This window comes from Coregonus clupeaformis, chromosome 18 (genome assembly GCF_020615455.1).
Source record: "Coregonus clupeaformis isolate EN_2021a chromosome 18, ASM2061545v1, whole genome shotgun sequence".
Classification (NCBI taxonomy): domain Eukaryota; kingdom Metazoa; phylum Chordata; class Actinopteri; order Salmoniformes; family Salmonidae; genus Coregonus; species Coregonus clupeaformis.
Genome location: NC_059209.1, coordinates 19,512,364 through 19,634,259, shown reverse-complemented (window position 1 = coordinate 19,634,259; position 121,896 = coordinate 19,512,364). Strand labels below are relative to the sequence as shown.

Sequence of the window (121,896 nt, the reverse complement as noted above, 5' to 3'; positions counted from 1 at the left end):
ATACACGGACTAATGAGGGGATATGAACCAGGTGTGTGTAATTGACAAGACAAGACAAATGGAATGATGATATATGGCGCGGCAGTGGCTAGTAAGCCGGTGACGACGAATGCCGAAGCCTGCCCGAATAAGGAGGGGAGGCAGCCTCGGCGGAAGTCGAGACAGTGAGAGTAGGAAGCCTTAAAGAGCAGTGCAAGCATCAAATGTCTGGCTATTCAATCATATTTTCCATTCAAGCCATGTCTTTCTACTTATTAATGACCCTATAATTCCTGTTCTAATCAGTCATGCATAACTTCTCTGTGTACTCCAAAATCCTAATTAATAAGTATCCAAAGGGAAGGAACATTGGTGTGAGGGGCCCTCAGGGATCTCCTCTGTCGACCTTGAATAAATCTGCCACTAATTTGCATATATAGCAAAATGGTTGGATTTTGTAAATAATAATCAATTCGATTGTCAATGATTTTGATTTTAATAGAATTTCTTTTTTTTGCAACATTTCCACTAAATTGTTCTGTAAACTAGAAATTAACAAAACTGATTATTTTCATAACCAGAGCCTACTGCAAGTATTTCTGAAGGGTAATATGTTTTTTTTTATTCATTTGGATCTATGCTTGGGTCTCACAGGGTTAATTAATAAATCATGAAAAAAGGGAGGAGTGAAAACCCACAGACACTGCAGTCCAGGAATTTAGTTTGACTCTCCTGATTTATGGCCTGTGTAGTGCCAATCCTAGTCTTATTGTGGGAAAGCTAGCCTATAAGTCTGGCATACGAGGCAACATCCCAGTATGACTCTGCTTTCTCTCTAATTTTACATGCTAAACACTGCAGATGCTTTGCGATGCTACATTGGAGCAATTATATACTGTACCCATGGAGATAGCCATGGTACACCATTTCAACCTCAACAAACTCCCACTAAGGAGTCTGATAACCTGACAGAGCACTGCATGAAAAGGATGTATGTGTGCAGGATTATCATAGAAATTGATCATTTATGGTGAAAAAGAGAATTCACAATTGTGGGGCTAATTCACTGATTTGCAATGTAGGGCTAATACCATACACTCTTAGAAAAAAGGGTTCCAAAAGAGATCCTCAGCTGTCCCCATAGGATAACCTTTTTGGGTTCCATGTAGAACCCTCTGTGTAATGGGTTCTACATGGAACCCAAAAGGGTTCTACCTGGAACAAAAAAAAAAGGTTATTCAAAGGGTTCTCCTATGGGGTTCTAGAATCTAGATAGCATGTTTTTTTTCTAAGAGTGTAGATGGTATATATAAACCCATCAATGACATCACACCATTCAATCCTATGTGAAGACTCAATGGCGCATTTGAAGTCAAGGAAGTCGATTTTAGGAACCAAAATGGCGTCTCATGGGGGAGATTTTCAAGACATAAAATGCGCAGTTTGAGCTAGTCCAGGAAGTGACGTGACAGGCTAGCTCAGTGCTGCCCCTGTAGCACATGACCGTCTGACAGTTTACCATCATTATTAGGCACTGGCCATGCAGTTTTTCAATGTGCCTGTCTCTAAATATACTTTGTTTTTAAGATTTGTAAAGATGTATGATGGCCAGAACCTATTTAAGCAATGAAGCACAACTGAGTCATTTTTGTAAATGTGAAAGACTTTGAAAAATGTAAGTTTTGTGCTTCAATATTTACTTCATGGCATCCTTGGCATTGATACGTTTGAGACCAAGATTCTAACGACACATGAAGTGTAATGATGATATATAGTGGAAATGAATGAGCCTGTTGTTGTTATCTCTGCCATCTGAGAAGTCTGCATTTGATAACTCTGTTTGACAGTTAGGCCTACATTAGTTTAATGTTATGAACTGGAATTGACATGGTAAAAGTAGGGTTTATGTGTTCCCATGAAAGCACCTGACAAATAAATAACATTTATAACACATTTTGTGATGTGCAGGAACAGGCAAACCAGCTAGCACAGTGGATCTGGGCTGATTCCAGCTCAGAGTCGGGGCACTCGGCTGAGAGTCAGACTCGGCCGACGTCATGTGGCCCGAGTCTGGGCCGCCTTCGGCAGTATTACTTATGGCTAGGATGCGGGGATTGAACTAACGCTGATTCCGGTGTGAGTTATCTGGCCCAAATGTATTACTTGGAGCTCGGGCCAATTCCGGTGTGAGTTATCTGGCCCAAATTACTTGGGGCTCTGGCCGATTGTGGCTACTCTCTGGCAGATTATTACACGGGCTGCTTTATATAATAAACATTTCATTATTTATTTATTTTTCCATATTTTCTCATTGTTTCTGTGATCAAAAAATAAAATTCACATTTAAATTAAAATCTTTAGGAGTCTTTGCTGTTTAAGTAGTATTTTAGTATTTTGAAACTTTGTGCATGTCAATTGATCAGTATTCAAACTTTGTGGATTGGACCTCCCAAGTGGCGCAGCGGTCTAAGACACTGCATAGCAGTGGTTCGATACCAGTCTGTGTCTCCCAAGGCCATACAGGAGTTGCAGCGATGGGTCAAGACTGTAACTACCAATTAGATATGACGAAAAGGGTGTATAAATAAAACTTTGTGGATATGTATAATTTGTATTTAAAATGACAAAATCGGGGAATTTTGTATACATTTATTTAAATGTTCATCGGCCCGTTTCTTGGGGATTCTGGTAAGATGCCGGCAAAGTCGGCTGAATTCCGTTATATGGAAACTGCCCGATGTACTTGGGCCGATTCTGGGCAGTCATTCATTTTGATTCCGGGCCGAGTCCGACACCCGATTCCGGGTCGATTCAATCAGTTCCGGCCCCCCGGAAGAGGGCCGCTTCTGGGCCGATTCCTCATTGCTAGCTGGGAAATGTCCTGTCTTAAATTTTTAAAGAGGACGTTCGTTTGTTGGTGAATGAGTGGATTGTGGAAGCATTAAAACAACAATTGATTTGATGACATACAAGACACAGCCGATTCCGAAATGTCACAATCTACTGAAGATAATTGCTGTAGGCCAGCCCAGCAATCGAGCTGTCAACCGGAAGATGGACTCCTCTCATAATAATTTGACAGAAGCCATATTCTTGCATAAATAGTGTTGTTCATAGTTTTTCCAGTAAACGAGTGAGTCAGCATCGCCCTCTGCTGGTTTCCCGAAGCTCGTGAAATTAACTCCTGTGACGCCAGAACACTCAAAAAGAAGCGCAGAGACTCAGAAAGTCAGAGGCGCGCGGCTTTTGGAGTGTCAAGTCTTCACTCAGCAGTGTCCCTCCTGCGTAGGCTACAGTAGCTGTAGTTTCCATAATCCTCCAGAGAAATGTCATTGTAAAAGTTATCTGACTTCATTATCGTTGCCAAATATTTGTATTTGCATATCGTTTCAAGTGTGGGAGCTGCGAACCGGATCATCAGAGCTCTTGATGCGGAGAGATGCCACAGTACATTCGATATGTACGGTATATATATATATATATATATATATATATATATATATATATATATATAGCCTACGACCTATGAAATAACTGCTCACAGACTGGGATTTAATTCCTTTACCAAGAGGATTTTGAGATTGTCTTTTTTTGTGTTTCCGAATTTGTGGATTACTGAGAGTGGAAATTGTGAAGGCACGTTCCATACACTAAATTTGAGTTTTTTGCGCGGATATTTAAATTCTCCCAGTTCTAGTTACGACGGAATTAACGATTTGGAAGGGGAATTACAACACGTCCACAAAAGGAAGAAATTCATTCGGATCCTCACTTTTACGGCTTCTTGACCTTGCATCTAATTAGGCTACCAATTCTTCATGATGTGGATTTATTTCTGCCTCGTTCTTTTTCTTTTAGGTGAGACATTTATATTCTGATGTTTCTTAAGTTTTAAATTCATATAAAACTATTTATTCAATTGCATGACATGCATGGGGATAGTTTAGTAATTGTTGTGAATATTATACATTCAGTAGACTCTTTCATTTGATGTTGTTTCGCCTATAACCCACTTATTATGAAATCAATCTTAGGTTTTACTATCGCATCATTAAATCAATTACATTTACATTATTTCCTTAATTACCCATAGAGTGCACGTTAGAATTTATTAGTTGCAACATTTTACCTATACTCCCAACTTGTTGTTAGTGCAGATATGTATTGTCTTTTGGAATCTCGTCTGCCTATTTGATTAAGGTTGAGATAGTGAAATAACCCACATAAAGTTAATGCATAGCCTAAACATGATGATGATGATGATCTGTCTTGATGGTAGATGATGCTCAATTAATCAGTTACTGATAGTGGTTATACGCATAATGTAGTTTTACTGCATACTCCCTCTACTTTAAACCAATAGCAAAGTCTATATCAATATCCCCCTTAGCAGTTTGCAGGTTTACCTGAAGGTATCTCTCATGTCAGTCTTTCCATCTATATAGGAGTCAGTGTTTGTATCTTTCTTTGTCTATGCCATTGAAGAGATAAGCCTCTGTTTTCCTTTCAACATTTTTGTTATTGAGTTGACTGCCATACACAACAACAATATGGAAAACTTTTATATTCGGAAGGTGAGTGCACTGAGATCAATGACCATACACAGGCAGCCCAATTCTGATCTTTTGCCAAATTATTGGTCTTGACCAATCAGATCAGATATCTTGCCAATAAATGGCCAAAAGATTAAGGCAGCCCATGAAGCATAACAGATAATAGACTGAAATATATCATATAACTAGTTGATGCGTCAAATGTGTGTGTGCTAATCATAGCCTACATACAAATGAACATTGACTATATTGACTTGTCAAACAACTATCATATATTTGTCTTTCCTCAGACTCCTTGATGCTGTTGTCATCTGGTAATCTGATGTTTCTACAACCAGAAATGTAGTTTACAACCAGAAAATGGGATTATTATGTCCCAAGCCAAATTCTGCCTGCTGAGATTGCAGCATTGTAAGGAGTTTGAGTTTCAATTGCACAGTAGACTGCATTTATAATAGATCTATTAGATTCTGCTCTTGTGAGAAGAGCAATATTTTTACATTCTCAAGACGGTTTAGGACCAATATATAGTTCCTAGTGGACAACATTTGGCATGGAATGTCATAATGACGTCATTTTCTGGTCGATTTTTGTTTGTAGCAACATCAGATAAATGCATTACAACAAAATATGTATTTTTCATGACAACATTGAGACATTAAATATAATATGCCATATCTGGTCAGAAAACCATATTAAAAAATATATTTCAACCCAACCATTGCATCACAAAAACCATCAGAATGGCGTCATTGCAACCAGTTTTGTCCGCTGGGTGATTACACGGTTATTTAATTACATTTCCTTATACTGTATGTGTATGTTTTCTCTGCATGTTTCATATTCGTAAACAATATGTCCTGTGATCAGAAATCCCTTACACCAGTGTTTCCTAAACCTCACAGTACCCCACAGCTATTCCACTTATTTAATGTATTCCAGTACTAGCACTCTTGAGTCAATTTGTCAACTTATCATCAAGCTCTTCATCTGTTGAATCAGATGTGCTAGTTCTGGAATATATCAAATACATGGAACGGCTGGAGGTACTCAAGGAGAGGTTTAGGAAACACTGCCTTGCCTTATGAAATGTTCATACAGCACCAGTGATATAGTAAAATCATCAAATATTCCCATGCATGTGTCACTCCATTCAGTCAGACCAATGAGAGAACATCCACTTCCCTCCCTCAGATGGGGTTGTGTTTTCCTGGGGCGGTTCCTCGTCGGCCCTGGTTGGGACGGGTGCCCATGGCTGGTTGGATTGTGTGAGGGCCAGTGACATGTGCAACCAGAACCCCCAGTGCAGCTCCCGCTACCGGGTGATGCGCCAGTGCCTGGTGGGCAGAGAAAGGGACACCATGCTGGCCAACAGGGAGTGCCAATCTGCCCTGGAGGTGCTGCTGGTCAGTCCCCTGTATGACTGTCGCTGTAAAAGGGGCATGAAGAAGGAGCTTCAGTGTCTGCAGAGTTACTGGAGCATCCACATGGGCCTGACCGAAGGTGAGACTGAAATCAATGAAAAAATTATAAAATGTTTGTTGCCGGATTCAACATACATAGATACTTGCATAATTAGATCTGCAGGTATGTGCATAGATAAGAATCAGAATCAGAATCCAAATCACCTTTATTCGCCAAGTACATTTACATATACAAGGAATTTGATTTGGTGAAATGGTGTTGCCACAGTAAACTGAATCAACAGACAGAACATATAGACGATAAACATATACACAGAATAAATAGATGTAGATGACTCTGCTATTATGAATTGTATATGTCATTTGTTAGTGAACAAACACATAATCAGCTAATTAGATGTAATTAGGTACAGATAGTGGCTACATGATCATCTAGGTCTCTTTTTAAAAAGCAGAGAATAAGGAAAGTCTAATGGATTGTATGTATGCTGCACCTGCTACAGGATACAGTGCATTCTGAAAGTATTCAGACCCCTTCCCTTTTCCACATTTCTTTAGGTTACAGCCTTATTCTAAAATGGATTAAATTAATTTTTTTCCTCTTCAATCTACACACACTACCCATAATGACAAAGTGAAAACAGGTTTTTAGAAATGTTTGCAATTGTATAAAATAAAAAACTGAAATACCATATTTACATAAGTATTGAGACCCTTTGCTATGAGACTCAAAATTGAGCTCAGATGCATCCTGTTTCCATTGATCATCTTTGAAAGGTTTCTACAACTTGATTGGATGATTTGGAAATGCCCAAACCTGTCTATATAAGGTCCCACAGTTGACAGTGCATGTCAGAGCAAAAACCAAGCCATGAGGTCGAAGGAATTGAGAGCGCCGAGATAGGACTGTGTAGAGTCACAGATCTGGGGAAGGGTACCAAAAACTTTCTGCAGCATTGAAGGTCCCCAAGAACACAGTGGCCTCCATCATTCTTTAAATGGAAGAAGTTTGGAACCACCAAGACTCTTCCAAGAGCTGGCTGCCCGGTCAAACTGAGCAATCGGGGATGTGACCAAGAACCCGATGGTCATTCTGACAGAGCTCCAGAGTTCCTCTGTGGAGATGGGAGAAACTTCCAGAAGGACAACCATCTCTGCAGCACTCCACCAATTAGGCCTTTATGGTAGAGTGGCCAGACGGAAGCCACTCCTCAGTAAAAGGCACATGACAGCCTGCTTTGAGTTTGCCAAAAGGCACCTAAAGGACTCTCAGACCATGAGAAACAAGATTCTCTGGTCTGATGAAATCAAGATTGAACTCTTTGGCCTGAAAGCCAAGCGTCACATCTGGAGGAAACCTGGCACCATCCCTACGGTGAAGCATAGTGGTGGCAGCACCATGCTGTGGGGATGTTTTTCAGCGGCAGGGACTGGGAAACTAGTCAGGATCGAGGGAAAGATGAACGGAGCAAAGTACAGAGAGATCCTTGATGAAAACCTGCTCCTGAGCGCTCAGGACCTCAGACTGGGGCGAAGGTTCACCTTCCAACAGAACAACGACCCTAAGCACACAGCCAAGACAATGCAGGAGTGGCTTCGGGACAAGTCTCTGAATGTCCTTGAGTGGCCCAGCCAGAGTCCGGACTTGAACCCGATCGAACATCTCTGGAGAAACCTGAAAATAGCTGTGCAGCGACGCTCCCCATCCAACAGTTTTTGCTTTGTCATTATGGGGTATTGTGTGTAGATTGATGAGGGGGATAAAAAAAAAAATCAATTTTAGAATAAGGCTGTAACGTAACAAAATGTGGAAAAAGTCAAGGGGTCTGAATACTTTCCGAATGCGCTGTATATATTGATACCCTGAAACCCCTGACGAAAAATATATGCTTTCCATTCTCTGTGAGCTATAATGGAGCTATAATGCAATTACAGCGGCGAGACCTGTTAGGGGTGCGCTATTGGTTTTCACCTAAAGTGTTCCATATTATCATATTATTAGGTTATAAACCCACCGTTCAATGGCCTGGAGCCTGTCACTTGCACAGTGCAGGATGTAATATTTCACTTAGAACTTAGTCCTTCAAAAGCCTACTTCACATTGTCATAAGCGTGGCATGATGAATGTCTCAAGACATCACTGCAGCTGATGTCAAATCAGATCATAAGATCTAATGTAGTCAAAAGCTTTGACACACCATATGCTTTTCAACTGTGGCTAAGTCACTGGCTGACTAGTCTACAATATGTACAGAGTGATTTACCAGGAGCTAATGGCACCAGTCAAAGTATGTCAGTCTCTAAGCCTATGCTCTAGAATAGAGGGTTCAAGTGAAATGTTAGGCCCTTGAAGCAGGCCTCTCTGATTAGAGTTAACATTTTGAGGTACAATACGCTACATACAGTAAGCTGTTTGGACAAATACAGACCTCCCCTGTGTCTTGTACTGAGGATACTTGACCGAAGAATGCAAGTGTCCCATTTTGGCACTGTCCAGGGAGATAAAACGGGCTTTAATGGAGGCCAGGGCTCTTACAGTGCAGCTTTAATCTAATCATGATCCATTGTGCAGTCAACCAGGCTTTTGTTAACTGGAAACAATCAGTATATAACATTGTTCTCTGGAAACAAACACGAGGGCCGATTCCCCACAGACCCTCAAAAACGCTGCAAGCCACTTAAAAAATGGTTGTGGACAAAACCCAGAAAAAGTTTGGATATTGTAGGAAGAGCACCAGCTTGAAAGGTTTTCTCAGCAGATAGGGGGATGTCTACGGGCTATGTAGATCATTCCTAAGATCCAGCCTGTGTTGCTGTTGACTAAAATAGAAAGTCATTTAGGGACTTTGGGGCAGATTTATTAAAGGTTTGTGTGTGCTAAATTGCAGCAAAAATGTTGCATTCTCTTCATTTTGCATAATGAATTTTAGGTAGTGTTAAGAATATTTACATTTTAGTCATTTAGCAGACACTCTTATCCAGAGTGACTTACAGGAACAATTAGGGTTAAGTTTCTTGCTCAAGGGCACATCGACAGATTTTTCACCTAGTCGGCTCGGGAATTCAAACCAGCTACCTTTCGGTTATTGGCCCAACAAGCTTAATCGCTAGGCTACCTGCCTAGATCCCCTGCCTAGACCCTGCCTAGACCCTGCCTATGACAAAACATTAACAAAGATAAAAATGAACAAAGGCACAATGTCTGCAAGTTGCCTATATATTTATTGTATTTTTTATAATCTTTGTCTTCTATTCTTATGATTCGTGGATTTCCAGTATTTATATTCATGAAATGCTCTGAGCATAATGCAGGGGTAAAGGCTTATACTCCTAGTGCAATGATAACCACAAATCTCACACGGCTTAGACTTTGTTACTCTGTGCATGTGGTAGTTTGGGCGGCACACTGGAGGGTGGTGCTGCTGTGAGAAGGACCAGCATTCATTGGGCTACTCGCGCTCCGTCTTTGGCAGTCGTTAATATTGTACATGTGAACCGTTAATTGAGGTTTTAAAAGAAATGCCAGCTGAATGCAATGTGTCAGTGACAGATAATGGCTGGCCTTTTGAATAGGTCCTTCTCACTGCCGGACAACAGGGGTTAGGAGTCTGAATTTATAATAGCGTAATTACTATGTGGGAAGCATACTCTTTAATAACATAAAGGTAACTGCATTTCTCTTTCGATTAAGGCCCGGGCTTTTAAGCCTCATGGAGAGAGCACCAGGGTTTGAGGCAGTTCCGGCTAGTCAGTTAAGAAGTCCCATTCTTCACATATCACGGTTTGTTCTTTCAAATGAAAGTGAATTGAGTAGATTGTGGTCCTCTGTAGCTCAGCTGGTAGAGCACGGCGCTTGTAACGCCAAGGTAGTGGGTTCAATCCCCGGGACCACCCATACACAAAAAAATATGTATGCACGCATGACTGTAAGTCGCTTTGGATAAAAGCGTCTGCTAAATGGCATATTATATTATATTATTATAGATAGCTAAGAGAATTGAAGGCCTTTATGTGGGCGGTTCCTTGCAGTTTAATTAGTAGAACAGATTTCTACAGCAGGGAGCATACGTGAGTCTGTCTCAGGACATTGTGAGATCTTACATGAAATAACGAAATAAGCACTTAAAAAATAGAAGATTTTCCCCCTCCATTTTCATGAATGCTAGTATTCTAAAGGTCAGGAGCACAATCTGTCAGTATTCCATGCTAATATCACTACACAGCTAATTTAGAGAGGGGGAATAGGAACCCTATGCCAGCTTGAGTATGTTATTCCTAGGAGGGAGAAAATACATAAGGTTACAGAGGTACACAGTATTCCTCAGTGAAACCATCATTACCATGAGCAATGGTAGCAGTCACCAGCCATTACCTTAGCCATCCACTGTCATAAGGAGCACATTTCTCCAGTGAGGCAATGGGAGTTTGCTTCTGCATGCTGAATGTGTCCTCTGTTTTTCCTCATCTCGCCACGCTCGCTAGGTGGGTGCTTCATCATCAGAGGAAGAGACCTGTCAATATTTTTCTGGAACAAATCAATAGAGACTTTCAGACCCCCCAAAACTTGTGAAAAGGATCAATGAAATATGATGACAGGGATGGCGTTCTATGTCCTTGCAAATCCCTCTAATGATTCCTTTACTGTAACTGAAGATCCATCGAGCAGATTTCAATATGACTGAAATGACACCCAGAGTGGCTGCTATAGTTGGGAAATTCGCCCCTCTTACCCTGGCAGGAAGATACAGACTATTTTGCATTCTGAATACGGGCAAGTGGGGATTTGGATTTGTCCCGCCATAAAGGTTTATGGATGATTGAATGCGGATCATTGGAATCATGCGAGTGGACTAGCTATCAGAGCCGTTGCAATTTTCTTGTACACAGATGGTCTTCAACTACCGAGAAATATGTAATCAATATTCTTCATTTATGCAAATAGACTAGGTCAGCTTTAAACAAATTAGGTGAATGACAGCTATTAAAATGTACTTTGCTTCAATCTATAAGCTGAAAAATCCATAGGACACTTCCATCATCTCAGGAATGTACTCCTATTGATAATGAATATGTGATGGATTTTAGATTCTCTACAGCTTAAAACCCTTAGGCCGTCATCCACCGAATCAACTTAACCCAATGAGTCCCACCGTAACGCCAGCATGTTTTGGACTTCTAACCACTTTTAAACATTGTGTGTTTAAGCTACAGATTTCTGGGTTGTACCATCGGAATCGCCCAGCCCTGTTTGCATCCATAGATTCCAACCATTAGTCTGTGTGATTAACAGGTGCTGAGCTAGAGCGGTGGTTGTGAGACAAGGGCAGATCCCGAAGGGGCCCGGGCCGGGTCTTTTATACAAAAACGTTTGTAGAATCAGAATGGTTTGGGCTACAAACTACTAAAAGCTATCTATGAAAAGCTGAAACTCTCATGAACACGCACAGATTTTGCTCTATGACACTCACAAGCTACACAAGAGTTGTTAGAAGGTAAGGAGTTCTTCTACATAGAAGATCATCGGAAATCCCAGGACATAGTGTATATAATACTGTAATAAGCTCACATAGTTGCTGTCACAAACTCCACACAGTTGTCGCTGACTAGTTAGATATTCATTTCCCACGGAGCAAACTATTTCTGAACTTACAGCATTCATATTGATTCATTTTTATCAGGTTTTTGCTTTGGCAGGCCTTATTTTTGTCAATAAAACTCATGAATGCAACTGTTTATGTCAAATTGTTTTGTGTTCTACTTGTGGCCCTGGTTGTCCTGAAAATAAAATGGTAAAACACTTCATTGTGAGGCTAAATATAAGGGCTGGACATGCAGATAAATGAAAAGCCGATTTTTGCTGGGGTCTCGGGACTGATAGAGTTAAGAGCAGTATCCTCCTACAAGGGACGCATGATTGTCTGTTTCACTCTGGCCATGCGTAACACTGTCAGAGCAAATGAAGTCAAATGGAGTCTTAATTACCACGATAAGTTGTTGCCCTCCAGCAAACCATCATACACTAAACAGCTGGGAATATATACATGTATATTTTTTTAACTTGATGAATGTATTATTGGTTGGGTGACTGTCAAATAGCACAGTTCTTGAAGAACAGAGTGCCATGGCCTCCTGCTGTGAATGTGAATCTTTTAAACCCCAAGCGAGAGAATGATGCTGTATTTGTGCATTTCTAATTTTGCATGGCATGTGATAACATTGGAAAACACTTTCAAAATCCATCCACTACCTTCACGCTATAATTTTATGTTTGACAATATTATTAATGAAGTATTACTTTATCTTTGACTTACAATAAAATGCATTGTTATTATACACTGAGTATACCAAACATTAGGAACACTGTCCTAATATTGAGTTGCATCCCCCCTCAGAACAGCCTCAATTTGTCAGGGCATGGACACGGGGATGCTGCCCCATGTTGACTCCAATGCTTCCCACAGTTGTGTCAAGTTGGCTGGATGTCCTTTAGGTGGTAGACCATTCCTGAGACAAACGGGATACTGTTGAGCGTGAAAACCCCAGCAGCGTTGCAGTTCTTGACACAAACCGGTGCGCCTGGCACCTACTACCAAAATCACTTAAATATTCTGTCTTGCCCATTCACCCTCTGAATGCCACACATACACAATCTATGTCTCAATTGTCTCAAAGCTTAAAAATCCTTCTTTAACCTGTCTCCTCCCCTTCATCTACACCAGGGGTCTCCAACAGGTCGATCGCACACACCTGTCTATATAAGGTCCCACAGTTGACAGTGCATGTCAGGGCAAATACCAAGCCACGAGGTCGAAGGAATTGTTCTGAGACAGGATTGTGTCGAGGCACAGATCTGGGGAAGGGTACCAAAACATTTCTGCAGCATTGAAGGTCCCCAAGAACACAGTGGCTTCTATCATTCTTAAATGGAAGAAGTTTGGAACCACCAAGACTCTTCCTAGAGCTGGCCGCCCGGCCAAACTGAGCAATCGAGGGAGAAGGGCCTTGGTCAGGGAGGTGACCAAGAACCCGATGGTCACTCTGACAGAGCTCCAGAATTCCTCTGTGGAGATAGGAGAACCTTCCAAAAGGACAACCATTTCTGCAGCACTCCACCAATCAGGCCTTTATGGTTGAGTGGCCAGACGGAAGCCACTCCTCAGTAAAAGGGACATGACAGCCTGCTTTGAGTTTGCCAAAAGGCACCTAAAGGACTCTCAGACCATGAGAAACAAGATTCTAAGAATCTTATTTAAGAATGTTTGTCTGGCTGCCTTTGCTTTCTCACTACAGAGATGTGTAGAATGATATGAAAAATTGTGGACAGGGAGAAATTGGGATAATAACCCCTCATCCCACAACCCACCCCCATGTTTTCTGCAACACCTACTCTTCGAGAACTGCAGTGGTGATGTTACACGTTGTGATGATCATCAATGCTGACTGAAGTAGTGAAAAGAAGCTAGGGAAGTGGTAGACATGGGGATGTCTTCGTCCACAACACAAAGGTTTCAGCATTGCTTCTGATGTTTCCACATCTCAATAAGCAACTGCATGATTATGAAGCAGCAGTATGAAAACGCATAATGATAAGAACAGACACACCAACTTTTATTTTACCATTATTTTGCTTGGAACACATTATCTTCTACCTGGAGAAGAGTTGCAGGGGTTGATTGATCCATATGGAGAGGGGTTGAATGAGTCAGTTGGAAGCTGGATATAATTACTGGAGGTGGCCAAGGTAGTATGAGAAGCCAGATTAGGAATTTAAGCTTTGACACTGGGGTTAACCTTTTACTCTTGCAACAAGTGCCATGGCTACTTTAATGACCACAGAGATTATGGACATCTGTTTAATGTCTCATTCGAAGGACGGCACCTTATGCAGTTCCGTTTTCCCCCCATCACTCCCTTACCAGATGGAATAGTGCTGTCTTATGGCCCTCCAACACCACATTCAGCATATTCTATTCTCCCATCGAAGAATTGACCAGGCCCAGCCCTGCTTAGTTTCAGGAGCAAGCAAGCAATAGGATGTAGGGTAGTATGGCTGCTGGCAATCCCTCTGCAATGTCTTACAACAGGTTGCTTACTTTCTTATACAGTGCCTTGCAAAAGTATTCATCCCCCTTGGCGTTTGTCCTATTTTGTTGCATTACAACCTGTAATTTAAATTGATTTTATTTGGATTTCATGTGATGGACATACACAAAATAGTCCAAATTGGTCAAGTGAAATGAAAAAGGTAACTCGTTAAAAAAATTCTAAAAAATTAATAACAGAAAAGTGGTGCGTGCATATGTATTCACCCCCTTTATTATGAAGCCCCTAAATAAGATCTGGTGCAACCAATTACCTTCAGAAGTCACATAATGAGTTAAATAAAGTCATTGTGTGTGAAATCTAAGTGTCACATGATCGGTCTGCAACACCACTAAGCAAGGGGCACCACCAAGCAAGCGGCACCATGAAGAACAAGGAGCTTTGAACTTTGAACATCCCATGGAGCACCATTAAATCCATTATTAAAAAATGGAAGAATATGGCACCACAACAAACCTGCCAAGAGAGGGCTGCCCACCAAAACTCACGGGCCAGGCAAGGAGGGCATTAATCAGAGGCAACAAAGAGACCAAAAGATTGGAGTATCTATCCATAGGACCACTTTAAGCCTTACACTCCACAGAGCTGGGCTTTACGGAAGAGTGGCCAGAAGAAAGCCATCGCTTAAAGAAAAAAATAAGCAAACATGTTTGGTGTTCACCAAAAGGCATGTGGGAGACTCCCCAAACATATGGAAGAAGGTACTCTGGTCAGATGAGACTAAAATTGAGCTTTTTGGCCATCAAGGAAAACGCTATGTCTGGCGCAAACCCAACACCTCTGATCACCCCGAGAACACCATCCCCACATTGAAGCATGGTGGTGGCAGCATCATGCTGTGGGGAAGTTTTTCATCGGCAGGGACTGGGAAACTGGTCAGAATTGAAGGAATGATGGATGGCGCTAAATATAGGGAAATTCTTTAGGGAAACCTGTTTCAGTCTTCCAGAGATTTGAGACTGGGACGGAGGTTCACCTTCCAGCAGGACAATGACCCTAAGCATACTGCTAAAGCAACACTCGAGTGGTTTAAGAGGAAATATTTAAATGTCATGGAATGGCCTAGTCAAAGCCCAGACCTCAATCCAATTGAGAATCTGTGGTATGACTTAAAGATTGCTGTACACCAGCGGAACCCATCCAACTTGAAGGAGCTGGAGCAGTTTGCCTTGAAGAATGGGCAAAAGTCCCAGTGGCTAGATGTGCCAAGCTTATAGAGACATACCCCAAGAGACTTGCAGCTGTAATTGGGGGGGTGAATAGTTATGCACGATCAAGTTTTCTGTTTTTTTGTCTTATTTCTTGTTTGTTTCACAATTAAAAATATCTTCAAAGTGGTAGGCATGTTGTGTAAATCAAATGATACTGTCACGATCGTCGAAGGAGGAGGACCAAGGCGCAGCGTGATACTCGTACATCTTATTTATTAAGTGTACACACGATAAACAAAACAACAAACGATACGTGAAGTCCAACGGTACTAAACAAACCAAATGGAACAAGATCCCACAAAGAACATATGAAAACAGCCTACCTAAGTATGGCTCCCAATCAGAGACAACGAACAACAGCTGCCTCTGATTGGGAACCACCCTGCCCAACATAGATCTATACGATCTAGAACAGAAACCAAAACATAGAAAACACAACATAGAAGCTACACAGTGAAAACTAAACATAGAAAATCCACACCCTGGCTCAACATTTCAGAGTCCCCAGAGCCAGGGCGTGACAGTACCCCTCCCCAAAGGCACGGACTGCGACCGCGCCCAAACATAAACCGAACAGGGGAGGGCTGGGTAGGCATTCCTCCTCGGAGGCGGTTCCGGCTCCGGGCTTGACCACCACCCTCCAACAATCCCCCCGTAGCGCCCCTGGTCCGGTCTGGCCCCGCTGGCTGGAGCTGGACTGGACATCGTAGGAGCGGATTGCTTAGGCTCCGGTGTGGAGCAGCTGACCAGGCACCGGTGACCCAGGCACGGGTTGTGCCGGACTGACGACGCGCACCCCTGGCTTGGTGCGTGGAGCAGGAACGGGCCGGACCGGGCTGACGATGCGCACCCCTGGCTTGGTGCGTGGAGCAGGAACGGGCCGGACCGGGCTGACGATGCGCACCCCTGGCTTGGTGCGGGGAGCAGGAACGGGCCGGACCGGGCTGACGATGCGCACCCCTGGCTTGGTGCGGGGAGCAGGCACGGGCCGTACCGGGCTGACGATGCGCACCCCTGGCTTGGTGCGTGGAGCAGGAACGGGCCGGGCCGGGCTGGCGACGCGCACCGTAGGCTTGGTGCGGGGAGCAGGAACAGGCCGGGCCGGGCTGGCGACGCGCACCATTGGCTTGGTGCGGGGAGCAGGAACAGGCCGGACCGGGCTGGCAACGCGCACCATAGGCTTGGTGCGAGGGGCAGGAACCGGCCGGGCCGGGCTGGCGACGCGCACCGTAGGCTTGGTGCGAGGGGCAGGAACAGGCCGGACCGGGCTGACGACGCGCACCATTGGCTTGGTGCGGGGAGCAGGAACAGGCTTGACCGGGCTGACGACGCGCACCATTGGCTTGATGCGGGGAGCTGGAACAGGCCGGGCCGGGCTGGCGACGCGCACCGTAGGCTTGGTGCGAGGGGCAGGAACAGGCCGGACCGGGCTGACGACGCGCACCATTGGCTTGGTGCGGGGAGCAGGAACAGGCTTGACCCGGGCTGACGACGCGCACCATTGGCTTGATGCGGGGAGCTGGAACAGGCCGGGCCGGGCTGGCGACGCGCACCGTAGGCTTGGTGCGAGGGGCAGGAACAGGCCGGACCGGGCTGACGACGCGCACCATTAGCTTGGTGCGGGGAGCAGGAACAGGCCGGGCCGGGCTGGCGACGCGCACCATTGGCTTGGTGCGGGGAGCAGGAACAGGCCGGGCCGGGCTGGCAACGCGCACCATTGGCTTGGTGCGGGGAGCAGGAACAGGCCGGGCCGGGCTGGCGACGCGCACCGTAGGCTTGGTGCGAGGTGCAGGAACAGGCCGGGCCGGGCTGGCGACGCGCACCGTAGGCTTGGTGCGAGGGACAGGAACAGGGCGGATCGTACTGGGAACACACACCACTGGCCTTAAACGGGGATCAGGAACGGGCCGGACCGGACTGGCAATACACCTCAGTACCTCTCGCCGTGCCTCTACATCTTCCTTCCCTTTTCTCACCAATGGCTCCCGTAACCCGGTGGCCTTCTCTCCTCGTCCACGAACTCGCCCCTTCTCTGCCTCCAGCAGCCCCGTCGTCCATGCCATGTGCCCCCCCCTAAAAATGTTTTGGGGGTGCCTCTCGCCTGTCCGACCACGACCCGGTTGGCGCCGCTTCTCCTCTCCTGCCTGGGTCTCCCCCTTCATAGCCCTCCGGCAACGGACGGCCTCCTCCTCCGTAATCTGCCCCCAACCGAGGAGGACATCTACTAATGTTACCTCCTGCGTGTGCTCCTGGACACGCAGCTTGGTCCTGGTGTGGTGGGATCTTCTGTCACGATCGTCGAAGGAGGAGGACCAAGGCGCAGCGTGATACTCGTACATCTTATTTATTAAGTGTACACACGATAAACAAAACAACAAACGATACGTGAAGTCCAACGGTACTAAACAAACCAAATGGAACAAGATCCCACAAAGAACATATGAAAACAGCCTACCTAAATATGGCTCCCAATCAGAGACAACGAACAACAGCTGCCTCTGATTGGGAACCACCCTGCCCAACATAGATTTATACGATCTAGAACAGAAACCAAAACATAGAAAACACAACATAGAAGCTACACAGTGAAAACTAAACATAGAAAGTCCACACCCTGGCTCAACATTTCAGAGTCCCCAGAGCCAGGGCGTGACAGATACAAACCCCCAAAAAACAATTTTAATTCCAGGTTGAAAGGCAACAAAATTAGAAAAATGCCAATGGGGTGAATACTTTCGCAAGCCACTGTAGCAATGTATTATGTCTAGGAATCTAGGGAGTGTGTCTGGAGTCCTGGTCAGGTTCCATGGTCAGGTCAAAATCTTCATTATTAGAGATGTTTTGTCATTATCAGAAGGGGAAACAACTGCTTATGAATTTTTTCCCCTCAGGGAAGGGAACAACATGTTATAGCAGAGTTAGTGTGGCCCTGCTTGGAGCATTGCTCAGGAGTTGGCAAGGGAAGAGTTCAATGTCGTCACTCTATAGTTTATAATGTTGGGAGGCGCAACTTTCACTCCTGTTAAGTGACATATATTTTAGCCATTTGGCATTATTGTTGTTCATCTTCAGTTTGGTGTATTTCAATAGTTGTTTTACTGTGGGTTTTTTCATCCCCCTCTTCTTCATGGAACTAAGATAACGTATCATAATACAATGTTGCCTCTGTTTTGTTTTCAACAAGTGTACTGTGAACCCACATAACACTGTGTTATTAAAGTGAAATTTTCAAGGGTATGCTTTCTATTCCACCTGATCGGCAGCCTGATAATGAAATATGCACTATACTGTACAACCTGATCAACACATATGTGAATCACACACTACCTTCTGTTGAAGTCTCCATTCTCTGAACAGCTGGAAGAACACCTTATCAGGTAACATCATCTTTTCAAAAGCACGGAGCATTGTGATAAACAAATGGTGATATCTATTGATTGGATGGTTATCCAATGAGCTTCACCTCTCCCCATAGGTTTTGGATTTTCTTATTTGCTGTGGTAGGCTCCCTGCCTGTCCCACAACAGCCTTGCTGTGTTTCTGTTAGGATCAAAATGCAATGCTACACACTGGAGGGTTTGTCTAGATCACACCGAATGGCTGTGAATTTTAAACACAGGATTAGAGGCTTCTGAGAGAGAGAGGCACAAGGGAGCAGCACAGTCAGTTGAGTGCTAATTTGATTCTTATTTTACAAACAGCCACCGCAATTCAGCATTCGAGGCTGCCTCACCTAAATCACAGACCAAATGTTATTTCCAAAATGAAATTATCTGACCGTGGTGAACGATCTGCTTTGCATATCACCAAATTAGCCAAATGTTCACACCATTGAAATCTTCAGGGCCAAAAACTCAAGTTGACAACTTCTGTAGAATTCAAACTGGTTTCTGTTATCAACAATTTAGATAAAATATAGATAATTGCTTATTGCTTTAGCACAAAAAAAAGGTTATCCTGTGCAATGATTCTAAAACCATGACGCCTTGCGTTAGACACATGAAGGTCAACAACTTTGTCTACATTTTGAGATCATATCTGGGTCCTCTGTAGCTCAGCTGGTAGAGCACGGTGCTTGTAACGCCAAGGTAGTGGGTTCGATCCCCAGGACCACCCATACACAAAAATGTATGCACGCATGACTGTAAGTTGCTTTGGATAAAAGCGTCTGCTAAATGGCATATTATTATATTATTTATTCCTTTATTTAATGTACCGCAACACATACCTGTAATTAATGTACCATGAACTACAGTATGTGGGTGTGAGCACACTATCATTTTTATTTTTATAAAAACCAATTTCATCATGACTGTTTTCCCAGGTGGAGAGCTTTATGAAACATCCCCTTATGAACCTGTGATTCCTGTTCGCCACCCTGATGCATTCCGTCTCGCTTCCATTATCTCAGGTAAGAACAATTGTTTCATGTTATAATTTTTTTTTGTTCCACAATTACTATTCCATGTGAAAAGACTGTGAAGATACATTATATATACAAAAGATGTGGACACCCCTTCAAATTAGTGGATTTGGCTATTTCAGCCGCACCCGTTGCTGACAGGTGTAAAAAATTGAGCACACAGTCATGCAATCTCCATAGACAAACATTGGCAGTTGAATGGCTTTACTGAAGAGCTCAGTGACTTTCAATGTGGTACAGTCATAGGATGCCACCTTTCCAACAAGTCAGTTCGTGAAATTTCTGCCCTGCTAGAGCTGCCCCAGTCAACTGTAAGTATTGTTATTGTGAAGTGGAAACATCTAGGAGCAACAACGGCTCAGCCGTGAAGTGGTAGGTCACACAAGCTCACAGAACGGTACCGCAGAGTGATGAAGCGCGTAGCGCGTAAAAATCTCCTGTCCTCGGTTGCACCACTCATTACCGAGTTCCAAACTGCCTCTGGAAGCAACGTCAGCACAAGAGCTGTTCGTCGGGAGCTTCATGAAATGGGTTTCCATGGCCGAGCAGTCGCACATAAGACTAAGATCACCATGCGCAATGCCAAGTGTCGGCTGGAGTGATGTAAAGCTTGCCGCCATTGGACTCTGGAACAGTGGAAACACGTGCTCTGGAGTGATATATCACGCTTCACCATCTGGCAGCCCAACAGACGAATCTGGGTTTGGCGGAAGCCAGGAATAATGGTCTGGGGCTTTTTATCATGGTTCAGGCTAGGACCACTGACCTCAACATCATCGAACACCTTTGGGATGAATTGGAATGTCAACTGCAAGCCAGGCCTAATCTCCCAACATCAGTGCCTGACCTCACTAATGCTCTTGTGGCTGAATGGAAGCAAGTCCCCGCAGCAATGTTCCAACATCTAGTGGAAAGCTTTCCCAGAACTCCATATTAATGCCCATGATTTTGGAATGAGATGTTCGACAAGCAGGTGTCCACATACTTTTGGTCATGTAGTGTATAATGAGATGTAAGAAGTATAATTTCAACACTTATAATCTAATACTATACCCTTAAAGATACACTATGGAAGATGAATTATTTATTATTTCATGAAACCACACAAATCCTTAGTTTTAGGCAAACAATATATGCTTTTGCTAATGGGTGTGGGAAGGGGTGTGCACCTTTATTGCCAAATAAGTAATTTATGGACAATATTTCTGTCCATTTAGGGGACCCCTTTTGGTTCAACAGCCCCAAAGCCAAAAGTTCCATACAGTCTCTTTAAGGTTTCTGCTAAAGACTTCCTCCAGCAAATGTTGAACTTTTACGTTTGAAAAGCGATATCCAAAATATACATATAGTAAAGTACACACACTAAAGGGTAAAACATATTTTTTAACCAAAACACAACCATAGCCACGGGAAATAGGGGTGCTGAGGGTGCTGCAGCACCTCCCAACCCAAAACATCTTCCCACCTCCATGGACACAACTACAAACTTCAAGGAGTAGGGCATTCAAGGAGTTGGTTTGATGAGAATCCATGATGTCATCGGCCTCCCCTCTTGCTTGAGGAACAATAGAGGAGCAATAGAGAACAAAAGAGGAAGCCCCCCCCCCCCACCTCCCCCACCCCCACTTGTGCTATGTCATGACATACAGTGCATTCTGAAAGTATTCAGACCCCTTGACTTTTTCCACATTTTGTTACGTTACAGCCTTATTCTAAAATGGATTTTAAAAAATGTTTTCCTCATCAATTTACACACAATACCCCATAATGACAAAGCAAAAACAGGTTTTTATACATTTTTGCTAATTTATTACAAATAAAAAACAGAAATACCTTATTTAAATAAGTATTCAGACTTTGCTACGAGACTTGAAATTTAGCTCAGGTGCATCCTATTTCATTTTACATTTACATTTTAGTCATTTAGCAGACGCTCTTATCCAGAGCGACATACAGTTAGTGCATACCATTTTTTTGGGGTATTTTTTCAAATTTTAGTTTAATTATTATTATTAATTATTATTTTTTTCATACTGGCCCCCCGTGGGAATCGAACCCATAACCCTGGCGTTGCAAACGCCATGCTGTACCAACTGAGCTACATCCCTGCTGGCCATTCCCTCCCCTACCCTGGATGACGCTGGGCCAGTTGTGCGCCGCCCCATGGGTCTCCCGGTCACGGCCAGCTACGACAGAGCCTGGATTCGAACCAGGATCTCTAGTGACACAGCTAGCACTGCAATGCAGTGCCTTAGACCACTGCGCCAGAGCTGTTCGTCGGGAGCTTCATGAAATGGGTTTCCATGGCCGAGCAGTCGCACATAAGACTAAGATCACCATGCGCAATGCCAAGTGTCGGCTGGAGTGATGTAAAGCTTGCCGCCATTGGACTCTGGAACAGTGGAAACACGTGCTCTGGAGTGATGAATCACGCTTCACCATCTGGCAGCCCAACAGACGAATCTGGGTTTGGCGGAAGCCAGGAATAATGGTCTGGGGCTTTTTATCATGGTTCAGGCTAGGACCACTGACCTCAACATCATCGAACACCTTTGGGATGAATTGGAATGCCATCCTTGAAATGTTTCTACAACTTGATTGGAGTCCACCTGTGACTCGATGCTGTAATCACTGCCAAAGGTGCTTCAACAAAGTACTGAGTAAAGGTTCTGAATACTTATGTAAGTGTGATATTTCAGTTCAAATTTGCAAAAATGTCTAAAAAATCTGTTTTGGCTTTGTTATTATGGGGTATTGTGCGTAGATTGATGAGGGGGAAAAAACAATTTAATCAATTTTAGAATAAGGCTGTAACGTAACAAAATGTGGAAAAAGTGAAGGGGTCTGAATACTTTCAGAATGCACTGCACCTGGACCGCCTATTGAGATGTGCCTGGTAAGTAAATCAGGTGTTAAATTAGGTGGAAAGGAGACTAGAATGCCACTTTCAATAAATATGATGGATTCCTCTTTATATTCCTTAGTTCACCAAGGGGGTCTTGCTTATGTAAACCCATATATTTCCCTCTGTATTCCCATCTATTGATTTTCCATTCAGATTGATTTCTGTTTACTAATTAAACAGCAAGTATTCATCAAGGGAACTATTGCTCACATTTAATTTACTGGTTATTACTGAAAGGGCATTACTAATCAATGAAGATCTTATTATGAGACACAGCTACAATGGCTATTACACTAAGGGCTCTCTTTTAACAAACCTAATGCAATGGTAAATCTAAGTGTTGGTGTCAGATTGTTTTTGGTGGTATTTTACAACCGGAACATGTGCAGAGTAGCTGGCGGTGGCACGAAAGGTCTGGGTTTTGATGAATAAACAAGTTGTGGGTGTGTGAGGCTTGACACCACGCTGGCCAATCAGAATGTGCTCCATGGCTAAATAATTTATGTGGTAGCTTCAAGTTCTGTATTTATGGTATTTTATGTATTGCCTTGTCATCAACTCCAATTCGAATGTTAGTTCGTTATAGCCTAGTTTGTTAAATGGCCTGCCCCATATTTGCTAAATATGTTGAACATGTTTGCAGTCCACATTGTTCTAATTGCATTGCTTCAATATGGAAATACATCGTTAAACATTGGCTATAGCATTCTAACTGATATAGGGGCTAGGCCTACTGTAAATTGCAGTCTGGACATGGACATGCCAAACGTAGTCAATAAGCAAGATTAAATTCATTAGGCTATTGATAAGGCCTAAAAAGTGTATAATTCTAATAAACTTCTATTAAAAATGAAACAACAAGTTGTTTTAAATAGGCTATGTCTAAATACAGTTACAGGCACCATAATAACTCCCTGTGGGTGTATAATACAGACATGGCAACATAGACTATGGAGGGTTTTACGCACATCCAAACTTTTCACAGGAGCTGGGCAAAGATCCAATATAAAGACAAAAGGGGAATGTCCACTTACTGATATACTGCTCCCAAATGTAATGTTTTATAAACATCATGGAACCATCTTACAGATCATATTTGCACTTCGCCAGAAATAGCAGACGGAATTGCATTGCATTCGAGCCATGTACGTTCTCAACATAAACCCATGGACGGTGAATCTTTCTAATAACTTTGGTTTTTATTCAATTAAACGAAAAACAATCAATATATTTTTTTCACACAATATTTCTAAATAGGATCGGGTCAGAAGCATAATATCATAAATCGCATCTCTCGTTCCATGAGCATAAGGCAATGTGTGCACACGTAGGCCCAAGGGCTCTTAGGCAGGAGGCATGGATGTTTGTCCTATCCATTAAAGATAGTTTATTAAATAGTATACAGTAACCCTACAATAGGCCTAGTTATAACTAACATTTAGCCAATCTGGCTTCAACATGGAAATATTAGTCTACACAAATTGCATTAGCATTTCGAAAATGCTATACATTTTCGAGCCATGGACAATTGGACATTGGCCAAACGTTATAAGAAGATTAGCCTACCATATCTGTTGATATGGCCTGTTACTTAGCGACTTTGCCACGTGAAAGGTAAACAAAAAAACAGGCAAATGGCTTAGGCTCCAAGCTGATTCAGCAGCAAGGACAGCGAACGGAATTCCCGTGATTTGACGGTTAGATCCAACAGAAATGTAAAGAAAAAACGGGAATATCTGTTGACTGTTTTGCTGCTCGTGATATTCTAATAAAACATTGGCTATAGGCTACTGATTAGGCTACTGTGCGCCTCCTCTGGCAAAATCGATGCCATAACAAATTGCGTTACCGCTAAGACAAGCTTTTGGTGAGTCTTAAATAGCAGAGCCCTGTCTTTTATAAGTTGACACTAGCGCCGCCTTAACGCCAGCCGGAAATAGAGCCCTGAGAGAGACTATCGAAAAGAAAATATACATTTTTTTTGGTGAGATATGAGGACCGCATGGCCATTGCCACAGCTATAGGAGATATAGGCTATAGTAGTCACTTGAACATTCAATCACTTCCTTTCTCCAGTTCCTGCAGAAATTGCCGGGGGATGATCGAGCCTCATTTGCTAAAAGCAGTATACAGCAGAGATGCCACATTTGCTTTTCCTGGCCGATGCATCATGCTTTGTTTTATATCTTGAAGGTACAAGAAAGACACGCTTTTTGCATAATCCCTTTAGCTTGAAGTCAGCAAACGACATAGGTTGTTTGAAAATATGCTTGTTTGATATATCAAAAAGGAGAGCACCAGACAAAATATAAATTGGAAGAGCTTTGAATACATTGGCGTTTTGTGATGCAAAGAAGGCAATCTGCTTTTCTTTACTATATGGTCCATATGAAGGAGGCTCAAATTGTTGGCTATCCTACATCTTGGCCATTATTCAGCCCCTTTTGAAACAGCAGCTGGGGCTCATTAATATGTTCACTGTTTCCTACAATGTTTCTTTCAAAGGTGAAATATCTGATTTGCTCTCCTAAATCCATTTAGCCTTAGTCATTTATTATTTCAGAGGACATAATAATTGATTGTGGTGGTGAGAAAAGCCCACAGGCAAACAGATAAGTAATTACACAGTTGTTCTCTGAAATACTTTCCCCGCAGATTTCAACTGCACAAAAGTGTGCTTAATCACATTTAAAATAGTAAACTGAACCAAAGCTCAGGGAATGTGATATCTTGCTGTGTTGATGTGTATGGGGAAATACACTCTCTAGGAGGAAGGTTGAAAATTGAAAAATTATCTCCACAACTTAGAGTTTATAGTGAGAGAGATAAGGGCACCATTGATGGGGAAAAAAACATACTCCACTGTATCTCTAAATTCACACAGCAGTAACAAAGCAAATGACTGAGAAAAAAGTGAGAGTATGCATTGCCCAAGTCAAGTATGCATTGCCCTTATTAAGAACAGAGGCCAGGATAAAAAAGCAGCACGTTGTCCTCCAGGAATTGAGTTTGACACCGCTTAGTTAGACCTTCTAACAACTCCTACTAAGCCTCTCGCCTGCCTGCTCCACATGCCCACCATCCAATTAAATGGAGAAACCTATTTCTATACAGCTGGGGAAAAAGGACCGGCGCAACAGTCGTGCTCAGCATGCAGCCCAACACTGGACATTCTCACCTTGCCCTCATAACAATTACCGTTCCATTCTCAAAGACAAGGTTGCCATGCTTTGTGCCAGTGTACTGTTGTTGAATAGCTGCTATACTATGTGTACTTATAATAGGTTTACATTTACAATTAGGAGTTGCCTCTTCGTTTTCTCCATGGACACTTAATGAGTGTTGGGTCTAAGGGTAACATATAAGTTGTTTGTGCAGTCAGCGTTATTCTAACAAGGTGGTATTAAATAGAATACTGAATAATCCTCCAAACATGGACATGGCAACGCTCATTAGTTAGTTTTGTTGGCAGAAACGACGGCAGAAACCATCAATTGCAATCTGAATACTAAATATAAAGCGATACTACACCATAGTAGGAAGTGTTTTGAAGCCCAGTGTCGGCTGCTGTTCACAAACAACTCAAGAATTTGGAAACATGTTTACGTACCGTAGAGCTGACATGTTTTTAAAATCAGTGGCTGTCCTCACTTTCACTCTGTATATTATATCATAGAACTGAAGTGCTAGTTTATCAGTCTCTTATTTGGAAAACATTTCTGAACTGTTAAAGCAGCCGTTATCTTATTAGAGCACATAAAACAGCTTAGAAAATAGTTTTCCTACTGATATCATTACAGATCCCAAACATGCACAGTCAGTCTTACTGAAGGGAAATGTCGTAGCGTGTAGCCGTGACATTACCTAACCCCTAAAAACCCTGCTCTGACACAAGCCTGAGCTAATAACTGATGAACTCTTTGACAGAGAAATGCTTGACAACGCTCCCAGGGGTATAGACTAAATACTTTAAAACAAGCTCCTGCACACTCACTAAGGGCCATATTAAATCCAAACTTTGGCACCCATCCTAATTACAGTGAGCATACCCGGAGCCAAGAGCCCCACTCTAACCTCAACTGAACTCCTGGTCCCAGGATGATTAATGAAATGCAGGATTCAAATAAGGGAGAGAGAGCAATTACTGTGGAAGGAAGATCCCTTCTCTGGAAAATGCCTAAATCCAGATCTTTACTTGGCCCGTAATGACTACATTGTGCTTTTCAGTAGATGGCCATCACGTACTTTACACTTATGAGCGCTTTGGATGAGCCCCATATTAACATTTAACTCTTAAATGTGAAGTCCCCTATTTATGGGACTTTGAGCTGTTCTTGACAGGTTCCGACCAACATTTCTGTGCACAGAGCACTCTGTGAATGGCGCAACATCAATTGCTGTGCACTCTGTGAAAGCTCTGGTTGTCCCGCTTCACATGCCGCTCTCTGCTCTCATCTGAGATGCAGCATGTGAAACCTGACATCTCATTTGCATAGGGAGAGACATGTCACATTTTCTGGCCTATCAAGACAAAGCATCCATTTCCTCTGGCTGTGAACCTCGCAGCTCCGCTTACAATACAGAATATAGAACGGGAGAGCCTAGCGACTGCAGCAAAGGTAGTATTATCTCGCTGTGATGTTCTCAGATGGATTTAGAGCTCTCAACATGAAAAAATATACAATAATTCTGTAGAATTTTATCAAGGCCACTTTCTCTTGGTTACAGAGGGACAAAACCACTTTGTTGTTGTAACAAGTGAGCAGGCATTTGAATGGCATCTCTGCGTCTCTCAGATGACGCTGGGCAGAAAATTGTCTGTCGTAAGTTATATGAAATGGTGCCAATTGTATACTATCACTAAGTATGATCATATTTATTTTACATTTATAAGAAAGGTGAAATATTATAGTAAGTGGTTTATAATTTGATTGTTACTATATTTAGAAAGCATTTCAATAATTTCAAGCCCTATTCCCTCACTTTTGTTGAATAGGAAAAAAATATGATTTTCATATTGTTATCATATTTGTACTGTGTACTTGAGCTTGTGTCCTCAAAAGTGACTACACCTTAGCAATGTATAACTCTTTTTACCAGAAAGGTGATATGTTACTTTTTCTGGCAGTATAAGCATTATCAGGTATTGTTTATGGCCATCTCATGATAAATAATTACTTTTGGGTATGTCTATTTAGGTGGAAATCTACATTTTATTACATTACATTTAACTGGTTGGGTTAAAAGATTACTTTACTATTTACTTTACGATAAAAAGTGCTTGTTTACAGTTCCCCGAGAGCTTTTTCTTTCCTATAAGGAGGTGTGAAGTAACACTGGTATACCTTTTTTTCTTGTGAAGTGAATTTGGTGTATTTGTGTGCATGCCAAAAACCAATTAAAATCACACACGTTGCTACCTAGCGTGCACTGCATGAGAAACACGACTCTGATTATCATGCGATGATGTGTCAACAGAGACACATTGCAACATAGTCACCGAGTCAAAATAAAAATCATGCAGCAACATGCACTTAAACAGTAGTTGTCCCACAGTGAACACCTTAGATACCAGTACACTGGAATAATCAGGACACAGCCCTCTATTTCCATGATTTCTTAATACAGCAGGAGGCTCGTAATCAGGGTATTTTGATGGTGAGGCCATTCCAAGAGGTTTCCCAAGACTGGCTGTAGCTGGTGCATGCAGCAATGGGACCACACCTAGAGAGATTTGAGGATTGTTTGATCATTAGAGCCCATGTGAAAGGCTGATTGTGATGATGATTGGCCAGGATAATTGAAAACACTTGAGCATGTATACATAAGTGGTGGTCCAATCTCTTGGCAGGAGACGGTACATTGTTTCTTCTATCAGTGATGGCCTGCTGTAATCAACAAGACTCTATTCTGCCTCTGATTTCAAAAGCTTTCAATTTTTACGAGTTGCTTAGCACACTTCTTGCATTACCAAAAGGTGTATAGGCAAAACCTTTCATAATGCACTTGGAAAAATCAATTATTATTATTACACAACATGCCTACAACTTTGAAGATGCAAAATATTTTTTATTGTGAAACAAACAAGAAATAAGACAAAAAAAACAGAGAACTTGATCGTGCATTACTATTCACCCCCCTAAAGTCAATACTTTGTAGAGCCACCTTTTGCAGCAATTACAGCTGCAAGTCTCTTGGGGTATGTCTCTATAAGCTTGGCACATCTAGCCACTGGGACTTTTGCCCATTCTTCAAGGCAAACTGCTCCAGCTCCTTCAAGTTGGATGGGTTCCGCTGGTGTACAGCAATCTTTAAGTCATACCACAGATTCTCAATTGGATTGAGGTCTGGGCTTTGACTAGGCCATTCCAAGACATTTAAATATTTCCTCTTAAACCACTCGAGTGTTGCTTTAGCAGTATGCTTAGGGTCATTGTCCTGCTGGAAGGTGAACCTCCGTCCCAGTCTCAAATCTCTGGAAGACTGAAACAGGTTTCCCTCAAGAATTTCCCTATATTTAGCGCCATCCATCATTCCTTCAATTCTGACCAGTTTCCCAGTCCCTGCCGATGAAAAACTTCCCCACAGCATGATGCTGCCACCACCATGCTTCAATGTGGGGATGGTGTTCTCGGGGTGATGAGAGGTGTTGGGTTTGCGCCAGACATAGCGTTTTCCTTGATGGCCAAAAAGCTCAATTTTAGTCTCATCTGACCAGAGTACCTTCTTCCATATGTTTGGGGAGTCTCCCACATGGCTTTTGGTGAACACCAAACATGTTTGCTTATTTCTTTCTTTAAGCAATGGCTTTTTTTTGGGCCACTCTTCTGTAAAGCCCAGCTCTGTGGAGTGTACGGCTTAAAGTGGTCCTATGGACAGATACTCCAATCTCCGCTGTGGAGCTTTGCAGCTCCTTCAGGGTTATCTTTGGTCTCTTTGTTGCCTCTCTGATTAATGCCCTCCTTGCCCTTCTTTCCATTTTTTAAATAATGGATTTAATGGTGCTCCGTGGGATGTTTGTCCCTGACCTGTTTGGAGAGCTCCTTGGTCTTCATGGTGCCGCTTGCTTGGTGGTGTTGCAGACTCTGGGGCCTTTCAGAACAGGTGTATATATACTGAGATCATGTGACAGATCATGTGACACTTAGATTGCACACAGGTGGACTTTATTTAACTCATTATGTGACTTCTGAAGGTAATTGGTTGCACCAGATCTTATTTAGGGGCTTCATAGCAAAGGGGGTGAATACATATGCACGCACCACTTTTCCGTTATTAATTGTTTAGAATTTTTTGAAACAAGTTATTTTTTTATTTCACTTCACCAATTTTGACTATTTTGTGTATGTCCATTACATGAAATCCAAATAAATTCCATTTAAATTACAGGTTGTAATGCAACAAAATAGGATAAACGCCAAGGGGGATGAATACTTTTGCAATGCACTGTACCAAGCCATTGAGGGCCTTTGTGGCTTTGTGAGCCTCAGGATATCTTTCTGCTTTGAGTACCGAATTCAATCTTTTCTCTCCAATTAGAAATAGTAAAACCTCAAGCCACTGCACTGCTTGGTCAGATAAATATTTGTACCTTGTCCTTCTCCTATTTGGTTTTTATCCTGGACCCCCTGTGCACCGCATTAGAGGCTGCAGATGGCCAGAGGAGATTTAGGAGCTGCTATCCATCACTGTTATGTGTAAGGCCTTTGGACAGAACCCCAAACCACCCCTCCAGCTGGACTGGCCTGGTTCTGTACCGCTTTGGCCAGGTTTTGCCCAGTTTGGCCTCATTCCCTGCTGCTAATGTCAGCTGTCTTTGAAGTCCTATCACAGATCATCCCACTGCCCTCTGACCTCCTCCTTGGGGTAGCATCGTTGCTGGAGGGATAAAGACAAAGCTCACAAAGATCTGGAAAGGCAACAATGTTTTCCAGTCTTCACAAAATATAATCCACCTTTTCACTTTTCTCCGCATCGACAGGAAGTTGCCTCTATGTGGTCATGTGGTTGAAAAAGGTAAATCATGTTTTATTTGGCTCTGAGTGTGTAATGTCCATTCTGTGTATGACATTTCTAGGATTGATCTTCTGTGATGCACCACTTACAGACAATACAGCTGCTCATGCAGTCCATCGGAAAGGCTTTTCCGCGATGCTGCGTGATAGACACAGAGTGTGATTGGTTCTGTTGAATAAGAGATGTTACTGAGCCAGCGCTCCCTCTGAAATATTATCTACAGGGGGAGGGTGGTTAACTTTTCTAATACACCCTGAATACAAGGGAGGTGGAATGTGAGTGAATGTGATACCGTTTTTTTTTACTGACATCTCAAAAACAGGTGGGCATGTACCACCAGTTCAAACTGCTCTCAGAATATGCACACTTAATGACTCCATCTGTTTGCTACAGTACAATTGCTAGGTGACAGTGTGTGATTGCAATAAGAAATTGTTAATCTGCCACTTAAACTGTGTCCAATAGGCCACAATACAGCAGCACAGAGTGACTCTTTGCCATGTCCTTGAGCTCCTGTGTTCAATATCCATACTGACAAACCAATTACACATGTCAAAAAGCAACAAGACATCTAATCCACATGTTGAAAACGGCATCAAGGTCTGTGTCATGGTGTTTAGCTACTGTAGTACATCATGTTCCAGTGGTGGAAGGAATCCAGGGAGACGTGAAGCAATCAGATGAGCAGAAACAACTTGACACACTCACTCATGAAGTCAAAACTGAATGTAAAAGAAGATGAATATACCTACTATCTCAATCCATACTTTATTCATTCACATTTCACTTAAGGCCTCTAAAAATAAATAATTCAGTAAGAATGGATATGGGCGAGCTATACAAGTCTCAGATGGCTTGGGGTTGGCTTGGAGAAAAATATGATATTGAATATGCTCCCAGCATAGGGAGAGAACTAACACTTATCATGAAACTTCCAGCACTCACAAACATGACTTCCAAAATGGTCAAGTAGTCAACTTAACTTGTGTTATGTGTCATCATCATCATTATTGTGTGAAAGCATTTCGTCATGAGCCAGTTGACAAATGCTATAGGTCAGACCCATGATAACAACATGGCTTTGCAATAGACAGTTAAGTGCATATTATTTTTCAGTGCTCCCGTTCTCCCTTCTCTGCAGGGATGCAAACTGTCGCCCCTAAAGCCAACACCTGCTCTGACCCCGGCAAGACTTGTAACCAGTGCCTGGATGCAGCCAAGGCCTGCAACCTCAACAACACCTGTAAGAAACAGCGCTCCACCTACATTGCCACTTGCAATAAAGGGGAACCCTGTAACCGTAAGCGCTGCCACAAGGCCCTAAGGCAATTCCTGGATCGCGTGCCCAGCGAGTACAGCCACCAGCTGCTCTTCTGCCCCTGCCAGGACCTGGGCTGTGCTGAACGGAGGAGGCAGACCATCGTGCCCTTCTGCTCCTTCGAGGACAAAGTCAAACCCTACTGCCTGGAGCTCAGGAAGAACTGCCGTCAAGACCCCCTCTGCAGGTGAGAGATTTAGGAGTTGGGAATTGTCTGTCTGTCTGTCTGTGTGTGTGTGTGTGTGTGTGTGTGTGTGTGTGTGTGTGTGTGTGTGTGTGTGTGTGTGTGTGTGTGTGTGTGTGTGTGTGTGTGTGTGTGTGTGTGTGTGTGTGTGTGTGTGTGTGTGTGTGTGCCTGGGTGTGGGTGGGTGGGTGGGTGGGTGCATGAGTGCGTGCATCCATACGTCCAAATGTGCATACACGCATGAGTGCGTCAGGGAGCGAGCTGTTGACCAAATGCAGGTATTAGTGAAAACTATTAACATGCTCTGATATTTACTTATATATGGTAAATAAGAAAAGATCAGCTAGAGAATGTTTGACTACAATCTCCTTCTCCTGTGACATCCTAGAGTTGAGATTTCAGTGGTGTAAGTTAGCCATGAAAATAATTATGGCCACTCAGATAAGCCTTGCTATTAGAGGCAGGATGAAGACATGAGGCTAAATTGAAGAGACAGCGTTCAATTTGGCTGAACGAAACATTAGTGGATCACTTTGACTGTGTTTCTATTGGATTCAATGGGGCCTATTTAATTCACACCTGCCCGGCCATGACTCATTTCCCTGCCATAGAGCCAAGGAATAAGGAACACAGAGACCTCAATACCATTTTCCCCTCCAAAGCTATGTGAATCAATAGGTTGTCCAAAATAAATGAAAATATACATTCTGTACACAATTAACATCAACAATTATGGATTGAAACATATTAATGCAATTTGAATCCAGAACAATAAGCTCAATGGAGTTAGACCAAAGGCTAGATGTATCTTAACGTTAACATCAGCATATGTTTACATACTGGTACAACTTTATTGTCCATCAAAACAGACATTTTTATTTTTGTCTGTCTGTTCTTTAATTCCCAACCCTCCAGACATGACACACACACATCACACACCACACCACAAACCACAAACATAGACACACATGCAAGGCTGAAAGAAGCACAGGGGCAGGCAAAGAGCCACGCCCCTGGAGCTGGTTAGGGGTTAAGTGACTTGCTCAAGGGTGCAGTCGCCAGCCTTGGTATTTGAACCGGCAACCCTGTGAATACCCGCCCCGCAACAGTATAAAAATACTGTTAAAAATATAGTATACACACAGTATATCACTTGCTTAACAGATGGTTAAGCACGTAATACAATCCTGTACAAATGAGGGGCAGGTAGTATGTGGATTTAATTCCCTGAGTAGGCTGCAGTTATGTGCTGCACTAAACAACAATCTACTCTCTCTGCTCATACTGTAGCCTAGTATCCCTCTCAGGATAACTGAGTAGGCAGAATGTATTCTATTCAGCAACAACACACTTCAATCCACCTGGACATCACACTGTAGTGGAGTTAGATGAACTATGGACTCTTAGTGGCAAATTGTTTTCCTCACATTTTGGCTTGACTCTTTTCCTCACATATCTTAACTCATTAAACCACACAGGCCGGTTGGACGTACTGCCAAATTCTCTAAAACGACATTGGAGGCAGCTTATGGTAGAGAAATGAATATTCAATTCTCTGGCAACAACTCTGGTGGACAATCCTGCAGTCAGCATGCAAATTGCACATCTGTGGCATTGTGTTGTGTGACAAAACTGCATATTTTAGAGTGGCCTTTTATTGTCCCCAGCACAAGGTGCACCTTTGTAATGATCATGCTGTTTAATCATCTTCTTGATATGCCAGACATGTTAGGTGGATAGATTATATTGGCAAAGGGGAAATGTTCACTAATAGGGATGTAAACAAATGTGTGCACAAAATTAGAGAGAAATAAGCTTTTTGTGCGTATGGAACATTTCTGGGATCTTTTATTTCAGCTCATGAAACATGGGACCAACACTTTACATGTTGCGTTTGTATTTTTGTTCAGTGTAGATTGAGACTTAGATGCATAGATTGGCATACTGTTTTACTCTTTAGTGTTAGTTCGCATGATGCCTCTGTGTTTAGATCGAAACTACTGTTACAAACAATTCCTGCAGTGTCCAATTTTAGAATAGCAGTTCACATTCATTCTACTTGAATAGAGGTTCCTGGCCTCCCAGGCTCAGTCGTAATAGAAAAAAACTCCCAATAACTTATCTTACAGTAAATCTCTGCAGTGTGTTATTAGTGTGTGGAAAGTCCATTGTCTCTTCTCCGATTTATGATTGTCTTCATAATTACTTTGCGGTCTGCTTTGTGTAATCTACGGTCAGGTGAAGTTGCTTTGGGTGACCTTTTCGCCCCCCATGTGTCTGCTGTGCACTTCCTTATTGAGACGTATGAAATAGTTGGTTAGAGTGTATTATCTTCCTCTGTTGAACGCCCTGTGGAGGTCAATAGTGCAATGTGTGGATCTAAGCTGGGAGGGGTCAATGTGGCGATAATAAGCTACTGGAGAAGGGTGCAACGCCCTTACTAAGAAAACATGTGTGGTGTGCAAGAGCATGTCACTAAAATGCTAATTCAATTGGTCAGTCCTACTGAATATTCTCCTTGCTCATTTCAGCATGAGGTGTCCAGACTAGTTCTTGTAGTGGCAGATCTGTCACCTCCCACCTCAATTCCTCTACCGACATCTACAGTGGGGAATTTTTTTTATTTAGTCAGCCACCAATTGTGCAAGTTCTCCCACTTAAAAAGATGAGAGAGGCCTGTAATTTTCATCATAGGTACACGTCAACTATGACAGACAAAATGAGAAAAAAAAATCCAGAAAATCACATTGTAGGATTTTTTATGAATTTATTTGCAAATTACGGTGGAAAATAAGTATTTGGTCAATAACAAAAGTTTCTCAATACTTTGTTATATACCCTTTGTTGGCAATGACACAGGTCAAATGTTTTCTGTAAGTCTTCACAAGGTTTTCACACACTGTTGCTGTTATTTTGGCCCATTCCTCCATGCAGATCTCCTCTAGAGTAGTGATGTTTTGGGGCTTTCGCTGGGCAACACGGACTTTCAACTCCCTCCAAATATTTTCTATGGGGTTGAGATCTGGAGACTGGCTAGGCCACTCCAGGACCTTGAAATGCTTCTTACGAAGCCACTCCTTTGTTGCCCGGGCGGTGTGTTTGGGATCATTGTCATGCTGAAAGACCCAGCCACGTTTCATCTTCAATGCCCTTGCTGATGGAAGGAGGTTTTCACTCAAAATCTCACGATACATGGCCCCATTCATTCTTTCCTTTACACGGATCAGTCGTCCTGTTCCCTTTACAGAAAAACAGCCCCAAAGCATGATGTTTCCACCCCCATGCTTCACAGTAGGTATGGTGTTCTTTGGATGCAACTCAGCATTCTTTGTCAAAAAGTTATATTTTGGTTTCATCTGACCATATGACATTCTCCCAATCCTCTTCTGGATCATCCAAATGCACTCTAGCAAACTTCAGACGGGCCTGGACATGTACTGGCTTAAGCAGGGGGACACGTCTGGCACTGCAGGATTTGAGTCCCTGGCGGCGTAGTGTGTTACTGATGGTAGGCTTTGTTACTTTGGTCCCAGCTCTCTGCAGGTCATTCACTAGGTCCCCCCGTGTGGTTCTGGGATTTTTGCTCACCGTTCTTGTGATCATTTTGACTCCACGGGGTGAGATCTTGCGTGGAGCCCCAGATCGAGGGAGATTATCAGTGGTCTTGTATGTCTTCCATTTCCTAATAATTGCTCTCACAGTTGATTTCTTCAAACCAAGCTGCGTACCTATTGCAGATTCAGTCTTCCCAGCCTGGTGCAGGTCTACAATTTTGTTTCTGGTGTCCTTTGACAGCTCTTTGGTCTTGGCCATAGTGGAGTTTGGAGTGTGACTGTTTGAGGTTGTGGACAGGTGTCTTTTATACTGATAACAAGTTCAAACAGGTGCCATTAATACAGGTAACGAGTGGAGGACAGAGGAGCCTCTTAAAGAAGAAGTTACAGGTCTGTGAGAGCCAGAAATCTTGCTTGTTTGTAGGTGACCAAATACTTATTTTCCCCCATAATTTGCAAATAAATTAATAAAAAATCCTACAATGTGATTTTCTGGAGAAAAAAATTCTCAATTTGTCTGTCATAGTTGACGTGTACCTATGATGAAAATTACAGGCCTCTCTCATCTTTTTAAGTGGGAGAACTTGCACAATTGGTGGCTGACTAAATACTTTTATTCCCCACTGTATACTATGCCAGTGTTTGGATCCATCTAATTTTCACATGAAAATATGCATAATTATCTGCAAGTGTTTGGATCCATCTAATTTTCACATGAAAATATGCATAATTATCTGCAAGTAAAGACAATTGTAAAGCAGCCCTGCCTTCCCACTCGTCCTACACTCTTAGTCATTGAATATCTCAGACCCTCCCTAACCTCCTCCTACCAAGGACGGGTGGATACAGAAAGGAAGGAGTGTATCATTGAACTATGATTGCTGCCTGACTCCAAACAGGCCGATACACCAGCAGCCCCATTTCATCTGAGAGTTGACGGGTTGGGATAGAGAATCGATCCTGCTGTAGCTACTGCAGGAGAGGCCAGTGGTTTGGTCACAGTGGTATGAATCTCCAGGCATGGATTCAGTGGCCAACGGATATCCAGTACCAGCAGAGTCGGATCAGTGAGGGAACTAAGTAGAGCTGAGAACAAGCACTAGACATCGGCTGCTTCCTGTTCTCACAACTGGCTTAACTTCCATTGTGGATGTTTTTTCATCAGCCAGCACAAATATAGCATTCCTCCCGTGTTGCATCGGCCTTGCTGATGGATCCAGTGTTTACTTTGTAGGGATTGCTGAGTCCACTGAGCGACGACAGAGTTATATTTGGACGTGCACTGTGTACATGAGGTCCAGAACATATGTACACTATTGATTGGCCAAAGAATCAATGCAACACTTCTATCTGTGATTTATTTCCTCTGTTCCTTTTGCGCTCTTTGTTTGAGTTCTTTGGCCACTAGGTTTCAAAACAGGGAGCTGAGAGACTATTGATCACTGCACAGGTATGCGGACCCAAATATTGTACATCTCATTTTAGTCATTTAGCAGACACTCTTATCCAGAGAGACTTTAGTAGTGAGTGCATACATTTCCATACTTTTTTCGTACTGGTCCCCAATAGGAATCAAACCTGGATATTACTTGGACAACTCTATCTCTGCCTTACCTTAAACGAAACATGCGATGAAAGCATCAAAGTATACCTACAGTACATGTAATACTGTAAATGCTGGCTTACACAAGCACACCAAACAAATGACCTTAGATGGTACTCATATACAGCAGTAAGCTGCTTTAATCAGATTTCTGCAAAGAGTAGGACGTGCTCTGCATGTTGGCTGTACATAAGAGCAAGAATTGGAGAGAGGGCATGAAAGTGCTGTGCATATCATTTCAATACATGGATTACCGTATTCCCAGCTAGCGTACTGTAATCTCTGAGAGAACGGATAGAGGAAGCTGCAATTAATACAGGCCAAGCCTATCCATCCCGTAGTCTCATCCTCATGGTAGAAATGTTATGTAATATTCATGCTTCCAAAACTGATGACTTATCATGTGAATAGTACACACAAGGTTTTTAAGGTGATTAAGCCAGACTTTAAGTACATCAGGAATCTCAAATGGAAGGCATAACATAGTACCTTCCATTATTCTATTACTGAGGAATGTCGTTTAGGTGACTGAGTTATTTAATTAGTCATAATTATTATTCTGTGTAGCTCCCTTTTGTATTTCAGGGGCAGTTAAAGAGATTCTCCCGTACTTTTTTATACTTTTTAGCCAGTAGCTTTAAAAGTAGCATTCACAAGCCAAAAGTCCCCGAATAGTGTGTACTACGTCACATATGTGCAGATATGTGCACCATGTCATTGCTCTCTCTCTCTCTCGCTCTGCTGTGTGTGCTTCTTGCTAGCTGTCACTCAAATGGCGAGGGGCTAAAGCTCATTGGCTGGAACTCGAATTGCTAGGGGGCTGGCACACGTGGGGGAAAATGTAAGGAAAATGGTGCCGCACAGCTTCCAGTAAACAGTCGCTTTCAAACTAGGGATTTCATGGCTAATTGAGGTAAAATAGTAATTATGCTAATAGATTACGCATGTATGAACTACACATTGTCACATCCAGCCCAAAGCGAGAGGTTTCAAAAAATACTTACTAGTCGCCAAAGCACATCTTTAATATATACATAGATTTGTTTACTCAAGCTTGAGTGTTGTTAACATTGTTTGGAGAGTATTAGGGAGTGCCAATAACCTTAAGTCATCTACTTACCCTCATCAAATAGCCTAGATGTTGCTTCTTTGTGTGACACAGTTAATTTAGCATTAATTCAAATAACATAACATTCAATAGGGGTTGCATGATGTCAATAACAAACAGAGGGAGAAGGAAAACAAAGGTTGAATTGCCTGTGATTTCCTGGTCACCAAACAAGGAAATGCTTAATCAGACGTGAAGAAGAGCACCAAATTAAAAAAGATTAACTAAATAAAGTCAAGTCAAGTTGTTGGCATCATTACTTTGATTTCTGTGAGAGCGGTACTTAAAGTGCACACCCAACAAACAAAATTGGTTTTGTGAAAGATCCTAGAACATTCATTAGGGTATGTTCTCATAACACAAAAACTGTCCAGTCGTGCTGATGATTATAGAATGTTTGTAGAAAACATTCACCTGATGTTGCAAGAACGTTCCTAGAATACATTTAATCTGTTCTTTAAAGGTTCACAGAATGTTTAATTAGGTTGTGGGAACAGTCTGGTGGGAACATTGTGGGGACATCACAAAATATATGTTCCCAAAACACAAAAACTGTCCAGTTGTAGTTGTACGGACAATTCTGCAATGTTTCTTTTAGAGTGCAAAAAACATTGTCTTGATGTTACAAGAACGTTCCCAGAACACATTTGTCTGCCAAACTACTAAAACTGTCCAGTTGGGCTGACATTCAGATAATGTTTGTATCAGGGTGCACAAAATATTCCTTTCATGTTGCAAGAATGTTGACTTTTTTATAGGTTCCCAGAACATTTAATTAGGTTGTGTGAACAGTGTGGGCACATTCCAAGAGATAGGTTCCCAAAACAGAAAATATGCTCAGTTGTGATGACATTCATGCAATGTTTAAGTTAGGTTGCACAGGAAATTCCTATAATGTTGTAATAATGTTGACAGAACACCTGGTCTAAGTTTTTTTAAGGTTCCAATAACATTTAATTAAGTTATGCGAGTTGTCTGGGATGTTGCAAGAATATTCTTGTGATATTCACATAGGTTGCACAGAACATTCCCACAATGTTGCACAATGTTCCACAATTTCCAAATAAATCTGTTTTTATGACATTCATAGCATATTTGTTTTTGGTTTCAAATAATATTCCATTGATGTTCACGCCATATACAGTACCAGTCAAAAGTTTGGACACACCTACTAATTCCAGGGTTTTTCTTTATTTATACTATTTTCTATATTGTAGAATAAAAGTGAAGACATCAAAACTATGAAATAACACATATGGAATCATGTATTAACCCAAAAAGTGTTAAACAAATCAAAATATATTTTATATTTGAGATTCTTCAAAGTAGCCACCCTTTGCCTTGATGACAGCTTTGCACACTCTTGGCATTCTCTCAACCAGCTTCATTAGGTAGTCACCTGGAATGCATTTCAATTAACAGGTGTGCCTTGTTAAAAGTTTTTTTGTGGAATTTCTTTCCTTCTTAATGCGTTTGAGCCTATCAGTTGTGTTGTGACAAGGTAGGGGTGGTATACAGAAGATAGCCCTATTTGGTAAAATACCAAGTCCATATTATGGCAAGAACAGCTCAAATAAGCAAAGAGAAACGACAGTCCATCATTACTTTAAGACATGAAGGTCAGTCAATCCGGAAAATGTCAAGAACTTTTCTTCAAGTGCAGTCGCAACAACCATCAAGCGCTATGATGAAACAGGCTCTCATGAGGACCGCCACAGGAAAGGACGACCCAGAGTTACCTCTGTTCACATATTCATCAACTATGTTCATTTTGTAAACAACTGTGAAACTGAGGTTTGTTTGTCCAGATTAATAAATTCAATCTGAAATGCAGAATTCAGACAAAATGTAAAAAAATAAAAGATTGTCAAAAAATTGACTGTTCAACTTTTAAAAAACGACACCCAATATAATTCCTACTTTAAGATGCTTATTTTTCACAATCTGAAAAGCAAAAGTGATCCTAGATCAACACTCCTTCTCTTGGATACCTTATAAATATGTGCCCAGAAGTATGCAGCATATGAAGAGGATGGGTGAAGTGATGGTGAATAACCCAGTTACCAGTATTTCCCTGGGTTAGTTATGTCTAAGAAGGCTGGAAAGGAAGCATGGAATTCCTGATTGACCATACTGCCATGGCTATATACTGAAAAAAATAAGCTGTTTGAGAGCTTCCCTTCTGGCGCAGAGGACAAATCAAATCTGGAGAAAAACATCATGGGGATTTCTTCCGCTTTAAGGAGCTACACATTTGCATGTTGAGATTGTTTTGGTAATATTAGGTCAAACTTAAATATAACATTTTCTCAATGTTCTTGAAATGTTCTGAGGACCTCTAAGACAAGGTGAAATGTATATTGCGTGAACAGCAATTTAATATTATGTTAAAAAAATATGCTATGAATGTAATAAGAACGGACTTATTTGGAAATTGTATCACAATAATATTATTGGAGCATCCCAGACAACTCCCATAACGTAATTACAGTGGGGAAAAAAAGTATTTAGTCAGCCACCAATTGTGCAAGTTCTCCCACTTAAAAAGATGAGAGAGGCCTGTAATTTTCATCATAGGTACACGTCAACTATGACAGACAAATTGAGAAAAAAAATTCCAGAAAATCACATTGTAGGATTTTTAATGAATTTATTTGCTAATTATGGTGGAAAATAAGTATTTGGTCAATAACAAAAGTTTCTCAATACTTTGTTATATACCCTTTGTTGGCAATGACACAGGTCAAACATTTTCTGTAAGTCTTCACAAGGTTTTCACACACTGTTGCTGGTATTTTGGCCCATTCCTCCATGCAGATCTCCTCTAGAGCAGTGATGTTTTGGGGCTGTCGCTGGGCAACACGGACTTTCAACTCCCCTCCAAAGATTTTCTATGGGGGTTGAGATCTGGAGACTGGCTAGGCCACTCCAGGACCTTGAAATGCTTCTTACGAAGCCACTCCTTCGTTGCCCGGGCGGTGTTTGGGATCATTGTCATGCTGAAAGACCCAGCCACGTCTCATCTTCAATGCCCTTGCTGATGGAAGGAGGTTTTCACTCAAAATCTCACGATACATGGCCCCATTCATTCTTTCCTTTACACGGATCAGTCGTCCTGGTCCCTTTGCAGAAAAACAGCCCCAAAGCATGATGTTTCCACCCCCATGCTTCACAGTAGGTATGGTGTTCTTTGGATGCAACTCAGCATTCTTTGTCCTCCAAACACGACGAGTTGAGTTTTTACCAAAAAGTTATATTTTGGTTTCATCTGACCATATGACATTCTCCCAATCCTCTTCTGGATCATCCAAATGCACTCTAGCAAACTTCAGACGGGCCTGGACATGTACTGGCTTAAGCAGGGGGACACGTCTGGCACTGTAGGATTTGAGTCCCTGGCGGCGTAGTGTGTTACTGATGGTAGGCTTTGTTACTTTGGTCCCAGCTCTCTGCAGGTCATTCACTAGGTCCCCCCGTGTGGTTCTGGGATTTTTGCTCACCGTTCTTGTGATCATTTTGACCCCACGGGGTGATATCTTGCGTGGAGCCCCAGATCGAAGGAGATTATCAGTGGTCTTGTATGTCTTCCATTTCCTAATAATTGCTCCCACAGTTGATTTCTTCAAACCAAGCTGCTTACCTATTGCAGATTCAGTCTTCCCAGCCTGGTGCAGGTCTACCATTTTGTTTCTGGTGTCCTTTGACAGCTCTTTGGTCTTGGCCATAGTGGAGTTTGGAGTGTGACTGTTTGAGGTTGTGGACAGGTGTCTTTTATACTGATAACAAGTTCAAACAGGTGCCATTAATACAGGTAACTGTCACGCCCTGGCTCTGGGGACAATGTTATGTTGAGCCAGGGTGTGTAATTCTATGTTTGATTTTCTATGTTGGGCTGAGTGACTCCCAATCAGAGGCAACGAGTGTCAGCTGGGTGTCTCTGATTGGGAGCCATATTTAACTGTCTGTCTTTCACTTTGTGTTTGTGGTTTCTTGTTCCTTTTGGTTTGTGCATCGAAGGACTTCACGTTTCGTTCATTGTTTTGATCGTGTGATCTAGTTAATAAATATAAATATGTTCACCCGCAACGCTGCGCCTGGTCTCCCTCATTAGACGATCGTGACAGAAGAAACCACCAAGACCAGACCAAGCAGCGTGTCCAGGAGCCATCGCTAATAGATCTCCGTGGCAGCTTCGACTGGGTCAAGCCCATTGAGGAGCTGAGTGACGAGGGTTGGAGACAGAGGAGCGAGAGGTGGGCGAGAATGATGGAGGCCTGGCCCACGGGGAGGAGAGACCCCCAGAAAATTTTTAGGGGGGGGCTCACGACGTCGGACCAGCAGGAGGCCGCGATAGAGCGGTCCAGTGGGTTGCCAGAGGAGGCCGCCGGGTTACGGGGGCCACTGGTCGAAGAGGGGATGGAGGAAGTAGAGGCACGGCGAGAGGTACTGGCGTGTGTTGCCAGTCCGGTCCGGCCCGTTCCAGATCCCGGTGTAGGGCCAGTGGTGTGTGTCCCCAGTACAGTCCGGCCCATCCAAGCTCCCCGCACCAAGCCAGTGGTGTGCGTCGTCAGTCCGGCACGGCCCGTGCCTGCTCTCCGCACCAAGTCTATGGTGCGTTTCGTCAGCCCTGTCCGGCCCGTTCCTGCTCTCCGCACCAAGTCTGTGGTGCGCGTCGCCAGCCCAGTCCGGCCCATCCAAGCTCCCCGCACCAAGCCAGTGGTGTGCGTCGTCAGTCCGGCACGGCCCGTGCCTGCTCTCCGCACCAAGTCTATGGTGCGTTTCGTCAGCCCTGTCCGGCCCGTTCCTGCTCTCCGCACCAAGTCTGTGGTGCGCGTCGCCAGCCCAGTTCGGCCCATCCAAGCTCCCCGCACCAAGTCAGGGGTGCGCTTCGTCAGCCCGGTCCGGCCCGTTCCTGCTCCCCGCACCAAGCCTACGGTGTGCGTCGTCAGCCTGGTAAGGACCGTTCCTCCTCCACGCACCAGGCCAGGGGTGCGCGTCGTCAGTCCAGCACAACCCGTGCCTGGGTCATGTCCAGAGCCGGATCCGCCGCCTAGGCGGAGTGCCCACCCGGTCCCTCCCCTGTGGGATTTAGTTGGCGCGGTCGGAGTCCGCGCCTTTAGGGGGGGGTACTGTCACGCCCTGGCTCTGGGGACAATGTTATGTTGAGCCAGGGTGTGTAATTCTATGTTTGATTTTCTATGTTGGGCTGAGTGACTCCCAATCAGAGGCAACGAGTGTCAGCTGGGTGTCTCTGATTGGGAGCCATATTTAACTGTCTGTCTTTCACTTTGTGTTTGTGGTTTCTTGTTCCTTTTGGTTTGTGCATCGAAGGACTTCACGTTTCGTTCATTGTTTTGATCGTGTGATCTAGTTAATAAATATAAATATGTTCACCCGCAACGCTGCGCCTTGGTCCTCTCTGTTCGACGAGCGTGACAGTAACGAGTGGAGGACAGAGGAGCCTCTTAAATAAGAAGTTACAGGTCTGTGAGAGCCAGAAATCTTGCTTGTTTGTAGGTGACCAAATACTTATTTTCCCCCATAATTTGCAAATAAATTCATAAAAAATCCTACAATGTGATTTTCTGGATTTTTTTCCTCAATTGTCTGTCATAGTTGACGTGTACCTATGATGAAAATTACAGGCCTCTCTCATCTTTTTAAGTGGGAGAACTTGCACAATTGGTGGCTGACTAAATACTTTTTTTCCCCACTGTAAATGTTCTGGGAACATTTAATTAAAGAACTAAGACCAGGTGTTCTGTCAACTTTCTTACAACAGTAGCCCTTTCCTCCAGTCAAATGACCTAGTGACCCCATGGGTGGAATGTTATTAATATTTGTCATAATTTCATAAATAATAAACATCATTTCAACAACAACAAAAAACAGAAAATCTGGTGTTTCTATGTCAAACGGTTTTGTTATATTTCAGTCGCTGTGATGTATATAAAGTGTAATATTGGGATGCACACTCAAAATTGAATACATTTCAGCTCTATATCTGACATGGTACAGGCGTTTTTGTTGTTGTCCATAACCATGTGTGTGAGGTGTATACTTTTGTTTCAAATTAGATTTGTTTAAGACTACCAATAAACACTCTGTGTGACCCTGATTTAGCCCACTGCAGGTTAAGGGAATGTCCTGTGCAACCTAACTTACACATTGTATGAGTGTCATTACAACTGAGCTTATTTTGTGTTTTGGGAACCTATCTCTTGTAATGTACCCACACTGTTCCCACAACCTAATTAAATGCTTTGGGAACATTTAAAGAACAGAAAGGATGTTCTGTCAACATTCTTGCAACATCAAATAAATGTTTTGTGCACCCTGATACAAATATTATCTGAATGTCAGCACAACTGCACAACTGGAAAGTTTTAGTGTTTCTCCTGTCATATCCCCAAAATGTTCCCACAACCTAAATAAATGTTTTATGAACATTTAAAGAACTCAGAAAGGATGTTCTGTCAACATTCTTGCAACATCAAATACATGTTTTGTGCACCCTGATACAAATATTATCTGAATGTCAGCACAACTGCACAACTGGAAAGTTTTAGTGTTTCTCCTGTTATATCCCCAAAATGTTCCCAAAACCTAAAGAAATGTTTTAGGAACTTTTAAAGAACATAAAAAAATGTGTTGTGGGAACGTTCTTGTAAAATCTGGTGAATGTTTTTTTGCACCCTAAAAGAAACATATATTTTGTGATGTCCCCACAATGTTCTCAGCACACTGTTCCCACAACCTAATGAAACATTCTGCAAACCTTTAAAGAACAGACACAATGTGTTATGGGAACGTTGTGGCAAGATCAGGTGAATGTTTTATACAAACATTGTATAATCATCAGCACAACTGGACAGTTTTTGTATTATGAGAACATTTGCCGCAACCTAACAAATGTTCTGGGAACTTGCACAGAACCAATTTTGGTTTGCTGGGAAAACATTACTGGTACATTGTGTTTTTACATTACGTGGAAACCTAATGAGAACTTTTGGGGAATGTTCTGTGGTGGTTGTTACAGATGTTATACACAACATTTTAGTGAATGTTAGGAGAACATTCCAAGGATATTTCATATTTGGTTTTTTGCAAAAATATATATTTTGTTATCAAAAACATTATTTTAATGTTTTGGGGGTGTTATCATCCTAACTGTTAGATAAAACTCTATCTAGAATTTCATGGGAATCTTAGCTAATGTTCTGGGAATGTTTCCAGTTTGCTAGGCAGGCAGCTTTAGTGAACTGCAGCACAGCAGTGCGTTTGACTGAAAGCCATATGCCAATAGTGTGTGTAATCAAATAGCCTTGTGTTTCCAAATGAATCGGTCTTCTTGATATTCCTTCGAAGGACAATTGCCTGAAGCTGCTGTGAGACTGTCTACTGACCCTGATTAAATAGAGAAGGTCAGGGACAACAGCAACCAGCTAAAAGGCAATGCTAGAATGATATTTGTTGTCAAGATAGTGGAGAAGTTTATTTTACTGAGAAGAAAATGGTCAATTATCAAATGGTTTAAGTCCTTTATTTTTGCCTTTTCCATCATGGTGGATGTGCAATGTTCATCCTTTTGTAGGTTAAATAGTCCATATGCAGTATATCAGATGAAGAACAAATTGAATGGAGAACAACCCCTTTATTGTCCGCTCCTATTGTTTGAATCAGCATTTAACACTGATGAAGTAACAAAAGACCAATGACCTTTGCCATTGATAATGTCGAGGTCAAATTTCCTAACAGTGAGTTTGCACAGAGGCACAGAGCAAGCTTATCATCCTGTTTCAATGACTAAGCAGAGACACATTTGCAATCATGTCCCCATTCAATGTATAATTGTTTGTTTTATTGTCACTAAAGATAAATGAAGGCTAGAGTGTGAGAGTAATCTATGACCAATACACTTAAAATGAGAGTTACATCAATGGATGTAAAATTATAATCGTAGTGCTTATCCAGGAAATCTAAAATGATGTCCAATATTACTGAAATGGTCAAAAATGTCAGTAACTTTCAGATAGGATGTTTCACAAAGATATCATTTTCCCAAGATATTTGCTGTTGAGAGGCTATTACAGCCACCATGTCTTAGCAGTTGATAACAGTGATGCAATTTTGCTTCCTTCATGAGGAAATGTTTTTTAGACATTCATCCGATTTGACTCAATGTTTGTCATTGGTGGTGATAAGGGATATGATTCCATGTTAAAAGCCATTAGTTTTCTATTACGGTTGAGCAAGATGGATAGGCACTCAACACTGACCGAATTACTGTGTTTAAAGCATCAAATATTTGAAAGGAATCTACCTCTGTGGGGGCTCCCTTTGCCACTTCCCAGGGCTGAGTGTCTGAAATGACGATAAAACTCTGAGAGGCAGACAGCCTGTAATTTCAGCAGCGAGTACTCCGCCAAGGTATAATGGAAAAGCTGTGGAAGCCATGAAATGTGCTGCGTCTTGATGTTCGAACACTATTGTCCAAAACTCAGGACACCTTTCTAAACTTTAAATTACTGTGTTTAAACTGTCATTGTCTGAGAGGCCTTTCTCTAAAAGCGTACAGTCCCTTTCCATAGCTTCAACCCCTAGTGCAGACACATACTGTTGTCCAAAGTATTCGTGAAACAATGAACGGGTTGTCCACGGAAACACCAACATGGAAAGTGTTAGTGATTACTGTTCATTTCTACAGATGTAGAACAGTGAGGACGCTGGGATGTCTCTCAGTCTTTGCACATGTCTGTTTCTCTCTATCAAATCCTGTGATGGGATGTGTTAGGGAACAAGTCATTTGTTCCACTCAGAGAGGAAAAAGAAGAGACGGTTTCTGTAGAGGCGAGGTGGAAAGAGGTGCAAGAAGCCCGTCTCATGTTCGCAACATTTCACATTGAGAGCCTCTCTGGGTGATTTGATAGGGGGCGGAACGAGATGGAGCCAGAGTAATGAAGGGAGAGTGGGTTTGCTCGTGGCCTATTCTGTGCATCCAGGCTGCAGAGAGTGTTACGTCATCATTTCCTCCAGAAAAATCCTCAGCCTCTGCACTTCTCAGTGAGATACGGAGGATAGAGGATAATAAGCATAGGACTGTTGTTATCCTACATTCTTTCATAATACTTTTAACAGGGATATGTGATGCGTTCCAATGTACCTCAACTACCATAAAACGTCAATTAATAGCCCAGGCATTTATTTGCTTAAATCACTGAACACAACATGTACTTATTAGACAGGCTTCTATTTGAGCCTGGCATCCTCCTTAATGCACACAGCTTTTGCTCATTTGCATAGTTCATTGTTTAATTCCAGCTTTTTTATCAATTCCGTTCATATCCTGCACTAATGTGTTATCATTTACATACCGTGTCACATTTATTTTGTGTTAGTATGCCTCTATAATAATAATAAAACAATTATTGACAGAATAATTATTCTCCTCTTTGACTATGCAATTTTCGTCCAATTTCTGGAGGTCTGTACTTCCAAAGTTGTTGACTGTTTTTGTGCTTGCCAGTTAGCTAGCAGTTCTCAGCTGTTAGCAGCCAATGGCTAGCAGTTTCTTATTGGCGGATGATTGCCATTATTTTTCAGAGTCATTACTGAATTATTTACATTAAGCCTCATAAACAATTCATGGTAACCTCGTAAACAATTATCTTAGATCCAGCGTTTATTTGAAACAGGCTTTTATTTTCTGAAATATGTGCCGTTGCCCGGCTATTAAAAGGGACAGGTGGCTATTTGAGACTTGGCGTTTAATTGAAGTTGTACGGTATCTCAATTCCCCAAAGCGTCTCAACTTCTGCCTATGATTCCTCATCTACCAGTCAACAGTAAACAGTATGCTGAAAAGCTTTATTATGCTGCAAGACTGTTTGCAGCAAGGCATGTTTACTTAGGGCTACATAACCGGAAGCATTACCTTTGACCTTCAGGCAGAAAGGTGTTGGGGCAGAATGAATAAGTCATGGTTGAAGAGGAAGGGCACGAGTGCGAGTGAATCACTCCATCTTAGTGGGCATCAGTGATGTGGAAAGAGAGAACAACTGTGCACACGCTACTTAAATAAACCTACTTAACTGGATTAGTGATCCCACCCTGCAGGGATAAACACATTTAAACTTCTATCATAAACATACAAACAAAACCATTATTTTTTATCAGCTTTCTCAGTTAAGAACCAAGTTGGGTAACACTTGAGATGGCCATGATATGTCACGGTTTACTATGCCAGAACCCAGAAGCAGACCAGGACAAGGTACGTTGAGAGAAAGGTGAGTGTTTATTAATAGATTCCGAGTGAGGCTGAATAATCCAGGGAACAGAGCGGGTGGCGTGGATGGGTTGTTGAGGGTGCAGTGGTTGGTCCGGTACTGGCTCGGCAGCCGCCGACCATCAGGCAGAGGTGGTGAAGGTTCCGGGTGAGAGACTGCAGACAGAACAAAAACGGAGGTCAGTACACAGCAAGTCACAAGGTGCAAAACAACAAAACTAACACTAATGGCTCAGAGGCTGATACGCTGACCAACATACTGTTCATAGCTAACGATCCGGCAGGAACTGGATGTTAGGCCAGAGCCTAAGAAGGGTGATGATCAGGACCAGGTGTGCAGATTGCTGATGGGATGCAGGTGCGGGAAACAAGAGCGCTCCCCGGAGCGTTCCCGAACCCTCGGGAAACTGGAGATTACGAACCGAAACACTAGTCACCAGACAGGACCCGACTCAGACAGCCGGGATCGTTACAGTACCCCCCCTCCGACGAACGCCACCGGGCGGACTCCCGGAGCGCCAGGATGGAGGCGGTAGAAGTCACTGATGAGGTCCGCATCTAGGACTTGTCGCCGCGGAATCCAACTCCTCTCTTCAGGGCCATACCCCTCCCAGTCCACGAGATACTGGAAACCCCGGCCCCGCCGTCTGGAATCCATGATGCGACGCACCGTGTAGGCAGGACCACCTCCGATCATCCGAGGAGGAGGAGGAGGAGGCGGAGGAGGCAACAGAGGACTGAGGAAGACAGGCTTGAGGCAGGAGACATGAAAGGTGGGGTGGACTCTGAGCGTCCTCGGTAGTTTGAGTCGAACTGCCACTGGATTGACCACCTTCTCCACCACAAACGGACCAATGAACTTCGGTAACAACTTCCTAGACTCAGTCCGTAACGGAAGATCCCGTGTGGCCAACCAAACCCTATCTCCGATGGTATAGGTGGGAGCGGGGATCCGGCGACGATTCGCCTGGAGCTGATACCGGTCCGAAACTCTAAGGAGTGCCTTTCTGGCCCGATGCCAGGTCCGGTGGCAACGACGAATATGGGCCTGAACAGAAGGCACTGAGAGCTCCTTCTCCTGAGAAGGAAACAGGGGAGGTTGGTAGCCATACAGGCACTGGAAGGGAGACATCCCAGTGGCAGATGTAGGAAGAGTATTGTGGGCATACTCAACCCAAGGCAACTGAGAGACCCAGGAGGTGGGGTTGGAAGAGACCAGACAGCGTAGCGTGGATTCCATCTTCTGGTTGGCTCTCTCCGCCTGACCATTGGATTGGGGGTGAAAACCAGATGTGAGACTGACTGTAGCTCCAATGGCCAAACAGAAGGACTTCCAGACAGCAGAGGTAAACTGAGGGCCACGGTCGGAAACGATATCACTGGGCAAACCGTGGACCCTGAAAACCTCCCTAACCAGGATCTCGGACGTCTCCGAGGCAGAGGGAAGCTTGGCAATAGGCACAAAGTGGGCGAACTTGCTGAATCTGTCCACGATAGTCAGAACGACCGTGTTCCCCTCAGAAGCGGGCAACCCAGTGACGAAGTCCAGGGCCAGATGCGACCATGGTCGCGGGGAATAGGAAGGGGGTGAAGTAGTCCAGAGCTGGGCCGATTGGTACTCTTATTCTGCGCACACACTGGACAGGCAGCAACAAAACCCCGAGTATCCTCGGCCATGGCAGGCCACCAAAAACGTCTGCGAAGAAACGCCATTGTCCGAGCCACGCCAGGGTGACAAGCCATCTTGCTGGCGTGGGACCATTTGAGGACAGCAGGACGAACCGACTCAGGCACAAACAACCGACCGGGTGGACCGTTACCGGGACCGGGCTGAGTCCGAAGGGCCGCCAGCACCTCCTCCTCAATCTTCCACATAACTGCTCCCACGACGCAGTTCCGGGGGAGGATTGTCTCGGTCTTGGACCCACTCTCCTCCGTCTTGGAGAACATCCGGGACAAGGCGTCCGCCTTGCCGTTCTTAGATCCAGGTCGGAACGTCAGGGCAAACTTGAATCGTCCGAAAAACAACGCCCACCTGGCCTGACGGGAGTTGAGACGTTTAGCCGATTGCACGTAAGCAAGATTCTTGTGGTCAGTCCAGACAATAAACGGTTGCTCCGCCCCCTCCAACCAGTGGCGCCACTCCTCCAAGGCAAGTTTCACCGCGAGAAGCTCCCGGTTACCCACATCGTAATTCCTCTCCGCAGGCGAAAGGCGACGAGAGTAGTAGGCGCAGGGATGGAGTTTACTGTCCGTGGAGCATCGCTGCGACAGGATGGCGCCAACTCCCACATCAGACGCGGTCCACTTCAACGACGAACTGACGGGCCGTGTCCGGTTGAGAGAGAATCGGTGCGTTGGTGAATCGCCTCTTCAAATCCAGAAACGCTCGATCCGCCTCCGGATTCCACTTGAAGGTCCTGATACTGGAAGTCAAGGCAGTTAACGGAGCGGCCACACGGCTGTAATCCCGGATGAATCTGCGGTAGAAATTCGCAAACCCCAAAAATCTCTGGAGCTGCAATCTCGTACCGGGCTGGGCCCATTCCAGAACCGCTCTCACCTTCTCCTGGTCCATCCTAATCTCTCCCCTGGAGATGATGTACCCGAGAAAGGATGTCGTGTGGGCGTGAAACTCGCACTTCTCGGCCTTCACGAACAGGCGATTCTCCAACAATCGCTGCAGAACCTGCCGGACATGCTGGACGTGGTCGGAAGGTTCCTTCGAGAAGATCAGAATGTCATCCAGGTAAACAAACACAAAGAGACCGATCATATCTCTCAGGACGTCGTTCACCATACTCTGGAATACCGCTGGAGCATTGGTCAGTCCAAACGGCATCACCTGATACTCGAAGTGACCCATCGGTGTATTGAAACCCGTCAACCACTCGTCCCCCTCTCTGATCCGGACCAGGTGATACGCATTGCGTAGGTCTAGCTTGGTGAACACCGTAGCACCCTGTAAGGAGTCGAAGGCAGAACTCATCAAGGGCAGGGGATACTTGTTCTTGACCGTGATGTCATTCAACCCCCGATAATCAATACACGGTCGAAGAGAGCCATCCTTCTTACCCACAAAGAAGAATCCTGCCCCCAGGGGTGATGACGAGGGACGAACGAGACCAGCAGCTAGGGACTCCTTGATGTAGGTCTCCAACGCCTCACGTTCAGGTCGGGAGATACTGTATAACCTTCCCTTGGGGTAGACAGCTCCAGGGACCAGGTTGATGGCACAATCATATGGTCGGTGGGGAGGGAGTGACAGAGCCTTCTGCTTACTGAAAACTTCCCCCAAATCGTGATATGTCTCGGGAACCAGGGACAAATCTGGGGGTCTAGCCTCAATCACCTGACTGGGAACCGAATGGGGGCAGGCAGTCTTGAGACAGTTAGCATGACAATCAAGGCTCCAACTCGTTACCTTGCCCGTCACCCAATCGAACGTGGGATTGTGTTCCTTCAGCCAGGGGTATCCAAGGACCAGAGGAACATGGGAAGACGGCAGAATGAAGAATGAAATCATCTCAGAATGATTCCCGACAACCGCATCTTAACCGGTTCAGTCCTCATCGTGATACGTGCCAGACTACTGCCGTTCAGAGTGGTCGCCTCAATGGCTTCCGGCAATTGCTCCTTGGAAAGCCCCAGCTGTTCCACCAACTCGGCATCAAGAAAGCTTCCATCGGCACCTGAATCGATAAAAGCGTTAAGCGCTAAGCTCTGATTCCTGTTCACAAGGGTAGCCGGAAACGGGGTCTGACAGAGGTACTGAGAGGTTGAAACTGGCTCGCTAAAAGTCCTCCCAACTTTAGCGAGCCGGGCAGTTTGACGACCGCCGGAAACAAGTGGAGATGTAATGTCCCGAGCTACCACAGTAGAGGCAGCAGTTGGTCTTACGTCTATGTTGACGCTCCTCCTTGGTTAACCCGTGCCGCCCCACTTGCATGGGTTCAGAATCGGGAGAGAGGACCTCTCCACTAATCCATTGTGGTGGAGAATGATCGACGTGTTCTGGTCCACCACCCGACCCGACTGGGAACTGAGAAGCTGATCGATTGGACGGACCCCATTGCTTCTCCCTCCTTCGCTCTCGGACTCGATTATCCACCCGAATAGACAAGGCTACCAAGCTGTCCAGGTCACTAGGCTCCGGATAGGAGATCAACTCATCCTTGAGCTGCTCCGACAGACCCTGGTAAAAGGCCGCTTGCAGAGACTCCTCGTTCCACCCACTCTCCACAGCCAACGTCTTGAACTCGATCACGAAGTCGGCCACGCTGCGAGTTCCTTGGCGAAGCGAAAACAGGCGCCTAGCTGCGTCCCTCCCTCGGACGGAATGGTCGAAGAGCTTCCTCATCTCGGCCGCGAACCCCTGGTATGAAGCCATGCAGGGATCCTGTCGTTCCCAAACGGCTGAAGCCCACTCCAGCGCTCGACCACGCAGCAACTCAATCACAAAGGCTATCCTAGCCTTGTCTGTGGCATAAGAGTAGGGCTGTAGATCGAACACTAATCCACACTGCATAAGGAAGGAACGGCATCTTCCCAGCTCCCCCTCATATTTATCCGGCGTCGGAACCTTGGGCTCACAGATGGACACAGCTTCAGAAGCGGCAGGCGAGATGGGTGAAACCGGTAGTGGATCCTCCACCGGACACTTACGTTGGTTCTGGACCTCCGTCAGACCGGTAGAAAGGTTCCGAACTGACAACGCGATCTCCTGTAGTACCGTGCTATGATGGCCCAACATCTTCTCCTGCTGGGTAATAGCATGGCGAACAGAGTCCAGGTCCGCTGGGTTCATTACTGGCCGGATCGTTCTGTCACGGTTTACTATGCCAGAACCCAGAAGCAGACCAGGACAAGGTACGTTGAGAGAAAGGTGAGTGTTTATTAATAGATTCCGAGTGAGGCTGAATAATCCAGGGAACAGAGCGGGTGGCGTGGATGGGTTGTTGAGGGTGCAGTGGTTGGTCCGGTACTGGCTCGGCAGCCGCCGACCATCAGGCAGAGGTGGTGAAGGTTCCGGGTGAGAGACTGCAGACAGAACAAAAACGGAGGTCAGTACACAGCAAGTCACAAGGTGCAAAACAACAAAACTAACACTAATGGCTCAGAGGCTGATACGCTGACCAACATACTGTTCATAGCTAACGATCCGGCAGGAACTGGATGTTAGGCCAGAGCCTAAGAAGGGTGATGATCAGGACCAGGTGTGCAGATTGCTGATGGGATGCAGGTGCGGGAAACAAGAGCGCTCCCCGGAGCGTTCCCGAACCCTCGGGAAACTGGAGATTACGAACCGAAACACTAGTCACCAGACAGGACCCGACTCAGACAGCCGGGATCGTTACATGATAAGCACGTAGCTGGCAGAAAAGTAGCTTTGCAAAATAAATGTACACATACATGTTATTCAATCATTTCTTCCACACTGCTTGCACGCGTCAATGAGCGTCTGCATTGCCGACACGCTGCAAGTCCCACCTCTTCCATCTCGTTATTGGTTTTCACAAAGATACAAACCCACGTGGGTGCTTGAAAGATGAATGAGAGATGAATCAAAGATAACTAACTAAAGACTAACTAGGTTTCCCTTTTTATCAGTGGATTAATCGTTGGAGTAGAGAAACACACGATTTTGTATGACCCTGTGTCAAAATTCTGCAAAGAACCAGCTAAAAAGAGAACCACATGCATGTCAGGTAAAATAACAACCCAATGATCATCTCCCAGGACAAACTTCTGTCAACAGCTATCTAGCTAAATGTCCATGAATGTGTGTTTCGACCAGCCCCTAAATTAATATAATTGATTCACAGTTGTTTTTGGTATTTTAACCTGTGTGTCATGACCATGTTTGGTGGGGATAGACGGAATGATCATGTGCACGATGACGTGCACGGACGCAAATGTGGGGCCGGTCATGGTGTAACAAATCCTGACAGATATTCGCAGTGCTGTCTATCTCAACTGTTATTATGATGCATGACACCCACCCCCCCAAAAAAAATCTAATCAGTATTCTAACGTTATCACATTGGTTGCTATGCATGATACCTGTTGGCGTAAACCAGAACTGAATTTGTACACCATCCTCCATTTTAATTTCAGGCACAATTTCAGCTGTTTTGAGAAAAGTGGTGCCAAAATCCGAGCCGTCTCTCCCCTGATTAGTTTACAGTTGACCGATTCTATGGGAAGCTTAGTTCATTGATATCTGATTCTGAACTTCGATCCGATCGAGCGTTGTCGACAATGCAGGTTTTAAAGGCAATGTTTCCGTGTTTGTGGAAAGTGCATTCACGGTAAACACAGGATATGTGAGCTGAATGGGAAATTATCTATTAAAGCTGCATTGTCGACAATGCGTGATCAGATTGAATCACGGCCTTATTGTGCAGACCTGGGTTCAAATACTGTATTTGATTATTTGTTATATACAGTGCCTTCAGAAAGTATTCACACCCCTTGACTTTTTCCACATTTTGTTGTGTTACAGCCTGAATTTAAAATTGATTAAATTGAGATTTGCTGGGTCACTGGCCTACACACAATACCCAATAATGTCAAAGTGGAATAATGTATTTCAAATGTTTACAAATTAATAAAAAATGGAAATCTGAAATGTCTTGAGTCAATAAGTGTTCAACCCCTTTGTTATGGCAAGCCTAAATAAGTTCAGGAGTAAAAATTAGCTTAACAAGTCACATTATAAATTGCATGGACTCACTCTGTGTGCAAAAATAGTTTATCTGTAAGATCCCTCAGTCGAACAGTGAATTTCAAACACAGATTCAACCACAAAGACCAGGGAGGTTTTCCAATGCCTCACAAAGAAGGGCACCAATTGGTAGATGGGTAAAAAATTATAAAAAGCAGACATTTAATATCCCTTTGAGCATGGTAAAGTTATTAATTAAACTTTGGATGGTGTATCAACACACCCAGTCACTACAAAGATACAGGCGGCCTTCTTAACTCAGTTGCCGGAGAGGAAGGAAACTGCTCAGGGATTTCACCATGAGGCCAATGGTGACTTTAAAACAGTTACAGAGTTTAATGGCTGTGATACTAATCTAATTGACAGAGTGAAAAGAAGGAAGCCTGTACAGAAACAAAAATTCCAAAACATGCATCCTGTTTGCAACAACGCACTAAAGTAATACTGAAAAAAATGTGGCAAAGCAATTCATTTTTTGTCCTGAATACAAAGTGTTACTGAGTACCACTCTCCTTATTTTCAAGCATAGTGGTGGCTGCATCATGTTATGGCTATGGTTGTAATCGTTAAGGACTGGATAGTTTTTCAGGATACAAAATAAATGGAATGGCGCTAAGCACAGGCAAAATCCTAGAGGAAAACCTGGTTCAGTCTGCTTTCCATCAGACACTGGAAAATGAATTCACCTTTCAGCAGGACAATAACCTAAAACACAAGGCCAAATCTACACAGGACCTGCTTATCAAGAAGACAGTGAATGTTCCTGAGTGTCCGAGTTACAGTTTTGACTTAAATCTGCTTGAAAATCTGTGGCAAGATTAGAAAATTGTTGTCTAGCTATGATCAACAACCAATTTGACAGAGCTTGAAGAATTTTGAAAAGAGTAGTGAGCAAATATTGTACAATTCAGGTGTGCAAACACTTAGAGATTTACCCACAAATACTCACTGCCAAAGGTGATTCTAACATGTATTGACTCAGGGGTGTGAATACTTATGTAAGTGAGATATTTCTGTATTGAATTTTCAATAAATTTGCAAACATTTCTAAAATCATGTTTTCACTTTGTCATTATGGGATATTTTGTGTAGATGGGTGAAAAACAACAACAATTTAATCAATTTTGAATTCAGGCTGTAACACAACAAAATGGGGAATAAGTCGTTGGCTATGAATACTTTCCGAAGGCACTGTAAATACTTATTTTCTGTGTATTTGAGTATTTTCAAATAATGTGGCCCGAATCAACTACTTTCATTGGAATAATTTGAAAGTATACTTATTTCACCAAAAGAAAATTCAAATACCAAACAGACATTGGTTCAGATGCATGGGAGTTTGTATTTGTATTTCAAAATACACTGTGTATTTAAGTATATTCAAATACATGCCAACACTTTCCAAGTGTATTTCCAAATACATTCCAATATTCAACTACGTGTTTTCAAATAGAGAATATCAAAATACTTACTTCCAAATGTCTTTGAAAGTAATTGAAATACCTTAAATAGAATTTGAACCAGGTCTGATTATGTGTGCCAACAATGTGGAAGGCGGTGAGTGAAAACGTGACAACATTTATTAGACATTTTTATTTAGCTAATAGACATTTATTTAGCTAACATGCTCAAACTTACACGTAGTGAGCTTCTGTTGAACTATGAGCAATCCATTCATAGCAAAAAGTGCACTTCCAGTGTGTGTGCTGCTGATGTAGTCCATTGTGTTTGTTTGTGTGCAGGTCTAGACTGGCTGATTTCCACATGAACTGCATGGTGACTCAGCACACAGTCAGCAGCTGCCCAAATGAGGACAACTACCAGGCATGTCTGGCCTCCTACGCTGGCCTCATTGGTGAGTGCAGGGGATTTTGGGCTACCTACCCTGGTAAAACTTGACTTAAAGCCTGCAAGTATAATGCTTTATTAGTTGTTATACTGTATGTATAAGCTTTTATAATGGCTTATTTTAAGGCTTATATAATGTAATATCTCATTATGACAGGACACTTTTTATTACTGGCTCAATATGGCTGTTATTTTGTCAGGATCATTGGAGATGATAAGACATTTTAGGGTGTTAATACATGCTTATGACAAGTCTTATAATTCATTATAATGCACTATACCTGCAGACTTTAGGTTAAGTGATACCCATACCCCTCCTCTATTTCTTCCCCCAAACACATTTTACATCAGTGGCTGAGTGGAGGTGATGATGGGAGAGAGAGAGTGTTCACTTCGTTAAAACATTTAATTATCTGTTTACTTGTATAGTAAATGTTCTTCAAATAGAAAAAGGAAAATTTGCGCCGCAAAGATATCCTTCCATACCAGTAGACATTTGAAAGCACCTTAGTAATGTGTTGGCACTATTCAGTACAATGAAGGCGGTAGACAAAATTAGTTATTTTTGACTACTTTAAGTGAACTTAAAATACTCTTTAGGGATGGCATAGCTTTCCCACTACCACCTGTCTGTAATTGAATTGTTGATAGTTACAATAAATGTGTCAGACATATCTCTAGTGTAAACTTACTCTTGTTAGTTGTTCTGGACTACACAGTATGATGTGTTTTCCACAAATAAAGCACTCCTCTCCTGAAAGCATCAACAGAACATCTGTTTTTGGTAATATCTTTCTAAACTAATATGACTAGCTAGCATACTACTGTTAGTTGCTCCCCCCCCCAGCTCCATGGTACAATGTAGGCCCTGTCGCCATTAGCAACATACTGTAAGCCTGTGTAGGTAGGTATACTGTTTATAGTAAATGTAGTCCATTATTATCCATTAGTGACCTGTGAATGATCTGTAACTGTAGCTTTATTCTCACCTCTATAGGGACAGATATGACTCCAAATTACGTGGACGGCAGCTACACCAACTGGACTGTCTCCCCATGGTGCACCTGTAAAGGAAGTGGGAACCAGGAAGAGGAGTGTGAGAGCTTTCTGAGGGACTTCACAGAGAACACCTGCTTGAGTGAGTCCAGCTTGCCTTTAAAAATCTATTTTGTAACACATACAAGACTACTTCAGATATGATTTTAAAGGCACCACCATTCGAATCTGTAGTGTGTTTCCCTCTAAACTGAAAGTGAACTGGCACATCTAACATATTTGAGGTTTTTTTAGGTACATTTGGGGTCTGTATATATATACAGTGCATTCGAAAAATATTCAGACCCCTTCCCTTTTTCCACATTTTGTTACGTTACAGCCATATTCTAAAATGGATTAAATAAAAAGGGTTCCTCATCAATCAACACACAATTCCCATAATACATTTTGGCAAATGTATAAAAAAACTAAAACAGAAATACCTTATTTACATAAGTATTCAGACCCTTTGCTATGAGACTCAAAATTGAGCTCAGGTACATCCTGTTTCCATTGATCATCCTTGAGATGCTTCTACAACTTGATTGGACATCATTTGGAAAAGCACACACCTGTCTATATAAGGTCCCACAGTTGAAAGTGCATTTTAGAGCAAAAACCAAGCCATGAGGTCGAAGGAATTGTCCGTAGAGCTCCGAGACAGGATCGTGTCAAGGCACAGATCTGGGGAAGGATACCAAAACATTTCTTCAGCATTGAAGATCCCCAAGAACACAGTGGCCTCCATCATTCTTAAATGGAAGAATTTGGAACCACCAAGACTCTTCCTAGAGCTGGCCGCCCAGCCAAACTGAGCAATCAGGGGAGAAGGGCCTTGGTCAGGGAGGTGACCAAGAACCCAATGGTGACTCTGAAAGAGCTCCAGAGTTCCTCTGTGGAGATGGGAGAACCTTCCAGAAGGACAACCATCTCTGCAGCACTCCACCAATCAGGCCTTTGTGGTAGAGTGACCAGACGGAAGCCACTCCTCAGTAAAAGGCACATGACAGCCCGCTTGGTGTTTGCCAAAAGGCACTTAAAGGACTCTCATACCATGAGAAACAAGATTTTCTGGTCTGATGAAATCAAGATTGAACTATTTGGCCTGAATGCCAAGCCTCACGTCTGGAGGAAACCTGGCACCATCCCTACGGTGAAGCATGGTGGTGACAGCATCATGCTGTGGGGATGTTTTTCAGCGGCAGGGACTGGGAGACTAGTCAGGATCGAGGGAAAGATGAACGGAGCAAAGTAGAGAGAGCTCCTCGATGAAAACCTGCTCCAGAGCACTCAGGACCTCAGACTGGGGCGAAGGTTCACATTCCTACAGGACAACGACCCTAAGCACACAGCCAAGACAACGCAGGAGTGGCTTCGGGACAAGTCTCTGAATGTCCTTGATTGGCCCAGCCAGAGCCTGGACTTGAAACCGATCGAACATGTCTGGAGAGACCTGAAAATACCTGACAGAGCTTGAGAGGAATTGTTTTTGATTTTTCATTATGGGGTATTGTGTAGATTGATGAGGGGAAAAAACAATTTTATTAATTTTTTAATAAGGCTACAACGTAACAAAATGTGGAGAAAGTCAAGAGGTGTTGCACTGTGTGTATGTATATATATATACAGTATATATATATATAAAAAAAAATTTAAAGCAGATGTTTCTCGGCACTGTGAGTTGTGGGGTATATGGGTAATATTGACTGGCTGGTCTTGTAACAGTTATTTCATTCACAATATTAGATGACTGTTCCTTTCTTTTCATAGCTCATTGCTAGAATCAACCTCTATAATCCTATTTGACCACTGATTGTGTTTGGTTTGAAATGACAAGATTAGGGTTGCAGAAATCCTGGTTGGAGGATTCCGGATTTCCCACTTATTCCCTCCTGATTCCGGAAATCCTCCAACCAGGATTTCGGGAAAATCTGGGAATTTATTGAAAGTTCCCAGAATTTTGCAACCCTAGACAAGATACATTGTGATCCATTTCTTATCAACTCATTACACCTCAATACCCCAACATTGTTCAGATTATGGGATAAAGCAATTATTTGCATGTCATTTCCAGATTTAACCTTAAATATTAGTGTTTATCAGTCTATGAGAAAAAAGACAATCTAATGAAAATAACATTGACATGGGAATGTGAAAGGATAGAGAAATCATCCTAATGGCACCATTTAGTAGTCAAATATCAAGGCTACCGCCACACCATTGTGATGTACCATGCAATATCATCAGAAGTACACAATACCAGTGCATTTATCCATTGCGTGGATAATGCTTTCAGACTATTTCAATAGATTGCAATGGTGCACCATTAGCTGAGTCTGCAAGATGAGGGATGAGGCTTGTAGCTGAGGAGGCGTCTTGGAAAATAATACAAAATGCAGCATCTCCTCTTTGCAGTCAATGGGAACTGGATAAGATAAACTGAAATGTATGGAGCTTTGCTCTTATACGCTAAGTGGGGGGACATAAATCCACAGAGATGGTACATGTTATGTAAAATTAGATAACAGGCTAATTGTATTCAGCCTCGTCCCTGCAGGTAACAGCAATAGGGTTAAAAAACGTATCTGAAGTCATTAAAAAATTGAATTGCTGTCGGCAATGAGCTTAATCACTCGGTAGAACATTTGGATGCAGTAAAGCATCCGCTGAAGGAGCCCTCTAGCCAACTTTGGTGATTTATTAGTTTATTCCCCTAGCACTTCTCTGGATGATCTTTCCACCCCAGCAAAGAGATGCATAAAAACAAGACTATTGTCTTAACTTGGCCAGCATATTAAGATACTTTACAATACCTTTAGAAATCACAAGCATTATGATCTTCATGGCTTTGTCATTCGTCCTAGATTTGTTACCAACCCAAGGCTGAGATATCCAAGTACCCCATGGAATGTCTTCACATAAGAAATCTGAAGTCAATTATGTCTTTACTATGCTATGTGTGTGTACAGGATGCGTGCATGTGTGTGGGGGTGGGTGTGCTCGCGGAGCATGCATGCTCTCTTTGCATGTGTCATTGCTCTCTCATTTGTTCTCTCTGAAAGGGGGAAATGTTTCAAAGTCATCTCTGCATGGTGACCTTATAATGGAGGTTGTTGCCAAGCAATTACACGGTTTGCCTTCTTTCTGCCTGAACAGAAAGAAACATGTGTTCTGTTAAAATGGACAAGCAGAGTGAAAAGGTACTTTGTTCTGGTTTACCCCCACCCATCAGCAAAGCTGACTGGAGATGTATTTGTCACCCTTTCCCCGCAGAGTATTTTGTGTTCACTCTACAAGCTCATTTATTTGCTTTTAAAAGATTCCATCTCACAGTATGCTGTTTCTGGATACTTACTGGCTAACAAATAGGGCTCATCAACTCGAGTGCAGACATTACAGGGCTATTTGGCCATGTTGTTGTCGTAAATTGACCAAAAACCTTTTTGCAACATAAAAGGTTTGAGTGAGTGTCCTTATGAGTCAAGGGCTTTGGCCGCGGTGTCTGTGGATGAACATCCTGTATGTGGCTGATGTTTTCTCTCTAAGATAAAGAGGTATATTATAGCACATTTTTGATAAGGTGATAATCATATGATGTACAGTATATCGTTGTAGGGTGTAGTAGGTAAAGTTCAATAAAACATGCAGGCAGCTGACTACTTAGCTTTATCAGTCTCAAAATGAACACAAAACTGTAGTGAAGCAAAAGGAAGATCAACACCCACACCCAAAAACTGGGCAGAGGACCAAAAAGTTGACTTAGGGCTGACTGTCAGCTGCCCCAATACTGGGAAGACAGTCTAGACAAATGACTTTATAATTTGCCCCCACAGGAAATTCCATTCAAGCATTCGGTTATGGAACAGACAGTCTCTTCCACAAAGCTGAGTCTGTCCCACCAACCCCTTCCATGAAGCCTGGATTACAGACCTCAGTCAGCACCTCAGAGCCATACAACCCCAATGACGTCCAGCCTGAGGATGAGGCCCACGGGAAGGTATGCAGGCATATCACCAGCTAGCACTGGGTTCCAAGTTCAAATAACCAGGGTCGTGTTCATTAGGGCACGCAACGGAAAACGTTTTAAAGCGTTTTGTAACTGAAAACAAATTAATGATTTTTTATTGGACAAAACCAGAAGGTCCATCCCTGTTTCAGTCCATTTGAGTCATTTAGGTGCCAAATGAACATGACCCATTAATCACCAGTAGCTACATTTAATTAAAACTGGTTAACAGTTTTGAAACATTTTGAATGTTGCAGATGATGCTTAGCTGACAAGAATAACTATTCTACATAAAACAGAATCATGTCAGTTCTACACCATTTCTCTGTGAATGTTCTGTAATGCTAACAACCCCTGATTTATTTTCTGGGATAGGTAGAAAAAAACTGTTGCTGTGCAGTGGGAAACATGTTTGCTTATCTGTTTTGTTTTCACACTGTAAACATAATTTCTGTTGAGTATATAAATCCAAATGTGCGTCCTTTCAACACAAGAAGTATGAAGATGCTTTTGAACTATCTCACAGACCCAGTTACTGTGTTTGACTGAATATTGAATAGGGACCTTCGTATGGCATTAAAGGGGCAGTGCAGTCAAAAACATGATTTTCCAGAAGAAAAATAAAGAAAGATATATCCACACTATGAGGTTTAAATAACACTCTGAACATGTGAAACTGATTATAATGCCCTTTTAGTGTAAGAGCTTAAAAAAATAAAATAAAATATACATTCTGGAATTTCAGTCTGTTAAGCTGGGATGGAGTTTTTGGCCCACTGCATGACGCACAATCTGATTATTCTGACCAATGACCAGTCATCTTTTCTTTGCATATGTATTCTCCTACTTTGAAGGGGTAAGCGGAGTAGGCTCTAGAGTCTAGACGATCCTATTCACCAATCAGGGCTATGGTGGTCAAAGGTTTTGAGAATGACACAAGTATTGGTCTTCACAAAGTTCGCTGCTTCAGTGTTATGAGATATTTTTGTCAGATGTTACTATGGTATACCGAAGTATAATTACAAGCATTCCATAAGTGTCAAAGGCTTTTATTGACAATTACATTAAGTTTATGCAAAGAGTCAATATTTGCAGTGTTGACCCTTCTTTTTCAAGACCTCTGCAATCCGCCCTGGCATGCTGTCAATTAACTTCTGGGCCACATCCTGACTGATGGCAGCCCATTCTTGCATAATCAATGCTTGGAGTTTGTCAGAATTTGTGGGTTTTTGTTTGTCCACCCGCCTCTTGAGGATCGACCACAAGTTCTCAATGGGATTAAGGTCTGGGGAGTTTCCTGGCCATGGACCCAAAATGTCGATGTTTTGTTCCCCGAGCCACTTAGTTATCACGTTTGCCTTATGGCAAGGTGCTCCATCATGCTGGGAAAGGCATTGGTCATCACCAAACTGTTCTTGGATGGTTGGGAGAAGTTGCTCTCGGAGGATGTGTTGGTACCATTCTTTATTCATGGCTGTGTTCTTAGGCAAAATTGTGAGTGAGCTCACTCCCTTGGCTGAGAAGCAACCCCCACATTAATGGTCTCAGGATGCTTTACTGTTGGCATGACACAGGACTGATGGTAGCGCTCACCTTGTCTTCTCCGGACAAGTTGTTTTCTGGGTGCCCCAAACAATCGGAAAGGGGATTCATCAGAGAAAATGACTTTACCCCAGTCCTCAGCAGTCCAATCCCTGTACCTTTTGCAGAATATCAGTTTGTCCCTGATGTTTTTCCTGGAGAGAAGTGGCTTCTTTGCTGCCCTTCTTGACACCAGGCCATCCTCCAAAAGTCTTCACCTCACTGTTCGTGCAGATGCACTCACACCTGCCTGCTGCCATTCCTGAGCAAGCTCTGCACTGGTGGTGCCCCAATCCCGCAGCTGAATCAACTTTTGGAGACGGTCCTGGTGCTTGCTGGACTTTCTTGGGCGGCTTAAAGGCTTAAAGGGTCCTATGGACAGATACTCCAATCCCCGCTGTGGAGCTTTGCAGCTCCTTCAGGGTTATCTTTGGTCTCTTTGTTGCCTCTCTGATTAATGCCCTCCTTGCCTGGTCCGTTAGTTTTGGTGGGTGGCCCTCTCTTGGCAGGTTTGTTGTGGTGCCATATTCTTTTCATTTTTTAATAATGGATTTAATGGTGCTCCGTGGGATGTTCAAAGTCTCTGATATTTTTTTATAACCCAACCCTGATCTGTACTTCTCCACAACTTTGTCCCTGACCTGTTTGGAGAGCTCCTTGGTCTTCATGGTGCCGCTTGCTTGGTGGTGCCCCTTGCTTAATGGTGTTGCAGACTCTGGGGCCTTTCAGAACAAGTGTATATATACTGAGATCATGTGACAGATCATGTGACACTTAGATTGCACACAGGTGGACTTTATTTAACTAAATATGTGACTTCTGAAGGTAATTGGTTGCACCAGATCTTATTTAGGGGCTTCATAGCAAAGGGGGTGAACACATATGCACGCACCACTTTTCCGTTATTAATTTGTTCTAATTTTTTTCATTTCACTTCACCAATTTTGACTATTTTGTGTATGTCGATTACATGAAATACAAATACAAATCCATTTAAATTACAGGTTGTAATGCAAAAAAATAGGAAAAACGCCAAGGGGGATGAATACTTTTGCAAGGCACTGTATGTAAATATATGTACATTTGTATCAACACGCCCACGCTTTCAGACTTTTTTTAATGGCAAAAGGAGGCGCAAGGAAATAAATGATTGAAAACATATTTGAGTTATTTTCATGAAATAAACACACACAGTTATTTATTTGACATACAGTGATGATTAAAAAATATATTAAAAAGACTGCATGGGGTATTTAAAGCCAGAATCCTTAGTTGCTACATACATTTTTGGACTTATAAATGAGTGATATACAGTGCATTCAGAAAGTATTCAGACCCTTGACTTTTTCCACATTTTGTTGCATTACAGCCTTATTCTAAAATGTATTAAAATTGTTTAAAAATATATATATATATATTTTTAAACTGAAATATCATTTTTCCGTAAGTATTCAGACCATTTACTCATTACTTGGTTGAAGCACCTTTGGCAGCGATTACAGCCTCGAGTCTTCTTGGGTATGACACTACAAGCTTGGCACACCTGTATTTGGGGAGTTTCTCCCATTCTTCTCTGCAGATCCTCTCAAGCTCTGTCAGGTTAGATGGGGAGCGTGGCTGCACAGCTATTTTCAGGTCTCTCCAGAGATGTTCGATCGGGTTCAAGTCAGGGCTCTGGCTGGGCCACTCAAGGACATTCAGAGACTTGTCCCGGAGCTACTCCTGTGTTGTCTTGGCTGTGTGCTTAGGGTCGTTGTCCTGTTGGAAGGTGAACCTTTGCCCCCAGTCTGAGGTCCTGAGCGCTCTGGAGCAGGTTTTCATCAATAATCTCTCTGTAGTTTGCTCCGTTCATCTTTCCCTCGATCCTGACTAGTCTCCCAGTCCCTGCCACTGAAAAACATCCCCACAGCATGATGCTGCCACCACCATGCTTCACCGTAGGGATGGTGCCAGGTTTCCTCCAGATGTGACGCTTGGCATTCAGGCCAAGGAGTTCAATCTTGGTTTAATCAGACCAGAGAATCTTGTTTCTCATGGTCTGAGAGTCCTTTAGGTGCCTTTTAACAAACTCCAAGCGGGCTGTCAGGTGCCTTTTACTGAGGAGTGGCTTCCGTCTGGCCACTATACCATAAAAGCCTAATTGGTGGAGTGCTGCAGAGATGGTTGTCCTTCTGGAAGGTTCTCCCATCTCCACAGTCACTCTGGAGCTCTATCAGAGTGACCATCGGGTTCTTGTTCACCTTCCTTTCCCTGACCAAGGCCCTTCTCCCCCGATTGCTCAGTTTAGGAAGAGGAAGAGTATTGGTGGTTCCATTTAAGAATGATGGAGACCACATGCTGCAGAAATTTGTTGGTACCTTTCCCCAGATCTGTGCCTCGACACAATCCTGTCTCGGAGCTCTACGGACAATTCCTTCGACCTCATGGCTTGGTTTTTGCTCTGACATGCAGTGTCAACTGTGGGACCTTATATAGACAGGTGTGTGCCTTTCCAAATCATGTCCAATCAATTGAATTTACCATAGGTCGACTCCAATCAAGTTGTAGTAACATCTCAAGGATGATCAATCGAAACAGGATAAACCTGAGCTGAATTTCGGGTCTCATAACAAAGGGTCTGAATACTTATGTAAATAAAGTATTGAGGTATTTTATTTTTTATAAATTTGCAAAAATGTCTAAAAAACCTGTTTTAGATTCGTCATTATGGGGAATTGTGTGTAGATTGATGAGGAAAACATTTTATTTAATCTATTTTAGAATAAGGCTGTAAAGTAACAAAATGTGGAAAAAGGGAAGGGGTCTGAATACTTTCCAAATGCACTGTACCCATTCATTCTTAAAGAATATAACTTCTAAATGCCTTAGCTCAACTGTCGTATACCCATCAGAACCCAAATACAATCTTGTTTACACCAATGTTAGTAAACAAAGTAAATGTAAACAAACACTGTATAGCCTCAAATCATGGTTAAAAAACACAATTTCGATATCATGGATGGTCAGTCCTTGTATCAATAGCTCTGTCTATGAATTTGAGAGTGGTTACATTTCTCTAGTCCCATCCTTCAGCTTTTTACTAAAACAGAGGTCTTTGCGAACGCTATGTTATGTTATGCTATTGTTTCAATTAAGGATTCTAGCTTTAAACAAGATAAGTCGTTGTTTGTATTATATGATTATTAGAGGGATATTTATAATTCCATGTTTCATGCATGGCTGAAAAACAATACTGTTCTGGCATCATTATTATGTTTGAAAATACTCCTATAATGATGTTGAATGCTGAGCAATTTCAGGCTTTCACATCCATTAAATGGTCATCTCTCACACTGCTCCAATAGTGTGCTGTACACAACCCTCATTGTGATAATGAATACCTTAAAAATGGTGTGAGGGTGAGAATGAATGAATAAGCTACGCTGATAACAATAACAGTGGGAGGTAGAGGAGGGGAGCGGTTGAATTGCTTTCTCTAAAGGTTCTGTGTGTATGTCAGTATTGATGCACCGCTCTGTGCCTCTCTCGCTGCAGTGCAATGCTTAATTTATAGTAAAAATGGTAATTAGGAAACAATAAGACATGTGATTACTCAAGCAGGAAGTTTATAATTAGAGAGGGAGCCGGTGGGGACTTTTTGGGCGGCCCCTCATTCTGCAGCATATATGCTTGGCAATTAAAATGTGTCAAACTTACATCGTAGATTAATTGGTAGAATGCTGATATGACTCCTCTTGGCAAAAGACAGGCTGTCTAGCCTCTTAAATCTCATGACTGCTCAGGACCACACGCATGCTGTTGTCCAGTTAGTGGAAATGTTATGCTAAATGAAGTGGCGTAGTCTGCTGTGTGTTTGATGGCTGGACAGGCTCCCCCTGACACTCGATAAGTAATCTGAAGTGTTGTTTGATAAATGAGCCCTGTGGAGCATTAGGCCAGGATTGGCTGTGCTGCTCAAACTTAATTCCCTCTCAAGTCAAAACCCTGGTGTAGAGAATCATTGTACCGTCTAAAATTGTATTTTCAGCTGTTTGAAGCTGGTGTACAAAACCGAAAGTAAAATTCACTTTGTCTTATCACTGTTTGCAACTTCTGTATTTTCAACCCTCTGGAAAGTTTCAGGAAGTGAAACTGTGGAGGACTGTTGAATGGATAAGGATATGAATAATGTGTATAAGATGTCATTTTCCTTACCAATCAGGATTTCAATTAATTCAGTGGACAGGCTTTCAGAATGCTGCTAACATTTAATAATGGAGAGCTTTCGTATTTCGTATTGTACATGTTATTATATTAATTATTATATTATATTATTATATTGATTCTACTAATGTTAGGCCTATCTACTTCTCTATTTTTGCCACAACAGTTTCGTGTTTTGGTGCGTTCAGATCCACATAAGAATCTATTGTGCCACAACCATTGGGCCAAATGTGTGGTGCAATGCTTGTAGAAGCTACGTTGGCGCAGCCTTTGCATAGATACAGTATGTGCAAGTACTTTAACCAGTGGTTGCTGGTGGGAAGAGCTATAGGAGGATGGGCTCATTGTAATGGCTGGAATGGAATTAATGGAACGGAGTCAAACATGTGGTTTCCATATGTTTGATGTGTTTGATACCGTTCCATTTATTCCATTCCAGCCATTACAATGAGCCCATCCTGCTATAGCTCCTCCCACCAGCCTCCACTGACTTTAACGTGACCCCAAAATACCAACTCTGTCATTGCCCTAGTCATTGCTCACTGCCTGGCTGTGTTGTGTATGTAGAACAGAGCTCCTAATTTTACTGCCATTTCAGCTGTTTGGAAATGGAGATCAAAAAGTGTTTTATCGTTTTTTTCAATCACTTCGGCACATTTTTTATATGTATGTGGTGTATTTTCAAAACTCTAGGTACAAAACTCTAAACTGATAAAACTTGTAATGCCCCTTATCTTATGTTCAGAACCTTTGATTGTGCATTTCTGTGAAATAGCATGAAAACATTTTGTTTAGTCACCAATACATCAGATAATGATAGGCTTGCCATTTAGTCATTTTAACTAAGATTTAATCCAATAGCAAAAAATATAAGATACACATTTCAAAATTGTTATTTTTGAAGTGCTGGTTAGAAAGAATAGTACCTGGTAAATATATTTGTCCATGCAGTATTTGACTAAAACTTGACATTCCATTTAAAAAAAAATTAGTTGTATACAATGGCAGGTTGTGAGTATGTTGAGAGATATGTAATTCTTACAGTTTTATTATCCTTATACAGTACATACGTAGGACAAATCATCAGAAATAAATAAGTTATTGTAAAGCAGTTGGCTACTGTAAAAACGTAGCACGGTGTTGTATTCCATTTCTGCCCCATGCAACATTACATTTCAGTCATTTAGTAGACACTCTTATCCAGAGCGACTTACAGTTAGTAAGTGCATACATTTTTCATACTGGCACCCCGTGGGAATCGAACCCACAACCCTGGCGTTGCAAGCGTCATGCTCTACCAACTGAGCTACAAGAGGCCTACATTGCACAATATCACCTTTTCTATGAGACTTGTCAACTGAAACAGTATTGTTCTCTGCTAAACAAAAAGTGCCCTTTGAATGTAGTATGCTACCGTACTGTAAATTACAGTACATTACACTGTTTTCACATTAGACAATACACTTGTCAGAGGAAGGCCCTCAAAATTGTCAAAGACTCCAGCCACCCTAGTCATAGACTGTTCTCTCTGCTTCCGCACGGCAAGCGCCAAGTCTAGGTCCAAAAGGCTTCTCAACAGCTTCTACCCCCAAGCCATAAGACTCCTGAACAGCTAATCATTGCCACCCAGACTATTTGCACTGCCACTCCCCCCCAACCCCACCCCCCACCCCCTCTTTTTAAGCTGCTGCTACTCTGTCTATTATTTATGCATAGTCACTTTAACTCTACCCACATGTACATATTACCTCAATTACCTCGACTAGCCGGTGCCCCCGCACATTGACTCTGCACCGGTAACCCCCTGTATATAGCCTCCCTACTGTTATTTTATTTTACTGCTGCTCTTTAGTAATTTTTTTTTAAATTTTTTTTTACTTAACACTTTAAAAAAATATACAAAATAATGCTTTGTTGGTTAAGGGCTTGTAAGTAAGCATTTCACTGTAATGTCTACACCTGTTGTATTTGACGCATGTGGCAAATACAATTTGATTTGATTTGATTTGCACTACTCATTAAAATTGAGTGAACATCACATTTCCATCATTTCTATCCCATGTGTGATCAAAGGTGTGATCATTGAAGAAATCTTTCACATTGTAATCAAATGAAAGAAATGAAAGAAACATAATGTTTAGCAGCACTAGTTTGCATCAAGCCTGTCTTGAGCATTTGGCCATAGGTTCTCATCAAAATCGCGGTAAATATCCCCATTGTTCAAGCATCTGGCTAAAAACCTTTTTGCATGGCGAATCCAAGTGGCCAGTGATTCCATGTCTATGTATATAGGGCAGCAGCCTCTAAGGTGCAGGGTTGAGTAACTGGGTGGTAGCCGGCTAGTTATAGCTATTTAACAGTCTGATAGCCTTGAGATAGAAGCTGTTTTTCAGTCTCTTTGTCCCAGCTCTGATGCACCTGTACTGACCTCGCCTTCTGGATGATAGCGCGGTGAACAGGCGGTGGCTTGGCTGGTTGATGTCCTTGATGATATTTTTAGCCTTCCTGTGACATTGGGTGCTGTAGGTGCCCCCGGTGATGCGTTGGGCATACCGCACCACCCTCTGGAGAGCCGGTGCAGTTGCCATACCAGGCAGTGATACGGCCCGACAGGATGCTCGCAAATGTGCATCTGTAAAGGTTTTGTGAGGGTCTTAGGGGCCAAGCCAAATTTCTTCAGCCTCCTGAGGTTGAAGAGGCGCTGTTGCGACTTCTTCACCACACTGTCTGTGTGGGTGGAACATTTCAGATTGTCAGTGATATGTACGCTGAGGAACTTGAATCTTTCCACCTTCTCCACTGCGGTCCCGTCAATGTGGATAGAGGGGTGCTCCCTCTGCTGTTTCCTGAAGTCCACGATCAGCTCCTTCATTTTGTTGACGTTGAGGGAGAGGTTATTTTCCTGGCACCACTCTGCCAGGGCCCTCACCTTCTCCCTGTAGGCTGTCTCGTCATTGTTAATAATCAGGCCTACTACTGTTGTGTCATCTGCTAACTTGATTGAGTTGGAGGCGTGCATGGCCATGCAGTCATGGGTGAACAGAGAGTACAGGAGGGGGCTGAGCACGCACACTTGTGTGGCCCCTGTGTTGAGGATCAGCGAAGTGTAGGGGTTGTTTCCTACCTTCACCACATGGGGGCGGCCCGTCATGAAGTCCAGGACCCAGTTGCACAGGGCGGGGTTCAGACCCAGGGCCCCGAGCTTAATGATGAGCTTGGAGGGTAATATGGTGTTGAAGGCTGAGCTATAGTCAATGAACAGCATTCTGACGTAGGTATTCCTCATGTCCAGATGGGATAGGGCAGTTTGCAGTGCGATGGTGATTGCATCGTCTGTGGATCTATTGGGGCGGTAAGAAAATTGAAGTGGGTCTAGGGTGTCAGGTAAGGTAGAGGTGATATGATCCTTAACTAGCCTCTCAAAGCACTTCATGATGACAGAAGTGTGTGCTACGGGGCGATAGTCATTCAGTTACCTTAGTTTTCTTGGGTACAGGAACAATGGTGGACATCTTAAAGCAAGTGGGGACAGCAGATTGGGATAGGGAGAGATTGAATATGTCCGTAAACACTCCAGCCAGCTGGTCTGCGCATGCTCTGAGGACACGGCTAGGGATGCCATCTGGGCCGGCAGCCTTGCGAGGGTTAACACGCTTAAATGTCTTACTCATGTCGGCCATGGAGAACGAGAGCCCACAGTCCTTTGGAGCAGGCCATGTCGGTGGCACTGTGTTATCCTCAAAGCGGGCCAAGAAGGTGTTTAGCTTGTCCGGGAGCAAGACGTCGGTGTCCGTGACGTGGCTGGTTTTCCCATTGTAATCCGTGATTGTCTGTAGACCCTGCCACATACGTCTCGTGTCTGAGCCGTTGAATTGCGACTCCACTTTGTCTCGATACTGACGTTTTGCCTGTTTGATTGTCTTACGGAGGGAATAACTACACTGTTTGTATTTGACCATATTCCCAGTCACCTCACCATGGTTAAATGCGGTTGTTTGTGCTTTCAGTTTTGCACGAATGCTGCCATCTATCAACGGTTTCTGGTTTGGGTAGGTTTTAATTGTCACCGTGGGAACAACATCACCTATACACTTCCTGATTAACTCAGTCACCGTGTCCGTGTATACGTCAATGATATTCTCAGAGGCTCCCCGGAACATATCCCAGATCAAAATGATCTTGAAGCATAGATTCCAATTGGTCAGACCAGCATTGAATAGACCTGAGCACGGGTACTTCCTGTTTGAGTTTCTGCCTATAGGAATGGAGGAGCAAAATTGAGTGGTGATCTGATTTGCCGAAGGGAGGGCTGGGGAGGGCCTTGTAGGCATCTCGAAAAGGCGAGTAGCAGTGGTCTAGTGTTTTTCCTAAGCGAGTACTACAGTCAATGTGTTGATAGAACTTCGGTAGCGTTTTCCTCAAATTTGCTTTGTTAAAGTCCCCAAATACAATAAATGCGGCCTCAGGATATGTGGTTTCCAATATTCTAGGTCGGGTGAACAAAATGACTTGACATTCTGTATGTTATCACAATCACACCATGAGAATACATTTGAAAATAAATTGGATGACCTAAGATTACGGTTATCCTACCAACGGGACATTAAAAACTGTAATATCTTATGTTTCACCGAGTCGTGGCTGAACGACGACATGGATAACATACAGCTAGCGGGCTATACGCTACATCGGCAGGATAGAACGGCTGACTCCGGTAAGACAAGGGGTGGCGGTCTGTGTATATTTGTAAACAACAGCTGGCGCACAAAATCAAATACTAAGGAAGTCTCGAGGTTTTGCTCGCCTGAGGTAGAGTATCTTATGATAAGCTGTAGACCACACTATTTACCAAGAGAGTTTTCATCTATATTTTTCATAGCTGTCTATTTACCACCACAAACCAATGCTGGCATTAAGATTGCACTGAATGAGTTGTACAAGGCCATAAATCAACAGGAAAACGCTCATCCAGATGCAGCGCTCCTAGTGGCCGGGGACTTTAATGCAGGGAAACTTAAATCCGTTCTACCTAATTTCTACCAGCATGTTAAATGTGCAACCAGAGGAAAAAAAACTCTAGACCACCTTTACTCCACACACAGAGACGCATACAAAGCTCTCCCTCGCCCTCCATTTGGCAAATCTGACCATAACTCTATCCTCCTGATTCCTGCTTATAAGCAAAAACTAAAGCAGGAAGCACCAGTGACTCGGTTAATAAAAAAAGTGGTCAGATGACGCAGATGCTAAGCTACAGGACTGTTTTGCTAGCACAGACTGGAACATGTTCCAGGATTCTTCAGACAGCATTGAGGAGTACACCACATCAGTCACTGGCTTCATCAATAAGTGCATCGATGATGTCGTCCCCACAGTGACCGTACGTACATACCCCAACCAGAAGCCATGGATTACAGGAAACATCCGCACTGAGCTAAAGGGTAGAGCTGCCGCTTTCAAGGAACGGGACTCTAACCCGGACGCTTATAAGAAATCCCGCTATGCCCTCCGACGAACCATCAAACAGGCAAAGAGTCAATACAAGACTAAGATTGAATCGTACTACACTGGCTCTGACGCTCGTCGGATGTGGCAGGGCTTGAAAACTATCACAGACTACAAAGGGAAGCACAGCCGCGAGCTGCCCAGTGACACAAGCCTACCAGACGAGCTAAACCACTTCTATGCTCGCCTGAGGCAAAGCAAGACTGAAGCATACATGAGAGCACCAGCTGTTCCGGATGACTATGTGATCACGCTCTCCGTAGCCGATGTGAGTAAGACTTTTAAGCAGGTCAACATTCACAAGGCCGCAGGGCCAGACGGATTACCAGGACGTGTACTCCGAGCATGTGCTGACCAACTGGCAAGTGTCTTCACTGACATTTTCAACATGTCCCTGACTGAGTCTGTAATACCAACATGTTTCAAGCAGACCACCATAGTCCCCGTGCCCAAGGACTCTAAGATAACCTGCCTAAATGACTACCGACCCGTAGCACTGACGTCTGTAGCCATGAAGTGCTTTGAAAGGCTGGTCATGGCTCACATCAACAGCATTATCCCAGAAACCCTAGACCCACTCCAATTTGCATACCGCCCCAACAGATCCACAGATGATGCAATCTCTATTGCACTCCACACTGCCCTTTCCCACCTGGACAAGAGGAACACCTACGTGAGAATGCTATTCATTGACTACAGCTCAGCATTCAACACCATAGTGCCCTCTAAGCATCATCACTAAGCTAAGGATCCTGGGACTAAACACCTCCCTCTGCAACTGGATCCTGGACTTCCTGACGGGCCGCCCCCAGGTGTTAGGGTAGGTAACAACACATCTGCCACACTGATCCTCAACACGGGGGCCCCTCAGGGGTGCGTGCTCAGTCCCCTCCTGTACTCTCTGTTCACCCATGACTGCATGGCCAGGCACGACTCCAACACCATCATTAAGTTTGCCGACGACACAACAGTGGAAGGCCTGATCACCGACAACGATGAGACAGCCTATAGGGAGGAGGTCAGAGACCTGGCCGTGTGGTGCCAGGACAACAACCTCTCCCTCAACGTGACCAGGACAAACGAGATGATTGTGGACTACAGGAAAAAAAAGAGGACTGAGCACGCCCCCATTCTCATTGACGGGGCTGTAGTGGAACAGGTTGAGAGCTTCAAGTTCCTTGGTGTCCACATCACCAACGAACTATCATGGTCCAAACACACCAAGACAGTCGTGAAGAGGGCACAACAAAGCCTATTCCCCCTCAGGAGACTGAAAAGATTTGGCATTGGTCCTCAGATCCTCAAAAAATTCTACAGCTGCACCATCGAGAGCATCCTGACTGGTTGCATCACCGCCTGGTATGGCAACTGCTTGGCCTCCGACCGCAAGGCACTACAGAGGGTAGTGCGTACGGCCCAGTACATCACTGGGGCCAAGCTTCCTGCCATCCAGGACCTCTATACCAGGCGGTGTCAGAGGAAGGCCCTCAAAATTGTCAAAGACTCCAGCCACCCTAGTCATAGACTGTTCTCTCTGCTACCGCACGGCAAGCGGTATCGGAGTGCCAAGTCTAGGTCCAAAAGACTTCTCAACAGCTTCTACCCCCAAGCCATAAGACTCCTGAACAGCTAATCATGGCTACCCAGACTATTTGCACTGCCCCCCACCCCATCCTTTTTACGCTGCTGCTACTCTGTTAATTATTTATGCATAGTCACTTTAACTCTACCCACATGTACATATTACCTCAACTACCTCAACTAGCCGGTGCCCCCACACATTGACTCTGCAACGGTACCCCCCTGTATATATAGCCTCCCTACTGTTATTTTATTTTACTTCTGCTCTTTTTTTTCTCAACACTTTTTTTGTTGTTGTTTTTTTACAACTTTTTTTGTTAAAAATAAATGCACTGTTGGTTAAGGGCTGTAAGTAAGCATTTCACTGTAATGTCTGAACCTGTTGTATTCGGCGCATGTGACCAATACAATTTGATTTGATTTGATTTGATTTTAGTAGTTAATCATGAAACATACACCACCGCCTTTCTTCTTCCCGGAGAGTTGTTTTTTTCTGTCTGCGCGATGAACTGAGAACCCAGCTTGCTGCATGGATGGGGACAGTATATCCCGAGAGAGCCATGATTCTGTGAAACAGAGTATGTTACAATGCCTGATGTCTCTCTGGGAGGAGATCCTCGCCCTGAGCTCGTCCACTTTATTGTCCAGAAACATTAGCGAGTAATATACTCTGAAGCGGTGGATGGTGTGCACGCCTCCTGAGTCGGACTAGAAGTCCACTCCGAATACCTCTTCTACGCCGGCGGTGTCTTGGAGTAACCTCTGGGATAAGTTCAATTGCAGTGGGGGTGCGATCCAATTCGGGAAAGTCATATTCCTGGTCATAATACTGGTGAGTTACCATTTACATTTACATCATTTAGCAGACGCTCTTATCCAGAGCAACTTACAAATTGGTGCATTCAACTTATGATAGCCAGTGGGACAACCACCGTTTTTTGTATTTAGTTTTTTATAGGGGGAGGGGGAAGAAAGATTACTTTAAACTATTCCAGGTATTCCTTAAAGAGGTAGGGTTTCAAGTGTCTCCGGAAGGTGGTCAGTGACTCCGCTGTCCTGGCGTCGTGGGGGAGCTTGTTCCACCATTGGGGTGCCAGAGCAGCGAATAACTTTGACTGGGCTGAGCGGGAACTGTGCTTCCGTAGAGGTAGGGGAGCTAGCAGGCCAGAGGTGGATGAACGTAGTGCCACTGCTCTGATATCCAAAAGTTATTTCCGTCTGTATGTAATAACACAAAAAACGTTCTAGGCTAATAATGTAAGAAATAACACACAACAAAAACGAAATACTGCAAAGGGTCACATACCAAAATGTGTGGACTGTTGCCACTTTGGATAAAAGTGTCTGCTACATAAATGGCATATATTATGGTATTACAGTGTTGTATTGGCCAATGCAGTTTTAGTAAAGCAGTGTGATTTTTTACATCAAGTACATCTCTGATCTTGTCAATATCAGATAAAAAAAATAAAAAATCACAATACAAAAAAATTAAATTATCATCATAGCAGTACATTCAAGTATATATCATACTTTTTATTTTTCTGCTTTACAGATGTACATTTTCATTATGTAGTTTTTGATGATTTGTTTTGAGTTTTGTACTAAGAGTTGTGGGAATGTACCACATACATGTGAAAATTGCACCAAAGCGATTGAAAAAAAAACTGCCTGCCGGTATCTACAAGTGACTAAGAAAACTATAAACTCACTATGATGTCTTTGTAGCAGTCCCAGTATGGGAGTTCAACATATTGTTTTTCTGTATTTATGTTCCTGCAGGAACCTGATTGAAAATATTGTTTGGGATAAGAGGATATTATTAATTTAGTTTTGTGAAGGTAGCTTGACGTAAATAGATGGTGAGCACTTTTTAGAATTGATCAGAGCTTCGTCGAACAGTAATGTTCGACTGCTTACCATTTGTATGTCTCTGTGTGCAGTTTGAAGGAAGTTGCTAACTAACGCTAGTTAGCATTGGCTCGCGAAACTACCTGTAACTTCCTTCGTGCTGAATACAGAGAAATATAAATGGTATCCATGAGTTCATCTGACTCTGGGGAAGTTGCCAAAATCCCGAAATGGCCGTCTTAACAAGCTTTTAATCAGGGAAATAATTCATACATTTTTTCTCATATTTTTGAGAGTCATGCATTATTTAATGGAACCATTGTATAAGAGAGAATTAGCCACCTCTTCAGAAGTCAATGTTTGCTTGAGGGCCCCTGACTTTACAGTACACTGTGTTGATTCTCAGCTCAATTGAATGTAATTGATTGCGGACCAACCCTGGGTTACTCAATAACCAGCCCTGGGAAAGCAGCTGAACATTGCTGTTCGACAAAGCTCTGATCAATTAAAAAAAGTACTCACCATCCATCTACTGTACATGTTAAGCTACCTTCACAAAACTAAATTAATTATATCCTGTTATCCCAAACAATATTTTGTGTGTGGGTACGTTTCTGAATGTGTGCGTGCATGTCTCTCTGTGTTTTTTGTTGTTGTTGTCATTTAGCAGACGCTCTTATCCAGAGCGACTTACATTAGTAATTAGGGTTAAGTGCCTTGCTCAAGGGCACATCGACAGTTTTGTCACCTAGTCAGCTCAGGGATTCAAACCAGTGACCTTTCTGTTACTGGCCCAACACTCTTAACCGCTAGGCTACCTGTTCATATGTGCGTGCGTTCGTGTGTGTGTACTGATATACATATTGGCTGCAGACAGAGATCTGGACCAATGTCAACAGGCTGCTGCCACACATCACTGCACCTGCTAATTAATTGGCTTTTAGTTGCGGATGTGTTTGCTGCTTTGTCAAGCAACCGATTGCTTTTTTTTGGCAACTGTCATTTAACCATTTCTCTGTACAATCACACATTTGAAACCAAGCTCTTCCATAATCAATACAGCCTTTCCTTTCGCCTAAAACCCATACAAAAACATCTCCCAGTGCTTATATAACTACCATTGACTATTTTTTTCATTATGTATTTTTCAACAACAAAAAAATGCCCATGTGTTGTGTTGGAGACATTGCTATTATAAGATTCTATCTGACTCTATGTTTTCTCTCTGTACAGGGAAATGGACCAAAGTGCAATCTCTCAAAAGGCTACATTTATGGAGATGAGGAAAGGAGTGGAGGAGGGAATGCTTCATGTTTCTGTTGATATGCTATATTGCTTTGCTGGGGAAATGGTGCCTCCACAAATTGAGAAAGCTGCAGTTACTTGGAGGCAAATTGTTTGCTAGGTGTTACAGGAATCAGAGCAAATTGAAAATGTTCAAAATGCTTACAATGTTATGGAAAAGCACATAATAAGGCCATGCTAGAGTGGGCATAACTGAGCAACTCTGGGGTGTACAATATCTAGAACAATACAGATGTAGTATCTTAATTTGATCACCCTGTTGTTGCAGGAAATTTTAACTTGTAGCATATTCTAGGTTTAAAAAGGCTTCTAAAGTTTGTAATTTCCATTTTAAAATTTCGGATATGATTTGCGCTAACAAAAAATGTATCAACCGCTACAAAAATGAATTGTAATCCACACAATAATTCACATTTCCTGATGCTGCAGGATTATTTTCCTGCTGTGGGATCCTTCATCTGTATGTCCCTTCTACCCTTTCTCCTAATGTACTGTACAACATAGTTGCCTTTCACATTGACTGCTGTTGTCCATGGTAAAATGTTCTATATGTTCTATATCTATATGTGTAGAAGTACAATGTTTTGACTGATATTGTACAGAAATAAAACTTATCCAAATGTCTAGGAAGCAGATTAGTACTGTAAAACTTCAGTTAATAGCCCGGGTGTTTATTTGCTTAAATCACTAAACACAACAGACACTTTTTAAAGACAGGATTCTATTTGAGCCAGGCATCTATTTACTTAATGCACACAGCTTTTGCTCATTAGCATAGTAAAACAATTTCCCCCAGCATTTTAAACAATTACTTCATTTCCTGCACTAATGTGTTATCATTTACACACTGTCATGTTTCTTTTGTCTTAGTATGCCTCTAAAAAAATAAAATAAAATATTATCTTCTTAGACTGTGCAATTTTGGCAGTTCTTACTTTCACAATTAGAGGGTGATAGGCCTATTTCTAGGGTTCTGTACTCCCGAAGTTGTTGACTGTTTTTCTGCTGTTAGCAGCAAATTGCTAGCAGTTTCTTACTAGAAGAAAAACAGATGATTGCCATAATTTCTTCGAGTCATTACTTAATTATTTAATGTAACAAATCAAACATTAAACCTAGTAAACAATTAATGATAATTCATGGTAACCTCGTAAGCAATGCCGAGCTACAGCGGTGTTTGTCAGACCATGAGACATCCCAAAAATATGTATTCTCACAAAAAGGTCTGTAGCGTCTATGGGAAGGGGAGACTCTCACAAACATGATGGTGTTCTCCGTTCTGCTCTATGAACTCCCACAAGTGTCACGGGACTCGTCTGAAAGTAACCCATACAAACGAATGGAAGTATGGAGGTAGTTTTGTGCCAACAAAAATAAGGGGTTAAATATTTGTCCCAAAAAACGACAATATTTCCTGCGCTTTTTCTTATATCTCCTTATAGGACAGACACTTCAAAACCTTATTCCTTATTATTTATTTTTTGACTGTCTTTTTCATTTTTCAAATGTATTCATGTTTTTACTCCAGTGGAGTGGCTGTGGATCAGTGTTTTACCATTTCTCTGTAAAACGCAACACTCAGACTCACTGAGTCATTCCTAACCTTTTCCCATGTTGTCTTCCACTCAGACTCACTGAGTCATTCCTAACCTTTTCCCATGTTGTTCTCCACCTAGCCTCTACTGGAGCCCAGCAGTGGTTACGATGGCCTGACTAGACACAAGGACCCTCCTGATGACGGGTCACCCTGTGTCTGTGCCAGTGTCTGGGTGCTGCTGCTCAGCCTGACCTCCGCCGTGGCCAACCATGCCCTATAAAACTCCCTGTGGGCTGTCGTCGAGCATCAAGCTGATCCCAAACGCAGAGGTGTTGAAAAGAGGCTTGTTTGAGGATTTTATTTTTTTCAAGCCCAGGCATCATCATGCTATTTCTAAAAGGAGAGGCGGAGAGCACACAATCAGAGATAAACTAAATATTATTTATTTGATGTAACATTTTGGTTTTTGAGGACCACTATGATCAAGAAAATGGCTTTACATGGACCCCTCATGTGGTGAAGCCTCAGTGGCTGTTGGCTGTGACTGTCTTTCCATCAGTAACACTGACAAAGACCCCAAAGTATCATGTCAAAGACTTCTGCACTCCTGCCATGACAAAGAGGAGAGAGAGAGAGAGAGAGAGAGAGAGAGAGAGAGAGAGAGAGAGAGAGAGAGAGAGAGAGAGAGAGAGAGAGAGAGAGAGAGAGAGAGAGAGAGAGAGAGAGAGAGAGAGAGAGAGAGAGAGAAATGGAGAAAGAGAGAGGAGAGAGAGATCTGCTGTCCTTCACATGTTTTCGTCTTGAAACAGTGCTCGACTTGCTTTTCTTTAATGGACAGACCTCAAACTTTGTGTTTCCATTACTTGCAGACAGAATAATTATCACTTTTGTGTCTTCTCAAAAGTGTAAATGTTAACTCAGTGTATCTGTGTTGGTATAGTAACAGTGAACAGTATGTTCAGTACAGCTCTTTTATTTCAGTGCTATATTTTTTCAGCAGACAAAAAAAAAGACTCAAATATAATGTTAACTGGTTCTCATTTGAGATGTTGTTGTCATTGATAGTGGGTGAGAATAAATATCCACCCACACATGTGCATACTTCGTCTGTGTATATAACAAACTGTTTTCTTTCAATGAGCCAATTTAAACAAACTGTTTTCTTTCAATTAACCAATATTACCTACCTTAAATGGTCAAGGCGATATGACTGCATTGTATTGTTAAGTATGAAGAACAAATTTAGAAGGCAAAGTTGGCTTCATGTCTATAAAGAACAAGTAAAATAAGAATGTATAGAGGGATGAAATGTTATTAGCTCCATTTGCTTGGAACGTTATTACCTGTGTGTATTATAGTAGTTCTTTGTACAGTGCAAGTACACGTGGCCTTACCTATTGCTCGTACCGCATTATCCAGCTCATGGGACATTGCAACTCATAGTAACGCTTTACCAAATGAATCATTCAAATGGGTTCATGTCAAAACAACACAAGCCATCAGATCTACATTTGACTACATAAATTCCTGGGATTGAACCCTTCTGTTTCATTGGACTTTTCCAACAGAGGTGTCTCGAGCAAAGAAATACTCACAGTTTATAGCTGCTGCACATTCTGCTGTGTTGAGTTTTTCCCTGATTAATCTTATTTTTTGATTGGTCAGGTTGTAGCTGAGTCTTGCAGATGACATCATGACGTACTGCCTATGAATGATTACAATACTGGCTCTGGCCTCCTATAAAGCCAATCAAATGCATGAGGTAAATTAAGAGTTTTGACATGTAGTAATGTAAATAAATAAAATGATAAATATTCCCCCTCACACAGAATGGGTCTGGGTATAAGAGGAAAATGGGATTTCAGTATTTCTCACACATTTAAGTTAATTCATGCTGATTGATTCATACAAAACTGAACAATTGTGAAAAATATTACAGCAAACATGACCACTCAATGGAAGTCAAGACAGCACTGAAAACGAACACTGCACACAAATAGTTCCTGACAATAAATAAATAACATGTCGTAGCTTATATAAGGTGAGGGGCAGAGAGTACTCAAAGATGGGATGTCATGAGTGTATAAGTGATTGAAAGAGTGAGAAGAGTGTGTGTGTGTATGTGTGTGTGTGTGTGTGCCTGTGTGCTGGAGGTGCAGTTTTAAAGATGCTGCCGGAGTCGTTTGTTTCCTTTCAATATAAAAATGGGGAGGGGGTAGTTGTGTGGTGGGGTCTAGAGGCACGGGAATACGAAAGCGGCGGGTTACTGTGCGTTCACTTGATTAATGAGCCAGTGGGATGATGTTTCTTATCAACACTCTGCACATGTTGGAGAGAGGAGTAAGGTTTACAAGACTGGGGATCCTCCAATCAGCGACAGCACCCACTTCCTTCCCATCATTCCACTTCTTTCAGTCACACCTGCCTGTGTGGCTCTTTTCTCTTTGGCGCGGTTGGTGTGATATGTTATACACCATGAGGGGGCCACTTTGTGAAACACTGAACTTCATTCATACATACAAACTGGAGCGTTTATGTTTATGTTTACATATTTGTTCACTAGCTGGAATCTCAGTCTGTGTGACAGTGTACAATAACAGCTTTTATAATAGGCACATTATATTGCTGTGCTCACAATTTGGATACATATGAGGAGTCTACAGTCTCCTTGCAAGAATAGGAGAGCCTAGCTGTAGTGGAAATGCAAGGCAGGTTATTGGAAAGGAGCAAATGAAGCACTTTTTCCCAAAGGCACTGTTTATACTGTACTGTATATTGCACACATATTGAGCACCGCGGCTGCATGCACATTCATTAAAAGTTTTCATTTCATTTTCATAATTTTACCCTTGATCTTTCTTTAATTTCATTTTTAACTGCCTGCCTCATAAGTCAAGAACTGTCTGGCTTTTTTGCAAAGGGTGGGATGTAAAAATGAGCATGGTTGGGTAAGAAAAAAAGCAATAGAAAATCAAAAACGCTCTGAGCCTTTTCTTAAGCAAGCAACTGTGTTGTCAAGGGAGTGGACAGAGCTATTGAACTACTCCACTTGAGATGTAATTCCCTGCTCCATTGAAGAAAGTCTGGACATTTCTATTGGAAAGAGGAGAACCTCTAAAACAATCATATAGATTCTGCTATGCCAATGTGAGTTTGACTGCGTCATCCCCACTCCCTGTCTTTCACATGTGGGATGGTTATTGATTGAGCCATCATTTCCAAAGCTGAACATCTGTAATGGAATTCTACTATTTTTATTGGATTTGGTGATGGGATCTTGGTCTCTAACAGCTGTTGTGGCTTTATTACACTGTCTCTGTCACCAGTGGGAGGCTTCCACTATAGTGCTGACTGCTAGGGAACCTCATGACATCTCATCTGTATACACAGTGCTTCCTAATATTTAGGGGTTCACAGAGAAGCTGTGAAACCTATTGTTATTATTAGAAAAATATATATCTTGACATGGTCAAATAACTGAAGCATAGATTGGTAACTTTCTTTCTAATTTGGCACACAGAAACTAGAGGCCATGAGTAACTTGGTCAATAAGAATGAAACCGCTTGCCCTATAGGTGGCGCTGTTATAAGCAGTCTCACTTAAACTCTCATATCCGCCGCCCCGTTTGACCGAGAGACTTGACACGTTGTATGTATGTCTTTCCTCACGCTGAACAAATTTGACTCCAGGACCCATAAGGTAGGTTTTCCTCCATCTTGGATATTTAGGGGAAATGTAGGCACATGGTACATCTCTAAACTTTGTTTGAGAAAAGCTAAGGGATTTGTTAAGAGATGGATAAGTTATTAATCACAATGGCCTATCAACTTTTTTTTAGGGTCATCAAAGAAATTACCATGATGAACCATGTTAAGTTTGGTATTGATATAAAAAAGGGAAACTATTAACAATTCACTTTTTTGACTATGAAATGCAAACGCTTAAAATAATCATAAACCCTAAAGAGTGAGAAAATAATGTTGAAGCATTCAAAGATGGCCATATTAGTACATATGCTAAAATGATAAAACATGCTAAAAATACTTCATAAATCTTCTTCTCACGAACCATAGGACCAAATGACACCAAATCTGTAATGTAGGCCCATGGTACATGTCTTAATTTAGTTTGGTCAAAAGGGATTGGTCAATCAGATTTTATGTGTCCATTTAATCCACTGTAAATCTACTCCACAGTGGCCTATCAACTTGAAACTTGTCATCGCTACACAATGAAGTTTGTGTTGCATGTACAGTTGAAGTCGGAAGTTTACATACACTTAGGTTGGAGTCATTAAAACTCGTTTTTTCAAACACTCCACAAATTTCTTGTTAACAAACTATAGTTTTGGCAACTCGGTTAGGACATCTACTTTATGCATGACACAATTAAGTTTTCCAAAAATTGTTTACAGACAGATTATTTCACTTATAATTCACTGTGTCACAATTCCAGTGGGTCAGAAGTTTACGTACACTAAGTTGACTGTGCCTTTAAACAGCTTGGAAAATTCCAGAAAATGATGTCATGGCTTTAGAAGCTTCTGATAGGCTAATTGACATCATTTGAGTTAATTGGAGGTGTACCTGTGGATGTATTTCAAGGCCTACCTTCAAACTCAGTGCCTCTTTGCTTAGCATCATGGGAAAATCAAAATAAATCAGCCAAGACCTCAGAAAATTTTTTGTAGACCTTCACAAGTCTGGTTCATCCTTGGGAGCAATTTCCAAACGCCTGAAGGTACCACGTTCATCTGTACAAACAATAGTACGCAAGTATGAACACCATGGGACCACGCAGCCGTCATACCGCTCAGGAAGGAGACGCGTTCTGTCTCCTAGAGATGAACGTACTTTGGTGCGAAAAGTGCAAATCAATCCCAGAACAACAGCAAAGGACCTTGTGAATATGCTGGAGGAAACAGGTACAAAAGTATCTATATCCACAGTAAAACGAGTCCTATATCGACATAACCTGAAAGGCCGCTCAGCAAGGAAGAAGCCACTGCTCCAAAACCATCATAAAAAAGCCAGAATACGGTTTGCAACTGCACATGGGGACAAAGATCGTACTTTTTGGAGAAATGTCCTCTGGTCTGATGAAACAAAAATAGAACTGTTTGGCCATAATGACCATCATTGTGTTTGGAGGAAAAAGGGGGTTGCTTGCAAGCCGAAGAAGACAATCCCAACCGTGAAGCACGGGGGTGGCAGCATCATGCTGTGGGGTGCTTTGCTGCAGGAGGGACTGGTGCACTTCACAAAATAGATGGCAAATGGGTCTTCCAAATGGACAATGATCCCAAGCATACTTCCAAAGTTGTGGCAAAATGGCTTAAGGACAACAAAGTCAAGGTATTGGAGTGGCCATCACAAAGCCCTGACCTCAATCCTATAGAAAATGTGTGGGCAGAACTGAAAAAGCGTGTGCGAGCAAGAAGGCCTACAAATCTGAATCAGTTACACCAGCTCTGTCAGGAGGAATGGGCCAAAATTCACCCAAATTATTGTGGGAAGCTTGTGGAAGCTACCTGAAACGTTTGACCCAAGTTAAACAATATAAAGGCAATGCTATCAAATACTAAATGAGTGTATGTAAACTTCTGACCCACTGGGAATGTGATGAAATAAATAAAAGCTGAAATAAATAATTCTCTCTACTATTATTCTGACATTTCACATTCTTAAAATAAAGTGGTGATCCTAACTGACCTAAGACAGGGAATTTTTACTAGGACTAAATGTCAGGAATTTTGAAAAACTGAGTTTAAATGTGTTTGGCTAAGGTGTATGTAATCTTCCGACTTCAACTGTATAATCTAATGATCAAAATCTGCAATAATTTTCTTCTCATGAACCATAAGTCAGATTCACTCCAGATTTTACATTAGGTTTTAGTGTTTTGAGAAAGAATTGTTGCTGCATTCAAATATGGCCGCATTGTACCTATAGATGCAAGTTAGCACATATGCTAATTCTAAAAATACTTACAAAATCTTCTTCTCATGAACCATAAGTCAGATTGAATACAGAGTTGGTATATACAGTGCATTTGGAAAGTATTCAGACCCTTTCCCTTTTTCCACATTTTGTTACCTTACAGCCTTAATCTAAAATGGTTTAAATAAAATGTTTCCCTCATCAATCTACACAGAATACCCCGTAATGAAAAAGTGAAAACAGGTTTTTAGACATTTTTGCAAATTTAAAAAAATTGAACAACTGAAATACCTTATTTACATAACTATTCAGACCCTTTGCTATGAGACTCGAAATTGAGCTCAGGTGCATCCTGTTTCCATTGATCATTCTTGAGATGTTTCTACAACTTGTTTGGAGTCCACCTGTGGTACATTCAATTGATTGCACATGAGTTGGAAAGGCACACACCTGTCTATATAAGGTCGCACAGTTGACAGTGCATGTCAGAGCAAAAGCCAAGCCATGAGGTCGAAGGAATTGTCCGTAGAGCTCCAAGAGAGGATTGTGTTGAGGCACAGATCTGGGGAAGGGTACCAAAAGAATGTCTGCGGCATTGAAGATCCCCAAGAACACAGTGGCCACCATCATTCTTAAATGGAAGAAGTTTGAACCATCAAGACTCTTCCTAGAGCTGGCCGCCCAGACAAACTGAGAAATCGGGGGTGAAGGCCTTGGTCAGGGAGGTGACCAAGAACCCGATGGTCACTCTGACAGAGCTCCAGAGTGGAGATGGGAGAACCTTCCAGAAGGACAACCGTCTCTGCAGCACTCCACCAATCAGGCCTTTATAGTAGAGTGGCCAGACGGAAGGCACTCCTCAGTAAAAGGCAAATGACAGCCCGCTTGGAGTTTGCCGAAAGGCACCTAAAAGACTCTCAGACCATGAGAAACAAGATTCTCTGGTTTGATGAAACCAAGATTGAACTCTTTGGCCTGAATACACCAAGCGTCACGTCTGGAGGAAACCTCGCACCATCCCTACGGTGAAGCATGGTGGTGGCAGCATCATGCTGTGGGGATGTTTTTCAGCAGCAGGGAATGGGAGACTAGTCAGGATCGAGGGAAAGATGAATGAAGTAAAGTACAGAGAGATCCTTGATGAAAACCTGCTCCAGATCGCTCAGGACCTCAGACTGAGGCGCAGGTTTGCCTTCCAACAGGACAACGACCCTTAGCACACAGCCAAGACAACGCAGGAGTGGCTTCAGGACAAGTCTCGGAATGTCGTTGAGTGGCCCAGCCAGAGCCCGGACTCTAACCAGATCAAACATCACTGGAGAGACCTGAAAATAGCTGTGAGGCGACGCTCCTCATCCAACCTGACAGAGCTTGAGAAATTTTGCAGAGAAGAATGGGAGAAACTCCCCAAATACAGGTGTGTCAAGCTTGTTGTAGCATCATACCCAATAATAATCGAGGCTGTAATCTCTGCCAAAGGTGCTTCAACAAAGTACTGAGTAAAGGGTCTGAATACTTATGTGAATGTGATATTTCCGTTTTTTTTTTAATGAGCAAAAATCTCTAAAAACCAGTTTTTGCTTCATCATTATGGGGTATTGTGTGTAGATTGATGAGGGGGAAAAACAATAGAATCCATTTTAGAATAAGGCTGTAACGTAACAAAATGTGGAAAAAGTCAAGGGGTCTGAATACTTTCCGAATGCACTGTAGAATCAAGGAATTAGCCTCTAATGAATTTGAGAATGATTACCTGCTGAATTCAAAGATCCAACCTACAGCACTAGAGGAAGATAGTTCCTACATGATCAGTGCTTGATTTGTTATCCAACTGATCTTGTGTTCTTTCTGTCATCCTGTGAACCCTGTTCATTGCTGCTCGCAGGTATATTTGATATTGTTTTTTCAGAGAACATTCCCAATCAAATCAAACCAAATGGTATTTGTACAGTGCTCTTTACAAACCCAATTGTCATAAAGTTTTGAAGAACAACCTGTGTATAAATGTCCCAAAAGCCAGAACGACAGAGGCATGGACCGGGCACAGGGCAGGGTATGTGTTAGCTAGGGCAGGCAGGGTCTGACCTCTACTCCATAGTGGGCTCATGGCACCTCCGCATACAGCAGGAAAATAACCAATAAGATAAACAATGAAGCATTGAGATAGAATACATTGAGAGCACAGAGTTTATTTAGTATTTAGTAATGACTAAAGGGAAGAGAATGTAATCAAGCTCACTCAAAGTTTCTCTTAACCCTTTAGTCCCCAATATACAGTGGGGAAAAAAAGTATTTAGTAAGCCACCAATTGTGCAAGTTCTCCCACTTAAAAAGATGAGAGAGGCCTGCAATTTTCATCATAGGAACACGTCAACTATGACAGACAAATTGAGAAAAAAAATCCAGAAAATCACATTGTAGGATTTTTAATGAATTTATTTGCAAATTATGGTGGAAAATAAGTATTTGGTCACCTACAAACAAGCAAGATTTCTGGCTCTCACAGACCTGTAACGTCTTCTTTAAGAGGCTCCTCTGTCCTCCACTCGTTACCTGTATTAATGGCACCTGTTTGAACTTGTTATCAGTATAAAAGACACCTGTCCACAACCTCAAACAGTCACACTCCAAACTCCACTATGGCCAAGACCAAAGAGCCGTCAAAGGACACCAGAAACAAAATTGTAGACCTGCACCAGGCTGGGAAGACTGAATCTGCAATAGGTAAGCAGCTTGGTTTGAAGAAATCAACTGTGGGAGCAATTATTAGGAAATGGAAGACATACAAGACCACTGATAATCTCCCTCGATCTGGGGCTCCACGCAAGATCTCACCCCGTGGGGTTAAAATGATCACAAGAACGGTGAGCAAAAATCCCAGAACCACACGGGGGGACCTAGTGAATGACCTGCAGAGAGCTGGGACCAAAGTAACAAGGCCTACCATCAGTAACACACTACGCCGCCAGAGACTCAAATCCTGCAGTGCCAGACGTGTCCCCCTGCTAAAGCCAGTACATGTCCAGGCCCGTCTGAAGTTTGCTAGAGTGCATTTGGATGATCCAGAAGAGGATTGGGAGAATGTCATATGGTCAGATGAAACCAAAATATAACTTTTTTGGTAAAAACTCAACTCGTCGTGTTTGGAGGACAAAGAATGCTGAGTTGCATCCAAAGAACACCATACCTACTGTGAAGCATGGGGGTGGAAACATCATGCTTTGGGGCTGTTTTTCTGCAAAGGGACCAGGACGACTGATCCGTGTAAAGGAAAGAATGAATGGGGCCATGTATCGTGAGATTGAGTGAAAACCTCCTTCCATCAGCAAGGGCATTGAAGATTAAATGTGGCTGGGTCTTTCAGCATGACAATGATCCCAAATACACCGCCCGGGCAACGAAGGAGTGGCTTCGTAAGAAGCATTTCAAGGTCCTGGCGTGGCCTAGCCAGTCTTCAGATCTCAACCCCATAGAAAATCTTTGGAGGGAGTTGAAAGTCTGTATTGCCCAGCGACAGCCCCAAAACATCACTGCTCTAGAGGAGATCTGCATGGAGGAATGGGCCAAAATACCAGCAACAGTGTGTGAAAACCTTGTGAAGACTTACAGAAAACGTTTGACCTGTGTCATTGCCAACAAAGGGTATACAACAAAGTATTGAGAAACTTTTGTTATTGACCAAATACTTATTTTCCACCATAATTTGCAAATAAATTCATAAAAAATCCTACAATGTGATTTTCTGGATTTCTTTTTCTCATTTTGTCTGTCATAGTTGACGTGTACCTATGATGAAAATTACAGGCCTCTCTCATCTTTTTAAGTGGGAGAACTTGCACAATTGGTGGCTGACTAAATACTTTTTTTCCCCACTGTAATTCTAGAATGTTGCTGTAGATTACTGAGCATTTTCAAGATAAAGCTACTTTTCTCACACATATCAAACAAACAGACAGTTTAAAAACAAAGAACAAATGACAATGACAAGTTAACTTCTTTAATATGACACCACATGTCAATAGGAATAACACACATTTTGTCTTCCATTGTGTAAAGACACTCACTTTCAAAAAACGATCAATACTCAACATAACAAAAACCCTAGAGTATTTTAAATGTAGTAAATTTGATCTAAATTACTCACTCAAAATATAATATATTATACTTATACATATTATTTACACATAAATGAATAAAATTATCCAAACTGTGACCAGAGGACAATATTCAGAAAGCATTTCAAAACCCACACAAAGTAGGCTATTTGATTGACAACGCTTTTTACTTCTGTAACAATGTAAAAATGCAAACAACTATTCAGAGACTATTTCAAAATGTAGATAACCTCACTCAATAAGATTTAGTACAGACCAGGCCTGACACAAAATGTGGAAATAGTAGCCTACTTTGACAACAATTCAGAGAATGCAACAAGTATTAGATTGAGACAGATAAAGAGAAAAGATACAAAACAACTGTTCAGAGACGATACAAGATTTGTAGGACATCTTCAAACCGTATTTCACACTGTCACTTTAGTGATTGCATTTAGCCTACAACATGTCATGGAACTTCTGGAAGCACGGCCCCATCCTGCAAAGTGGCACAGAACACATAGAGCACCCAAAGGATGTTTCTACACATCTCCCACTATATGCCCTGCGTCCACTCCGGATGCACACCACACACCCTCTCTTGCGCCCTTCAAACTTCACTTCAAAATAGTTACAGCTCGGTCCACATGCCCTGGTGCCACACTCTTGGCTCCCCTCTTCCTGCCACTGTAGCCATATCACAAAGTGAATGCACAAGCTGCATTTTGAATGCCTTCAGGGACCAGCGCCTGCGGTTTTTGGGAAGGGGCCTTTGCAGGGACCCCCACACAATATACGCATTTATGATGGCAATGTTGCGCATCCCCCAAAACACATACTTCCACCATTTTCTGCCTGTGTGTCCAACATTGTAATAGCTCCTCAGTTGCAGTTGGTCAAGATGGTCAACCCCGCCCATTTTCTTGTTGTAATCCATTGCAAGCTCTGGAACAGATATAAATTCCTACCACTTTTAAAAACAACTCAAAAACTCCTGCTACTGTCACTTTAGGCCCAGGCTGACTGGTACAAGGGTGAATGGTGGGACTTGGGGCAGACAGACACACTTGGGTGTGCTCTCCCTCTCCCCCCTCCTCCTCTCTCTCTGATTCCTCCTCTCCCTCTGCTTCGTACTCTTCCTCTGATTTGTCCTCTCCCTCTCCCTCCTCCTCCTCTCCCTCTTCCTCCTCCTCTCCATGTACCTCTCTCCCTCTACTCTCCCTCCTCTTCACTCTCCTCTTCCTCACTCTCCTCTCACTCTATTCCTCCCTCCTTGCTCCACAACTCTATTCCTCCAATCATCGCTAACTCTTCTTCCTCCCTGCCTTTTGCTGCTGAGCCCTGACTCTCCACATCACTTCCCTCACTTTCACTGACCTAGAGGAACAGAGTAAGAGAGGGAGAGGAGAGGAGCAACAAATAGGATACAATTGTGGTCAGGAACATAATCTCTCTCTCTCCCTCTCACACTGTCTCTCTCTTCCTTCCTCTTTCTTTTTTCAACCATATACATACTCTCTTCCTAATAAGGGGTTTCCATAATAAATTGTGTGATACAGTTACACGCCTCCCATTCCACACACACTCTCTCTCTCTCTCTCCTCCAATCAACTCTTGCTTTCTTGCCTGACAGACTAATTACAGAGTTTGCTAATGTTAGCTGATTAGTTACGTAGCTGGGACAGTTTCCAAAATGAATTGCATCGGTAGAAACAGGATTGCTGGCTATGTAAACAAATATTCAACTCATCATATGTGACCGACCGCCTCGATTCGGTCTTATGTAACAACATTTGAAATGGTATTCTTTACATTGGATAAAAGTAGAGACTCAGAGCTAGAAAATTGTATATCATACACTACAGTTGAGGAACAATGGGAAAGTAATTCTGCTTTGATAAACTTGTAACCCCACTTTTGAGAAAATAGCCTACTGGAGAGCTCTTCTTTGTCTACACCCATTCAGCATTGTTCACCCCCTCTTAAGCCTTAGCCCCACCCTTCTCATGTGATGCCATGTGCTAAACAGAGTGAATACCGTAGTGTACTAAACAACTAAAGATTTCAAGCCTAAAGGCTGGTTTATACTACGTCTATCGACATTTCTGTAGACAGTTGACGCAGTGACATCATGAACATTCTATTGTCGTCCGACATCAAACCTGATGTTGTCGTTATCAAAAAGTATAAACAAAAAATCTACAGACTGCATGACATCAGCAGACTGGTGGTCCAAAATAGCATAACTAGTGTATTTTAACACCAATAAACCCATCCGTTTAAAAATGAATTTCGTATATGTCAATCTAGCAAAACCAGGCAACTTAAAGCAAATTTCTAAACAATGTTTTGGAACGTTTCTAGCATGTTAGCTAGCTAGCTAACATTAAGTTAGCTGGCTAGCCAGTTCAAATAATGACCATATCATATAGCGTACAATGCCTTAACTTTAGCTAATTTGTATTCATTATTACAGGAAAATAAACTCACAACAAGATCATTATTTACAAGTTAATGGCGAGCTAATTACAGAAAATAGCGTACAGTTGTGAGTATGACTAAATAAAAGCATTCTACCGGATAATTTTAGAACTTGGACACTGTCTCATTGGCCTAACATTATATCCTAATTTGTATTTGGTGCAGGTCATGTTGTTCTTCACATTACTCTCTCTGGTAAACACACACTACAGTATTTCACAAAAGTGAGTACACCCCTCACATTTTAGTAAATATTTGAGTATATATTTTCATGTGACAACACTGAAGAAATGACACTTTGCTACAATGTAAAGTAGTGAATGTACAGCTTGTATAACAGTGTACATTTGCTGTCCCTTCAAAATAACTCAACACACAGCCATTAATGTCTAAACCACTGGCAACAAAAGTGAGTAAACCCCTAAGTGAAAATGTCCAAATTGGGCCCAATTAGTCATTTTCCCTCCCCGGTCTCATGTGACTCGTTAGTATTACAAGGTCTCAGGTGTGAATGGGGAGCAGTAGTGTTAAATTTGCTCTCACACTCCCTCATACTGTTCACTGGAAGTTCAACATGGCACCTCATGGCAAAGAACTCTCTGAGGATCTGAAAAAAATAATTGTTGCTCTACATAAAGATGGCCTGGGCTATAAGAAGATTGCCAAGACCCTGAAACTGAGCTGCAAAGAAGTTGAGTGCACGTGCTCAGCGTCATATCCAGAGGTTGTCTTTGGGAAATAGACGTATGAGTGCTGCCAGCATTGCTGCAGAGGTTGAAGGGGTGGGGGGATCAGCCTGTCAGTGCTCAGACCATACGCCGCACACTGCATCAAATTGGTCTGCATGGCTGTCGTCCCAGAATGAAGCCTCTTCTAAAGATGATGCACAAGAAAGCCCGCAAACAGTTTGCTGAAGACAAGCAGACTAAGGACATGGATTACTGGAACCATGTCCTGTGGTCTGATGAGACCAAGATAAACTTATTTGGTTCAGATGGTGTCAAGCTTGTGTGGTGGCAACCAGGTGAGGAGTACAAAGAGTGTCTTGCCTACAGTCAAGCATGGTGGTGGGAGTGTCATGGTCTGGGGCTGCAAGAGTGCTGCCGGCACTGGGGAGCTACAGTTCATTGAGGGAACCATGAATGCCAACATGTACTGTGACATACTGAAGCAGAGCATGATCCCCTCCCTTCGGAGACTGGGCCGCAGGGCAGTATTCCAACATGATAATGACCCCAAACACACCTCCAAGACGACCACTGCCTTGCTAAAGAAGCTGAGGGTAAAGGTGATGGACTGGCCAAGCATGTCTCCAGACCTAAACCCTATTGAGCATCTGTGGGGCATCCTCAAACGGAAGGTGGAGGAGTGCAAGGTCTCAAACATCCACCAGCTCCGTGATGTCGTCATGGAGGAGTGGAAGAGGACTCCAGTGGCAACCTGTGAAGCTCTGGTGAACTCCATGCCCAAGAGGGTTAAGGCAGTGCTGGAAAATGATGGTGGCCACACACAATATTGACACTTTGGGCCCAATTTGGACATTCTCACTTAGGGGTGTACTCACTTTTGTTGCCAGCGGTTTAGACATTAATGGCTGTGTGTTGAGTTATTTTGAGGGGACAGCAAATTTACTGTTATACAAGCTCAACACTCACAACTTTACATTGTAGCAAAGTGTCATTTCTTCAGTGTTGTCACATGAAAAGATATACTCAAATATTTACAAAAATGTGAGGGGTGAACTCACTTTTGTGAGATACTGTATATCAAATAAAATCTAAGTTTATTTGTCACATGCACAGGATAGAGAAGGTGTAAACGGTACAGTGAAATGGTTATTTGCAAAGTGGAGTCTTTTCCTTAGACATATAGCTAGCTCTAGCTAGCTAAACAATGAACCATAATCCCAACTCATAACATTTCTACCCTGTATGAATCTGCAGGTAGCTAACCAACTAGGTTCAATGTTAGCTCGCTACCTTACATTAGGCTATAACTAGCAATGCAAATAGCTCTGAGATGCAAATAATATAATAATAATATTACTACACAGATCATACACGTAACGTTTGCTAGCGAGCCAGCCAGCTAACGTTAGCTAGCTAGCTAACAGTACACTTTAAATTCCAATGAAAATACTTTCTGACAAAATTAGAAACATATAATATCTGAAAATGTATCTAGCTAGACTCTCTTACCCGTATACATGGATGAACACTTCTCCCTCTCTGTCACGGATGCCATGGTTGCCCTTAGTTTGAAGATGTAATCCGGAGACAGGTGTTTTATACAACCCCTTACAAAAAAAGATTGCTGTCAGAGTGCAGTATAACTGCAGTACACTGTAGCATAACTGTAGTTAGAATGCAGTTTAATTGCAGTAGGCTGCAAATACTGCATCCAAAATAACAAAAAAAAAATACTGCAGTATTTTTGCAGTTTAACTGCAGTTACAGTGCAGTATAACTGTCCAAAATACCACAGTCTACTGCAGTTACTGCAACTGCAATCTTTTTTTGTAAGGGACAGCCTTCTGTGTGTTCTCTTTTCGACTCCTCCCGCATATCTGCAATCAAACGATATAAATTTCTCCATCTCCTTAGCTATCATACTCTGCTTCCACCAGGCATTCCAATGATTTCAAAACTCCGTCCTCCAGAAAGTGGAGAGCATTAGCAACACTTTTGCAGCTAATCAAATCAAATCAAATATTATTTGTCACATGCGCCAAATACAACAGGTGTAGACCTTACCGTGAAATGCTTACTTACTTACAAGCCTGTGATATCTTTCAAAAAAAGCCGCGTTAGAAAGGATTACCTACACATACTGAGCAGCTCATGTTATAGACAGAAGCTCATCTCTCGGCATGTCCAGCCCATCCATTATCTCAGCCAATCATGGCTAGCGGGAAAGTTCCTGTCGTTTTCCATGGCTAAACCAACTAGGCTTGTAATTTAACAATTGTATTCATATTTACAGACGGCATACCAATTTGATATTAATGCACATGAAAGTTCACGTTCCAGAAGGCATTTCTGCCAAAAAACGCATTTTGATTTTAAAAAAAAGGTTTATACAATCAAATGCCTTCTGACGCGCGACATAAGCCTAGTTTCCTGAAACAAGTCACATATGAGCTCCAATGTGAGGCAATCTACTACCCCAACACAACAGTTATGCTGCTAAACAATACAACTATTTCCATGAGACAGAGAGCAATCATTCGAGCTCCACCGCTGATGTTCTTGCCTGTACCAACCAAGTTATCATGACATGATTTACTAATCTGAGAGCTATTGCCCAAGTTTCAGAGCATCAGACATCGACAACACCAAACATATATCTGCTGTTTACTTATTTCACTCACCTCAACGTCATTGCTTTTCAAAGTGCAAGGACGTGTCCGAATCCGTATCACCAACCAACATGCTGTAGATACAGCCTCTTTCACAGTGAAAAGTCGTGTTCGATTCAGCGGCGTCATTTTGAGTAATGAAGTATATATATCGACAGCATACCCTGTTTCTGGTTGATGACAACAGCCACACGAATACAACAACAGGTTGTAAGTGGGTTAATTTTGACACGATATTATTGTTCGAATAACAAGGCCGTTTGCTGCAGCTATAGTAATTTAAAGAAAGACCGTCTGAGGCCGCTATGGGTTCTAAAGGGTTTTTTAATAAGTATGCGTAAAATAGTAAATACTCTAGGTGAAAAATTCAGTTCAAGAAATTGGAAGTCAATCTGTATGAACGATAAAGATTGGAATTCAATGTGCCATAGCCATGAAAATAGCTTTCATCTCTGTTATTGGAGAGAGAAAGAAGGAGCAGGAAGGCTCACACAAGGAGACAGTGGAGATAATCTAAATGACAGGTCTAGTTATCTTGAATGCAAATGCTTGCCATGTGTTTGCAAAAATGACACATTTGCTCTTTATTGATAAATTAAGGACCACATGCTATAATGCTCCCAATATACTTTGAGAGACCAGACAAAGATCCACTCTAATCGTTCAGATGGTGACAGAATGTGTGGACACTCATTTCGAAGCTCTTTCCCAGTTCTAGTACTGCTCATGGTGTAACCATAGTTAAACATTCATTATGCCAACTGTCAGTGTGATATCGACAGTGGGATTTGGGTTATAAGGATCTGGGAAAAAATTATAACAAAATGTTTTAGATGACCCAGGCCTTCTACATAAAGTGAAACAGACCAACAAAAAACTAAAATAAACTATCATTAGTTTCATTATGTTTCTTTATTAATGAGAATGTTATCATCATAATTACCATCACCTATTTGCCTGTGATAATATCTTTCCAATCTTGCTTATCACAAATTTAACGATCCAAGCTGCAGTATGGTTATGCTTTGGAATCTCAAAAAAAGGTCCCAATAAAAAAAGTATGCTTAGATGTTTCTTAAATCCACACCCTTTAGCAACACTGCAAGCATTTGTGTTGGATGAATAGGCCTATGGGTTTTAGTGGGGGATTTATAGAATAACAGAGTAATCCTGGATTCTTTCGGTGGATATGTACATACAGTGACTTGCGAAAGTATTCACCCCCCTTGGCATTTTTCCTATTTTGTTGCCTTACAACCTGGAATTAAAATTGATTTTTTGGGGGTTTGTATCATTTGATTTACACAGCATGCCTACCACTTTGAAGATGCAATTATTATTTTTTTGTGAAACAAAACAAGAAATAAGACAAAAAAACAGAAAACTTGAGCGTGCATAACTATTCAACCCCCCAAAGTCAATACTTTGTAGAGCCACCTTTTGCAGCAATTACAGCTGCAAGTCTCTTGGGGTATGTCTCTATAAGCTTGGCACATCTAGCCACTGGGATTTCTGCCCATTCTTCAAGGAAAAACTGCTCCAGCTCCGTCAAGTTGGATGGGTTCCGCTGGTGTACAGCAATCTTTAAGTCATACCACAGATTCTCAATTGGATTGAGGTCTGGGATTTGACTAGGCCATTCCAAGACATTTAAATGTTTCCCCTTAAACCACTCGAGTGTTGCTTTAGCAGTATGCTTAGGGTCATTGTCCTGCTGGAAGGTAAACCTCGTCCCAGTCTCAAATCTCTGGAAGACTGAAATGTCCCTGTATTTAGCGCCATCCATCATTCCTTCAATTCTGACCAGTTTCCCAGTCCCTGCCGATGAAAAACATCCCCACAGCATGATGCTGCCACCGCCATGCTTCACTGTTGTTCTCAGGGTGATGAGAAGTGTTGGGTTTGCGCCAGACATAGCGTTTTCCTTGATGGCCAATAAGCTCAATTTGAGTCTTATCTGACCAGTGTACCTTCTTCCATATGTTTGGGGAGTCCAAACGTGTTTGCTTATTTATTTTTTATAGCAATGGCTTTTTTCTGGCCACTCTTCCGTAAAACCCAGCTCTGTGGAGTGTACGGCTTAAAGTGGTCCTATGGTCAGATACTGCAATCTCCGCTGTCGAACTTTGCAGCTCCGTCAGGGTTATCTTTGGTCTCTTTGTTGCCTCTCTGATTAATGCCCTCCTTGCCTGGTCCGTGAGTTTTGGTGGGCAACCCTCTCTTGGCAGGTTTGTTTTGGTGCCATATTCTTTCCATTTTTTAAAAATAGATTTAATGGTGCTCCGTGGGATGTTCAAAGTTTCAGATATTTTTTTATAACCCAACCCTAATCTGTACTTCTCCACAACTTTGTCCCTGACCTGTTTGGAGAGCTCCTTTGTCTTCATGGTGCTGCTTGCTTGGTGGTGCCCCTTGCTTAGTGGTGTTGCAGACTCTGGGGCCTTTCAGAACAGGTGTATATATACTGAGATCATGTGACACTTAGATTGCAGACAGGTGGACATTATTTAACTAATTATGTGACTTCTGAAGGTAATTGGTTGCACCAGATCTTATTTAGGGACTTCATAGCAAAGGGGGTGAATATATATGCACGCACCACTTTTCCGTTATTTATTGTTTAGAATTCTTTCAAATAATTTATTTTTTTCATTTCACTTTACCAATTTGGACTATTTTGTGTATGTCCATTACATGAAATCCAAATAAAAATCCATTTAAATTACAGGTTGTAATGCAACAAAATAGAAAAAACGGCAAGGGGGATGAATACTTTTGCAAGGCACTGTAATGTACATAACATCCTGCGCCAGACACAATTCAAAAATATCTAAATCATATTTACATGCCTATACATATTCCAGGAGGACTCCAGCATTGGAGTAATGACTGAAACGTCTTTGAAGGCCAACCTCAATAAACTGCATCACTAATTCATGCAAGCAAGGAGTCTGTCAAATATTTTATAAAATAATCAAAAACCTTTTCATAAAAAATTCAAAGATAAAGTAGCCTTTGAATAAAAGAGATTCAAACAGTATATTAAATAAAACTAAGACAAATGCAGTGATAAGTACGTTTTCCTTCTGAACATGGCGCGACCGTAACTTGAATACCTCTCGACAAATTTGAAAATTACCCAGGATATGAAATACTGTTCACTGGTGTGCTTCATCAATTACTGTAAAATGAAGTATTTTGCTGCTCCAGCAAACCTGCGCTGGCGGGAGTCGTTATTTATGTCCTGCTGTAAACAGTCAGATCATAACCATGGCTGCAAATAATATTTATTAATTATGAGAAAATATAATATTGAAGCGGTCAGCAAAACCCCAAACCGAATTTGTTTTATATGTCATCCAGAACTGATGTGACCACTGACTGACTCATATGAGTGGGTGAGTGAGGCTGTTATGAGATATGATATCGATAACCCTTTATTATCATTATGAAAATTATTTGTATTGATACAGCAGGTGATATACTGTGTTAATAACTGAAAGTGACAAGCCATACATACAACTATCTTGATTTTTAAACAGTTACTTTATGCCGATACTAGAGTACACACCATTTTTTTACTAAAGTGCAGAAAAAGCACATTCTCATGAAATGAGTGTCGGACAGCACTAGGAAGCCGCATTTCAGAGAATCTCTGTGTGATGTTGCTGTGAGCGAGTAGCTTGTATTTTTAGGTCTTTGCCCTGGGCACTCGCTGTCCCCTCAGTCCATATATGCACTCAGGCATACAGAGGGAGAGTGGAGCGGCAGAGTGGGGGCAGGCCCTTTTAAAGGTGAACTTCAGGTTTGTATTCAAAGGCAGAGTATTGGCAGGAGAGCACGGCTCCACTACCAACAACTCCAACCCCAGAGGAGGTCTCAAGCACAGATGTGGACGTGCCCGACAAACAAAATGTCAGGTCAAACCAACTCCCCCCTTCTCTAACTCAGCCAGGGGTTTGTTAGAATGAGGGTGGAATAGACCCTGAAGATGTTTTTACCAACTGCGTTTTCTCCTCTTTCTGTTCAGTGGTATCTCATTGAATACTGATACCCATACCAATAGCCTACAGTATGCCTGTGTATGGACACTATTAGCAATATGATCCTGGGGATATGTCTCAATAATTCATTTTATCCTGCCTCTCTTTAGCTGTAGATCATTGCTGATTGGATCGAGATCAAGTTTAACCATTCTATGTCCCATTTTATGAAAAGCGCTGTTCACATACTATGCATTCTGCAAATCAAATTGCAAATGTCATGACATTATTTAACTGAATGATTTCACATTGGTAACCCAAGATGAGGCTGCAGCGAAGCTATTCATAACAAGATGGATTGATTCACAGTGTACCACACCCATTTACATTAGTTATCATAATGAATTCTGATGTCAGTCAAAAGCTGTTTCCCACATACTTATGATAGCTCCATACTTTTGAGATTGTGCTAGAGACAATGAGGAGAGAGATATAGGTGGATAATGCATTAGTGTACCAGGAGAGCGAGAGAGAAAATGGATTGACACAGTAAAGTGTGCATCACTGAGAGAAATTATGCCTTTTGATGTTTGCCCTTAATGGAGGAAGATAGTAACTGTCAGAGGCAATAATGGCCAAACAAAAAGCTTGTAGAAGGCATTTGTTCTTATTGAATTGCCTCCTTCAACTGTTTCCTAGCAGTTTTTCCTGTTTGAAAATATACTGACTGTATAAAACATTAGGAACACCTTCCTAATATTGAGTTGCACCCCCTTTTGCCCTCAGAATAGCCTCAGTTCATCAGGGCATGGACTCTACTAGGTTTCGAAAGCATTTTCGGACCGCTAAACAACTATTGATTTAGAACCACAGAGAGTTACCGAAAGTCGTAAAGAAAACAGGAACTGCCTCCACTATTCCAGCACCATTTCAACTTCAACATCATCAAATCACCTCTGCTTAGTCTAATACAGTGACAACTAAAAAATACCAAAACAATTTAGTCCAGTTAACGCAAGCTACATATGATTTTGCTGTCCATGGTTCTGATTTCTGTGTGTGTGTGTGTGTGTGTTCATGCAAGTTGTCACGTCTCCTCCCGTTGCTCCCCTCCGGTGCTCTTATTCGCTGGTCTACTGAGCCACCGGTCTGAGCGCACCACCTCGGCAACACCGGAATGGAAATCCAACGCACCCTAATCACCTCCAGGGCACCTGCACCTCATCATCTCATCACTACCCCTATATAGCCCTGGACTGTTCAGTGTTGTGTTGTGTGTGATTGTTAGTGTCTTGTCGTGTACTCGCTCTTTGTTGTTCTCTTGCTCAGTGTTAAGTAAACCTTTACATTGTTGATTCCTGCGTCTGCGTCCTGCCTCTTCGTATCCTCAGTACTCGTCACAGAATCACACACCAATCACGAAGATGGATGCAGCAGGTAATCCTCCTGGAGTTTCCCAGCGCCTCGACCAGCACCAGCAGCAGATTGCCCAGCTGAACGCTGCCATGCAGGAAGTGCTCCAAACGCTGCATAAACTGACCATCGCTCCGGTTACACCTCAGGGAGCGGCGAGTGCACCCAGTCCACCTCCTCCCGAGCTATCACCAACGTCTGAAGGACCCCTCGCCCTGCCAGAGCGCTATGACGGGAAAACAACGAAATGTAGAGGCTTCCTGCTACATGTTTCACTATATCTGACGTGTCAGCATGGGGCATCGCCATCTGACCAAGCCAGGATAGCACTGGTGATTTCGCTACTGAAGGGAAAGGCACTAGATTGGGCCACGGCAGTCTGGGAAGGAGGTGAGGCCGCGGCGCTTCCCTACTCCACCTTCCTCGCTCGGTTCAGGGCGGTGTTCGATCATCCTCCGGCTACAACAGGGAGAGGGGGCCGCATGCAAGTACGCCCTGAGCTTTCGCACAGTGGCGGTGTCTTCCGGCTGGAATGAGTGTGCTCTGCGCACAACCTTCAGGAGAGGCTTACGGGAGGACATCACGACGGAACTCGCATGTCGAGACGACGAGATGGACCTTGATACCCTCATCGCCACGTCCATTCGTCTTGATGACATGTTGAGAGACCGACGGCATTCCCAACACCTCCCGGAGCCTCGACGCTCACCCCATTTGAGCTATGGAAGACGCCCTGCCTCCGAGTCCTCACCCATGGAGGTGGGCAGCACCCCCTACACCACCACGGACCACAGATCTCCTGGCGGATCCCTATCTAGGCGGTATGACTCCCATCGCCGCTCCGTGAGTGTTCTGTCACCAAACCATTGTTTTTGGTTCCCCTAACGATGAATGGTTCTTCCTTCTCTTCACTTTCCATGGCAATGATAGAAATCCGGATCAGCGGGGAACCTTATGTCACGCCCTGGCTCTGGGGACTCTTATATGTTGAGCCAGGGTGTGGATTTTCTATGGGTGATTTTCTATGTTGTGTTCTAGTTCGTGTTTTCTATGTTGGCCAGGGTGGTTCCCAATCAGAGGCAGCTGATTCTCGTTGTCTCTGATTGGGGACCATACTTAGGCAGCCTGTTGGCACTTTTGTTTTGTGGGATCTTGTTCTGTATAGGTTTGTGTTGGTGAACCTTTAGACTTCACGTATCGTTTTGTTGTTAGTGTAAAGTACTCATTAAAAGATGTACGCCTATCACGCTGCGCCTTGGTCCGGTTCCTATAACGAACATGACAGAAGATCCCACCAATATAGGACCAAGCAGCGTGTGCAGGAGCAAACGCCGGGTATGGAACAGGAGGTTACTCTAGTGGATGTCCTCCTCGGTTGGGGGAAGATCACGGAGGAGGAGGCCGTCCGCTACCGGAGGGCGATGAGGGAGGATGCCCAGGCAGGAGAGGAGAAGCGTCGCCAACCGGGCCATCGTCGGACAGGCGAGAGGCAACCCCAATAATTTTTTTGGGGGGGGCACACGGCATGGACGACGGGGCTGCTGGAGGCAGCTACAGGGCGAGTTTGCGGACTAGGAGAGGAGGCCACCAGGTTACGGGGGCCATTGGTCATGAGGGGGAGGAGAGTGTAGAGGCACGGCGAGAGGTACTGGGGTGTGTTACCAGTCCGGTCCGGCCCGTTTCTGATCCCCGCACAAGGCCAGTGGTGTGTGTTCCCAGTACGGTCCGGCCTGTTCCTGCTCCCCGCACCTAGCCTGTGGTGCGCGTCGCCAGCCCGGTCCGGTCTGTTCCTGCTCCCCGCACCAAGCCTGTGGTGCGTGTCGCCAGCCCGGTCCGGCCTGTTCCTGGCTCAGACTACACAACCCCACCATCAATTGGATCACCAAGAGATCACAGCCTGGTCCCCCTCATGCCGGTGGACCTGCCTGCCGGTGGTTTGTTGTTCCACGTCAGAGGAGAGTCCGGAGTCCGCCCTCCAGCCCAACATTCCACGTGAGTGCGATATCTTCTCTGTGTGTCTCCTTCCTCACAGGCCCTGAGACTGCGCCATTGACCTGCTGGAGGGACAACACCCCCCGAAGAGTCGCATTTACTCCCTTTCCATAGCGGAGACTGAGGCCATGGAGAAGTGTGTTGCGGAGACCCTGAAACAGGGGTTCATCAGATGCTCTACTTCTCCTGCCTCCGCCAGCTTCTTCTTCGTGGCCAAAAGAGACGGAGGACTGAGACCGTGCATTGACTACCGGTGGCTGAACGCAGTCACCACCAAGTACCGGTACCCCCTCCCTCTGGTTCCGTCGGCCATCGAGCAGCTGCGAGGGGCCCGGTACTTTACCAAGTTGGACCTGACGAGTGCCTACAACCTGATGCGAATCCAGGAAGGAGACGAGTGGAAGACAGCATTCAACACTACCTCAGGCCACTATGAATACTGCGTCATGCCTTGCGGCCTCGCCAACGCACCTTCCGTGTTCCAATGACGTGTTCTGAGACATGCTGAGTAGAAAGGTGGTGGTGTACATTGACGATATCCAGATCTACTCGGCTACGTTCGAGGAGCATGTCAGGGACGTCAGAGTGGTCCTACTCCACCTCCGGGAACACAGCCCTGTGTGTGTGTGTGTTCGTGCAAGTTGTCACGTCTCCTCCCGTTGCTCCCCTCCGGCACTCTGATTTGCCGGTCTACTAGGCCACCGGTCTGAGCGCACCACCTCGGCAACACCGGAATGGAAACCCAATGCACCCTTATCACCTCCAGCGCACCTGCACCTCATCATCTCATCATCCTGCCTCTTCGTATCTTCAGTACTCATCACACAAGTAGAAAAACATGTTGACTCACCCTACTTGTAGAGAAACACCAATGCCATCCTCCTCTCTTTCATGTTGACGAAACGGTCTATGGCTCTGTCATACAGTACACGCTTTTATTTTTTGTTGTCCTAGGCTACATGGAACTTTATTCCACATCAAGTAACTCATGCAGGCAGTTAAATTAGATTTTTTTTAAACAGATAAAAATACACCTTATGGAACAGCGGGGACTGTGAAGTAACACGAACATAGGCACAGAAACATGCATACAAACACACAATAACATACGCACTATACACACACGTACACATGGATTTTGTGTAGTAGATATGTGGTAGTTGTTAGGCTATGGTTCAACCCAGCACTCAGAGAAACAACACGACAAAGGGAGTGGAAGAAACAAAAATATTTAATCAAAGTTAAAATTGTCTTAGTCCAAAAACAACTGAAGTAAAGGAACAGAGTGGGCTAGTCGGCTCCGGAGGAAGGAGAGGCTGAGGCAGGCAGGCAGGCAGGCAGGCAGGCAGACCGACAGGCAGGAAGGCAGGCAGGTTGGGAGATATGTCCGAAACTAAAGACAAAACAAACGACAGGTTAAGGAGAGTGGAGAGCCAGGCTGAAGACAAAGACAAAATAACTTTACTGGTGAGCCAAGTTACCGCTCTGGTAAGAACAACGATCTGGCGCCGGTGGAGAGCCATGCCCAGGAATAAGTAGTGCAGGTTGATGAGAGAATAGGATGCAGCTGCGTAGGCAGGAATCACTGGAAACAACCCGCAGCTGCACAGGAGAGGCAGATCCTGAGCACGCCCCCTGATCCACTCCAGACACACCCACATAAAGGGGACAAACACACATACAGATACAACAGAAAAAGAGGGGACAAAACAAGGAGGAAGGGAAACAGAAAAGGGAGAGACAAGCTGCCCACATAACAGTACCCCCTCAATGGTCGCCACCTGGCGACCCACCAGGCCTGTCAGGGTTGTCGTGATGGAAGTCCGTGATCAGCTGAGGATCCAACACAAAACGCTTAGGGACCCAAGACCTCTCCTCTGGTCCATAACCTTCCCAATCGACTAGGGTATTGGAGACCCCTACCCCGCCTCCGAGAGTCCAGGAGCCTACTGACGGTGTAGGCCGGATGGTCGTCAATGAGGCGAACAGGTGGAGGTGGATCAGCCCGGCGGACACAAAAGGCTGGAGGACACAGGTTTCAGTTGGGAGACGTGGAAAGTAGGGTGTATCTTCTGGCTGAAGGCAACTTCAAACGAACCACAGCGGGGTTAATGATGGACTCCACCACAAACGGACCCAGGTACCGAGGAGACAGCTTGCGTGATTTGGTACGAAGAGGTACGTTCTTAGATGACAGCCAAACCTCTTGACCAGGATGAAACACAGGTGCGGGAGTCCTGCTCCTATCCGCTGTTGTCTTGTTCCTGTCGGTGGTCCGAAGCAATGCTTCCCGAGCGTCGCTCACACTCTCTGGCAGCGGCGGAGGTTCTCCTGAACCGAAGGAACAGCCAATTCCTTCTCCTGAGCAGGAAACAGAGGGGGTTGATAACCCATGGTAACCTCGAAGGGTGAAAGACCGGTGGCAGAGGCGGTGAGGGAGTTGTGGGCGTACTCTATCCAGGGCAGATGTTTGGCCCAGGATGATGGATGTTGAGCAGCCACACAACGAAGGGTTGCTTCGAGGTTTTGGTTGGCTCTTTCTGTTTGACCGTTGGTCTGGGGATGAAACCCTGAGGACAGACTAACGGAAGCACCCAAAGCAGAACAGAAAACCTTCCAAACACGGGAAGTAAACTGTGGGCCTCTATCAGATACGATGTCCACAGGTATTCCATGGGGACGGAATACATGTTGGACTAGGAGGTCCGCTGTCTCACTGGCAGACGGTAATTTTGGTAATGCTATATAGTGGACAGATTTAGAGAATCTGTCCACAATGGTAAGTATAGTATCATTACCTTCAGACTTGGGTAGGCGGTGACAAAATCCATGGCAATGTGGGACCAGGGACGGCTGGGAACTGGGAGGGGTAGCAGCAGCCCCGGACGGGGACTGATGGGAGGCTTTGCCCCGAGCACAGGTTGAACAGGCTGCCACAAAAGCCCGAACGTCAGTTTCCATTGAAGGCCACCAAAAATGTCTCCTAAGCAGCGTCAACGCATGCGTCTCATCCCAGGGTGACCAGCAAAACGGGAGGTGTGAATCCACTGCAACACCTGAGACCGGACCGTCTCGGGAACAAAGAGTAGGTTGGGAGGTCCATCACCCGGTCCCGGGTCCGTGGCAAGTGCAGTCTTCACAAGAGACTCGATCTCCCACTGAACAGCCGCCACGACGCAGAGGAAGGCAGGACTGCCTCAGGCTCGCTGGTCTCCGAAGGGGTCAGCAAACTGGCGGGACAAAGCATCTGGTTTAAAATTTCTTGACCCCGGTCTGTATGTAAGAATAAAGTTAAACCTACTAAAAAACAGGGCCCATCTGGCTTGGCGTGAGTTGAGTCTCTTAGTGGCTTGGATGTAAGCCAAGTTTTTGTGGTCAGTCCAGACCACAAACGGCAGTTCAGCTCCATCCAGCCAGTGCCGCCATTCTTCCAGTGCAAGCTTGACCGCCAGCAGTTCCCCGGTTTCCAACGTCGTAATTCCGTTCTGTGGGTGACAATTTCTTGGAGAAAAAAAGCACAGGGGTGAAGCTTTTGGTCAGTGGGGGAGCGCTGGGAGAGGACTGCTCCCACACCTGAGTCCGACGCGTCCACCTCCACAACAAACTGCAGAGAGGTATTGGGGTGTATCAACACGGGGGAGGTGGAAAACAGTTCCTTCAAAACCCCTACCGCCTGCTCCGCCTCAGGGGACCACCGAAAAGGGACTTTAGGAGATGTGAGTCTTGTAAGGGGTGCCACCACTCTACTAAAACCCTTAATGAATCTACGGTAGAAGTTAGCAAAGCCCAAAAATCGTTGAAGTTGCTTACGGGTGGTGGGTGTGGGCCATTCCGTCACTGCCCGGATCTTCTCGGGGTCCGCCTTCACCTGCCCGCTCTCAATTATGAATCCAAGGAACGATGTAGACTGTTTGTGGAACTCACACTTCTCTGCTTTGACGTACAGCTTGTTCTCCAAGAGCCGTTGAAGGACTTGACGGACGTGTGACTCATGCTCCTCGGGTGACTTGGAAAAACAAGAATATCATCCAGGTATACAAAGACAAACGGTTCAAAAAATCCCTAAGAACATCGTTCACCATGGCTTGAAAACCGCAGGGGCATTTTGAAAGCCCAAAGGGCATGACCAAATACTCAAAATGTCCCAGTGGAGTGTTGAAAGCGGTTTTCCACTCATCTCCCTTTCGATTCGGACAAGGTGATAAGCATTCCTGAGGTCGAGCTTGGAAAACACTGTGGCGCCATGCAGAGGTTCAAAAGCTGAGTTGATGAGTGGAAGGGGATACTTGTTTTTAACAGTTATGTTGTTTAAACCCCTGAAATCGATACAGGGCGTAACGACTTGTCCTTCTTTTCCACGAAAAAGAAACCTGCACCCAAAGGAGACGACGAGGGACGGATTATGCCCGAGACCAGAGAATCACCAATGTACTGCTCCATTGCCTCTCTTTCCGGTCGGGACAGATTGTATAACCGACTAGAGGGCAAGGGGAGCACCAGGAAGCAGTTCAATAGGGCAATCATAAGGCCTATGTGGTGGTAGAGACAGAGCCTTGTCCTTACTGAAAACCTCCGCTAAGTCATGGTATTCTTTGGGGACAGATGACAGATCAAGAGGAGCTGAGGGAGGAGTTGGGTTACACTTAGTGGGGGGAACCGCTGACCTCAGGCACTCGGAATGGCAGTTAGTGCTCCAACTGAGAATGGTGTGACGTGTCCAATCAATTTGTGGGTTGTGAAGAGCCAACCAGGGGAAGCCAAGGATTGGGAGGTGGCTGAGCCAGACATAACTCTTAGCTGAATGCTTTCACAATGATTGCCAGAAATCACTAGGGAAACGGGGTGGTTTGATGAGTTATCTCCGCGAGGAGGCGCCCATCAAGGGCTGTGACCCGAATGGGGGTAGGTAGTGGCTCCATGGGGATACGAGCTTGTGTAACGAACTGGTGGCTAATAAAGTTATCTTCTGCACCTGAGTCTATGAGAGCTGAGAGTGGCAGGGAATGACTCTGGAAACGTAAGGTTACAGGTACTTGTAATCGGGGAATGATGGGTTCAGGATCTAACTCTGGGCTCGCAAGTAGACCCACCGTTACGAGCGAGCCTTGTCTTTTGGCCGCTTAGGGCATGTAGCCAGAATGTGTGTGGCGTCTCCACAGTACAGGCACTCACCCGCCTGGAGGCGCCGTTGCCGCTCTGCTGGAGGTAGTCGAGCTCGACCCACTTGCATAGGTTCCTCCTCTGTGCTCGGGATGGAATCAGGAACAAGAAGCTGCCGACTCCGGATAGGCGAGACTCGAGTGGTTGAAGGCTGGGGAACTCGTCCTCCTAGATGTGGCCGATCGCCTCTCTCCCGACGCCTCTCCCGCAACCGATTGTCTAGCTTGATGGACAGGGAAACGAGAGAATGTAAATCATGTGGCTCGTCACGAGCTGCCAGTTCATCCTTAATGGCTTCATTCAAACCGTTTAGAAATGCTCCTTGAAGTGCCACATTGTTCCACTTGGAGTCCGCTGCCAACGTCCAGAACTCAATAGAGTACTCTGCCACACTGTTAGAACCCTGCCTCAAATTAAAAAGTATCTTGGAGGAATTACCCCACATGGTCAGGATGGTCAAAAAACAGTCTTCAATTTAGCAGAGAAATCAGCAAAAGTCAATCCAGTCAAAGTTTGATCTGAGCACACAGCCTCAGCCCAAACCAGAGCTTTCCCTCTTAACAGCCCCAGAACATAATGTACCTTAGATGAATCAGTAGAAAACGACAGTGGTCTCTGCCGAAAAAATCAAGTCACACTGAAGCAAAAAAATCCCCGGCACTTGTCCAATTCTCCATTGAACGGTTCAGGCGACGTGACAGGGGGTTCCCGACGGAACGAAGCCTGCCTAGTGTCCGAGGGAAACAACTTGGAGTGCATCAAACTGGGGGTCAGAGAGAGATGGAGAACTGATAACAGACAATTTAGAGACGTGTGTAGTTAACTGAGTCACCTGGTTCAGCAGTTGATGATTATCTTCCACAAGAGTCCGAATCAACTGGTCATGCTGTCCTAGCAACGTTCCTTGAGCCTGGATAGCTTGTTGGAAGCTGTCTTTGTTTGCCCCGTGCTGTTTCTCTGTTGGGTCCATGGCCAGATCGTTCTGTTAGGCTATGGTTCAACCCAGCACTCAGAGAAACAACACGACAAAGGGAGTGGAAGAAACAAAATATTTAATCAAAGTTAAAATTGTCTTAGTCCAAAAACAACTGAAGTAAAGGAACAGAGTGGGCTAGTCGGCTCCGGAGGAAGGAGAGGCTGAGGCAGGCAGGCAGGCAGGCAGGCAGGCAGACCGACAGGCAGGAAGGCAGGCAGGTTGGGAGATATGTCCGAAACTAAAGACAAAACAAACGACAGGTTAAGGAGAGTGGAGAGCCAGGCTGAAGACAAAGACAAAATAACTTTACTGGTGAGCCAAGTTACCGCTCTGGTAAGAACAACGATCTGGCGCTCGGTGGAGAGCCATGCCCAGGAATAAGTAGTGCAGGTTGATGAGAGAATAGGATGCAGCTGCGTAGGCAGGAATCACTGGAAACAACCCGCAGCTGCACAGGAGAGGCAGATCCTGAGCACGCCCCTGATCCACTCCAGACACACCCACATAAAGGGGACAAACACACATACGGATACAACAGAAAAAGAGGGGACAAAACAAGGAGGAAGGGAAACAGAAAAGGGAGAGACAAGCTGCCCACATAACAGTAGTAGAGTAGGGGCCTGAGGGCACACACTTAATATGTTGTGAAATCTGTTGTGAATGTATTGTAATGTTTTAAAAAATGCATAACTGCCAAAATTTTGCTGGACCTCAGGTAGATCCATAATAAATACAAATACAAATACTTCCATTCAACGTTAGCTAGTTAACATTAGCCTTCTACAGTGAGGTAAAAAAGTATTTGATCCCTTGCTGATTTTGTACGTTTGCCCACTGACAAAGACATGATCAGTCTATAATTTTATTTGAATAGTGAGAGACAGAATAACAACAAAAAAATCCAGAAAAACGCATGTAAATTTTTTTATATATTGATTTGCATTTTAATGAGGGAAATAAGTATTTGACCCCTCTGCAAAACATGACTTAGTACTTGGTGGCAAAACCCTTGTTGGCAATCACAGAGGTCAGACGTTTTTTGTAGTTGGCCACCAGGTTTGCACACATCTCAGGAGGGATTTTGTTCCACTCCACTTTGCTGATCTTCTCCAAGTCATTAAGGTTTTGAGGCTGACGTTTGGCAACTCAAACCTTCAGCTCCCTCCACAGATTTTCTATGGGATTAAGGTCTGGAGACTGGCTAGGCCACTCCAGGACCTTAATATGCTTCTTCTTGAGCCACTCCTTTGTTGCCTTGGCCGTGTGTTTTGGGTCATTGTCATGCTGGAATACCCATCCACGATCCATTTTCAATGCCCTGGCTGAGGGAAGGTTTGACAGTACATGGCCCCATCCATCGTCCCTTTGATGCGGTGAAGTTGTCCTGTCCCCTTAGCAGAAAAACACCCCCAAAGCATAATGTTTCCACCTCCATGTTTGACGGTGGGGATGGTGTTCTTGGGGTCATAGGCAGCATTCCTCCTCCTCCAAACACAGCGAGTTGAGTTGATGCCAAAGAGCTCGATTTTGGTCTCATCTGCCCACAACACTTTCACCCAGTTCTCCTCTGAATCATTCAGATGTTTATTGGCAAACTTCAGATGGGCCTGTATATGTGCTTTCTTGAGCAGGGGGACCTTGCGGGCTCTGCAGGATTTCAGTCCTTATCGGCATAGTGTGTTACCAATTGTTTTCTTGGTGACTATGGTCCCAGCTGCCTTGAGATCATTGACAAGATCCTCCCGTGTAGTTCTGGGCTGATTCCTCACCATTCTCATGATCATTGCAACTCCACGAGGTGAGATCTTGCATGGAGCCCCAGGCTGAGGGAGATTGACAGTTATTTTGTGTTTCTTCCATTTGCGAATAATAGCATCAACTGTTGTCACCTTCTCACCAAGCTGCTTGGCGATGGTCTTGTAGCCCATTCCAGCCTTGTGTAGGTCTACAATCTTGTCCCTGACATCCTTGGAGAGCTCTTTGGTCTTGGCCATGGTGGAGAGTTTGGAATCTGATTGATTGATTGCTTCTGTGGACAGGTGTCTTTTATACAGGTAACAAACTGAGATTAGGAGCACTCCCTTTAAGAGTGTGCTCCTAATCTCAGCTCGTTACCTGTATAAAAGACACCTGGGAGCCAGAAATCTTTCTGATTGAGAGGGGGTCAAATACTTATTTCCCTCATTAAAACACAAATCAATTTATAACATTTTTGACATGCGTTTTTCTGGATTTTTTTGTTGTTATTTTGTCTCTCACTGTTCAAATAAACCTACCATAAAATTTATAGACTGATCATTTCTTTGTCAGTGGGCAATCGTATAAAATCAGCAGGGGATCAAATACTTTTTTCCCTCACTGTACATCTAGCTACATCCTCTCAGGCCAGGGGCACAACAATGTATGAATTAATGGTTGGATCAGAATCGTCATTACAATCACTGGCCACTATGGAGAATTAAGTAAATCCACACGTCCAAATCCCTATCTCCATCCATGGCTAATTTAGGAAAGGGCCCATTTTAGCTAGGTGCGCAGGACAATTCACAGTTGAGCTCGCTCAGTTTAGCTCAATGCTTATTGGCACATTTTTTATACTTTTTTTTAGCAAGGGAGGCCAAATGCTCACTGGCTTCTCTTGCCTTCAATGCTACGGGCGGCAACAATGTCATACTCGTTTGGACCAGACAGCATCAGATAGCTAGCCTACATGTAGAGGGCGCTGTTTTGCTCGCTCGGATGCTTTCTCCTGTGAGATACGTTCAACCTCTTGTGAATTGAATAAAACATTTGGGGGAAGCCTGGCTTCCCTTGGCATCCATAAATACACGCCACTGGTTGACTCCAATGCTTCCCACAGTTGTGTCAAGTTGGCTGGATGTCCTTTGTGTGGTGGACCATTCTTGATACAAACGAGAAACTGTTGAGCATGAAAAACACAGCAGCTTTGCAGTTCTTGACACACTCAAACTGCCGCATCTGGCACCTACTACTATACTCCGTTCAAAGGCACTTAAATCTTTTGTCTTGCCCATTCACCCTCTGAATGGCACATTCACAATCCATGTCTCAATTGTCACAAGGCTTAAAAATCCTTCTTTAACCCTTCATCTACACTGATTGAAGTGGATTTAACAAGTGGCATCAATAAGGGATAATAGCTTTCACCTGGATTCACCTGGTCAGTCTATGTCATGGAAAGAGCTTGTTTTGTTTTGTAATGCTTGTAATGTTTTGTACACACAGTGTATATTTTCTAATTTGATAGACATCTCCCCTCTGTTGAGCTGAATGTCCAATTACCATTTACATTCTGAACCACAAAAATACTTAATCCAAGGCCATGGCATAAAACCTTCACCTCCATTTTCTACTAATCTAAACTACTCAATTGTATTAAAGAGGTTGATATGGTGAATTAGTTACTAAATAAATGCACAGCTTGAGGGGGGTTTAGCATAATCAGCAGTTCATGAGGAGCAGCCTTGAGAGACTGATGTGTGGTACTGCTGCACCTTCTCCACTCAGGTCTAATGAGTTCATGCAAAGGGGAGGCCAATTGCTGACGTGAGTTCATAAGCATTAGCTTGGACCAGGCACCAGGCAGATCTACTTATCTTTAAATCATCTGCATTTTCAGACAGTATAGCCAATTATATGGCTATAGCAGCGCCGCATTGCCACCAGTAACAACCTCTCCCTCAACGTGATCAAGACAAAGGAGATGATTGTGGACTACAGGGAAAAAAAGAGGACTGAGCACGCCCCCATTCACATCGAAGGGGCTGTAGTGAAACAGGTTGAGAGCTTCAAGTTCTTTGGTGCCCACATCACCAACAAACTATCATTGTCCAAACACACCAAGACAGTCGTGAAGAGGACACGACCATGCCTGCTGCAAGGCACTACAGAGGGTAGTGCGTACGGCCCAGTACATCACTTGGGGCCAAGCTTCCTGCCATCTAGGACCTCTATACCAAGCGGTGTCAGAGGAAGGCCCTAAAAATTGTCAAAGACTCCATCCACCCTAGTCATAGAATGTTCTTTCTGCTACCGCACGGCAAGCGGTACCGGAGCGCCAGTCTAGGTCCAAAAGGCTTCTTAATAGCTTCTACCCCCAAGCCATAAGACTCCTGAACAGCTAATCATGGCTACCCAGACTATTTGCATTGCTCCCCCACCCCACCCCACCCCAACCCCCTCTTTTACGCTGCTGCTACTCTGTTTATTATTTATGCATAGTCACTTTAACTACATTTACATTTACATTTTAGTCATTTAGCAGACGCTCTTATCCAGAGCGACTTACAGTTAGTGAATACATATTTTTTTATACTGGCCCCCCGTGGGAATCTACCCACATGTACATATTACCTCAATTACCTCGACTAACCGGTGCCCCCGCACATTGAGTCTGTACCGGTACCCTCTGTATATAGCCTCCCTACTGTCATTTTATTTTACTGCTGCTCTTTAATTATTTGCTATTTTTATTTTTTTACTTATCTATTTTTTACTTATCTATTTTTTTTTTTTCTTTTTCTTAAAAACTGCATTGTTGGTTAAGGGCTTGTAAGTAAGCATTTCACTGTAAGGTCTACACCTGTTGTATTTGGCACATGTGGCAAATACAATTTGATTTGATTTGATCCACCAATGGTCTAGCTCTCTACAGCGCCATGCAGTCAGGTCGCTGCCTTAGACCTGGGTCATACTGGAGTAGAGGGATGGTTTTGAGTGAAGGGCAGATGGGATATGAGCCTTCTGAACGTCAGAGAGAGACGTTGACATACAGTATTTATGTCACAGTCTCTCTGTGCTTCTATGAGTCAATGATTGGCAGTGGATGACGATCTTAATCACCATGGGGTTCAGTAACCTAATATCCCTCATCACTAGAACTCTGTTTCTTAGTCAAAATGTCACATTTAGTACAGGCTACTTTGCCATATGCTGCTTTGAAACCAAAGTAGTAATTACTGACAATAATTCATTGTGAGTACCAGCCACCGCACTCTGACTGCAGTCAGACATTCTCTTTGCCTCACAAAATATTTTATATTTTATTCGCAGCAATGTCATTTTACACCAGGATGGCAAACCCCAAAAAACGATCAAGATGATTTTGAACTGTTTGTGAGTTTAAACAAAATCACCACTGCTGATTTGGAAAGATGACAGAACATGTAATAGCAATGACTAACTGCTGTTTTGTGTTTTTGTGCATTTTGCCCCTGCCAACAGGGGTATTTTCTCCTCTATTTTAAATCCTTCCCTGACTAATTATTCATTGTAGATACACATTCTCAGATAATGAATGCCTTACCACCAAGCTATGAAATTAGCATAGACCCTTATGTGCTAAAACACATACAGATACAACAGAGAATCTACCCCCCATACCATGGTGCTAAATTCAACCAAGGAAGACCAAGAATAGCTTTAGCAAATGTTCTCCCTACAATAAATAACATATTGTCATTTTGTGTCTATTATTATCTGGGGAAGAGAATCATTTAAATGTAGCAAAAGATATCTGCTTGAGGAGCAAATGACAACAGTGCCCCCCTGTGGACTGATGCGGCTCCTCAGCCAGTTGACAGTAGTGATGGGTAGTAGTCTTTTCAGTGAGCTGGCTCTTTAGGCTCCGGTCAGCTCAAAAAGCTGTTAATTTGGCTCCCAAACGGCTTAACCCTCCCGTTGTCCTAGGGTCAAAATGACCCGCCACTGTGACCCACCAACTTTATTTAAGTTTTATATTTTTTGGATCATTTGTGAGAAGGAGGCAGTGATACTTTCTTTAAAGTCTCACTGCCTCCTTCTCACAAATGATCCCAAAAATATAAAAATTAAATAAAGTTGATTCAACACAGTGGCAGGTCATTTTGACCCTAGGACAACGGGAGGGTTAAACATTTACCTAAAACCATAAAAATTGGCCGGGGTGGATGGGTGGCGTATAACACGAACGTCTAGCAACCCAAAGGTTGCGAGTTTGAATGTCATCACGGACAACTTTAGCATTTTAGCTAATTAGCAACTTTTCAATTACATTTATATTTACATTTTAGTCATTTAGCAGACGCTCTTATCCAGAGCGACTTACAGTTAGTGAGCGCATACATTTTTTTTCATACTGGCTCCCCGTGGGAATCGAAACCACAACCCTGGCGTTGTTTACGCACCTTTTTATTTTGGTAATGATCAAGTATGCTCGTTATGTTCGCCTGCTCCCCCTGGATTTGCCTTGTTAGCAGCGCATTCATTCACAGCTCTGTCCAATGGCAAACTCTGCCCATGGCACAGTCCGAGACGTGAAGTGAACTACCTCAGCCCAGACCAATGCTGGCAAGTGGAAAGTAGAAAGAGACGCTGCTGACAGTGGCCGAACATAAGGCAATTTTTTTAACGTCCCGTGTCAACAGACATCCCCCAAACAAAAAAAAACGGACTCTCAGATAATGAGCGTAGATAGTCGCTGATATTTCAATCAGATGGCTAGCTAGATAGACATTTAAATTTTTGTCATTTGGCAGGCGCTCTTATCCAGAGCGACTTACAAATTGGTGCATTCACCTTATGATAGCCAGTGGGACAACCACTTTACAATATTATTATTTATATTTTTTTGGGGGGTGAGGTAAGAGGGGGTAGAAGGATTACTTTATCCTATCCCAGGTATTCCTTAAAGAGGTGGGGTTTCAAGTGTCTCCGGAAGGTGGTGAGTGACTCCGCTGTCCTGGCGTCGTGAGGGAGCTTGTTCCACCATTGGGGTGCCAGAGCAGCGAACAGTTTTGACTGGGCAGAGCGGGAACTGTGCTTCCGCAGAGGTAGGGGGGCCAGCAGGCCAGAGGTGGATGAATGCAATGCCCTCGTTTGGGTGTTGGGACTGATCAGAGCCTGAAGGTACGGAGGTGCCGTTCCCCTCACAGCTCCGTAGGCAAGCACCATGATCTTGTAGCAGATCAACTGGAAGCCAGTGGAGTGTGCGAAGGAGCGGGGTGACGTGAGAGAACTTGGGAAGGTTGAACACCAGACGGGCTGCGGCGTTCTGGATGAGTTGTAGGGGTTTAATGGCACAGGCAGGGAGCCCAGCCAACAGCGAGTTGCAGTAATCCAGACTGGAGATGACAAGTGCCTGGATTAGGACCTGTGCCGCTTCCTGTGTAAGGCAGGGTCATACTCTGTGAATGTTGTAGAGCATGAACCTACTGGAGCTGGTCACCGCCTTGATGTTAGCGGAGAATGACAGGGTGTTGTCCAGGGTCACGCCAAGGCTCTTTGCACTCTGGGAGGAGGACACAACGGAGTTGTCAACCGTGATGGCGAGATCATGGAACGGGCAGTCCTTCCCCGGGAGGAAGAGCAGCTCTGTCTTGCCGAGGTTCAGCTTGAGGTGGTGATCCGTCATCCACACTGATATGTCTGCCAGACATGCAGAGATGCGATTCGCCATCTGGTTATCAGAAGGGGGAAAGGAGAAGATTAATTGTGTGTCGTCTGCGTAGCAATGATAAGAGAGGCCATGTGAGGATATGACAGAGCCAAGTGACTTGATGTATAGCGAGAATAGGAGAGGGCCTAGAACTGAGCCCTGGGGGACACCAGTGGTGAGAGCACGTGGTGCAGAGACAGATTCTAGCTAGCTAATGTTAGCCACCTAGTTAGAATTCGTAACATAACATACATTTTGCAAATTCCTAACATATAATACAAATTGTACTTCGTAACATATCAGACGAAATGGGCAATGTACGTCCACAAATTAATACATACCATACGAAACGTAACATATCGTACTAAATGGAGTGTCACAGATTTACAAACAGAATAATATGAAATGCTCTGAGACCAGGTTGGACCAAATTATTAGATGGCCTGCAAATGTTTTCTACCCACAGCAAAAATGTGTGTGGACCAAAAAAATCTCTCTCCTCACTATCTATTGTTCCTGTAGTGTCACGTTCGTTCATGAACGGGTCAGACCAAGGCGCAGTCCAAGGTACACAAACAACATACCTAACACGTGACAGAAGATCCCACCAAACGAGGACCAAGCAGCGTGTCCAGGAGCAGACAGCATGGACATGGGAGGAGATTCTGGAGGGAAAGGGTTCCTGGACATGGGAGAAGATTCAGGCCGGGATGGATCGCCGTCCTTGGGAGGAGACAGTGGAGGCGCGGTATAGAGAGGAGCAGCGGCATTGCAGAAGGCGCCGGCCGAGGAAGAAGCCCGAGAGACAGCCCCAATATTTTTTTGGGGGGGGGCTAAAAGGGTGGTTGGCAGAGCCTAGTGTTAGAGCAGAGCCAACTCCCTGTACTCACGCGAGGAGGCGTGTGACTGGGCAGGCTCCATGTTATGCAGAGCTACGTACTGTGTCGCCAGTGTGCCGGCACAGCCCTGTACGTTCTGTGCTAACACCACGCACGTGCCGTGCGAAGATGGGCATCCAGCCAGCCCGGTCCGGCCTGTTCCTGCCCCTCGCACCAAGCCAGTGGTGCGCGTCGCCAGCCCGGTCCGGCCTATTCCTGCTCCTCGCACCAAGCCAGTGGTGCGTGTGTCCAGTCCGGCACAGCCCGTGCCTGTTCCACCAGTGCCTGGTTCGGCACCGGTCAGCTGCTCTACTCCGGAGCCAGAGCAGTCCACTCCACCGGGGTCCAGTCCAGATCCGGTCAGCGGCTCCACTCCGGAGCCAGAGCAGTCCGCTCCACCGGTGCCTAGTCCAGCTCCGGTCAGCGGCTCCAGTCCGGAGCCTGAGGAGTCCGCTCCACTGGTGCCCAGTTCAGCTCCGGTCAGCTGCTCCACTCCGGAGCCAGAGCAATCCGCTTCACCGGGGTCGAGTCCAGCTCCGGTCAGCTGCTCCACTCCGGAGCCAGAGCAGTCCGCTCCACCGGGGTCCAGTCCAGATCCGGTCAGCGGCTCCACTCCGGAGCCAGAGCAGTCCGCTCCACCGGTGCCTGATCCAGCTCCGGTCAGCGGCTCCACTCCGGAGCCAGAGCAGTCCGCTCCACCGGGGTCCAGTCCAGATCCGGTCAGCGGCTCCACTCCGGAGCCAGAGCAGTCCACTCCACCGGCGCCCAGTCCAGCTCCGGTCAGCGGCTCCAGTCCGGAGCCTGAGCAGTCCGCTCCACCAGTGCCTGGTCCAGCTCCGGTCAGCGGCTCCAGTCCAGACCCAGACGTCAGCCCCTCTCCAGGTTCGGGATCTCCCACACCAGGGTCTAGACAGGGCTTGGAGTATAGTGGGAGGAAGGAGAGGGGAAGCAACGCGCCGAGGTCTAGACCAGACCAGGGGCGCAACAGGGAGGCGAAGAGTGAGAGATCGTCACGCCCTGAGCCGGATCCGCCTCCGAGGCGGAATGTCCACCCGGCCCCTACCCTGTTATGTATATGTTGTGCGGTCGGAGTCCGCACCTTTGGGGGGGGGGGGGGTACTGTCACGCCCTGACTCTGGGGACTCTTATTTGTTGAGTCAGGGTGTGTATTTTCTATGTGGTGATTGTCTATGTTGTATATTCTAGTATTTCTATTTCTATGTTGGCCGGTGTGGTTCCCAATCAGAGGCAGCTGTCGCTCATTGTCTCTGATTGGGGTCCATACTTAGGCAGCCTATTGGCACTAGTGTGTAGTGGGATCTTGTTCCGTGTTAGGTATGTTGTTTGTGTACCTTGGACTTCACGTTTCGTCGTTGTGTTTATAAGTCTAATAAACATGAATGCATATCACGCTGCGCCTTGGTTTGACCCGTTCATGAAAGAACGTGACATGTAGTGAGGAATTACAATCTTCAGAGAATGTTTTTATAATTTATCTGCAGATTATCATTGTCTGGAACTCAAAAAGCAGTAGTAACAGTATGCAAATCAGGAAGCCAAATGAACGTATTTTTCTAAGATTTGATTCCGTTCACGACGTTCACCCAAAATAGACATTAAAAAAAAGCTGTTCATTCGCAAACGACCCATCACTAGTTTACAGCTAAATCCTGAAGCCAGTTGTAATGAATGTGCAGTGCTGCCTGCCTTAGCCATGGTTGTATTTATTTCACGGTAAATGAACATGCAGACCTTGCGTTCATAGATCCATTTCACTCTATATCTATATCCAATAGCCATTAACAGCTGCTTAAGTCTCCTCCACGCAATTAACTGTCATTAACTATGTAAGTATTAACAATGAGAAATGAGAAATGTCTTTAGTCGTGATAGTCAGAGGAACCAAAGTGCCTCTCTCAAGAGCTGTATTTCCCAGAGCACCCATGTCGGTATAGCACAGCAGGGTTCAAAACAAATATATGGAACCAGTCATCAACAGTGGGGGGCGCTGTCATACAAATACCCAGAGCCATGCCATGCATTGTCTGAGGAGGGCTCTACTACAATCCAGCACAAGCATGAGCATTTGCAGTTATAGAGACTCTATGGGCCGGTTTCCCGGACACAGGATAATGCTAGTCCTGGAGATTTCCATTGAACATGCTTTTTAGTCCAGGACTAGGCTTTTTCTGTGTCCAGGAAACTGGCCCATAGTCTCTATAACTGCATAAATGCTGATGTTTGTGTTCAAGTGTAGTAGAGCCCTCCTCTGACAATGACACAGTAGAGGTGTGACAAACTAATAAAGATATCTTATTGGGGTTGATTGGGGTCGGTCAACTATGATTCAACTATGGTTCACCCTAAGAGTGAATCATCATCAGAATAAAGCATATTGGTCGATGGGATGTGCAACATAGACAGAGAAGATGAGGCCTCTGAGCCCAGGCATGTTATTATATCCTATCAATCATCAACCTCTCTCACAGACATTTTTGGATACGGGGGGTAAGACTTACATTGGCTTGAGTGATTTATAGGGCATAGAGCCTTTTCCTGACCACCATGTGACCTGACCAGGAAAAACTCCTGGCCCTCTGCATGAGATCAGGCATTGAGATTAACAGAGCACATGGTGCTACCTCCCATGGTGCAGTTCACAGGGTTGACTGTGACCGTCTCCCCATCACTCCATCTCAGTTGTATAGAAGAAGGGAAACGATTCAATTGTCCTCAGCCAACCCAGGCAGTTTCTCTCTGCCCAGGATTGCTGGTGCTAGCCTTATTTATATGCTGCCAGAGGAAGGAGAGCAAATTCCCTTTGCATAGAGAGAGGCGTCAGTCACACTGCTTTGATGTGTCAGTATATGCACTCAGTCTTGGCATCTAGCACTACTTGACACAATCCAGGTTGCACACTCTCTATTTTTTAAATGTCGTCCTTGTCTGGAAGTAAGTGTTAGGGGATTTGTCAATTTGTCACCACAGAGAGCTGTTCACATCTAGGTCAACAGCCAACACAAATGAAAAACCAGAGTGTAGCTGTCTATCTTTGCCCTGTTTCAGAGCTGATTTTGGAACTTGAAAACAAATCATGGCATGTCTCTGTTCTCTTCTCTTCGGTCATGGTGTAGTAGTGGGGTGAATCACAAGGTCCCTGTCGTCTCTGAACCTGACTATTGTCCCTTTCTGTAGCGGTTGAAAATAGAGTGGTCATACATCATCCTACAGCTGTGTCCTGTGGGCTCAGAGAGACAAAGTCTTGTGAATCAATAAAGCCTGGGCCCAAGTCCTACTTCTACACACATTGCTAACCTCTGAGTTTTTTCTTCTCCCCACTTTTTCTTCCAGTGCTCTCTTCCTCTGGCTATGTCTATGTCTAAAGACAACTTCTGTCAATATTATCTGTTCTAACCCTTCCTGCTGCCCCAGGTGTACAAGCTGTTATACACAGGAGGATTCAACCTTGGTTGCAGAGAAGAGAATAGTTCATTAAGACCCAGGTCGGCTGGCTATTGAAGGCCCATTTGCTGCCACACATCATAGCATCTACATCAGACGTCTGGATATTCTAGCCTAGCACTAGGAGAGACTGTTTACATGATATAGATCCTTTGGGTACTACACACAAACCCCTTTAGTCTCCATGTAAATGACTATGGTAAAGATAGAGGGAACACCAGGGAGCAGTTCACTGTTAGTAAACTGGGGTTTCAATGTCATCATACCTGTTTACCGTCCAACCAAGCCATTTCCTGTGGAGCACAAAGTATTCCTGCATTCATTACAATAATGTAATTGCACATTTGAAATCAAGAATATATAAATATGAAGTTATCCCATAACATGTTTATATTATGTAAACACTTGTTCAATCACTATTTGATTAAGGACATTATTATGAGCAAACACTTAATACTATACTGATGGAGGGAACTGATGTGATATCACTGTCTGCTACTCCTTTGTCTTGGGTTTGCAGATGGAAGCATCTGAAGCTGTTTGCCTCCAGTCTGCCAAAAGGCATATGTGCAGACAGATAGCAGGCCTATATATGACATTGGATTGCAGGACTCTACAGGCGTCCAAATGTAAGATCTGAGCTCCGACCTCTCTGGTTGACTGGTCAGCTGTGACTGGCCAGGCCTGGACCACAACCCCTACAAAAACCCCACCAGAGGGCTCCTCCCTGGGGTCAGGGTGTCTGCCAGCAGGGTTAAGCGCATTATGCTAGGGCTTTCTCTGCATATCACAAAGAGTATTGATCTGTGTGTGTGTATGGTTGTGTGTGTGTGTGTGTGTGTGTGTGTGTGTGTGTGTGTGTGTGTGTGTGTGTGTGTG

At 43.7% G+C, this 121,896-nt stretch overlaps 1 protein-coding gene across 2 annotated transcripts; it reads left to right on the top strand.

Annotated features, from left to right (window-relative positions):
- The first annotated feature begins 3,225 nt into the window (after nt 1–3,225).
- Nucleotides 3,226–80,501, top strand: LOC121551356 (GDNF family receptor alpha-2-like). 2 transcript variants are annotated; one of them, XM_041863964.2, is made up of 8 exons: nt 3,226–3,837; nt 5,727–6,035; nt 19,595–19,681; nt 31,756–32,119; nt 57,136–57,248; nt 58,239–58,379; nt 62,110–62,273; nt 79,985–80,501. In XM_041863964.2, exons 1-8 carry the CDS (start codon nt 3,798–3,800, stop codon nt 80,123–80,125), a joined length of 1,359 nt encoding a protein of 452 aa, XP_041719898.1. In that variant the 5' UTR covers nt 3,226–3,797; the 3' UTR covers nt 80,126–80,501. The 2 variants fall into 2 exon arrangements, with proteins under 2 accessions (XP_041719898.1, XP_041719899.1); XM_041863965.2 differs by lacking the exon at nt 79,985–80,501 and adding an exon at nt 78,237–79,163.
- The last annotated feature ends 41,395 nt before the right edge of the window (nt 80,502–121,896 follow it).

Bases quoted from the DNA above. Each gene is read 5' to 3' on its own strand.
- LOC121551356 (XM_041863964.2), top strand. From the start codon at position 3,798: ATGATGTGGATTTATTTCTGCCTCGTTCTTTTTCTTTTAG. The intron at 32,120-57,135 runs GTGAGAGATTTA...GTTTGTGTGCAG, and splicing joins CGTCAAGACCCCCTCTGCAG to GTCTAGACTGGCTGATTTCC. The intron at 57,249-58,238 runs GTGAGTGCAGGG...TCACCTCTATAG, and splicing joins CTCCTACGCTGGCCTCATTG to GGACAGATATGACTCCAAAT.